Consider the following 114,561-nt stretch of genomic DNA (forward strand, 5'->3'; position numbering starts at 1 on the left):
TCGTTTTCACATGCGACAAAATATAATCTATGTACACAACAAAGTATTTTTATTATAACATAAAGTTATAAACGAGGAGACGGTTTTTTTATAAAGCCTTATTGTAAAAATTACTAACCCAATATACTTAAAACTTATACCGGAAGATGTAAATGGACAAACAGGACAACGTTTTGCTGTTTGGTGTATCTTATAAATATATTGAAATGATTAAATATTGACAGAAATAATTGGCGTAGCTGGAATTGTAGTAAGCATTAGTATATAGTTATAAAAGGCATATTGGTTTTATTAACCAGTGGATAGATAGTCTGACACGTCAATCTTAAGATTGTGGGTCCAAATCATATGCTTAATTTGTGTTCATAATTAATCTCATTATTATCGGCGAAGGCCAACATCGTGAACAATAAACAATGATTCCAAAGGTTTGGCGTTAGGCAGGAGAAACATCAGACAAGTAAATTCTGAAAAATAATGAAAAAGAGCGTGTAATATTGATGTTTTTGGTGAATATTCGGACGTAACATTTGTTGATTGATTTGTTTAAATATTAAAGAACAGAATAGTTTATTTAAAGTAATGTCAGTTATGTAATATGTTGAATATGGCCACGATATGCAAGAGGTGGTGAGATATGATAGTTAGGTGATTTTTGAGTTTCTTGTCGGTTCTCGATATATTCCGGACCTATGGTAGCTACATTACTACTTCTTATACTTCAATAAATCATTTTTTGATCCTGATATTATTTCAGTCTTGTCGGATAGCTATCCCATTGGATTATAAGGATGAGGAAATAAGTGTCCTTTGAATTTCTTTGCACATAGACTTGTTTATTATAATATTTCCGCCGAATTTGACTCGAAACGAGTGAAGAAGAATGGCCGCGTCCGAATTCAGTCAGGATAACATAATCATATTTATTTATTTATATTATAAGTCAGTTGATTGTATGTTTTAATCAAATAGGTAGGTAGAATGGAAAACGAGCCTCCTGATAAGTTTTATTGCCGACCATAGACATTGTTGCTGTGAGAAATAACCATTCCTTACAACTTCAATTCGCCTTCAACCTTAGAAACTAAGATGTTATGTCTCTTGTGCCTGTAGTTACAATGGCTCATTGACTTCTGAACGCAACAATACTGAGTATAGTGGTTTGGCGGTAGAATATACGATGGGTAGATGATACCTACCGAGACGGGCTTGCACCATCCCCAAACCCCAACTTTGAAGTTGTTGTTTCTAATTTTATTTACATTAGCAGCCTGTAAATTTCCCACTGCTAGGCTAAAGGCCTCCTCTCCCTTTGACGAGAAGGGTTGGAGCATATTCCACCACGCTGCTCCAGTGCGGGTTGGTGGAATACACATGTGGCAGAATTTCGTTGAAATTAGACACATACAGGTTTCCTTACTATGTTTTCCTTCACCGCCGAGCACGAGATGAATTATAAACACAAATTAAGCACATGAACATTCTGTGGTGCCTGCCTGGGTTTGAACCCGAAATCATCGGTTAAGATGCAAGCGTTCGAACCACATTATTTACTTCGAAAAAATCCCATTATGGTACATTGTTCCCATGTTTTTTTTTGCAGTCAGCAAGATACAGTTTCTTGAAGAAATGGCTAAAAAATTTAACTATTAGTAATATATCATTGTAATATATCCAATTTATTTGCAACTATAAAAACATATTATGTATATGTATAATTTATTATGATATTTGTAGTGTGCGGGCCAATGGGCCATCTGATGGTAAGTAGTCTTCACCGTAGATAATGGCGCTGTAAGAAATATTAACGACTCCTTACATCGCCAATGCGCCACCAATCTTGGGAACTGAGATGTTAAGTTCCTTGTGTCAGTAGTTACACTGGCTCACTCACCCACTCATCGGATGAGTGAGTGGTACATTACTTATTTAAATAATATAATTATAAACCGCGTGGACTTAAAGTTTGTTGATTTCTAGACGGGATATGCATCAATTTGATTTTTCTTTTCTGACTTACTCTGAAACTAAAATGGTGGAAAGGAGTGACTATTGAATTGCTTACCGAATCTTCTCGGTAAAATCTACTTTCCGAAGTGGTAGCTTTACATTTAATTCAACACTGTAAGTAGAGCCGTCTCAAGTTGTGCTGTGAGGGCCCTTGGGCACCCATGAATTTGGAGCCCTTTTGCTAGATATTTTTTGGTTTAATTTGGTAAATGGTTCTTTCTTTGGGGCCCTCTCAGGATGGGGGCCCTGGGCACGTGCCCCATGTGCCCTATGGTAAGACGGCAATGACTGTAAGTCTATAACATAACGGCCCAAAAGTGCTTTTATGAGACTCCTTGAATAAACTTTGATTTTGATATGACGTTATCAAGTTTATTTTTTTTTATTTTTATAGTTTAGTTTTATATTATTAAATTTTTATTGTAATATACATTAAGTTACCGTTTTTGTTGATAAAAGTTTTTTATATTATGTACGCAGCCACTCGTGACTAATTTCTGACCGGCCAACTTAGCATACGAAGTGTGTGGTAACGTGTGTGTAACGTTTTTGTAGGGCCATATTGATGATAGAGGAGGAGAGAGCAACCGGGATAATATCCCTGGGGCCTCCACAAAAGAGGCTTTCCCATAAAAAACCGACGCTTTAACAATTTTAATGTAGGTTATATACTTTAATGCGATATTTTCGTTTGAAAATCCGACTAACGACTGGAAATTTTTGGGGCCTCCACTCCTCTGTTGCCTAAGGGCCCCCAGATCTCTATCAATAAATTTTTGTTTAAGTTTTACTGTGTAGAAACTGTACTCTTTGACAAAACTTAGTGATAATCCTCTTTTTATATTGAGGAAAAATTTAATAGAAAGCAAATAATTGATTATTTTCTTGAAATAAAATACGGAGTATTATATCAGACAAAATATATTTTGTACATTTGTACCTGTGGAAGTCAAGTTTTAAGGTTTGCACACACCTATGCGATCAAGCGCATAAAACCACGATCACAATGTCGCAAGTCGCAATAACACATCGGAAAATAAATTTTACAAAAAACGCATAGTAGATATAATCTAAAACTCATTTGTTTTTTTTTTTATTTTGATCTCGAACAATCATTTATTCGCATTCACAAAATAAAATATTTTAACTGTTGTTATACAAAATTTTTATAATCCAAAAGCATCTACCTATTTACCGAACTTACTCGCTTTTTCCTTAATCGGAATTCCTACATTTAGTTTTAATAATCCTTAAAATAGTAAAAAGTTTAGTTTTAAGCAATATATTCCGAAGTTTGTAAACAAAAGTTGATTTATCGTCAAAATGTTCTGTTCGGCTTTGTGACAAAAACGCCGCACCGTAACGAATGCTAGCGAAAATTAATATAATAGCCATTTTGCTCTTACAACCACAGATAACGCGTAATTCAGCGCAACTGAAACTTACCTCCGGCCTTCGAGTAACTCCAAGTTTCATTCACAAATCCGCGAGCGCACACATAAATAGCACCGCGCGCGGGAATTCGCGCCATTCTCGATCCGTCGGCCACCACGCGTGGCCATATTGAATGCTATGTGATATACTACAATTAACTTTAAGTACTTATTACGTTTTAAGTTATAAGAACTTCTGTGAACTGTGGATATTGGTGTTATGTTAAACAATCGAACTAATAAAACCTTGACGGATGGCTATAGGTGATTCGGGTATGAAGTTTGCTAATAAGATTTAAATAGATTTATTATTTTTTTGGCTTTTAACGGTTTTTTTTTGCAATTACTATAATATTTAGGGCTTAAGATATGGGCTATAATAAATACTTAAGTAATTCTCACATTTCTTTTTATATTTAAATATAAACTCATTATGTATTAAATACTATCATAAATATTACTCTTATTTACATGAGTTAATTTGTTTTATTTTTCTATTATATATAATAATATACTTTAAAATAATATATTTTAATCCATTTAACTGACTTCTGTTTCCTAATAAATTTATTTATTAAATTGATCACAATTTTATTCTTACTTTCTTTGAATTAATTACGTTATACTTAATATTATATACTAATTATACTTGATACGGTTTTATAAACGATTTTAGAATCACATAGAATCTTATAAGAATTTAATAAAAAAAAGTACACAAAAAGTTTATGTTAGGCATAGTACAGGATACCATACAATTAGCTGATACCTTACTTTATTAGGCGATATTTTCCCCTACTAAAATATTTCATTGATATAATTAAAAATCTGCTCCGACACGAAATTTCATGCCAAATTTTTAAGTGTCTTGGTAGTAATTCGAGTACGTTTCTCATTTCCCAGAAACACCGAAACATGCAAAATTAGTGTATTTTATTATGTGCTAGCGACCCGCCTGGCTGCGCACGGGTGCAATGCTTATACTAAATATGATACAGAATGTCTTTACTTATAACGTTCACAGCATTTTTTGTCATTAGAGAATACAAACCGCTATATCCCTGCATTTTAAATCTGTAATATCTTCGAAAATATTATTGTAAATTACATGCTGTAGAGTGCCATATTGATCTATATTAAAGCATTTAAGGTACTTAAATGGATAAGGATTACCTAATGCTGTATTGATTAAAATCGCTTCGTAAATAAGCCATTATTTCTCGTAAAAAATAAAGGAATGAAAATGGTTATTGTGGGCTATCCCCGAGAGGTGGACAATGGACATATATACCATTGCATAGGTTTATAGTATAGTACATTATTTTGTTCTATCTCAAAGGGTTCAGCCAGTCTTTACAATTTAAGCGCAAAAATGTGTTTATTTACGACATTACATTAGAAACCTTTAAAATAATAAGTATTTCTCTATAATATTTAAGCATGTATACCCTCTTGAATCACTCTATCTATTAAGAAACAGCATTAAAATCCGTTGCGTAGTTTTAAAGATCTAAGCATACATAGGGACAGATAAACAGCGGGAAGCGACTATGTTTTATATTATGTAGTGGTCTAAAATATATAAATAAAATTATTTTGATTCGATGATTCTTTTTTTCAATTAATTTACGTCACAGCGCCATCTAGACGAAAGCTTAAGAACTAGATCGAGCTAGTAGCATTGTGAATAGTTTTCTTCGTACCTACTCAGCTTACGAGCTATTAATTTGGGCTTATACAGACGTTTAAATAAGTAATAAATCACTAGAAACATATTATTATGTAAATTACTAATTAATAGTTATAATTATATTATTAAAATGTACATAACTCAAGTATGTACGAGCAGTGTTGAATTAACTAACTACCATCACGTCGGAATGTCGATTATGCGGTGATGAGCCGCTGAGAAAATCTAAGACTAGTTACTTTTTTTACAATAATTAAAATTATAAAACAAATTCGTTGTAAAATTTTCTATGTCGAAATCTCATAATATAAGATATGATGACATAACTATGCTTAATTAATTACATAGGTATATAGAGAACTAGATGAACCCGTGGCAACGCTCGCGTAAAATCCTATCAATAAATCAGTTCCTAACGAAAATCCTTCAAGAACTTGCAACATCTCATCTAATAAAACAATACACTTGTAGCCGTCCTTGGGTTTCAATTGTGCTTCGTACCTATGAACATCAGTTTAGTTCATACATTAGCCGTGAAAGCGAAATTTCCCCTTTAATTTTACTTCCAAAATTCACTTCCGAAAACAGTTTCGTCGACCTTCAAAACTCAATTTTTTCGCAAACCCATAGTGAATATCATAGATTAATTAAGCTCTCGGCCAATGATATCGCGTAAATTTTGACAAAGGCGCTGTAAGAAATATTAACCATTCCTTACATCACCTATGCGCCACCAACCTCGGGAACTAAGATGTTATGTCCCTTGTGCCTGTGATTACACTGGCTCACTCACCTTTCTAACCGGAACACAACAATACAGAGTACTGTTATTTGGCGGTAGAATATCTGATGAGTGGGTGGTACCTACCCAGACGGGCTTGCACAAAGCCCTACCACCAAGTAAATTCTTTTACACTATCGCCGTTCGATGTTCTAAGATGAGGACCGTCTCTGGAAATCTTTAGGAAGTTTGGATGAATCTTACTGACGCTGACTTCCATGTGAATCCTATATCTCATCAGAGTGTTACACGAAATAATGTATTATAAAGTTCATTACACTGTGTACCCACAGTAATATACACTTAAATTTGTACATACATAGCTATAGTTGTATATCTGTTTAATATGAAACATTGAAATTAAATGAAAGCCCAATCTATCTATCAAAAGCTTCGTAATGACATTTTAAGTTATCAAGTTAGAGAACAATTAAGTCTTTAATCATTTTCCCAATGAGGAGGAACCGCTTACTTATCGTTACTTATAATATAAAAATTACCTTTACATATTTAAGAAAATTAATACCCGAAGGTAAGCAAGTACATTTTAAGGAGGCTAGCGACTTCAGTTCACAATTTAAATACATTTTTCAATTAAAAAATGATAAGATCTTAATATTAAATGAAGTTTTTAAATACGTCATATTCATAAAAAAAGATTGAATTTCAATTACAGTTCAAATACAGTGAATGAATGTATAATAGGTTTTTAAAATAAACATGACTGTTATCCAAATCGTGAACAGAATAAAGATGCACGAACTTCGTAAATCGATTGTTATACAATTGCCTTTCAAAACATTAAAAAAAGTAGTTGTTCCACAAAAAAGTTTAAAATTAGAACATACAAAAGCATGTATTGAGGGGAATCTGTTAATGGCTGATGGCAACACCGTGAACAGCTCTCGGTACTGACTATGAGATGTGAAAGATTCGTCGGGCGTTATCTAGCGCTGTTATTTATTAGCTGGATGCATGTCGCCACTCGCCGCGCGCATTCCCTGTCCAATGTGCAAACAATAACATATTTGTAGAACTACCACCATTAATTTGTTTAATTTTTTGTAAACTTTTAGAACAGGTTATTGTTTATTATTAATAATAATACAATGATGTCACTTAAATATTACTCACGTTTTTGTTTTTAAAGTTCCTATTTGCAAAATGGCAAAACATATTTTTTAATTCCATTATATTTGTCTGTGTAGTGTTAGTAATTAAAATAACTAGAAGTAGTTTTCCAGAATTTTTGTATTGTTAATTTCCCCCACTATATGATTGTAGATTTTACTTTTATTATTATTTATCACATTAATGCGGGTAAAACGCGGAGTACGACTTGACTTTTCCAGTAATTATTTATAACCGTCAATAAATATAGAGTTAAAAGAATGTTTTTTTTTTATTAAAACAAAAAATAATATTTTTTGACATAGTAATATTCAACAATAAAATTGAGAAAAAGTGTCATTAATTTATCCACAAGCCAAAGTAATATATACGCTAAGTAAATTATGTATTATTTATAATAATATTAAACTAATTAGTCTTTATACCGATATTCAAAATTAATTTATAAAATTGTCTTTATAAAATTATTAAAATAAAGTATTGTCTCTCAGAGTCAGATCCCAATACGTACTAAACTAATGGTTCGACGTTCTGGTGTAGCGTGTGTCGGTGGCGCCGCACGCACACACGCGCGCACACCTGACGCCGCCGGTGGCGCCAGCGCCCCGCCGCCCCGCGACCCGTGCACCCGTCCGGCATGTGTTGCCTGTACATGAACTATGTATCAAAAGCGGGAAAATTGAATTTAAATAAAAAGCGTATGCTTTATCAATAAATATTATGTATATTATGTTGATTAATTGAGTTTATACAATTATAAGTAATTGCAATAATTATTTAGTTACACTATAATTGGGGAATAAAATTTAAAAAATATATATATTATTTTTTAAATTCTATCCCGAAAACAATCCTTTAATGTTAATCAAGAAAAGTAAAGTAAGTAAGTCGTAAATTTCAAAGAGTAGATACTATTTTTCTTATTATTATCTAAAAATGTAATAATTACTCAAAGTTAGTTAGACATAAACATGGGTATCCGTAACGAGTCAACTTCCGGACACGTGTGTTTGCTATCTAGCGATTAAGGGAAGCGCCGACAAGGGCAGATGAGCGGCAGGAGACAGGGCACTAAAAGAAAAAATAAATAAAGTACAAGCGCGACGGGGTAAACGGTGCACGCAGGTGTCGCTCTGGCCGCGTCACCGCGCCGGGCGGCGGCGCTCGTCCCGCGTCCGCGACCGCGGCCCGGCGGGCGGCAGTCGAGAGGCCGCACGCGGCGAGTGATGTCGTGTCGGCAGTGCAGCTGTAGCGCGTGGCGCGGGCGACCGCGAGACTCGTGACGCCGGCGGCGGCATGTGATGTTCCGGAGACGCGCGTTGCGGCGGCGGCTGGCGGCGGGCGGCGCGCCGTCCGTGCCTGACGATCAGCTGCGGAGGCTGGCGCGCGCGCTGGACGCGGGGCCCGCCGGCGCGCCCTGCGTGCCCGGGCCCTCGGGCCCCGCGTTGCGCCTCGCCGTCACCCGAGCCTTCCGCTTCCCAGACCTGCGAGACCTCACCGAGCTTCGCCGCCTGCCGCACTGTACGGACCACCAGTGCTGCAACCCCTACCACTTCAGCCGCCTCTGCGAACCCGGTACGTGACGGACGTTGACCCGCGCAACAAGTGAAGTAAACATGTGTCGACACAGTGTTCGCTTCGGTGTACGGTTGTGGAATTCAATCTGCCGCAATGTGAACGCCTGTTATCGAAGACGTGGCCGCGAGCCGGGTGCCCTCGCCTCGTGACGAAGAATTCGTAAAATGTGAATGGCCGGCTCGATGTTGACAGTGATTTGGAATGAATGGTTCTCGCGTTGCATTGGTGTCGTGCACGAGTGTCGAAGATTCTATTCGAAAAACCGTCCTTATCCGTGCGTAGAAAGTAGGAAAACAGTCGCTTCTAACTCGAGAGTTAGTCGTGTGATGAACTCTTATCGCGACCTAACCTATTTGTGTTTATCTTGACGTCGTTAATTAAGATTTCGCAAAGTAAAGGAGCGTGTACACTTGTTCGATGGGTTGTATTTTGTTACATTGTTTTATCCACGCAGCTCCCGAGGCGGACTGCACCGATATCAGTGTAAATCGTTATCTCATATCAGTTTATCGCCACTATATTTGCTTCTGTATGTGTTGTTACGTTGATTATGGCGTCATCTTGCGCCCGCACTGAACGATCGCCGCCGTCGCTTTTCATATTACTCCTCGATAATATTGTGTATAAACTAACGTCAGAGTTTCAAGTAATATTTCCATCCCCCGAGAGAATTGTAAACATTTGTGTTCAGCCATCTATTTATAGAAACTGACATCAGCGGTCGTCTTAGATCGAGTAGTGTATTTCTTCACAAAATTACAAAACGTCACTTAATTTTCCCTTTTTAAATAACCGACGTATTTTTTGTACGTGCGAGGATGATTCAAAGTGTAAAATATGTAGTGTACCCAATTGATGTTTGCTGATACCTGTTTTTATTCAGAAATGTATATAAACAGATTAGTTTGACTGGGCGCCGGTGTGCGAAGCGCGGGCGCGGCATTGCGTCGGCGTAGGTAAAGTATGTAACGAGCACCTAATCTGCCGTTGCGAGGGTCACTCGTTTGCGATAACTAGACAAGGTCACGGCGCTGGCGCCGCCGTGCCGCGACGCCCGGCGCGCGCAGCCCGTTAACTTTTTAATTCGCCAGGCAATGGCGTTGCCGTCAGCCTTTGTACATATTTAAACTTGCGTTTCCTCACAATGTCGACCTTTGTAATATTGTACCTTCCTGAATTTAGACGAAGTCAACAAAATCACCAAAGATACGCTCGAGATCAATGTTGATACTCGATTTATGTATGTACCAGTAACTTCCGGGTTTTTGCATTTTATAAATATATATAGGTATTTTTTATCAATTTACTGCTAAAAATGTTATAAAAAAGTTGTGTACCACCCCGTAAATAAATTGAAATCGTTTGAATTTCGTAAAAATGTTAAAACACTAGTAGAAAAAAAAAATAGATATACCCCCAATTTTAATTGTTTTGGGTAATGTCGTAACGTCCATGACATCGACTCACGCGCAGCCCACGGCCGCCCACGCCCACGTACTACGGTCGTACTTAGGAACAGTACGTAGGTGTGTTGACAATGTCGGATAGCATATTAATTAAGAAGAAAGTCGCTAAATATTGAATTTTAACTACAGGCCACACCAGTTATTATATCTATAAACATTTACTTTTATGCATTGTTAGAAAACTGCTTATTTACTAGATAATGACATAAGAACATATATTAAACTGACCGAAAGACAGTAGACTTTTTGTCATGGCTTAATTTGGAGTCAGCACCCATGAATGCAGTAAATATTTTTTAGCCAACTCGTTTGTTCTTTGGTGACCAAAAAGCAGAAACCGTACAAATTTGTGTATAAACAAAAACTTGAAATGTTTATCTTTTTGGCAAGTTGATATAACCATATTCAGTCCGGCGCCTACCGCCTAGACTAAATAAAAATTATACGTTCGGCTTACACCATTCCTTTTAGAAAGTTTATAATGTTAACGATCTTTTTAAGATTTTTTTTGTGTTAAATATTCAAAGTACTCTATTCGATTCGAAATTTATTTTTTCTAAAAAACGCAATGTATATTTGTTTAATTACTACTTTTCGTTTCAAATATGAATATTTATATTACAAATTTTACGACTTAAATTTTATTAATGGAATTGAAATCAACAGAAATAATCATTTAGACGTTTAATTTTTTTTAAACATCAACAAATAATTATACAAAAGTAGGCTAAGAAACTACTAACGAGCCTAAAAAGTGGTTTTTAAAAGCGTAAATAAATTTGTGAATAATGATTACATACCTAGATAATTTGATAAGTTTTTATTGGGTGGCGTTTCTTCTACGTTCATATCAAGACATCCTTGTATCACGTTTTTCTATTAACTTTCACTTTCATAGACACGATAATATGTATCAAATTTTTCAATATTCACCTTACACATGTCCTAATGTGCTTAAAACTAGCTAAATATTTAGTATGGTCAGTATACTAAATGAATAAACAAATGAACTCTGCAAATTAAAATTAAGTAGTAATTATTGAAATATGGTATAAACTGTTTGGTAAAAACCTTTTTCATATATGGTTTAACAGATGAATACAAAGTTAAGTAATATTTAAGAACTTGTATAAATTGTTACTAAATATAGTCGCAATTTATATGGTGGATTCAAATTTAACTTTATTTACATCTCTCCATGGTCGGTCCATAATGTTTGGACCTCACCTGTGCGGTTTTTTATCCCGTCGTCGTCTCGCCGTTTACTCGTCGCCAGTTTTTTGTCAACTTTCGCGTCAGGAACCACAGACGGATGACGCGCCGGGCCTCAAAGCTCGGCATTCCTTTGAAACGTTCCTCCGAGTTACTTATACGGTATACGAGGTTGATTGTTGAACAAATACATTACTAACTGTTGAATGCAGTTTGTTTCTGAGGTTTAAATGTAGCTAAGAGATTTGAATGAATGGTAATTGTAGGACATTGATAATTTCATCTGAAGTTTCGTAAATAAAAATATGACCATGTTTTGATGCTAAATCTGCAAACACGTTCAACGTATAAACGCCCGTAGGTTTTATTCGCTATAAAAATTGGCATTTGCAGTTTTTTTTAATAAAAATACGTCAATGAATATATTCATGAACTGTTTTATTATATAAACAGGACATACATTTAAATATTTTTTATTTTTGTGGTATATTTTTTATGTACAAGATTTATTCGAAATTTTGTTTATTCTTTTAATTTATTTAGTATATCATATCATATTGTCGTAAAAAAGGTATAGTCAATCAAAGATAGCTGTATTTCGAACACCTGGTTCACTTTATTTATACGTCTTTATGGTTGCCAAATGATATATATTATTTTATGCAATTAATAATCATCCTCGCTTTAATTCTAAGGCTGTCATGCAAATAATACATTCGAGAGACTTCTATTTGTATCAGTGGCTATAAATCTCGAAGATTTATGCCGAAAACGAACTTGCAAGCCTTCGGTACAGCTAGATAAAAACATTTACAGGCATGTATTTCGGTAGATGTGAGTCATATGGAGAAGTTATTCGGCATGCACTTAAAAGTGAATGTAAAACAAATCCACGCACATCAATCTGAGCGTAGTACGTGCTCGAAGCGTGTTTGCGGATCGGCGCCAATCACGCCGCCGCCGCCGCCGGCCTCTATTTGTGAATGTTTTTATCCACCACGACGCTTTCCGAACGCTCTCGATGGGAGGGGGTCCTTATCTTATCGAGCGCAGGCGTCGACGCGACGCCAGAGACTAGCCGGATTAAAGATCACCACGAAATTCATGCTTCTAAGGTTAGTGAGAGTAAATCGACGCGATACTATATCGAAATAGTCTCTTATATTCGCCAATTAAAACGACTCCGATCGCTATCCGCTCGCGGGATCCGTGTCCAGGTGATTTCGACCGCATCAATTTATCGAATTACGAGACGAGTACATTTAATGATGTCGTCTAGATATAGCAGAATCCATCTGCTGTTAACGTTGCGTTGGAGGCGGCGGCGTGGCCGATATTTATTTAGCCATAATTGCTTGTCGGCTGACTGGCGCCGGCGCCATGTCGCGCCGTGCGGGGCCGAGGGAGGGGCGGCTGCGCCGGCGCAGGTACGACCGCCGCACTGCGTAAGCTCAACTCGATTTTCGTGATCGGTTTTTTCTCGTTTTATTGTAGTCTGGTCATGTTTTTGGGTTGCTTTGTAGAATTTGTGAATGGCTATCTCGTTACGTCCGCCAGGTATATAATGGATCGTATTATTACAAAAGTTGTATTATGATGGTAAATGTCATTGTGGGAGCGTTTTTTTAGAACGTGACCAATAACGTAAATAAAAATTTAGGAATTCGTGTAGCCATTATAAGTGATTAGTTCGTCGGTCTTAATTTCGGAACGATTTTCGTGAACGATAAATCAATAAAGGAAATCCTTAACAACTTTCTTCCGTTTCGCTCTTGTCGTGAAATCGGAATTATCGATGATCTCACTGGCGATGGCGTCTGTTTACTAGATTCTATTCGCCGTCTGTGTCACAGCGGCCCATTGACTCGGCACCTGTGACGGAACCGGTCGCACCCGCCGCCGGCTCTTGCGAAACTGGTAAAATTCACTTTATTACTCTCCGGCCCCGACACCGGCTCCGATGCGGACGTGTCGCCGATCGCTCATTTCTCGATCACGATAATGCCTTTACAAATTTGAAAGCATCTCTTGTCTGTGATCGTTTATAACTAACAACATTTGTTTTCGTCTTGATTGTTTTTATCCTTGGCGCCGACTAAAGTATACAATTATTAATGGGTAAGTACTCGTAAATGACGTAAAATATTATCGCTATCAGATACGAACTGTTTTCCTGGAAATATTGACGAATGATGCCATAAATATAACGATGACAAAAAAGTCCTTTGAATATTCATAATTATATTAAGTCTGGCTTATGGTCTGTTTATTGCAGTACATTTGCTAACGAATTTTGCGTCGTTTGTCTTTATTTAGATGCATCGTTTGGTGTATTGTTGAGATATATCTCCGGCGCTAGTCGAGTAGTGACAAAATACATAGTTTTGGTGTGCGTCAATCGTCGCCACGACACATATTTCATTCCGGATTAATATCGTTTTCTTATATTATCAATACTTGTAAGAGGCCTTTTGAGGATGTATGAAACGATACAAAAATAAAAGATGGACAAATATTACGTCATTCACTTTAATTAAATCAAAGTTAATTTCAACGGAGGTTTGTATAATTAGGAAACACGGGTTTTGTGTTATTTAATACTACTGAATTGGATTGAATGGAACTGAGTGGTCGCCGGTATCTTCACCTGTTTTGTTTACTTGCTCAATACAAATAAAATGCGATAGAACGATCTCTAACGTCAGATTTTGACTAGCTTTTTACAAATGGCTAAGATTATTTTTTTAATCTAAGAATGTGATAAATGTGATAATTTATATATTTAAGATAATTCAAATTTTGTTAACTTACACAATATGTGTTTTGTTTTAATATTATATTTCAATTACTTCAAAGTTGTTACAAAACTTGCAAATAGTTCAAAATAACTGACTCATCGCGGTCTTGTTTAAAAAAACGTGATCTTATAACCTAGCTCGAATGTCCCATTCAACGTATTATGTCAAACGTCTCAATTTCATACAACATACGATCGACCAATCAAAACGAATCTAACGCCTTGCAAGTGTTGCTACTGTTGATAATTTAACTAGAGATATTTGCAATGTCACTGAATTTCTTCAGTAAATTTTATGAGATAGGTACGATTCACATAATTCCATTCCTTTTTATTCCAATAGTTGCTGAAAATGGTATCACCAATATTGTATTTGACAATATGCTCGGAACATACCAGAGTTAAACAGTGAAATTCCCGAACAGTTAAGTCAGAGTAGAGAGCCTATTCTCGCATGTGTACTTTCTTTTGCTCTTATTCTTTAATGGGACTGCAATCTAACACGACCGTAAAGAGACGCTGTACAAACTCCTTTGCTAACTTAGCTCCTGGTATTTTTTCCCAGAAAAACTCAATGACGTTAGTTTGTCTTGACCATTGAGTATTATTAACGTCTTACAGACTAGTTAATAGATCTACTAGGCGGTTACTTATTATTATGAACTGAATTAAACCAAATATACTGTTACTTTACCGTTTCCGTAGAAAATTGAACTTCTTTGGCGGGAAACTGTAGCGTGTATTACGAAACATAAAATGATATCATCAGATAAGCCGCTTTTATAATTCACCGATCGTATCTTGTGCGTCAACTAAAAATTAGCCACAAGGCTTACTAATGAGTGTAAATGAATTCTTTTAAGACGCCGGCTTTTATAAATGTAAACTGTAAATGCGGATGGCGGCCATATCAATAGTTGTTATTAACTTTTGAGTTGGATTTGGTTACGTCATTTGTATGTCCGTTTGCAAAGGGATTCTTTATATCTATTAAAACGTCTTTTTGTTACCTTGTCGACGCGAATTTACCATATGCGTAGCCGGGGTTCTAGTAACGGGAAAATTTTCCTGCAGACGGAGTAGCGGAGGCATTTTCATATAGTTGTATTTACAACAACAACATTGTTGTTGGAGACATTGCGTGCAATGACATGACAGAGAATGAGAGTTTTCGCAATGATTCTACAATTTTTTTTACATGGCATCTATTTTTAATATAAAAAAAATGGAACGGTGGTAACATCTCCTGTAACATTATTGCATATGATTGATTTCAGTATATTAAATAGTCGTCAAAAATGACTAATAATTTTGTTTTCTGTTCTCGAATTGTATATTTCAAATTAGCATAACTTCGTGTCGTAGTTTCCGTTAATGTCGTATTTTTTACATATTATCCGGGTCTCTGTTTAGTTGTGATCAGGTCACAAACTGACTGAGAGATACTTTCTTCTTAACGAATACTTTCATACTATGAGACTAAGGGCTAAGGACATCATTCTTTGATAATTTGCTTAATTCACTTAAATATAATTGAATCATAACGTTTTTGATACAACGGCTTATTTAATATTTCTATAGATAAGGTAATCGTTTTTATAATTTGTACATCATGATGTTTGAGCTTCATGGACCAGGATAACAGAAACTGCTACATTTTTGAAATATATTTGACTTATCGATAAATCCTACTCAATTGAATCGCGTACTCGTTTCTTACTCGATACAAACTTAGTAATTCGCGCAAAATTAAACACCGAAACTCGATTGCAGAGATATAGATAGCGTATAGAGCCATTAACGAAATAGCTAGTTTTGTATAAAAAACGTAAACGTGTATTATCACTTTGAGTAATTCGAATGAATACGCAATACGATTTGGCAAAAATGTAATCGAGAAATCAGAAAATGTTTGTACTCGGTTACTAGGTAAAACTAGTACTCGACACATCACTATCAATGTCTATGTAAGGAATGTTGTTTGTAATACTTAATTTTAATGGAGCTATTAATATTAGTTACCGAGTTACTGGCTCTGATAGTTATTTTATGTTGAATTTTGTAATTCTTGCAACAAATCTTCTATTTCGTCAGCATTCATTGCAAAAACATAACTATTCGTATATTCTATCATCTGATTCTATATTTTACCGCTAAGTAGCAATACTTGGTATTGTAGTTTTTTTATTCGAAGGGTGAGTGAGCCAGTGTTACTACAGGCACAAGGGACACAACATCCCAAGGTTGATGGTGCATTGGCGATGTAAGGAATGGTAAATATTTCATAGTGCCAATGTATAGAAAAATATTGAATAAAGTAACTATGTTTTCAAAGAAAGCTTTTGTGCTAGTCATGAGTGTGTCGGAACACTTTCAATCATAAAAAAAAAAAAAAACATTACTAGTCAGTGCGTTAAAAAACAGAAAAATTCCTTTCATTTGCCATAATTTGTGGACACAACATTTACTCTTTAATTATGACCTAGAACATGTACTACGACTGTGTATGTTACTGTTTTTTATATAACATTGGTAGTTTAAAAATACATTAATGACTCCAGCCACCAGAAACACTCCGCCAAAGGAACTGATATGTCCCGTGTGCCTATAATTACATGGCTCGCCTGCCATTCGAACTGGAACACAATAACACGAATTATTACTGTTTGGCGGTGTAATAATTGATGACTGAGTGGTCTATACCACTGGATCTCCATAATGCCCACCAAGTTAAACTACTATAGTAAATTATATTTATAAAAATTGTTCACTCGTGGTAACGAAATTGGAGTTCTTCAAATAAATCCCTTAGAGTATTTCAACGATGTGTTTGGATTTAAATTTTATAATCCGAATCAGTGAGTATCATAAGATTTATTAGACGAAAAACATGTTTAATGTTTTTGCCAAGTGTCGTATTCTGACGTCATATTACTTCTATTTCCCTGGCATACTCTTCAATCGACGCTTCGATTTGTACGTGTATTAATTTCTCGCTTATTTTACGTCATTTTATATCATTCGGTATTCGTTTTGTTTATTCTTTACCTTGAATTTTTTTCCTATTGGAAATGTTAGTTAACTAACTTTATCATGGGTTTCATTGGAAGTACCATCAAACTCCATATATATATATATATATATGTAGGTACATAATCTAGGTCTATGAACGTCGAGAATTCGCTGACTTGTATCAATTACGTTCTACGAATGTTTCTTGGAACGATTTTAAACATGACGAATCCGTTGAAGCTCGGTCTGATATGAAGATCGACTCGTCGAAACCGACCATCGTAGTTTCAAAGGGATGCGAAGAAGTGTATGTATATAGGATCGGCAGACGATCACCTTGAATAAAACATGGTACAGGCTTATGTGTATTAATGTGACGGCTGGACAGCGAATGAGGTGTGTCCATTGACAAGTTAATCTCCGCCTACATTAAATATAGCTTGATGAGCTAAATGGAATGCTAACACAAATACGACTTTGTACCGACTTTGAATTCTTATAGCCACTCCTCCTCGATCTCGGGGGCTAGCAATTGTGACGTCATCCCTTGGCGCCTCTCAGCATTCCTTGTCAGTTTATTTCCTTGTTTTTTTAAAGTATTTATATCATTTAAATTTGAACTTTAATTAAAATTTATATCGTATACTGTTTCATATTAACAACAGTATTTAATCCTTAAATTACGTTAATGGGAAATAACCTTTTATAAGCTCGAGCAAATAAAATTGAACACTTGAACACAAGTAAAGCGAGACCGGCTTACTTTGAAATATAATCATTTTATGAATTACAAAAGATAAAAAAAGTTAGTCGTGGTCATGTTCGGTTCAGACGTTTGTTAGAATATTAGTATAGAAAAATTGTCACGGAATCGTTTGTAAAGTGGGGAAAACGCCGGGTGCGCGTTTCTCGGCGCGTGGGCATGGCGGCCGCCCGGCGCCGACGCCGGCGCCATCCGACTTGTTATAATTCGGGCGAGCTATTTTTGTCGATTCACACGCGCGCAACGATCCGTGCGTATAACGTTTTTTCGTATTAAAAACTGTTTGTTGCCTCCGTACGCCGCTAAAGCAATTAATGCTGGCTCCTTCATAGATCACCGACGCCCCTCGTACACGGCTCGATAATGTGTTATTGATCTATTTCGGAGTTGTTTATCGATTCATTTAGAACTTCCAGTGGAATTATTTTGTGTTGCATGCGTTGAAGCTAAAACAATGTTTAAGAATATTATGACATTGTTACTAATAGTTAAACAACATACATAAGAGAATGTTCTGGAATGTATATATTTGTTTTTGGGTATTAGTAATTGTTATTTCAAAACAATCATCTGCCAAATAAGTTCGGGGTCGTACCGGTGTCCTTGATTTTTTTTTTTATAATCTTGATATGCAGTTTAATCATTTGGTTGGATTATTTATTAATTTGCTATTGCGTCGTGACATGTATGTATATCGGACAATTCTTATTTATTTATTGATAATTATTTACCTTAGTAATATTTGCTTTTCTTTTCACTCTGCCTTTGATGAACCGATTTGGATGATCATTTTCATTAAATATTTGAATAGATCAAGGATATTTCAGAAATTACTGATAAAGTATTTTATATATGATAACCATTATTTTATTTACAAAATAATAAGGAATATTATTTATTTTAGTTTTTAGATCATGATTCATGTGTAATGCAGGCAAAGTATTGACACCAGTCTTTAATCACAGTTCCGTTACCTAAGGATGATTTGAACTTTTACGGTGTCTGAGCATTCGAATTTATAATACAATTAGAATTAAATAAAAAAATATTTAATTACCGGAATTAGCAATTTCAGCTTAATATATATATATTATATATTATTATTATTACTAAGAACTGAATTAAAATTAAAGGTAAAAACTTTAACAGTCTCTAGAACAGTTTTTTAAAGGCACAGACAATAAAAGTTTTGCTAAATTTAAATATAATATAATCTATTTTTATATCTAGCATATTGGACCTTATTGATATTGTAATAACATATTACTCGCAATTTAAACTTACTACCGCTACTATTCCATTCTTGTTTATACTATAACACCATGCTCACAGCACAGTTAGAATTCCTTCTCATCGTTAAATAATTACGATCCTTATCTGATCAGAAATAGGGTTTAATATTCAATAACTCGTAACTTAAATAAAATTGAAACGCGATACATTATATCGGTGCATTGAAATTTGAATCGTGTCCCCTTTGACATATGAGGCAGTTTAGTTCGTTTACTAGTTTAGGTCCTGCATTAGGTGATGTTAATTCTTAATTAAATGTACTTTATGATTAACGATGCAGAGTTCTTTTTTCTTTAATGAACGAGGGGTGTATGTGACGTAATAGATTTGAAAGTTTTAGTCACGCCACTCTACATATAATTACGTTGTATTTTTATTGCGAAAAGGTGGTATATTGGTTTTGGGAAGTTAATCGAAAATGGATTCTATTAGTTAATAATTAGAGGTAAAAATTGTTGGTCGTTAGTGTGGATGGACAGGCGGATATCAAAGTCAACAAGTAATATTATTTATATCTTCTCGATGGCACGCTAGGCGTGTGGGGTCGTTTACGTTTGCTTTCTTGTTTTTCAGCTTTGGCTGGAATCTCATTGTGAGTCATCTGAAGTATTTCAGTCTGAGCTTGAAACTTTTAATAGGCAATCACGAGGTCCTGTGATTTGTCAGTGTCGGGTTTCAATCGAGCGGACAGGCGAATGTGCGTATTATCATCTACATATCAACATAGCCTGCCTGTTCTGTTTTTTTTTTAATTTGGTTTAAATTTGTCCGTAACAAGATTGGCGGCTTAAACTTTTTTCAAACCGTCTAGGATTCTAAGCTTTTTTTCACAGAACATTTAGAAACGTATGATAATAATTTTATTGTTATTTTATGTCATAACAATTCAATATGCAGGTGCATACTCTGGGATTGTTTAGAAATTTCTTGCGCATGCGCCGTTAAAAACTTCTGGGAAGCGCAGCGCGTTCGCTATACAATCTCATTGTGCCTGTTTTATTTGTATTCGATTATTGTTGAACATGTCGAAAATATTCACACTTCACACGTCCGCCGCCGCCCGCGCCGGCGCCGAATCGCAAATGACAATTTCACGACGCGCATTCTGAATTCGAAAATATTAATGGCGCCCGAAATTCGGTACAGTCAGGAGCGCGTGCCGTTTTGTTTGCAAATAGGATAAAATCATGCAAGATTGTACGTGAAATTCATTCAAACTCCATTTGTATTACTGTTTCTAAGCAGATATTTCTTACTAAATTATTAAAAAGACATTATCTTTGAAAGTATCAAGACTCATTAGGCCTACTTCAAAATATTTAGTATTTCGTCTATATTGCGATCACAAGAATATCCAAGTTTTTATTTCAACATTATAATAATTTAAAAACACATTTATTTTGCTTCAATAACATTCATACTTCTACAATACTCTAGACGAGATATTGAATTAGAGTGTAACCTCACGACATTCAACCGCCAAAATAAACCACAAAAAAAATCAGAACAGCAATATTTTTTGGTTAAAACATAGGGTTTGATTCGGGATCCAGGCAACTTGGACATAAGTGGCTCTACCTGATGTTATGTTTGTTTAAGTGGAGTTTCGATTCTGGGCCGAGTAACGCAGAGGTTACGATTCTGGGAATCGAGGAACGAACATTCTTTGACTCAACTTTTGTGATCTTTGTTATATACTAGATGTTTTTTGTTTATTCGATAGTTGTTCTATGAGCTTAGTAGTTTTAATTTATGTTTATTTATAATAAGTATAGTTAATGTAGTGACTTCTGTTTGATGATATGATGTTTTGTTTCAAATATTTCTTTAGAATTTTTAATTTTTTTTTTTTATTATGAATTATCTTATTTAGAATTTCCGTTCTTTTCGGTAGAATGTACATTCCAAACCGGTGTAACGTATAATACGATTGTTTAAAATGTCATTACAAAAGTGCTTCTAAAAGCCGTACTGCTGAAATAAAGTATGCGTTGTGATTCAATTCCCAATACTTAAAAAAAAATATATAAAAACATTTTGGCGTAGTTAATTGCTTGTAGATTAATTAATCTTTATCTTGTTCCAGAAACCCCTCCGCCTCCATACAGTCGGATCGCAATGGACGACGTTAAACCTAAAGGTAATTTTTATTATAATGTTTCTAATCATTATTAATAAAGATGTCCTCCTGACCAATTTTGCCAATGGCGAATAAGTCTAACCGCGCAGGACGTACACAAGTGTCTGGGCTAACACAAGTTAAGCACTCGTATTCGCTCGCTCTCCAAATCTGATATGGATACGGATAAATGAATAATACTTTACCAGTTTCCGAAATTATATTTTTCCGTAACCGATTATCCGATTGTTTGCATAGTTTTAGTTACTAATATAAAATTATTTAGAAAGACAAACAGTTTAACTTTATTTGTAGGTATTTGAATATTAGGTAAAACTTCAGAAAAAAACAGAGTTACTTTCTTTAAGTATAACACAATACCAAACCAAAATTATTATAAACATATTTTTTATCGGTTACGGTTGCGGAGCACCATAATATCCCTGGTTTAAGTGCATCGACCAATTAACGTGCTTTCCGAGGCACGTCGCTGCTACTGAGTATCCTCAACAGAAAATCCAGCAGCATTTTATTGGCTCGAACCTTATAAGCTAGGTAACCGACGAGGCAGTCAAGTTTATAAATTACATTTAACGTAATACGCTTCAAACAAATAAGGGCAATTTTATTAGTACATGTTGTTTCTATCGGTACTATTCGAATAAAGAATCTTTCGTTAAATATGTAGTTCGATTATAACTACGCGAATTTTGATACTTGGACGAACCGATTAAAGCTGTGCGTTGTCAGTTCTAAATGTTTTATTAAGTAGATTAGTTTTTATTTTGCACGTATTACTAGATACGTAGCTCATTAATTCAACTACGTTAAAGAGTAACTAGTTTTTGTCGTTAATTACGAATTTATACATATTTGATTCCATGTAATGTATGTACTAATATTTAAAGCTGAAAAGTTCGTTTGTTTGAAAGCGCTCATATCCTTGGTAGTTAGTACATCAGATATTCTACCGCCGAACAGCAATATATAGTTTTGTTGTGTTCCGGCTTGATAAGTGAGCCAGTGTAATTATGGTATGGCTGGTAGTGCATTGGTGATGCAAGGAATGTCCAAATGCGGCGATGTCTATGGGCAGTGGTGAACACTTACCATCGAGAGGTCTATTTTCCCGTCCACCTACCCATATTACGCACAAAAAAGAGGATATTCCTTTCTTTATTGAATTTTTTTTTTAGATTAGGTATAAAACATCGCGTTACCCAGCGAGCTGAATAGTATGTAGTAGAACCCACGCGGGGCAGCTAGTGTATGATCAAAATAATTTAAGATCAACGGAGCAACTAATCAATACAATTTTATCAAAACAAGTATTTAATGATAGAAAATGTAGAAATCAAAATGTTGTGAGATCTAAGACGGCGTCGAAAAGCGCGGGAGATAAAGGAATCCGACCGAGGGCAGGCGCCCGCGCCGCTTCCTGGAAATTAGGGAAAGAAAGTGATGTGCAGTATATCGATAGTTTTTAAAAATCAAATACAAATTATGATATTCTTAAATTTTCATACACAAATGATATTGACGCTTAGACACATGCACACAATTCATTTTTTACAGATCTAAATGTGAGCTGTTGAATTAAAATTATTTTTATTTGCAATGAACTTGTTTGTGTCTCACGATATGATAAGCTATTTAAATATCGCTATCACACCGTATCGTCTCACAAATACTATTAGAAAACTGTATTACAACGAAAATATTATCTCTCATTAAAAACATACATAAAAAGCGATAAACGCGCTGTTTCATTTAACAAACATAGTTATCTGTTAATTAAATAGCGACTCAGCGCTGTGCGGCGACTACGCAGCCTTGCGTGATAAATATGCTAAAGAATGTTGTAGATGTTCGATGAATATCGACAATACTATTGTCTTAATCAATATTCTTGCTTATATCTCGAACGAAGAATGCAGACTATCTACCGTACCTATTGTTTTGTCCATAAAAAAAAAACTAAACTCGCGTGGAATAATATAAAAACGATAATCAAGTAATTAGGATTCAAAATTAATCTGAATATTAAATGTGTTACGATGTGTCTATGTGTATGTGAACCGGAAAAATCATTCGATTAAAATAAATAATATCGACAGCACAGCCCTAGAGAGCTGGTCGCTCAGCTTGCGCGCATTCCAACGACGACCGCCATCTTTAAACTACATTATTAATGCTTACGGCAAACATCAGTGACTTTTTTCTCTTCCCTTCGCATGCGACGCTATCCTGTTAAGATATATTTGTTTCTAATAGAGACCCTTCTGGATATTTGGTGTTGACATGCGGATTATACAATATTGAGAATTGTTATGTCGCATGCAAGTCTCAAAGCTGATAATTTTCAATAGAGATGTTTGAGTATATACAACAGTATACTTGCTAAGGCTCTGTGTACATACTTTACCGCCAAACAGCAATACTTAGTAAAGTTGAGTTCCGGTTTAAGGTTGAGTGAGCTGGTGTAAGTACGCTTATAATCAGGTGGGCCGCCCTATTTTATAAAAAACGGGTAGGTCGCTAAAATATAATACATAGCTCTTAGTGGCATAATTCTAATTATTTTATTAGGTACGTAGTTATTGGTTCAGTCACACACGTATAAGATATTGCTCGTCGATTTTTCTCGTTAGAATCTACTCGAATAAAGCGTATTTTGATTTCTGATTGATTACATTTCCATAAATAATCTGGTTTTGATGTTAATACTGGTGAAATTGATATCGGCAATAACGTCACATACTTTACTAAATATTTCTTTGATTTAGAACCATCTGACATTGTGTTAACGTAGATCATTAAGGTCTTGTTTTATTTTAGCCTAACATTCTATTTTAGTTCCGTAGCTAATTGAGAATCTTGTTTCATAAAGCGGTTCGGACGTACCGGGACTGTACATTGTTATTCTTTGTATTTCGAATCAATGGTCACCAGAGGAGTCAAATATATATAAACTCTTTGGTCTATAAAATAATTGCTCGTGTTTTATTTTCCATAATACGATTCATCCCATACGTCACAGGAAATACCGTTTCCCACAATCGATGTTCCCGCACGGGGGTGCAAAACTTGACTATTGCGGGATTCCCTTCCAGCCTTCATCATAGGGTTTCCCGGGATTCGAGACGTATTCCTCCCCTACTTTGCGAAGTTAATTTGACTGTCTACGCTTTATTAAACCCCTATACGTGCCACACCTCGTCAATTATAATATTTTTGGGTATCGTTAATTCATAATGAGAATATATTAGCACTGAAACACGACCGACATTGTTAATTGTTCCGCTCGTATCCTAATGTAATTCTTGCGATAAGGCCTCCGTCGGCTTTCATCCCCACGCGCTTAGTGAATGGACGGGCACGATTTGGTCCCTTCCCGTTCCCAGATACAGTTGACATTGACATTCCGATCGAATCCATTACGATCTCTCTCACGTGCTTCCCCGAACTCATTCATTCCATTTACACCGATCCGGTCTCAGAACGGCTCATAAATTTCACGCTAGGTAACAGATTTTCGACCTTAGGCGGGGCGATTAGGGGATATATTGTTGCCTCGTGTTCTCCGTTTTAAGTGATTCAGTCCCTTCTCGCGGGTATCGGCTGAGTGTCGCGATAACGATGGTATCCATTAACGTTATCGTCACGTTATCGTGGCGCCGGCGCCGCTCGCCTGACACAAATATAACTGGTCAGTGTTTGTTTTGCCGACACTCTTTAGATGTTTGCTAATCACATATTTTATGCTTCTCCATAGCAGGATCATTATTACTAAAAGCGAGAGAATATTGAATGAAATATATCGTCGGGGTTGTAAATTTTATTTTAATAGTTATTTATTATATGATATGATGAGGATATCCCTCATGGTCGACTCCGGTCTTTATTTCAGCTTGAATGGAAAAAGACGTGTCTGATGAAAGATGACACGCAGGACCAACAGTTTTATGTGTTTTCCGAGGCATTGCAAAGCTTACACTTACTTACTTACAAGAACCTGGAAATCGTGGTCAATATGAATATTATAAATTTTGTAAAGGTACATACAGTTAACACTCACTCACTTGTAAATGCAGTTTAACATATTTTCGCTCTTTTTGTCACCACTGTTTACACATTCGAAAGAAAAAGACAACATTACTTCGCTCCTAAACTTTATAGGTAAATTGTATTATATAATTCGACAACAAATTACTCAGCTGGTTCATAGCTCGTTCGTTCACCTTCACTCGCCTTATCACACTTAATTTTAATCTTAAACCCGCTACAGTCAAAGGCGAGCGAAGTCGATAGCCACCGTCGGCGGTAATGCGTTCATCTGACTTTATCGAAGCGAGGATGATTCTTTAAAGTGCTTTCCGAGTTCTAACGAGCGAGTGACACTCGATCGGCCCTTGGCATGTTTATTACGGAGGTGTGCCTTTAGGTGCCTACGTCATCGCTTGATTTATTACGGTCTTATAAACACAAATCGTATCGTGTCATATCGCTATACTTTACATAGTTATCGTTAAATTATATTCCTCCATTCAGGGCCATTGAGTTATTTTATGATTTGATTTGAAAAAAAAAAAAATTTCGTTGGCAAGGCAATGGCATGTGAGCAAACTATCCTAATACTAATTGTACTACTATTAATTGTAAGTCACCTTCGCATTTAGACACTAAATGTAACAATAAATATTTTTTACGCCATCAATGCGCTGGTTTCTTCAGGATCTTAGGTTTTATGTCGCTGCGTATGATTCATTTCCTAATCAAACCGGAATACGTAATACAAAGATTAACTGTTTGGAGAAGAGAGGTTATCAATCCAGAGGGACATGAATGATTAAAGTATGTATCCTATGTACTATTCCAAAACATTATAGGCTTATATACGAGATTTGGTTACGTTTGATACGCCTTCCTGTAAACTTGTTCTTAAAAACGCGATAGACTGTTAAAACAGCGTCTTCACAGCGTGCATTTTCCACAGCATTTACAAGATCGGACATTTACATCTCAACGGACGCGATATGTGTGTATACTCGCAGTAATAATATTCATCCACAATAATCCACAAGAATTACGGAATCAATGAAAATGATTGAAATAAAAGTTACAAAATATAAATATCAGTCCGTCCCTGTGTTTCTATCCTCTTGAGAAGGCTTATTTTATCTAACACTTGGAAGTATAGTCATGGTTTTTCACGAACTTCACATGAAGTACCACGAGACCAGTCTATCTCGCAACTTAAATTTTCAAAAAAAGAACCCTTTAATTTCAACGTGTTTATTTAAATGATTTAAAATACATTTCTAAACGTGAGCTCTGACGTACGCAATAGGATATAACATTATAAACGTGCCCAAATAATAGAACAAATTTCGTAAAGTAAAACAATCATGAATTTATATAATTTCAAGTGCACGAGCGTTATAGTTTAAACATTACAATAACGAAGAGGAAGCATGCATTTAAACATAAACAGAATACACGTGGAGGCTTTTGTTTTCATTTATCTGTAAAAACATATTCTATTACCGATCTATCTTTATTATTATCATAACATATTCTATTTTTCTTTTTCTTTTAAGGAGTTTGTATTGGTTTTTAGTATTAATAGATATTTTTTTGACCAATGGTTATATTTTTAGTCGTTTAAGAGCATGCTAGGACCCAATAAGACGACCTCCGTGGTCGAGTAGTGTGTACACCGGTTTTCATGGGTACGCCACTCCGAGGTCCCGGGTTCGATTCCCGGCCGAATCGATGTAGAAAAAATTCATTAGTTTTCTATGTTGTCTTGGGTCTGGGTGTTTGTGGTACCGTCGTTACTTCTGATTTCCATGACACAAGTGCTTTAGCTACTTACATTGGGATCAGAGTAATGTATGTGATGTTGTCCAATATTATTAAAAAAAATAACAATAAGAGCGAGCTACTGAATTTGTAATGAGGTGTGCTCGTAACTAGCATGCTAGTACTCATGCAATACTCCGAAGAGTTTGAACCGCGTTTGATTATCCAAACTCTACAAGTACGTACACTTGTATTCAACATTTTTCGATTTCATGTATCACTCAAGCATATTCATAATAATATATAATAATAAACCTTTTATAATATTACAAAAATTAATTAAACAAAAATCATTTTTAGTAGTAAAATTATCTTAGATATGCTTTAGAATATTTATGAATTAATAGGAACCCCGGTTTGGGTAAAGCCCTCCTACAAACCAGCATATTCATACACGTAGTCAATTGTTCAAATGTACAGACAAGTTTTAACTTTATTGTATGTATAAATTAACACTCGTGTGTACGGTGGTCGGTGATCATTTCGATAAGATCTCTAGTATGTTAATCTACCTCATTATACGGACGTATGTAAAGACACGCCTCCTATAAGGTATATTACATAGAACAAATTAGTCGTTCCACCTTAATACAATTAAAGAAATATAAAACCTCTTTACATATTAATTTATATGAAAATTAAAGATAATATCTTCAGCTCGACCAATATGCGGTATTGTTTTATCGTTTGAGAAAACGTTTTTTTCCGTGACATTCGAACATACATATAGAGATTTTTTTGATAGTGATAATTATTTTAGTAATGATTATTAAACCATATTATCCTCATGGTAGATTTCGGCCACGAACGCTTTTGTCAAGAGAAACTAGCCATTTACGCATGAATACGAAAGTATTTGCTCGAACATAAGTAAACTCGATAATTGTGTTCACAATTGCAAGAAGATTTACATTGAATTGAATCTTCTTAAAAGCCAAAGAGCTTGTAATAAATATTTTTAAAAAAGTTTTGATTATAATAGTGAGAAAGGCAAATCTGACACGACTGCAAAGACTTCCGGCGGTTTACCAACGGTTTTACCTTAATCCGAGGAACGGAAGTGTAAGCTTCCAAATTCCCATTCGTAATTCAATTCCAGGAGAAGAATTATATTACCCGATTGTTTAAAAAAAACATGCAAGTACAAACATATATTAGACTCAAGAGAGCCTTCTTAATTTTAACGTTATATCATTTTTAAACTCGGTTTTTTTTTTTTTAAATAAAAATATACCGAAGTATTAATACCGAAAGGGTTTCCGTACATCTCAAATCCACGTCTATCCGCAGGTGTTCGCGCTGATGTCATTACGAACTAGTAATACTGGTCCAAGATTCTTTATAACCTAATTTTTTTCCGTCAAACTTGCCTTAACTTTTTTTTCCATATCAAGTCGAGACAAGTATCAGATTTCGTTGAGAACAAAAGTTATTAAGTATTATTTTTATGCTTTGTGATCAGGGTTGTCAGAGTATTGGCAAATGATTGTTGAATGTTTTTGGAGAAAATAAATGAAGAGAAGATTCCCATTCGTTCCCGATTAAGTATTACGGATATGGCTTTGCAACGAAAATCGACTCTGTCAAATCTTTATCCGGTTTTTTTTTGGCAAAATGTCATAAAACTATGCCAGCGTATTATAATTAAATTGTTTTTACCTGTGATGGCGTATTATTAGAAAAATATGACAAACTGATTTTATTTATAAATTTTCCACCCCTTTGTTTTTAGTGTTTAGCTGTTTACGGCTGCATACCTTGAGCTTTTTTTAATTTTTCATTTGATCCTTTTATAAGTAAAGACATAAGAATTTGAAGAAATATTTCGTAATACCCAGATAACATTGAACAATAATGTTTATAAATTATTTTTACAAGTTACGCTAAAAGACAGACTTTAAATTATAGACCCATTTAGAGTTTTCGTGAGTCAGGTTTACGTAACGTGAGGAAATAGCATGCAAATGGAATAATAAAATATTTTCTTGTTTGAACTCCGAGTCTAGAGTCTCGACACAAAAGCTTTTTGACTTATTTGGACATGTTAGTCATTTTAGGTATATCTATAATTTATATGTTGTAACTATATATATTTGTACATTAGCTATGTGTATGCTTTTGAGTATATCATGTAATTAGTTCCGGAAGTAACCACTGCATTAAACAAACAAATTGTAATTCTTTATAATATTAGTAATAAGAAATGATGGCACTACATAATAAAATAAATGAACGCACCAGTAAATTCTTTTAATAGAAACCGTAATTAATTTAAACTCACTCTATTGTTTACAGAACATGGCGAGATTACAGAAGACGCGAGGAGGACGGACCATGAGCGGCTAGCGACGGGTTCCCTCGCCACCGATGGCGAAGGTTGGTACCACACTCTTAGCTAAATTCACAAACATAATTTATCTTAAATATTCCGAAAATGACAAAATGACATATTGAAAAAAAAAGAAAGCACAATCTAATCGTGTGGTATGTTAATTTTGTTTATAAGTGTAACAAATTAGCTTAATTCAATAACACAAAACTATTTATGTATGTAATACTTTTCATAAAATAAGATAATAAAATACTTGACTATAATACATTACATTGTACATCCGTATCTCAATCTTAGGCGATGTAATTAGATTCTAGTGAAATATCGTAATTAAATTAATAGTTGTAATTATTATTATTTTTGTAAAATTCCGTCGAATTACAATTACATACACATAATATATAGATAATGAATTAAGTACGTTAAATATTTTTAACGAGATTGGTCGCTATGTATATCAAAGTGGTCCGTTTCGACTTCGTACGTAATTTAATTCGTAATTACACACAAAGTCACCCCTCCCACGTCCCCCCCTGAAGTTGAAATTTCCATAAATTTATTAGTGAGTGACTACGTCACGAAAGGAGTAACTATGCAGAATTTCAAGTCCATCGGACTTATAGTTTCGGGTATCTCGTGACGATTCAGTCAGTGGTACTTTGTAATACATATTTGGTACCATAGCTGTACGTCCGTGGTGGTGGAAAAGCTCCAAACGTTTTCTAATGAAGAGAAGATCTAAGCCCAACCGTGGCTTTGATTGTTCCCATTGCAAAAAAAAACACGCCCAGCATTTATAATTGATACTGTAAAACGTCACCGAACGTGAAGGTTGTGACGTTTAATTATACACAATTACTGAGGTCGTCGAACCGCGTCCGAGCTCCCTTTAGATATGATTTGCGCCTAGCGTCCTATATCAGTGTTTAGACAACCGATTTCGATGAAACTACAGATATACAGATATATATTTAATCATACGAAAAATTATATTGAAATTTTCTAATCATTAATCAATAGAAACGCTTGGATGTTTGACGGGTTTCCTTTGTCGTATATAATCCATCAAAATAAAAACGTCAAAATTAAAACAACTCGTATACTGAAAGCCCTTAATATCACAAACAAATATTGTTATAATTCTTATTTACACTTCTGCAATCAAAACCCTAAGTACCAGGATCGTTTATACCACCAGGTCGAATCATGGCGTCATGGTGTTAGGAACGTGTCTCGTGGTATAACCTTGACGATCGATTGCCGGCCCGCCAGCCTGGCGCCGGCTTACGCTATACTGCTACCATTTTTCATGGGACTTGTCAGACACCTGATGGTATTAAGTTAAATGTACATACTAGGTCTTCAAATACAAAAATGAGGGACATTTATTCAGATATTCAAATATAATATCTATCAAGAACAATATTAGTATTTAATTTATGAGTGTATTTGTAGCGTCATCGGCTTTAGGTTAATTTTAGATAGATAAGGCGACATTACAATTTGTTTTAGGTATATAGAATGTACGAGTATTATTTATTAATTCATGGAATCATATTAATTTACATTTAATAATATATAATAATCATAATTTACGTTACATAAATGACTTAATTTTGAAAATATATAACTAAACAGACTTAAAAAAAATTATAGACAGGACACGCAAAATATATCCAAAAAAATCACGTGGCTTTCTATCTAGGTCGACGGCGCTATTACCTCTATGAACTGCTAGGTTAGTTCTTTGAGCAAGATAAGCGTTAGCTCTTGGATAACCAGCAGCGTGGAGTTTCATACAATGGTCTGTCTGAGGTCTGGAATTTCATTACGCAGCTATATTTTTGGGATATTTGCAGAAAGTATGTTCGTAAGAGTGTCATATTTCCCCGTTACAATCGTATTGGTAACATAATGTTTACATACAATCAGTTTTTGATTTCGTTTATAAAAATAACATTTTATCTTTTATTAACGAATGATATCGTCCAGTATCTTCTTATATCTTTGGTCATAAACGAAATGATTCAAATCTATCGAATCATAAGTTGTAAAATTGGAAAATTTTGTAGTTATCTGTTTATTTGGAATTGAAAAAGATTTATTTTTTTAACTTCACCATTGGATTATAAAAATACCGTAAAAATGACAATTTAGAAAAAGGAGATAATATAACATACCACAATCTCTAGTAATTAGTTCGTTGTATAGCAATGACGTAAAGATTGGTCTGCTCGGCTCGGACGGAGCTGGTTTTCCGTAGTTACATATCTGAGGTAACAGTGGCTGCAAGAATTATGCATGAAGAGGATATTATAGCGGATTACTTTTAGCTTTTGCTACCGTATTATTACCGTCGAAGCTATTCATACACCGACCATATGACACATGACGAATTTTCCAAATTTTCAAATGACGATGACGATTTCCTGAGTAGTCTTATAAAATTATTTTCAATAGTTTTTCGAAAATATTAATACAAAGCTATATTATTAAAATAACCATCAGATACCAAAAAGAACCATTTAAATTATCTCCCTTGTATAATCTTATGAAATTTCGTCGGAAATAACATCATATCTAAGTTTAAAGTTAAAATTTTGGCGAGTTTCGGTGTGACAGTTCGTCAGTGTCACGTCGTTTTGAGCCAAGTTTCTGGAGCTATAACGTGACGTAACTTCACTGAAATACACTGTCATTTGAGAAGCCGTTGACATCTACGTACTTTGCGCCTTTAGCTCTCACGTCAGATAAATAAACTTAGTAAATAAACAACACCCGACTTCCTTGGGGCTGACGAAAAGTTGTGACACTGTTTGACAAAGCTATGATCGTAGCGTATCCGAATTTGTGTCTTATGTGTAGATAATAATGATTTTTTTCGCCCAAGAAATTATTATTATATTTTAAAAAATTAAAAGCAAAATACCACTCACTGATTATTAAGCACGAAATCACAGAAACTATAACATCTACAAAATTGAAATTTGGCAGGTAGGTTCCTTATGGGACACCCTATTTTATATTTATTATTATGATGTCTACACGACATCCGCTAAGAATTTTACAAAACTCTACCTCTAAAGGGGTAAAACGGGGGTTGGAAGTTTGTGTTTTATAAAGGAAAGATAAAGCCGCAGGTTCAGCTAATATTATATAAAATATCATTTCTGGAATTTGAAATTTCTTACTATAGAAAATTGATAAAATGTTTGCGACATATCAGCATTAATGTTAAATAAATCAACATTGAGAATGAAATTTTAAAACAATTGCTGAATTTTTAAAAATAGCATTTTCTGCTTTTAAGGAATCACATTTCTTTCCCCCCTCCAATTAAGTAGAGGGAGTGGCAATAACAAGTTCGAGGAGTCGCTAGGTGGCGTGTACCGATACGCGTATCCATCTGTTTTTAGACACGGTTAAATAAATAAACCCGACCGCAACAAACACACTATATTGATTTGTTTTATATAGGTTAATTTAACAAGATAATGTTTGTAAATTCAACAATAACGCTTAAGAATGCGTCCAATTAAAACTATTTCATTAATGTACCTACATACCTATCTTTAATAAATGTTTTGTTAATATCCTAAAAGAACTCCATTTTTTTATTATGATTATTTTGTACTGACCATTAATATTTAGTTTTTTTCTTCATTTCAGAGCGTCAAAGCTGGGAATCGGAGTGGTGTAGATTAGCGTACTGGGAGCTCACTCAGAGGGTAGGCCGGCAATTCAGTGTGCGCGTGCGCGCTGTCGATGTGTTCGGCGGCACGTGTGCCGGCAGACACGGGCTCTGTCTTGACGCGCTCGACAGCAAGGAACCGCAAGTTGAACAGGTAATACAACAACTACAACTTTTTTTAAATCTCTTTCTGTGATATACTGACTAGCTTATACGACTATATATCTCTAAGTCCCATTCAAATCCTTCGGTCGAGATAAAGCATGCAAAAAATTAGTGTACCGGTAACGGTTCTACACTACATCTTCAAATTCTGGAAAATTCAGATTCTGTCGTTACCAATTATGATATGTATGGTTGCAAACTGGTTAAAATTACACGGCTAGCCCTTTCTTGAACATCGCTTGTCAATCACACGCTTGGTTTGTACACTATGAAAGCAGAAATCATTACCAAATTAATCATTACCGCGTATCCCGCTAATGATAATTTAAAAAACGTAGCGATTGACACATTCGAATGAGGTTACCGGATTTCATAGCGCTCCAAAACAATGGTTCTGTACAAGCCGGCCACGGTCGGGTTTGCCAAAATCTCATACGTGATTCGAATCGCACGAAACGTACATGCGTACGTGCGCTCGGACATGCGATACGCGGTTTTTTACAATCATCTCCATTATCAATTCAATAAACTGATTGCTTTGCTTATATTTAATTCGATACTCAGTATCGTGTAGTTTATTTCAAAAATAAGAAATGTAATTTATTTTTTTATTTTACGTTACTCATTTGGCACTTGGTGTTTTTACTCTATACAGTTTATGGTACAGAGCAGATCATTTAAATTCTTTCCACAAAAATCAAAGTCATCATGCTGGACGTTCATATGTAGTGGCCAAAGAATGAATTTAAAAAAACTAAGGGCTATGTTACATCAAAATGTTTTTAACGAAATACTCAAAACATGTGTGTGTTAAGATACATTCACAAAATGTTAATACCATTAGTCGCAATAAAATACAGGAAGCTATTGCTTTCTAAAAAATCGTTACCTACTATACTAGTAAACTACCGGCCTTTACTACTATACTAGTAAAGGCCGGCAACGCACCTGCAAGCCCCCCGGTGTTGCAGATGTCCATGGGCGGTGGTAGTCACTTTCCATCAGGTGAGCCTCCTGCTCGTTTGCCACCTTATGACATAAAAAAAAAAAAAAAAAATAGTACTATAATTACACACCATTAAACCAATCAAAATAATATAATGATGAAATTTATATAAATAATAAAAATGAAATATGATCAAATGTAAAGTTTATCTTTTTTTATTTATAACTGATGGTAAGTGGTCAATATCGCCAGTAGATATTGACACTGATAGAAATATTAACCATTCCTAACCATCCGATCGTTCACATTTAGTAGGAAAACACATCAATACTACATACTGATCAGTAGTAGAATAAATAAAGTGGGGGGTAGTACTTATCCAGGCGTTCGGCGCAAATGTTCAACCACGAACTAAATCTCAAAATATCTCTTAATTAAATTTCTTCGAATTCGAAAGTCGCCGCACAGCCGATATATTTAATAGGTCAAAATAAATCTTCTACGTTTGGATTGAGCAGTAAATTGTGCGTATTGCATTTATGTAAATTGATTTAACATTCCGCGCGCAGATAACCTCAGCGATAACTCGAGATACCTACACGCCGCGCATACGCCGCTAATAATTTAACTAATAGCTGGTATATAATTGAATATATTGAATACGCTGATTGCTGAGATTTTATAATTAATGTTGTAACGGGAAAAATCATTCGTAACTCAGTGTTTAATTATCTTTATTTGATGTTGTTAGGGAGTTGAATCGTTCGTGATTTTGATACATAAGTCTAATGTTATATCATTTAACATTAAGCATATTGGCGTGTAACGTTATTGAAGTAGACTCATTCATTTTTAGTGATTATATTCGAACTTAAGCCTTCCTTGTTACTGTAGACTTTTAAACTTAGTAGTAACTCTTGTGTACAGATTACAATATATCCATAATATTGTATGAATGTTATCTATCCTGAATGAAAGTCAACGAATATTATTATTCGTATGTCAAATATTACTTTTTGATAGTAATTGAAGAAGAAAATAAATATGTTAAATATCTTTCCAGGTGCGGAAAACTCGAGCGAAGATAGGCTTAGGCGTGACCCTGTCTCTGGAAACGGACGGGGTCTGGCTCTACAACCGAAGCCAAGAGCCCGTGTTCGTCAGTTCACCGGCGTTGGACGCAGCAGCGGCGAAAGCCTTGCTAGTGTGGAGGGTCGCTCCAGGACATTGCTTATGCATATTCGACCCTTCAACCCCCCCGCCGCCCATTTCGTTACCACACGTGGGCCCAGTCGACCCCAGGTCCGTGAGGATATCCTTCGCGAAAGGCTGGGGGCCAAAATACTCGAGGCGGGACGTTACGGCCTGTCCGTGCTGGTTGGAAGTATTGCTTGCACCTCCGAGCTGACGCTAAGACTTAACTATTGGGTATATTAAATCAGTGAAGTGCTTAATGTGGATATGGACCAAAGTGTAATGAACGTTATAAGGATTCTTATGGATCTTAGGATTAACTTTAAGTTTATTTACTCAGTTAGTGACGAGAAAATTCTTGTTAATTTTGGTGTCACTAAATGAAAAATCAACGGAAGTGGAGTATGAGGCCCAGTACGGCGTGGTTGTCTATATTTTTGTTCATGATAATACTTTGTAACTTTATCAAATCAACATTAGTATCAGCAGACACTGGAGTATATTTTTATTTATAGTATACACATGGGAATTATAATTCCAATAGACAAATTTGTAAAACAAAAATAAAATGCATTTGCGAAATCTTTGACAATATATTTACAGAAAATAATATTAAAGAAAATGACCAAATTATGTTTTTAGCAAAAAAAAATTTTGGAATGGATTATTATATAACAAAAATGCGTGAACAATTATTTTATTTATAAGTAAATTGTCAAATTTGTTCATGTTTTTAAAATGTCACTAGCATAGTTGATGTTTGATTTGATTTCTTTTCTGTTCTCTAAAAAATTACTTCATTTAAATATAGGTGATGAATTTTAAATATTAAAAGGGAATTCAAATTTATGTTTTTAACGTTTTAAAAAATATAATTGTTGTACAATGAAAAACTTTTTTGAAGATATCATTGTGACGTTACACAATCTATTTATTATCTGTGCTAGTGACATTTAAATTTGTCTATAAATAAAAAAAAAAATGAAAGGCAATTCGTTATTGACTTTAAATTCTCCGATCAAAATGATGATCACTCCGTCGTAGTTCATATTGTGACAAACACGTCCATATCTTTTAACAGTTGTTTTAAATTCTTGAATGGAACCATTGTCCAATTTGTACAATTTTAAAATGTATAAATATGTATAAAACTCGGCTTTAAGTTACGCGAGACTGTGTATATAAAAGTTTATTATGTACTATAAATATTTGTAATTAACTATTTATAATTATAAAGTATGCCTTACCTTTAGCGAGTAATTATTTAAGAAATAAGTTTTCTTTGTTTTTTTTTTTTTTGTACAAAATTTGACATAATTCGTATCAAGTCGGAGTTTAAACGTGAAGAAGAAGGCTGTGCGATAAGCATTTTAACCAATTTCGGTAAAGGAAGGTTATGAATTATCTCAAAACTCTGTGGGAGCAACGCCGATCCATAGAATTGTTTAGTTATTTAAAAGATCTGCAATTTGACGTGTAAATGCGTATGAAAAAAAAATGATAGTGCAATCGTGTTAATTTCTTATTTCGTTTTATAGTTAGTAATTAAAATAAAACCACACACAAACTTTGTGCCTTGCGTTGTATTCAGAATGTATGAATATAATCCAAAATCTATGTAGGGTAACTCAGTCAATTTAACTGACCTATACGATTAAGTAATTAATTATATTATACATATTATGTTTTAATATTAAAGCTCGAATTTAAGAGTGCTGCTTGGACAAAGCGATTGGAGTTGACAATAAGATTTAAAGTCTAGTCTATTAATCGATCTTGCTTTGTCTTACGCGTTGGGTGTATCGGTGAATAGGAAAGGCCAGTTTTCAGAATTATGACCCACTCAAACTACATATTTAAATCTTTTTTTTTTAATTTTATTGTGGTAATGTCATAATCGAATGTCACACAATATTCTGTTTACTATTTTAATTGTTATTAATGTATCAATTTTGTAGATAAAACTCATGTTATCAAACAAGCTTATTAAGATTTTTTTTTTTATTTAGATAAATTAAAAATCAATTTATGTATAACACAAAAATTAGCTTTTATATAATTGTTACAGAGATCAACAAATTTAGATTCACAATTATTTATTTTATTAAATATAAGAAATAATTACGATGTAAAATATAGTTAACTGGTCTAAATATAATAATTATGTATTCAGCACAAGTGCCTCACCCAGCATAATCCGTCACAGATAATATAAGTAATAAAAGTACATATTTATTTAATGTAAACGCTGTTTAGTCATTACATTAGACTGATATAACGCCTTAATAAAATAAGGGAGAGCATTTTTAACGATATGTTAATAAAAAAAATCCACAGATATTTTAATTATTTTTAATCTGTATAAAACTTTTGTACGTATTTTTAATCTTTTAATTGACTATTGACCTAAGAATTTTATGTACATTTGAACATCCTAAATTATTTTTTGGTTATATTATAAATGTATTGTTAAAAATGCGTTCTCAGCTATATATAAAGTAAAATATTGTAAATAGGGACAGTACTCCATGATTCGCCGATTTACTGTTAAGTTGTGAGTCTGACTGAGGTGAATGAGATTAGAATACGATAAATTATAATAAAGAAAGGGAATATTTTTATTTCACTTTGTTTTCTTTACATCTTCCTATACTAAAATGTCTTGGATTTTTATATAAAGAAAAAACCGATCACTGCATCATTACACTATATCACAATTGACTTGACTCTTGGTAGAATTCTCCAAAAGTCAGCTTCATTCCAATTTCTTCAGAGTTGTGTTTGGTAGAAAGAAGCATGATATTCCGCATACTGAAATATATAGATAAGTATACGTTACAACGCCATCTAGTGAAATACGAACATACTATCACCATCTAGCTAAGTAGGAACAAAATATGATATAGAAGCTTTAATAAGAATAAAGTTAAGTATTCAATTATGATAGAGCTTCAATATGACTAAATTATAATTAAAATATATTAATTCAATTTTTACTAATAATTTGATAGTGAATTTAAGAGACATATTAGGATATGTCTTACTGGTCTATTATACTTATGTAAGGCGTCTAAAAAAAGTAACGTTATTAAACATAACAACAATGTTATGCAATCTTTTTATTAATCCAAGTATTTTATTAAATATGGATTATATTTTCTTTATCTACAAGACTTTTACTCGATAATGAACCTGGTAATAAATGTAAATTAAAAAGTAACTCACGGGATAACACTGCTCCTATAGTTATAAATGGCGGCAGACAGCCGAAGTCGATGAGCGCGGGAAAAATGACAGTTCCTAATATTGTGCCGACACGACCGCTCATTAAAAACGTAGCCATCGCCATTACTCTGTAATATATTTATATTATTTTAGTCAATTTTCAATGGTGTTCAGATTATGTTGAATACAGTCCCAGTAGCAATTTTAAAGCAATGTGATAATCATCTTATTCTATAGATCACCCCTTGGGTCCAATAACTTTTTTGGTTTTTTCTGTTTAGGTTGCCACTTTTTTTTTATTTTCTTTTTAAAAATGCAATTTAGCTCCTGATTCTTGATATTTGATTTATAAGAATATTTTACATCAAATTATTTATTAAATATTCATACATTATTTAAGAAGTGGAGGAATAATATAAATTTCACCATTTCTTTACACCTTTATCTGTGTGTCTGTTGAAATTTTGAGTGAGCCACCTAATTGCAGGTACAAAGGACAACTTATTGTTGGGCCATGGTGTTTGGTGGTGTAAAATGTGGTATATATCTAAATAAATTGTTAATAGAATATAAAACATACCTAAGTGAGGTAGGGAATAGATCTACTGCGATGCTTGATAAAGTTGCAGAACAAAGTGAGGTGATTGCCATCGCGGTGGTGACCATTGCGACCATTGGCAAGGCACTACTACCGGTGAATGGTAACGTTATAATGAAAATCGCACTTAAAATCCCACAGAATCCGGAAACCCTTCTCTTGCCGCAACTACAACAAAATCCGTCAGTTTAATAATATTATGCACCAACAAGAGCTGAGATGGCACAGTGGTTACAACGCATGCATCTTAATCGATGATTTCGGGTTCAAGCCCAGGCAGGCACCACTGAATTTTCATGTGCTTAATTTATGTTTATAATTCATCTCGTGCTCGGCGGTGAAGGAAAACATCGTGAGGAACCCTGCCTGTGTCTAATTTCAACGAAATTCTGCCACATGTGTATTCCACCAACCCGCATTGGAGCAGCGTGGTGGAATATGCCCCAAACCTTCTCCTCAAAGGGAGAGGAGGCCTTAGCCCAGCACTAGGAAATTTACAGGCTGCTGATGCTAAATGCACCAACTGATAACCGTACCCTTCAGCTAATCTCGCACTGCCGGGAAAACATACAGGTTTCCTCATGACGCTTAGCTTTACTGAGCAAGTAGATTCTTTCAAAGCATTTTCTATACAAAGGCAGGGTTTGAACGAAATCAGTCCCGTCTTAAGTACAAACACCCAGGTCCAAGCAGTGTCCTGGCGATCTCCCCTTCCCTAAAATATTTTTAATAGACCTTTTGTAGCGCCTCACAGATAGTCCGACTTAAACATTACCGGTGAGGCACCCGCTAACGCGCGACCAAGTACTGTGTATCATGATCATTATGATGGAAGAGGTTTACGGCAGATACTCATATCAAATTGTGCAAAATTTGAAACCACTGACCACCATAATCAACAGCCAATCGCAATCTACTTCCGATTTTCCTCATCCAGTTAGATTTCGTTACCTCCATATCATTGGGCCCTTGTATACAGGAAAATAATAAATTGATCAGACGAACCTGTTTATCATCGCTCCACCAATCCCATACGTGATCATCGATCCAGCACCGACCACTGCGGTCTGTAGATAAGTTAGCATATTCGTTTCTGTAGGTAGGCAACCTTCCACCTCCACGTGTTTAGGGGCGATAGCCGAGCACAGGCTTTCAGTACCATCCGAGCCTATCATGGCAGCCAGTTGCGGATACCAGAGACGTATTGTATTTGACCTGGAACAAGGAATGTTCTGTTCTGAAAACTGTTCGGCTTTAGGTTGAGGCACCTTTAGGGACAATGACGATTAAATTTAATAATTACAATTGTGATAGATAAACAGCAATTGTGGTTAATTTTGATGAAACAAATTAAAAAATTGTTTTTAATACTAGGATCATCATAAGCTGTTTTCTTGTGAAATCTTTTGATATTTCTTAAGGTCCCGTAATCTATGCAATCGTAACATTTCGCTTTAGGTTGAGAGCCTGGCCTGAGAGATAGAGTATGGCCCATTTGCCATCTTTTAAATAATTATACTCTTGCTTATATAATATATGCTGAGATAATTTGAGACAAAGACAACATATTTACCCAAACATACACCCTAGATGAGCTAAACATATGAGTAAAAGCCAGCCTATGTGAGGTGGCTTGAAGAGGGGGGCAAATTGTGCGCCACCCTCCTTTAAGGCCGTTAGTCCACGGCTCTGCTGCTCCGATCTTTCTTCTACTAATTTTTTAATCTGGAAGAAAAAGTATTCAAAGTAAAGATATCGTTTGTTATGAATGCTTAGTATTTAAAACGAGAAGATTTTTTAATTCGATTTCCTCTAGCCTTTTCTTTTACTATTTCGTATAGGTGAGTAGACTTGATACTGGACCATATGATTGTAAGTGATCACTATCACAAGACATTGTCGCTGTAAGAAATATAAAAAATCACTTATATTGTCCATGGGAACTAAGTTGTTGTGTCCTTTGTGCCTGTAGTTACACTGGCTCATCTTTCAAACCGGACTACAACGATACTAAGTATTGCTGTCTTGCGGTAGATTACCCAAGTGATGAGTAGTACCTGTACAGCGAGCTGATTTATATGATATATCTAAATTGCCTGATAGCTAGTTAAGTATTAAATATGAAGTATTTTCCACTGAAAATAGTGATGCAGTATATACCATATGGCTTAGACTATTTCGAATATCCCTTACCGGGTAAGTTTCTGGTGGTTTTCCAGTATTTAGAGAGTATATTTTTCGAAAGACCTCCAAGGCTTCCTTATTACGTCCTCGAGACATTAGAAATTTGGGGCTTTCTGGCTGATAGATGAATGCCATTCCAGTTAGGATAGGTACCATCGCTGTAGCCAGAAGAAATAGGTTCCAGGAATGTATTACTGCAAAACAAAAATGTAGAAAATAAGAAAAAAAATAAGCATCTTATGTTTTTCAAAAATTACAACGAAAAGGGATCTATACCTTTGAGTGTACTTAGCTATTCAAAACTTCCTTTAGTAGGGAATCATGTTCAAGAAAAAAAGAGATATCAAAATAATTTTGAGTAATTATTTTTTGGAAAAAATGTCTTCCTATTTCGAAGTGATTAGTTACAGAAATACTTTACAAGTATTCAGTCATTACAATACATTAATAATATTTAATATTCGGCAACAGTGAGTTACAATGTGTTTAAATTGTTTGAAACGCTATAACTAACATATAAATACTAAACGACTATGTTTTAACAGGAACTTACTTAGCTGTTGCATTTGTTTACACCACTACGGATGTTGTGAAATAATACCGGAATAGATAAATAATAGAATTGACATCTTACTTTTTCAACTACAACTCTCTCGTGAAATGTGTGATGCTATTTTGGACGCGTATACTTTAAACGTTACGATGTTAAGTGTCAAAATTGAGTATCCAATATAGACACATTTGGTACAAAATTAAACCAGCTCAAAGTAAATAATGTAAATATTAATTTAATCTCACCAATGGTATTTCCAAAGAGCGGAAAGTCCCAGTCCTTTGTAATGATGGCCCAAGCTAGCAGTGGTAGAGTGGTGTTAGCAATGGTGAAGAAAAGGCCAGTGAGTAACAGGACACGCGCACGCAGGTTCGTGCGATGTAACTCTGCTAAGTATGTTAATAGTACTGCGAATGGACCATTAAACCTGAAATCGAAATAATACGTACTCAAACAGTTTTTATATGGCATTATGCAAATGGGCACCTGATAAAATGGTAACCGCTACTTATAGACATTGGTACTGTAAGAAATATTAATTACACTGGCTCACTCACCATTTAAATCGGATCACAATAATACTAAGTATTGCCTCTTTGTGGTACAATGTGTTTGAGGGTGGTACCCAGACTGGCTCGAGTAAGTCATTGAACTTTAATAGCTTTCTTGATACAAATTAGTGTTACAGATTACCGATACTCACAAGAACCCACTGAAGAAACGCGTTATAAGCAGCATTGTGAAGTTCTGGCTCAAACTAGCGGCCACTTCAACCAGTCCAGAGCTAAAAAAGCCCCAGATCATGAGCTGTCGCCGACCGAGCGTGTCTGATAGGAACCCCCAAAGCATCGCAGATGATATCATACCTGAAAAATAAACAAAAATAGATTTAACAGTATATTTATAGATTCATAGTTTCGTCTCGTTTTTACTTATTATCCTCAAAATTGTCCCTTTATAATAAAGTAAACGATGACCTTATATTAATATTAACAATGTATGCTTATAGGCCATGAAGAAAAACATTTTTTTTCACTTGATCCTTTAGAAATCCTTTAGAAAACTTGATTTTTAATGTTCGAATGAATTTGAAGTATGTGAATATGTATATGTTTTTTATTATTGAAGCCAATTATGAGGAGATGAGGCCCTTGTCCAGAAGTGGTAACTTTTTGCGGTTGTACAGGCTTAAGATAATTTGGTTTGGTAAGCGTGAGAATTTTAGTGGTATTGTAAACAAAAACATAATAAGTAAATATAAGATTTTTACTGGATATAAAGAAATATGGTCAGTGTTGATGAACACGGTATTTTCTGGAGAAACACATTGAAATACAAAAAGGGGCGCTCATTCGTCTAGTATTAATTATGTCCTTGGCTTCGTAAAAAGTCGGCAATATATTTATTTTATTGATTGGGCAGGCGGACAGGCAAATGAGCTACCTGATGGTAAGTGGTCACCATCGCCCATAGATATTATGTATGTAAGATGTTATCTCCCTCGTCAACAACACCACTGTACTGTTGCACTGCACTCAAAGACCCTAGGCAAAGTTTTTACAATATTTGATTATTGTAAGTAGTTTGTTACCAAACAACGCACTTGTTACTTGGTAAGAAGTAACTTTGTTGCAAGTAATTAACAAGACTACCGAACTCTATTTGCGTAGTTCGAAACTTAAATTATTCCATTGTGCTTACATTGAAATATTATTTCTGTAATATTTAATCAATCGCAAGATTGTTTGCAATTATGTAGCTAGTCACCAGTATTGTAACTATTTTCAGCTTGGTTTGAGTTGTTCCACAAAAAACGAATTGGCATCTTTTGTGTTGTAAAAAGTCTGTTAATATCTAAATTGACAACCCAAACTGTTAAAACATGAATCGTGTTTTTGCATTAGACGTTAGTATCGTAACTTGGTGTAAAAACAAATGCCGAACATTTAGCTTTAATGGCCAACTTATCTCATAAACATTAAAAAAAAAAAGTCTGCATTCGTCAAAAATTTACTGGGGTTTTCCGTGGCAAAAATGTGAGGAACAGCGCGTAGTCGGGAAGAGTAAAGGATCCGGTGCCTCTGAATGCACGTAAAGTCGTTGGTGCTGCGCCTGTACTCTTTCCGAGAGTGGAGGAATAGGCAGTGCGCCTGTGGTTTCGCACACACTTGTGCCCTATAATATGTACTGCGTAGATAGTAGACTAGTCTTCTCTTAGATTGAATAATTGATTGGAGGAAATCGATTAAGACGAGATTATCATATTTTGTAAGCCTCATTCTGTTAAAATTCAGTGGTGCTTGTCCGAGTTTCAACGTCTTAATCTTCGTTTTAGATTTACACGTTCTAAGCACTCCGCCGTCACGATTCTTTCAGTAACATAGTAACGAAATGTAATCAGATAATGTTCTGACACACCTCTTCGTTCCAACATTATAAAACAAAACAAAGAAAATAAATTAACTGTACAGCATTTGTGTACCAGAAATAAACAAAAACATACTATAAATATCATTTTAAAGGTGATTCTGATCAAGATTCTTGTTTGCATGTATAAGACCAAATATTATCTTAGCTTGATGTATTTACACTGTGCTTGAAAATGTCTTTGTTAGTCATTATATATTTGATTAATTTAGGAAGGTACCTTGTCATACTAATTATCTTTTTAATGACAACTGTCGGGCTTGTAATTATCATCGGTCCGGCGTTGTGCGCAGACAATATGGAGTAATTAGAACAATTCTTCAATTGCTCTGTATCCATGATACGATGATGAATCTATTTTAAGGGTCGGCTATACTAGCCTTTGATAGTGACCGCCATAGTTGAAGGACAAGAAGTTATCACTAATATTTATGCCGTATATTAACATGATATTTTCATAATACTTTCGATATTGAAGTTAAACTTCTTTTGGTGAGAGAGGTGAGAATTATTTTTTATGATGTACACGCCCACGGCCTCATGAAAACTATATGTTTTAGTTGCTCGCTAGACAGCCATTAAGTGTCAAGTCCCTCGAAAACTCGAAATAGACAACTTCACGCCTTATCTTATTTTGCAATGTTTATCGTATTACAAATAAAAAATAAATTTATTGTATAGAGTTATTACGCAAATAAAACTAAAGTAAAAGTAGAACTACACAAGCGCGTACATAGGTACAAGCACCTTCCTTCTCAGGTCTAGGTATATATTTACGAAACGGTGGCAGATATTTGACAGTTAATGCTTGCTAATTTTGTAATAATTGTTTGTTGTAATTGTAGACGGCTAGGATCATGGCAAATTTTACTTGACTTTTGGCAAGTCTATCTGAGGAAGAGGCCAGGAAGAAGGTCTATCCACGCCCACCCTAAAACAATTATTTTGCACAGCTTTGTTTTGGTTTAAATAATTAGTGAGCTAGTGTAACTACTCTTTTCTGCGAAGTTCCCTTGTGTGTTGTAATGTCAGCTAATGACGTCAATTGTTATCTCTCACTGTGAACAAGGCTTTACCTGACAATTGTACACATAGATTAAATGTAGCGTGATTATTACATCTCGCTCCAGATTGCAACAAAACTATAAATTGTTTTTAATTGTTTATTTTTTATATAATTTGTTAATTTCTTTAAGCTAACTTTTTAGATTAACTGTTATACGTTATACGGCCTTACCTGACCAATGTTAATTAAATTGTCTTTGACAATTTTTTTTACTTTTGATTATTAAATATATCATATAAAATAATACTTTTAAGTGATAATTATTATTTAATAAATAATTTATCTACTACAAACCTATATACGTCATGGCAGTAACGGTGCCCATGTCCAACAACCGTAATTCCATATCACATTGGGCTCTCGTGTAGATGTAGGATGACGAGCTGGTGACGGATACGGCGCTCCAGAACGCGGGCAAAGTGCAAAGCATGAGAGATATGTTGAACCAGCCATATCCAGTAGCACTAATCGCTTCTTCGAAGTCTGATGCTGGTTCTGAAGTGAAAACAATCTGTATCAGTTTAAGAATAATCTTAATAAAATGAAATTTACGTGATATAATGTATGGAAATCAATGAATATTAGGTGAAACTTATATATCCGTGCCTAATTAGCAATGATGGCGGACGAACAAATGGGCCACCTGACGGTAAGTGGTCACCACCGCCCATAGACAATGGCGCTGCAAGAATTATTAAGCATTCCTTACAATGCCAATATGCCATTAACCTTGGGAACTAAGTTGTTATGTCCTTTGTGTCTGTAGTTACACTGGCTCACTCACCCTTCAAACTGGAACTCGACAACACTGGGTACTTCTGTTTTTTTGGTAGAATCTCTGATAAGACGGTCTAGAACAAAGCCCTACCACCAAGTAAATTGAGATTATTAAGAGAAGGTACATTTTTCGTCCAGAGAATTCGATTTGCAATTCATCGTCGGCAAAATTTTTACATTAGCTATTGTTAACTTTGATATGTATAAACAAAACGTTTTCAATGTTATTAGTTATTCTTATTTTCACTAGGTAATTTAAATAATACTATCTCGAGGTCATTGTACTCTTGCATATTCGGAGCGAGGAGCTACTCCTAACCTACGCTAACTTGGTATAATTTTAATTGTTATGACGTGTGTCTGTTAATCCTCTGGTTGAGAGTTACTTATCGTTAATATTAATTATGCTTTTAAGTATTAACATTTGACATGTTGTTTGTTTGATCTAAATTGTTTTTCAATTTTCAGGCGCTAAGTCGATCAGTGAACTTTTTATAAATCAACCCAAACATCCATCAGTCTTAATTCTATTATTATGTTACATAAAACAGACAAAAGATTTTTTTGGCAATTTGTTAAACAAAAAGTTTTCCATTGAAAAAGTATCAAATGTATTAATTTTACTAAATTGAATTTGGGCTTCGTTTTTTTAGTCCTTTGATATTTTTTTCTAATGAAACGCCGACAACCAAATGTGGTTGTAACATTAATCGTTACGGGGTATATTACAAAAATATAATGTATTTATACTTATGTTAAGAAAGAAAAAGTAAGAGAATAATGAGGGCACTTATGTGCGCATACTCGAGCACATACTATACCGAGTGCATTTTGCCATTTTCGGCTTAGAAAGGTCGCTGTCACCAAAATTTTGGTACTGTCATCATCATTAATGTTTTCTTGTGTGAGAATGTTTAGACCATAAATACAATTATAACAAATTGTGTGCCTGACTTTACTCAAGGCCCTTTAATCCATAAATATACCGAATCGCAAAGACTCATAAACATTTGAGTGACATTGCAGATTCAGAGGGCCGCGATAATACTTGGCCAGCGTCCAGATCTTCGGGTTAAAGCAGACCGACTTGAGACGCACGTATTATTGGAATAATATCGATGCGCCGGCGCAATATAACTAATTTTCGTGCCTTTCAAAATATCGGACCAAATGCTAGATTTTACAACACAAGGGTATTGTTAAATATTCAAAGCTGAAACAGAATTATGGGATATATTATCTGATAGTTATGTATTTAATTTAAAATGAAATGATCACTGCCATTACATAAGGATTTCTCATTTTTGTACGAAACGTAAAACATCGTTAGCTCATTACGGTATTGCCCTTGAGTTATTTCACCAAGAAAAACATCGACTTGTTTGTTTTTGAAAGATTGTAACGCGTTAAATAAAACATATGACTCACGATTACGATACATTCCTGCACTTATACTAAATTAATGTAAAACTATAGACCATTAATTATTATTTATATTTCATAATAGCGCATAACAACGATAACAGTGCTTAAATTGTAAGACAGGAGACAAAATACTAAATATTTGCTCAATAACGTTTTAAGATTAAAAATGTGTCGCATAAATTAAACACTAGTTTAATTAAACACTAGTTTAGTTTAATTTAGTATCGACGTTTAATTAATGAGAATACGTGTAATCTCTCTAATTAAATATATCCTTGAATATGCAATAATCAATTGAATTTACCATTGAGAGTACCTTGCTAAATATTCCTGATTATAATTAAAGCAACCTTTATAAATACCTTGAGCCAATTTCTCTAAATTTGTCGACGATAAACCGGTCACTTTGTACAAGTGGTCGTGTGGTATGTCTTCTTTAACCGCTTGAGCTTCAACATCTGTCTTGATTGCCACCATTTTTGACCAAAAATTTAAGGGTATCGAAAATTTGGTAATCGAATGTCCATGTGATAAATTTTAAATACCACTGGCATACTTAAAATCGGTAGCTGAAGTGAGGTAACGCAGTTTCCAAACGTTGTTTTATAGAATCAACTGATAATATCTTCTCAGTTTGCTTCTGGATCTGATTGTGTGCTTTGCAAACAAGTGCTCGGTTTTCCTCCAGTTGCTATCTATTGTAAATATGGACCGACATCAAAATAGTTATTGCTATTGTATAGGAAGAGTAAATTAGCCAAGTATTGATATTTTACTCCTTTTTCAAGCTAACTATGGTTCTGTAGATTTATGGCTGGGTTGCTTACTTTACTTTACTTACATGATTGGAATTTTTAGGCTTACATTGAATTTTATATGTCGCGATAAACGTCTGTGTATTGTTTTTCTTAAGTTTCCCGCTTCTGGCTTATAGTCGCTATTGAAAACCAGCTTTTATAAAGATATGTGACTGTAGTAATAATTATTATGTAGTTATACAACGTTTAAAATATATTTTCTTTATTAGACTTTGTCCTGGCTCTTTTCAGCCGTTGTAGTACAAAAGTCCGATCCAAAGTTGACACTACTGCTAACTTCGATGTGGCTATGTCTTGCGCTGAGGGTCGGCTCTCAGTCCGTACCTTTTCCAATGATATTGGACGCATTTACGTCGGACATTCAAAAAGAGGCATTCTGGTGCATACTATTTGCTGATGACATCGTGTTGGCAGCTGAAAGTGGGTTGGGGCAAAATGGCGGCAAAAACTGGAGAGCTTAGGCTTGAAATTAGCAGAACCAAGACGAATACGTCTTCTGCGATTTCGATCGTCTCTCCAGTCCGATGCACATAACCCTACTCATTTACGATACCTTGGAACACTCTTGCAAATTAATGGCAATATTGACAGGTACTTTAAAAACCAGATCTATTCAGGCTGACTAAAATGCTGACAAGTCACTGCAACAACTCATGACCCACGGATGCTACTCAAATTGAAGGGCAAAGTCTACAAATCCGTAATTAGACCTTTCGTCATATATGGATCGGAATGCTGGGCTGTGAAGAAACAGGATGAAAAGATATTCCGTACAGCATAGATGAGGATATTGAGATGGATGTGTGGAGTACTGAGAATTAATAGAATGAGACATGGGTATATAAGGGGAAGCCTGAAAGTAAGAGTATATTATAGGAATCCAAGTTTGAGGTGTTATGAATATGTAAGACGCAGTGAGGAAACACAAGTAACTAAAAGAGTAATGAGCATGAGCGTTGAGGAATTAAGGGGAAAAGAACGTCTAAGAAGATATCGATGGAGTGTATTAGGAGGGATATGAGATAGAAGGATGTGACCGATCAGATGAAGAATATTAGAGGAGAATAATCAATCAAACGGCATCAAACAGTCATACTGACATCCATGTTTATATATATACATGTAGATGAACTGTTACATTACATTTAGGTCAGAGTGTGTCGTTTAATAGATAAAAATAATACATTTCATTAAAAAAGTAATGTCAAAGTGAAATGCTATAAAGAAATATTAAAACAAACATAATTGATAAATGTCAATGAGCTTTAAAACGATTGCACTATAGACAAATATAAGGTTTTGCTAAAATGCTCCTTACATTATTTAATATATGCGCGCAATCATACAATCTTTGTTCTTTTAATACACCATATATAATTATATGTTTAACAAAGCATTGTTTATACATTATGTAAATAAAAACAGAATGATGTAAAAGTGAATGAAAATGTAGAACGCAAACAATATCATTCTACAATTGAATGACTCTCATTTTTCTAAACATGATCTCGTAGGAAGAGCCAGTACTAAATAAGAGACAGTTGTAAATACAGTTCAACACAAATAACCACTGTTATTGTAAACTAATGATACTTATAACTAGAATACTGAAAAAGAAAGTGTATAGTAAGTGATTTTTATGCTAAGGCTAAAATTTATACATCTTTTGTGTTCCTCACAGAGTTTTTTCTTAAATAGTTCAATAGTAGGTACCTTTCAAACCCACAACAATACAAATTATTGTTGCTTGGCGGTAGAATATATGAGAATATATATAATGTGTGGGTGGTACGTATCCTGTGGGGTTGCATTAAGCCATCAGTAGTATAGTTGCGTCACACTATATTGACATATTTTAGAATAAATATATTGTGTCACGATCACGTGAAGATATAAGAATATACACATATTCACAATAAAATTGATCCTTCTTATAGAATCAGTGATAATCTTTGTATAAACTCGAGAAATAAGGATAATCTTAGTTGTTTTCAACTCCGCAAAGTCAATAAATTCTTCCTGGGACAAGGTATTCGTTTCTATGATAAAATTTCGCACATTTTTTTAACTTTGCAAATTTATATATTCAAGTGGTTTGGTAAAGAAAACATCACGATTAATAATTATTTATTATTCAAAACAAGATTATATAGGTAATAAAAAAGGGTGGAGCTAATACTTGTTGACTTTAAGGAAGGATATATTATGAAAATTTAAATGTACTTAATTATGTATATGGGCGGTGGTGAACACTTACCGTCAGGTGCCCCATATGTTCGTCCGCCTACCGACATCATAAAAAAGGCACAATAGTTACTATCTGCTGCAACACATTTCGAACGATGTAAGGAACGTTGAAATTGATGTAAGAAATAGTGCAGTTCCATATTAGTAAGACGCCGTAAATCAACTGTTGTTCAACAATTTCTTCCAGTCATGGTAATAGATTGCTTTATAGAGCAAATTGTGAAAAGGTACCAGAATGTAATGGTCTTTGGAATTTAGTTATCTAAGCAACAGGGGACTCATGCATAAAGTCTTTGTTATAAAAATCTATTCATCCATAAAGGTCATCGATCTTAGCGAGAATCGTTCTCTTTACGCGAAACTTATGCAAATCTCTTGTTTTAAAAACGTTTATAAACTCATATATTAAAATTCAATTTACGTATTTTAAAACGAAATATTCTTTCGCGTCATGGTTTAAATGTAAGCTCGTATTAATTAAAAACATCTCTTATGCAGAACAGTGAACCTAACTTATAATAATATTAATCGCCATAAAAACTTCTAAAATATTGAATACTATACCAAAAATAGAAGTTTTAATAGAAGTCTAGGAATGAATATGAGGTGATAAACATACCGACAAATAGTATCACGTACGTCTTTTATCGTCGTGTTATTTTTTTATGTATCTGACGTTAAAGGATCACAGCAGTGTGCGAAAAGTATTATATTATTTAAGGTGCTTTTTTAATATCGTCAGTATCATCCAATTAAATCCAAAGTCACCATAAGTTCGAAATATAAATTAAACTTAGAAGAACAGGCGACTAACTCCATACTTTTTTTTATTAATAACGTTCCATAGGTGTGTTAATTAAAAATAAATTAATTATATCATTTATTCTACATCAAAATCAACGATTTTTTTATTAAATTCTTTATTACTGTCTTTTATCGAGCAATAAGTAATATCGTTTTGAGATAGAAACATCCTGTATATATACCATTAATGGGCAAATACCACATTTCCTGCTGAGGGTCTGTACGCCACCCCTTTACCATGCCGTGATTTATTACGAGAGATGACTTTGGAGACAATTTAAAGAGCAAATCATTATTAACATATTTTTTTATGTTCAAAATAATTTGAGTTGAGTTTCTGCGCACTATTTATTCTTGACCGTGAAGATAACTATGAGATAAGAATACAACGGCCGCAGCATCCACTGTGACCTTGCGCACGCGACCAACGCCCGGTAATCTATGTTACACTAATTAAATAATTAATAAACAATGAATTGTTTTTTAAGATTACGTGATGTATTGGTAACGAATTTTTACATTCGAGTGATTCTATGTAAACGTGCTTTTTGTAACGCTTTTCTGTTCTTCGACAAATATAATTTTTAATCTCTTGTGTCTCTCATTTTATATGACTTGAAAGCTTTATACAAATAAAATAATTGTTATACTTATTAAACTACACTGATATATCATATTTATTTTTTATTTTTCGAGTTTATACTTTGTTTTATATTTACCGACGCTTAGATTCGTGCAATTGTCATTCGAACGATCTGAGCTTCCAATCAGCTCGTGATAACGATAGATGCAACATGAGCCCAGCTTCAGCGAAAATTATAGGGTATCATGTATTATATAATTTTTTTTCAATTCTGGTTTATCCCCGAATATAATATAATTCATTCATGATGTTCTCGGATGAAAACTTCAGAATGAATACTATTTTTTTCTGAGAATTTTTTTTTATTACATACTGTTATAAGAATATATAATATACTCCTTATGTATTTGAATGGTGCGTATTGTCAAAAGTGATGCAATGAAATTGTAACAAAATTCAACTTTTTATGAAACAAATAGAAAGTATGCCTTTCTTAATACTTACCAGAGAAGCCGAGGTCGAACGTATGGGAGTAAAGCTGAGGCTTCAACAAACTCGTCTGGAAACATACATACATCATTCTCCTGTGAAATATAAATCGTCTGTGGAAAGAAAAAAAAGCTAAAGTTTTATAATGGTACTTTTTAAAAATTAGACGTGAAGTTAAGATAGTAAATCTCATTTCACATAAGTATAATTTTGACGCATCAATTAATTCCTTTATATTGACGAAATAATTGGATTGGTATATTTTTGAACTCGAAGAATAATCTAAATCTTCTAAATTAAATAATTTAATTCTGCTTGGATAGGGATGACAATATTAAGTTACATTAAGAGCCTTATTGATAACTTAACCTCACAATTATATAAGGCTCCTTATATAGATATTAAAAATAATACTGTTCTTTGCACAAAATATACACAGAAAAGGTGTGTGTGCGTGAGCGTAGTTGCATTTTATCCCCCTAGAATGAACATTTGAAACTTTGTGATGAAGTAAGGCGGTATTATAACAACGGCAAACTCTTCAATGAGTTCTAAAATACTTGCAGTTTGCAGCACCGTTGTCTAATCGTTATACCACTTTATTCATTTTAACATAACTGGTGTAATAATCGTTCATATCCTGCAAGCCAATTGTCAAACGCAATTGCAATCAAAATGGTAATTATTCGGATAAATGACGTCGATTGACATATTACCTTTTGATTTAATAGCGAATGGTGATCTCTTGGAAGCTAAACACATTTTAATCTCAAGAGCTAATGTGTGCTAATAATCAATAATAATTTAGGTAAGAACTTTTGATGTTCAAAATTAACTGAATTAACAATTGACTTAATCTTGTAAAAAATAATTTTGATATTTCGTAATTTATAACTCAAAACTGTTTTTTTTTCTTTTATAATATTTGTAAGCGGACGAACAAATGGCCCACCAGATGGTAAGTGTTCACCAACGCCCACAGATATTACCGCTGTAAGAAATGTTAGCCATTCCATTGATAGCCAATGCGCCACCAACGTTGATCCCTTGTGACTGTAGTTACACTGGCTTTCAAACCGGAAGACAACAGTACTTAGAGTAGCTGCGAGATAGAAATTCTAAAAAGTGGGTACCTAACCAGACGAGCTTACACAAAACCTTAAAATTATATTCAAAAGTACTATTTAGTAATTAAATTAATAAGGTAATTTAGTTGCAAGAAGAAGTTTCTTGCTACGAACGCTACGCTATGCTCATGATGCCGTTATTAGCGGTTGGTATGGTATGTAGTATCCTCGACACCGAGAGCGGCTGCAAAGGGGAATGGATTTTTATCGAATCTTGTCTCTTGCTGAAGATGGCTGCAAGGTTAGAGAGTGTCTTTGCCAACAAGTTACCCAAAAGACCAGAGCGCAAGAAGCAACGCTACGCGTATTTTCTCCACCGATCAGAACCAGCTTTTTGATTCACATACCAAGTATATTACAGGAGTGCTTCCATATGCACTGGTTAAATAGGTCTCAATCTATCTATAAGTTAGATTACATCAAAATTAGTGCAGTAATTTAGTCTTAATTAGGTGACGAAACGATATATTTATTTTTGCATTTCTAATAATAATTAGCTCTATATAGGTTTCATACGACAACAGTTTATAAGACAACTTTGAGTATGTTATGTATAAAATGTGATTAAAATAACTCTATGCTCGTTGGACTTTGTAATGCCGCTGAGTGGACTTTGAATCCCTCGTTCTACTCTTAGGGTTGCCAAAAAACTTAGCCACGGCATAACGTTTCTGTAATTGCAAATGGACGTAAGTTTACATCAAAACTACTGTTTATTACATTTTGACTGTTTTTTTTTTTTTTTGTTTTGGCTTTTATTTGTGCCAAGAGGGCACAGATTATTTCGCCAATGTCACGTGCGATGGAGAAGACACGATGGAGATTGATCGGTGCGGTCGAGATTACAGGCTTAATTTAATTTGAAGGCATAATAGAAGTGGACTCTCTGTTAACCCATAACCTAAAACAACACAATAATAAATAATTAGATAAACATAAATTATTATTAAGATAACATATATGAACAAACACAAAAACATTTACAACTTAATGTTATTACGCTCAATATATTTACATAAAAATTTACAAAATGGACTGAACACAAACATTAACAAACATTGAACATTAATAGGGCGAGGAGCTTTGGGAGGGAGAACGTCATATAAGGGATGGAGGAGTTTGGGGCAAGAAAACAGTATATGGGGTAAGGAACCTTCGTCTAAGCCACATTCACACAAAGAGTGATCTCTGACTCTAATTTATTTTGACTGTTCAACAATTCAATATTCAGTTAAGTGTCATATGTCATATGTCAAGTGTCATGTTTTAGGTTCTGCGCCATATCAGATAGATCATTGTTTTTCTTAATTTTATATCTTTCAAATTGTAAATACGCATAATCAGTGGAATGGAAAAAGAGCTAAAGCGCCAAAATATTTCTTCTATAAATCTTTTTTCCAAAAGTACTACTTTCGTGTTATTAATAAGATGTAACTTTGTGATTGAATGTCTACATTTATATTTTAAATTATTAATAATAGTTTAGTTGGCAAGTGATCTTGTTTTATTTATAACCATAATAATACGCGCCGATAGAAAGAAGCATGAATAAAACGCCCTCCAAAAACGTCATGACGTTTTTCGTCACTGACTTCAAACGTCATTGTGGCTGATACGCTCTCCAAAAACTTAAAACTCGTTATACTCACAAGACTAGGTTCAATTTAATATAAAATACTAAGTGCAAAGTTAAAGAATACTGTAAGTTATCCAGGTGTATATATATTTTACCAAATACAGACTTACTACATACGGAACAGAGAATTCAGTGTTTAGTCAAAGCATAGACGCTGAACGCTAATTTTTAGCGATCTCCAATTGGCTGAGCCCTCTTTGTGTGAACATTGCCCAAGTCCAAACGCAATTACGTTACAGAAAAATTAAATTCTTAAAAAAATACTTACGACTCAGACTTTTGGTATCTCTAACCTTTAACCTTTTGGAAAATAAATATTTGCCACAGCCCTGCTCTGTCTGTAGTGCGGTGAAGTTTATAATGAAGCCGGACAAATAGTGATTGAACTTACGTACGAAATCACGCAAGTTTCACGTGCTCGCTACACTATTACGTGCAGTATGGTCGTGTTAACAATTTAAACATACATAGATTAATTTTAGAGTAATCGCGTATAAATTATTTTGGTCGATCAATATATATCATTTAATCTTGACGCGGGCGTGTACAAGATTATTGGCTAGAGTCTTTTCTAAAAAACATACGGTATACAAAATTGTATATATATTTCTACTTTTAGTATTATAAATGCGAATGTGTGTTGGTTTGTTTGTCATTCTTTTGTAAACGTAACGTTCTCAATTGGTCGGATATTTTATGGATGTTCAGCTAAATGTTTGTTACCATATTATTCAGCTTAAATGATTTAGGTATCATCAGGTATCTATATAATCTTGGTCAATAATTCTTTATCATTTCAACTCATTTGGATAATTATTTATTTTGTTGAAAATGTAATATAAGGGTACATCATATTTTATCAAGATCTTATGATTGCACACATGAAAAAAAAGGGTTTTTTATTGACATTCATAGGGTTTATATGATATAACGGATAATGACATGGATATTTAGCCTAAATACGAAATATTATATATCACACTTGCTTACTCCTAAAAAACCCGGTTTGAATAGACCGCAACCTGAAAAGAAACCACGATGGAAACAGTGTGATTACATTTTTCCTTTAACAATCGTTGTCTACATTTATGAATATTGATCTGTCTGAACTTCCATTGGAATTGGCTATAGGTCCAATAGACCTTCATGTATCTGTGTGATGACGATAATGATGTCTTCCTGACCGATTTCGCTAACGGCAGCCAAAGTCGAGAGAGACTAACCAACGTATTGTAGTTCACAAGTCTGTGCCAGAAGACTTTCTATTCCCTCGCTCTCATAAGCCCATAGGACGCCAAACCTTATTCGACAGGAATTAATTCAGGCGCAAGACCAACAGCTTTACTTACTTATCGGGGTATTTATAATTATGTACACACTTCATACTTAGACTCCGGGCTACTGCGAATTATTAATATAAACAAACTTAATTTTATTTGAACCCAGGACCTCGAGATCTGCGATTTTATATCAAGCTACAAAACGAACGAGGCAGTCAGATCAATCTGTGCATCGAGTACACAACACACTTGCTTAAAGGTTTAGTTGTTTACATTTGACATTCATACATATTCATGATTCATTAGTAAGAGTACAGTAACGTAAATTATCATGAATCTCACACAAAGTAAGCAGGTTCAAATTCAATATGTCGACAAGAACTCGTAAAGATTTTCAGTATACTGTATTCCTTCTTCAAACCGGTAAATCTATTTATACTAAAGTTTATTGAGTTTCTGTTTAAAAAATGAGTGAGCCAGTGTAACTACAAGTATAAGGGACATCATTTTTCAGTTTGTGGAGCATTGGCGATGTAAGCTATCCTTAAAATTTACCATCAGATGACCACTTACCATCAGATTATAAATAAATACTAGAATAAGTTGGCGATATTAGATTTTTTTTAATTAATTGATAGTGTATTAGATACATAAACTAAGCATCGTTCTATGGGATGGCAGTGTAAGAGGTCAAGGCCTTAGTAATGGCGTTTGGGTCGAGTCAACACGGCGTGTGTACTCGTCGTTACCACACCTCAGCCGTATTTGTCCTCCCAGCCCTCCCACATCGAGCAGCGAGGCTTACAATATCAAAAATCTAAAAAAACAGACAAATATCTAACATTGACTTAAAGATAAATTGATTATTATTGCAAGTTCTAATTAGCTCCAGTAACTTCGAAGATCATCCTTTGACCTTGAGTCCAGGTGTTACAGGTGTACAAGTATGTATACCAGGTGTATACTAACTAGTCTTGTCCAGTAAAAACCCACCTAAACGGTAAACCTCAAGTAAAGTTAGTTATTTAAGTTGGTTTAGTCACTGCAGATCACGACAAGATACGTTCATTGTAAACGTGGATTAAATCAATTGACAGTATTATATGTACTCTCTCGTTTCTGTACGTAAAGTTTAAGTTTTAACACATGAGGGAAATTCTACTAACAAATTTTACTTTATCGCAATAGAATTGAATAGTTGTCGTTAGGCCGTTTTCCTTTTCTAAAAATACAACAATACTGTTGCGGTTCCGTCGTTGTTTGTTCGGAATATAATCGAGATCGTATCGTAAACGTTATATGTTAGTAGAATTGTCCCCTAATCTCTTTAGAGTCGTTTGCGCGTCGGAATATACCCTCGGACTACGAAAGCGAGTTAATCAAGAGTCTGTATCGCCTTGTTCGGTCTATCGGCGAAATTATTTTAAGAACAGTTCAATAAGAGAGCAAGCATTTTTATCATCCATCATCCCCCTGCCTTTATCCCAATTTTACTTGCGGTCGGCGCAGCATGTCTTCTTCTTCCATACTTCTGTGTCGGACGTCATCTTTCTAACCATATCGTCTTTCACACAATCCATCCATCGTTTCTTTGGTCGTGCAAGCAATAAGCAAGCATTTTTATATCAGATTATTTTATGGACTAAAAAAATCATCTTCACTCGTGAAATTATCTGAAATTCATGAAATCGGTACGAGTAGCTTTTGATGTTAAGGAAATGTTTGCAAACAAAAAGTTCTAAGTTTATAAATGAAGCACTTTTGTTTTATTTTAATTAATTAACAGAAACATATCTATTTATTTTGGTGGAAATGAGTAACTATTGAGTTTTAAACCTGTTCTGCGAGACAGCAACTATATATCGAACCGTTGGTACTTATTATGAACTTCAATACTATAATATATAAACTAGAATTCAAAAGTGATTTTAAAAATTATTCGAAACAATATTATATTAAAGATAAAAAAGCGTAGACTTAGTATTTATTGATTTATACTTAGTATTTTTTGTAAATAAAATTACCAATTACGGCTTTATTAATAAACTCTTATTAAAAACAAACTGTACCTCGTCTGCTTCGCTAGGGATTAAAAAAGGGAATTATCAACCGAATTCAAAAAATAATAAACTCTCTACGGATGATGTTGCGTCGACTGGCTGCATAGATTCATATTCATACCGAATAGTAGTTTAGTGATTAACGCACAAAAAGAAAAAAACTCATTAATTATGTATTTATAATGTTTATAATGCTTTCTTTTTCTTTCGAATATTAAATCGTTGATGACGAAAAGAGATAGACCATTTCACCTAGCACAGTCGTATTACGCATTTTGTTCTTTTTTTAACAATACATTTATTTTTAAGGGTATAGAGAAATCAAGACACATTCATAAAATGAACAAAATTCTGAATATTTTTTGTTTTTTGGAAAAATAATTCTATGACAGCTTATCAAAGTAAACTTGTGTTAGTATGATATTGTTATTGTAAATCTACCCTCGTTAAGTACTGTCACTTCTTGTCCATCGCTTGAAGTGCTCAAATTATAAGTATCGAAATCGCGTATCGAGTTCTCGTAACATCGAATAAGTGTTGTCAGTCATATAATAAAAAAATATCGATAAATTTGAGAATACAATTTTTTTTTAAACAAATATTGGAATTAATATTTTTATTAATTTTGTCATAACATTAATTATTAAATAATTACGGTTTTGTAATGTTAGGTTGAAATGTTATAAATGTTTCCTAAATTTTTATTCATATGCTTTTTAGTTATTAAAAAGTAATATTTGTATAGTTAAATACGAATATCGCGTGTTGTAGAAGTTTCATTTTGTTAATTTTTTTACATTTTAAATTACCATTTCGAATATTTTTAAATTTGACATAAAATAATATAGTCTTAGTCAAATTAAATAAATGAAATAGTTTAATAAATGCTTCGTTGATACAACTAAATTAAAAAATACTAAAGAACTTTAAGTATTGGTGCACCGTGTTCAATTTTTTGTACTAAAGGTTTTAGACCTTATACTTATATTATATGAATTTAAAACTAGAACAATATGCATATATAATGTTGTATACGAGTAGGTATGAAAAATATAATAATGTATTGTTTTAATTTTTTTCTTTTATCAATGCAAGCAAAGACGCGTATGCCTGATTCAGTTATTCAGATAATTTCAGTAATAGCACCTCTACATCAAACCATAGTAATAATTACAATACTCTCCTAACCAAATTTAACTTACGACTTCCAGTCTTAACGTCTAACCGTTTAGTTATAGTAGTATAGTGCACTAATGTAAAGCCTATTCCAATGGAAGTAGGAAAAAAGATAAACAAACCTTATATTTACGTATCTCATGCGATTTGCTAATAACTCAGCTATATTGTGCACTACTAAGCATTTATGATTAATATTCCGTTATTTATAATACAACACTATTGCACTTAACTACTTTTTTTTACGTTAATTTTACTTCCAACCCTTCAAAATGCCATTTTTTCGCAAATCCATAGTGAATATCATAGATTAATCAAGCTCTCGACCAATGATATCGCGTTAAGTTGCTGTCAAATGTTGTTTATTTGGCGTTTCTCCTCTTGTGGTTTAAAAAGTGTATATGACCAAACACAACCCATGAAAATTGAGGATTACATAGTGCAACTGGGGAGAGGTTAGACTCAGAACCAATGGAACGCTGACGTCCTAATTTGACCTGCAGCTTATTCTGTGGTTTTTTTTTTAGCGAGCAAACGAGCAGGAGGCTCACCTGATGGAAGGTGACTACCACCGCCCATGGACATCTGCAACACCAGGGGGTTTGCGGGTGCGTTGCCGGCGCCGGCATTTTAGTAGGGAGTACGCTATTATATGTTATGATTATTTATATGTCTAGATAGGCTGTTAATTAAGAGACAGAGTCAAAAAAAAAATTGTGGCCAACTCTTGAGCACTAAGTACATACACTGGTAAAGTAGTATGATGTTTTGTAAGTCAAGCATAGCTGTTACGCACACCAAGATAATAAAGTTGGCCCGTTTGTTATAGCTCTCTCTCTAATTAAATACTCTAAGTCAGTTCCATATGTTTTACCTTCACACTGTGGAGGCAGTTAAACCTAACTTAATAACGTTAATATATAATTTCAAAGATACAAATATTAATGTAATATGGAAATTAGCCGATACGAGCAAACCTGAAAATAGTTTTACGAAATACGTAAGCGTTTACCTGCGCTTCAAAAACTAGGTTATCATACACGGAAAATAATTACTTTGTGTTGCTCTTTTTTAATATTCTATCAAAATACTGATCGATTAACGCTCACGGTCGCAGTTTCGATCCATGATAGAAATTAGTTTTTTCAATGTAATATTTACAAATAAACATATCACTTTCGAGCAACTAAACATAAGTCTCGCAACGAAACTCTGTGAAGTGTAAACATGTAAATACAAAAATTACTAGACACAGCAACGTTTTCATTGAGTGGGAATCGAATCTGCAATCATTAGAATTAGAACCAAATTATGTGAACACTGCGCCCAGTGCGTTTAGTTCGTGTAATATTTATTGAACAATAACTTTAAATAGATTTAATTTAATCTCGAAATTTAATTAAAAATATAAAGATTATATATTTTCGTTACTAAAAAAACCACGCAATTTATCAATGTATTGTATTTTCCAAATAACAATCACTTGCGTCGTCCAGCCGAGACATCGATATAATTAGTATCGATATGTGCTCGGCTGCGTCCCTAGCGGGCAGTTCTTGTTTGATCGTTGCCCTAGTCACTCGCCCGCCCAATGCCGCCTAGGTCTCGCACACGAGTCAAACTTAAGTGAATAACTGCTACATATTATCCTCAAACAAATGGGATAAAATTAAAAAAAAAACCTAGTGCATGCAAGTGTCGTTATAATCTTGTCTAAGTGTAACTTTGTGATTTTTTTAAATTTCGTGTGATATTAGATTTTAAGTAAATAAGTTAGTGCTTAGACTTTACGTGCTAGTGGCATTATAGAAATGGAAGAACACGTTGGTAAGTAACATTTTGTCTTTAAAAATATATATTAAAATAAATAAAAAATATTTATAAAATTTAATAATATTAATCAGAATGTCACTAATATTATTATATTATAATATAAATTAAGATATTTTATTGTTATCTGAAATTTAGTTATTTTGTATAACGTATACTGCAAGCTTACAATATCAACAGGTTTATTCAACGTCGAACGTTCTGAAGCGTTCTTACAAAGTATTGTGTTAATAATATACAAGCTATAACGTATAAAGAAATATTAAAATTATTTTGGGATGTTATTGAACCTTTTTTGTTAATTTTTGTTGTCTATCATTGTCATTTTTTTATGGAAAGTATAAAATGTCATCATAATTAGATAAAGTCGTTTGTAAAAAAAATACGCTTATAATTATTTCATTTACATTTCAAAGTTTTAAAATTTATTGTATTTTTATATTTTATTTTTTCTTAAATATTTAAAAATTCCAAAAACTTATATTCAAGCCAAATAATTAAATTTACTAAAGTGTATTTTTTAGACACAATGACGTTATACGAGTTTCATTGAAAAATATAATTTCGAGAACTTTCTAAGACTTCGAGTTCGAAACAAAAAAAACCTTTGGAATGTTTTCCGTCTATTTAATGACGAATACTTATACGAACGACTGAGAAACATTAAACATTAGCTTATTGAAATTAAATATATATTTAAAAAAAAAAAAACAATTTGGCAAATTTTTCGTAGTGAATTATTTACAATAACATATAATATTATGTATATATAAATATATCCGTGGATATTTTATATTAGCATACTGGTCGCCTACGTATTATAGGAGGGCGTTAGGTACCCTCTGTACTTTCCTGTATCCCAGACAACGCGTATGCAATATTTCATGGTAATCGCTTGATTAATAAATATGTTAAATCGTAACAAACGAACTTGCTCTCGCATTTATAAAATCAGGATAAAAGTCTCAAAACAGATAAAATAACAAATAATTTACTTAGACTTTTGTTACTGTAATGGGACTCTTCATGAATGAGTCCAAATTTTTCGGTTTACTAGTACCCATTAAAAAGTTCCACTTATCAAGCCTAGCACCATCAGATCGATCCTGCAAAATTTTAAATATATACAACTGTCTGAATAAGGATAAAATCGACTTTGTATATTTGTTTACTTATTTACCTAATAATAACTATGTACAATGGTCTTATAATACAAAAGTGAAACGGTTTTATTAATCGATACACACACATGACTAATACAAGTCTGTATATAAGGAATATACCTACATGTTTAATTTAATAAATATACAGTCTTGTATATAGTATATACTTAATGTTTGACTGCCTTTTGGTTTTGTCGCAAGCTTATGAAACTGCAAAGCCTGAGCGTGTGTTCAAATCTCGTGCTAATAAAAAGTTATTAAAGTGAGACCGAAATTTTGGAAATCACGTACAGTGAAACTTGTGTCTGAACTCGCTCCGTTTGTGTAGGATTGCCGTTCCATCAAATTATGAGAATAAGAGAATGGCGAGAGGGGATAAATCCAGTGTAGTTGACTATTCTTATTTGATACACCATCAAAGTCAAAAACTTTTACTCAATATAGAAGCGTTACGATAGTCAAAAATCCACCGAATCATGGCCAAAATCAACAGGTCATTTTTTCACATTTGAAAACAAAGAAAACACTTAAAATTGTTTTCTAAGTAGTGAAGGTACGTTAGAATTGAATAGTTTTTTTTTTGTTCTTAAAATTAGTCTAGGGCACTTAAATCGGGGCAAATAAAAAAACATCTATCAGTGAACAATGAGAAGGGTATCGTCATCCTATAACAAAAAATCCTGTTTGAAGGGTAAGTAAGCCAGTGTGACAACAGACACAGCATTTAATTTGCCAACGGTGGTGGTGCATTGTCAGAATAAGATGTTTAATATTTTTAACAGTACCAATGTCTACGGGCAATGGCGACTAACATTAACAGCCTGTAAATTTTCCACTGCTACGCTAAGGTCTCTTCTCCCTTTGAGGAGAAGGTTTTAGGAGCGTATTCCACCACGCTGCTGCAATGCGTGTTGGTGGATACACTTGTGGCAGAATTTAGTTGAAATTAGACACATGCAGGTTTCCTCACGTTGTTTATTTCACCGCAAATTATAAATGGCAACTATCAATAGCACATTTGCTAATATGTCTACGTATTTAAATTAAATATTTATATCTATCTAGCAGTCAAGTTAAACAAGAGGCCGGACGTTTAGTTTATTATTAAATAAATTAATAGATATAATTAAAAAAATGCGACTCATTTATTATTACTTGGTGTGAAGTTGATTGCGATTCTGTACATGTGCGAACATCAAACTTCCAGAGGGTAATGCACTTATCCTCAACACAGAGCGTAAAGCATTCAACTGATTTTGACGTACCTAAACTTAGTAGCTTTGTTGAAAGGGCTTTATGACGTCATAACAAATTAAGTACGTAGCTGTCAACGTTATTGACATTTATGGGTTTTTACGCGAAAAATATAGTAAAGATTGTTATTTTAATATGATTCATTTGTTTTAAATCATATTTCAGTTAAACTATGAATACGACGTTTTTTTTTTTAATTTTTAGGTTGGCAAAAATTTACCAACCTTTGTCATCGAAGGCAATGGAACGGAGGGTTAGGTTTTTTAGGTTAGCACTCCTGAGTGTCATAACTCAAATGAATACGAGCCGCATAATGATAAAATCTCAGCTTCTACGATCCCTCGGGCTATTGTCGCCTTCACTAACTACTTACGATTATCTAAATGGGAATTTAGGAACATTAGTAATTCCTAGACAATAGGGACAGTGAGTAATCGAATTATTTAAAAACAAACTAAATAAATATATTTCATTGATTTCCGATTGACGAATACTAACCAATATAATATCTATTTCAATGCATACAATTTGTTCGTATGTCCATTGGTGTATCTTTCGTCTCACATATCTTGAAAACAATTGAAGTCGATATCGTGACTTAAAACAAAATTTAATCCGACGCTCAATATAACTACACATAATAATAATATTAATTTCAAATTAAATAGGTTCGTAAAAAATAGTGTTTTTTTTTGTCATTTAAAAATTTGGAAAATTAGTAGGTATGGTTCTTTGACCATACCTACTAAATTAGTCTTTACTAAGGTGAATTTCTTCGACTTGTCTGTCTGATAAGACTTGGAAAACTCCTGAATTAATTTTTCGGACCTTAGACTTGCACAGAGCTTGCTAACCCAACCACCTAGTAAAAGTGGGTTTACGTGTCTTTGATATATGTTAGTCTGCTATTGTATGTCATCTAGAAAATAATATTAGAAAGCTGAAGTTCCAAATGGTATTGGTAGATTATGATCTACCGGTACGATTTGAAAATATATTTTCGCGTTCGCTTCTTTATTGTTAAAACTTATAATCATCGCATTTTCCAATGTGATGGTGGCAACTGGTGGAGTAAACACAAATACACAGTTTTGACATTGAATCGACGTAATATCATTAGTGGAGATCTTGAAAAATTACGTTTTTGATATCGGCGATGTTATTGTATGTATTCTTGTTGGTAGGGTTTTGCGCAAGCCCGTCTGGGTACCACCCAGTTATCATATATTCGTAAGTGAGCCAGTGCAATTACATGCATAAAGGACATAATATCTTGTGGTACCGTCATTACTTCTGATTTTCCATAACACAAGTGCTTTAGCTACTTACATTGGGATCAGAGTAATGTATGTGATGTTGTCCAATATTATATTTATTATATCTTAGCTACCAAGATTGGTGGCGCATTGGTGATGCGCTAATGTCTATGGGTATTGGGTTGTATATCGTAAAAAAAAAAAAAATTGTAACTTTGGAAGTAAATAGAAAGTTATAAGTAGTAAAGAGGAGTAGTGTTAAAGATATATCAATCTAGTTTTGCAGTTTATAATATAGGTAACTGTGGTGTTAACAAATCACATGGAATATGTAAATTTAAGGTTTGTTTATCTTTACTCCTTCTTCCATTGGAATAGGACACAGATTATAACACTCGTTACGACCCGCAGGACCTATTAGAATTAGTATTATTAACTAGGCCTCTCACGCGGTCTCAAATTCTTAGTGTTCCTGCCATAGTTCGAAATGCGAATGTTTTGGGATAATAATTTTCCCTTTACCTTATTATATCATTCGCTATTGCTCATTCGCTCAACACAATGACGTCTGGTGGTAGGTCATTGTCATTCTGTGACCTATATTAACAGGTGTGTAGTCTGCGGTTTCAAAGTGTTGCCCTTTTAATGGTTTTTCCGATTCCACATCAACGAACGAAGTTAAAATTATGAATACTAATACGTAATTGGTCTTAATAAACAAATCACCACAGACAGTGTCTTTTTAGTATTTTGAATTAAGTATATTTTTAATGTGCCTGCATTTTTTTAAATTCCAAAATAATCCTTCACAATCGTTACAGTCAGGATTACATTTCGTATTGCCAGGGCTGGATATTCTTTTAGTCAGCGTGGACCTAGTGGCCCCGTCAGGGTAAGGAGCCCCACATCCTAAGACTTTTTTTCTGTCGGTGTAAATTTGTAATAAACCTTTGTTGACAATATTTTTGCTTTGTTTTTTTTTTTAATCATATTTGAGTACATTTCGGATCACGTTTAAAATGATTAAAAAATAATGTTATATTTTGTCTAATCAAAAGACGATTTAAGTAGCTCTATTAACGATTCCAATTCTAGATATCAGCACTATATATATTAACCCTTACATCAACGATACGCGACAAACCCTCGAAACTACAATGCCCCTTGCACCCGTGACACTGGCTCACATACCCTTCAAACCGAATCACAAGCAACAAAAGTAAAATTTCATAGATAACTACTGATGATGTAATAAGCAAAATCGAAGTTATTACAACAAAAACATCTAGGTGATTCGAATAGGTGGCACAATTCTGCGACGTTGTTATAAAAATAGTATTATTTCAATAAATCTTCATTAAAAATAAAGTTATCGTAATGTCAGAGTAATGATCGACGCAGCTGGGTCGCTCCAATGAGTGCGACGCGACGATTGATTTCATATTTAAATTACATTTTTACTATCTATAAAATTTGCGCTCTCGAAACGCACATGTCCGCGCATATTTTTCATAAGTACGATATACATAATACATGTATTTTTGTTTGTCCTTTTGATGACATGTTACTGTTTATACTTATTTTAAGTATGTTAAATGTTACTAACGCAAAATAGTAACGGTGATTTGTATTGATTTAAAATTATTCACGATTAAAGATGAGACGAGGGAGAGTTTGTCTGTATTTTTGTAATGTTTTATTATATTGGTTGTTTAACACTTGTCAATTGGGCAGGTAAATTCAGTGGAGTTTTTAAATCCTTTATCTGTGCTTATATTTCATCGGAATCTGACATATGATATATATCTATAAATCGATAGAATCCAGAAAACAGCAAAACCTCTGTGGCAATGATTTAAAGAAGTTACATAATCCATTCTCGTATCAGTATCTTATATGAATAAGTCTTGGTAGCTTCTAGGACTAATGGCTTTGACATTTGAACTTCAGAAGGCAATGTGGTGGCAATCGGGTGTGGTGGCGCTCCTGTGACCTAGCGACAAATCCAGTACTATCTTTATTTGAGGAAATAGCGCCGCGTTTTCATGGAACAATCTTCACTCTTCATAATGAAGTCATGCTTTGGGAAAGATTATTTTATTGTATTATAAATTGAATAAGAAATAATATTGCAAGGATATAAGTCGAGGACTTATATCGTTTTTAATAATATAAAAAGGCAATTTATGTAAGTTTGTACGTAATAAAAGGTTTTAAATTGGTAGTAACTATGTAAGTGACTAGCGACCGCCCCGGTCGTACGAACTCATACCACTCAGGTATAATGTTGATTTTTTCCAGTGAAAAAATATTTAGTATTGGATCGTTATTCGTTTTTAGGATATTATCACCTACATACAAATAAACAAAATTTACCTTTTTATAATATTAGTATAGAATTTATTGGCTTATTTTTTTTTGGTTTAATTGTTTAAGCTAAGAACCTGTACTCTAAATCTACATCATCATCAACAGGCTAAAAAACTCATTGTTCAATAAACGTCTCCCATGGTTCTTGCCATGCTTTTGGGCGTGTCGCTCAACATCTTGACAGTGTGAATTCCATTGATACTGATGATACCATGACTATTATTCGGTGTAATAAAGATGGAGAATAAAATCAAAATATTCTTCATTCAAGTAGCCACTTAAAAGCACTTTTGAATCATCATGTTACAATGTTGATTTAAATTTAAAGCTACCACCGGTTCGGAAAGCAGATTCTACCGAGAAGAACCGGCAAGAAACTAAGTAGTTACTCATATCCTCATATAATTGCAGAGTATGTCAGTAAACAACAATTAATTTTATATACATCCTGCATAGAAGTCAATAAATACTAAATCCACGCTTTTTTATGTTTAATTTAATCTTGTATCGAACATTATGCCTTATTTATATTTTTTTTTACATGAGCTTCACATTTTTTAATAGACCGTGTTTAGTTAAAACTATTTTTATTGCTATTGAATTTGTCAAATTTTTAAAAGGAGGTTCATTGAATTGATTTATATTTATTTTATTCTTCTTCTGTCAAAAATTAAATCACAAAACTAACGTCGTTTTCTTTATTAATTTTCACAAAAATATTTCTTAACAGACCAAGTTAAATTTGCCATTGAGAATATGATCCGTGTAAACGAAATTACAAGCGAAAGCTAATTAACGATGTATAAAAAACGCCTTCATATATTACGACTAGGGTTAATGAGATTTGTAAGTTGCGGGGTCGATCAACTTATTACTCGATAAAACAAAGTCACCTAATGATTCGATGTGTTACGACATAATTATACACAAGTGATATTACGTGTCTGTCATGTGACAAGTTTTATCAAATATATTATTGTGTGTCATTCTTTTCGTTTTTTTTTTTAAAACGAATCACGCAAAGGCCGCCGAACATTATGATATGGAATTTTGTCCATTATATTCAGCGTGTTTCAGATAGTATTTGACTAAACATTATCACACAATCTTAGATATTGCACTACAAATGTATTTAAACCAACGGGTCAAGTTTATTATCCTGGTGTGCGTGATAGCTACGCTTGACTCTCGCCAAATATCATACTAATTTCCTAGTGTGCGTGTACTTACCGTTTTCAACAATTTTTTTCGACGCGGTTTCATATAAATCTTCGCACGCACTTCGCAGTTTTTTACAAAGCTCGAAACCTATGACAGATTTTTTTATTTAATATCATTGTTAACTGACGACATCCTTTCGCACGATTTACATTTGTTTTTTTTTTTACAGCTATAGCGCCGCTCTCTAAAATTAATACTTTGTTAAGTCATTATAATTTAATGAATTGCAATCAAGAATCCTCTCTTTTTTTCTGCACATCTACGGGTGGAGCTCTTCAAAATGAGACTATGACCGACTATAATTTTTATCTGCAGCTATCGTCCCATAATCACTGGGACAAAAATCGCCCTACGCTATTAATATATCGGATAGGCAAAGGCAAAACGATTCAGTACTATTAACCAGTTTTATTACAATAACAAATTTTGGAAACAAAAGTAATTAATCTTTTTTCTTTCTCTTATTATTTTGATATGTACGAGTTTATAAACGTCACTTAGTGGTGGTAGGGATTAGATATTCTACCGCCAAATAGTAATACTTAGTATTATTGTGTACCGTTTGAAGGGTGAGTTATTCGGGGTTTTTTTTTTATACACAGACAGACAAAAGTGATATTCATACATATGTATAAATGACAATGAATGTCTGCGGAGCATATTAAATACGCTTGCTATGCGTATTGCGTTTATGAATTGCTTATTGCCTTACATATATATATATATATATATACATTCATTCATTAATATATTATGATATTTATTTATTTGTCTCGTTTGATTAGTGGCAAACTTGTAAGGCTTCATACCCTGAAGTTTTAGTTTTGATTTCCCTGAGAAGGTATTCTCAGCTGCAATCTATGACGGCAATTTTTTTTTTCGTCTTTTATTTACTTGCTGTATATATGTGGCGTATTTTTAGAAATATTTAATGGACTATATTTATGTGTGATTCAAACACACAAATAAAAAACGCAAATATTAAACAAACTAAATTCCATTGAAAAACATTTGACACATACTTTGTAAGGTATGGAAGGGGAGGACGTACTGACATTTGCTTGAAATTTGCCAAATATGATGAGTTGATAATACAGGTGATAATTAGTTAATTGATAAATAAACATATAACCAGAACATAACATATACCTTATGACCTTCGAATTAGTTTTCCGGACTTACGTTAATTAAATGAAAATCTTTAACAGAACGGTCAGTTGCTAGTAGCTCATTGAATTATTACATTCAAAACCCATGCCTCAGCTGATTAGGGAACACTTAAAGACAATTAAATTCATTTATTTATTGTCCACTTATTTAGACGACAACATTGGCTCCATTGCCTATTATAAAAAAAAAAAACTGAAATTACTCAATGATGGTAGTATTTTAAATATAACAACAAATATATTATCCTTCTCAGCTGTACTTCAGAAGCAGGAAAAGATAAAACAACCCGGGTACGAAGTGGTTAAGCGAATTCTAATTTTAGGTGAAACCGAGTGCCGCTTATATGAAATAGATAAAACTCCGGTCAGAGATAGTTGCTTCATAACGATATTGATAGGACTGTGGCATTCACCTTGCCGCCGTAGCGTGGCCTTGTTTCTAGAAATTTCTTATCAAACCGTGAAAAAATATATGTAAGTATTTCAATTGACAAGTAATTGTTAACAATTTTTATACAGGTTGTAATGACGATTTTTTTATATCTGGCTAACCTGTGAGTCACATGATGGTATGTGGTCACACTGCCCATAGACCGAAGCATTATAAATATTAACCATTATTGTCAATGCACCACCAATCTTGGTAACTAACTAACTCCCTTGAGCCTAATGGACTAGCTCACTCGCCCATCAAACCAGATCATACATATTACAAGTATATGTGGTCTACCACCAAACATATTCTAATATGTTTAGTGAGAGGTACCTATTTTCTAAATTACTACCGAATAGTGCTAAAAATATAGTCTAAGCGATAAACGATCACAAAATAATAGAAATAGGAAAAGGTAGTTGGTCCATGAAAACAGGACTGGACAGTATTCTTAAGAAACACAATGTTATGGATGATTTTTTATTGTTAAGTGTTCAAGAATAAAATTCCTTTAAAGGACACTAGGTAGACATGACCACGTGTTGCTTGCGAGTATATTGTATGATGACTTTTTGCCTAAATTCTTTCCTGAAACACGTCGAATACAAATGTCGTGTCAAAATATTCAGTGGTTTGTACATGATGCATAAAAAGATAAATACATTTTAAAACGTAAATAAATTCTATAAAATTGAAATACACACTCTCGCGTGTGATTTACTCTGTATTTAAATCCATTCTTTATTTACAATGTCTAAATCTTTGACGGTTGCCAGATTCGACATTTTCAGACGCATTTAACACGTAGACATTTATATGTTCGATGTAAATTATTACGGCTACAAAATTTCGATAAAGAGACAATAAAAACTATCGCTATTTTGTTTTTAAGAGAAAAAACCACGTGCAGTTCAGTGACGTTTCGTTTTAAAACGTTATATAAAAGAAACTGAAGTTCTACTTTAGTAATAATGTGTTCTAAATATATTTGTAAAAACAGTTATATAGCGATAATAACACGTTTGTACTTATATTGTGTTGCCGTTATTAACACCCGTTTGCAGCGACACGTACATGTCATGTTGCAATTAATTTACAATGAACATTATTGGCTAGTTATCAACGTTACCAGTGGCGTAGCTAGAAGGACAAGGGCCCTGGTGCATTGAAAAAGAATCGAGCCCTCAGCCCCTCTTTCCACCCCCTCTTTCACTTATATTGCCCTTGTGAGCAGGGTCGAGGTTTACTAGATTCAGGAGCTGGCGATTTGGCTGACCCGCTCTATTCAAAGCTTTAGTTAGAGGGCCCCCTGAGCTCCGGGGTCCTGGTGCACTGCACCTGGCCCTAAGAAAGCTACGCCACTGAACGTTTCCCTATAATTATTTCCAAAGTAAAAATACCGCAAAAAATCAAAACCAATTAATTAATATTTATAGGCAGTGTTACTCTGATGATTGATTCTGACAAAGTATACGATAAACATCCGAATCTGTTCATGTATTTAAATGTTACGATGGAATTTTGAAACTTGAAACAACCTTCAAACAACCTTGAAAACATGACACTCCTTTTTGAGACAATCGTGTAAAAATAGTGTTGTTTTATTTCTGTGACAAAAAAATAAATAAAAAGGTTTTTTTTAATGTATCACAGATTATCAATTTACAGCCATTTTTTCCGTTCGTACTTGTATTGTTTTTGACTTTACTTTTATTTAAGCGCTCATATTATAAAGCTAAAGTATTTTTCAATAAAAATAATTAAATGAGGTTGTTTTCATAAACGATGGTAAACAACATACAGCGATGAACATCGTGTAGAAATTAATATCAAATATTTAAAAATAGCAAAGCGTAGTTTCATGTCAAAATATTTACAACGTACGTCGTCGAGTACGATCAGTTGAACCTTTGATAACGTTATATATTACATTGTTTTATACGAAGAATTTAATATTATTATTATATTTTAAGCCAGATGGTCCAGTCGATATGAGGTGTCGATTTTGGCCGAAGAATGCGGGTTCAAACCGATGTGTTGATAAGTCATCTGGTCCAAGGTGGTGAAGTAAAACAACATGAGTAAATCTTTATGTACAAACTCACATTCAAGCAACGATTTGGAATAGGTACCAAACCTTCTCAAAAATGAGATTAGGTTTTAGTTTAGCTGTAGAATAATGAGATAGCTTAATAAAATTCTATGTTGAGATGAAATTAGATGATGTCTCGTTAGTTTAGTAGCCGATAGGTGGCTAGATCTACAGGCCGCAGAACCCGAGGTCCAGGATTCATACCTCAGTTAAATGAAAAAAAGTTATTGAGTTTTTCTATCGAAAAAAAATATCAGTGACAGCTCGCAGTTTGGATACACCTGTGTCTCGGAAAGCACGTGAAGCCGTTGGTCCTGCGCCTGAACGCTTTCTGGCCGTGTCTAATTTGCGATTTCATTGGACTATAAGAGAGAGTGCAACTGCGTTTAACTCTGTCTGACTGTTTGTCTGTTGCTTTTTCATGGGCAAACCACTGAACTGATTTGATGAAATTAGTTATGAAGCAAGCTTGAACTCCAAGAACGGAGATATGCTACTTTTTATGCCGACCAACCGGGCGACAACTCGTATATATATATATTAAAACAATTGTCATGCTTATGAGAGCTTCCAGACGGTTCACGGGGGGCGAGTGTCGCGTCGCCAGTGGACGTCTGGGGTTTTCGTGAGGTCGTGTTACATTAATGACTTAGTTAAACCGGTATCTGTAATCAGCTTGTGCAGATTTGTAACTTTTGATCAATAGTTCATTTGGTCCCGATTCACGAGGATATTGTGATTATTCCTGGTGATTACAGAATAATCTATAATATATTATTTAAAGATTGGCTGGTTCAATTCAAAACACAGAAGGCAACCTTGCAATTCAGTGGTGCTTGCCCGGGATTGAACCCACAATGTTCTATTAAGATTAACATATTCTAAAATATCTGCTATCTCGGCTGTTATCACACACTTGTTCTTTCGCAAACAATAATTTGAAAGTCGGCAACAAAATATTCGTAGTAGTAGTAGCACATTACCAACCTACATAAAACCATACACACGACACGCTACTTCGTACTGAACCAATACCCACTCAGGCGAATCTATGAACATAAGTTAGTTACTAATAATTTTCCTCAATGAATTATTTGAGTTCAATCAAAGGAAAACTGTTAAATCTATTAACGGTACTTCATTAATTTTACGAGGTCAAGCCGCTTAATATTGCTAGCAATGACGTAAGCGTGATGTCTAGATTAAGCAGAAGAAACGAGTTCAAACACAGAGAAAGTCATATAATGTTCTTCAGTGTCCTTCCAACAACCGATGCTATCCTATAACAAAAACAAATTCGAAACCCGCCAATTGCTATCAAGCAGCCTGCCAATGAATGTTTTGAACAGGGTGCATTGAACAGGCTCTATCTAGACAAATCCAGTTACAACCAGACATTGTCGGCCGAGGCGAGGTTCGCCAACGATTAGCCGCAAACTTCATGAGACTTTATTAACGTTGATATGGAACTCAGAGATAAATATGTGATAAAATGTTTCATTGATGAACATGCCTGGGAATATTTCGTCAAACCGTTTGTTGGCGATTAAGACCTTTTCTAAAAAATATTAGCATTGCCAATAAATATATAATATAGTAAAAATATATATTGATATAAAATATCGAGTAATTTTCAGTTCAGAAAGACAACGATGTGATCTTTTAAGAATTCCATTTTGTACAGATTAACAGAACGCTAAAATAATAAATTAAAGAGATTTTAATGTGGGGTTCAATAAACTATGCATTAATGTACGACTTAACCAATGCACAGGCCTAAATATCATAAATTACGCGAACTTTGTACAAGATTAATTGTAGCTGTTGTTTTAGCCGATGCTCGCTATAAAAGAGGCCGGAATAGTTTTCCGCAGCTTGACGTAATTGGCTCTATCTTATTTATTATTCAAAATCAGCGTGTGGCAATCTGGAAACTACAGGCTATCATGGTGCAAAAGTTTTGTATCTATGTAAATAATAAGTAAATATGTAAAAATTATCAATATTTCTTTGTATATAAGTCATTTTTCCGTTACTTTTTTTATAATATATCTGGCAATGGAGTAGATAGTTCATTTGATGGAAAGTAACGATTTTAAAATTATATTACACTAAAGGGCCACTCAGCCACCTGATAAGCGGTCATCACAGCTCATAGAAATTGGCGCCGAATGAAATTTAAACAATTTATTACATAACCAATGTACAATTAGGTAGAACCTTATCCTATCCGTGCGAAGACAGGAGTCGGAAGTTCTGAATAAATATTATTATTGATGGAATATAAATCACTTAAGCAAGTAAAATTGACCAATCGGATTCCAAATATTCAATATATTATATATAAAAAAACTTTTTAGTAATGTCCTATTAATTTGCCACTGCTGGGCTAAGATTTTATGTCCATTTTAGAAGAAAGTTTTCCTGCATCAACATTACATAGTAGATATAAAACACAGTCGCTCTGTCCCTATGTATGATTACATCTTTAAAAATACACAACGGATTTTGATGCTATTTTTTAAAAAGACAGATTTTTTGCGCTTACATTGCAAACGCTGGCTGAACTCAACGTGATAGATCAAAATAATGTATTACAGTATTATGCACCTTAAAATGGTTAGGGATAACCCACAATAACCATTTTTTATCCTTTACTTTTTACGAGAAACAATGGCTTATTTTCTAAGCGATTTTAACCAATACAGCATTAATCCTTATGCAATTAAGTACCTTAAATATATTTTGCATATAATATAGATCTATACAGCCCATTATAGCAAGTAATTTAAAAGAATATTTTCGAAGATATTACAGATTTAAAACGCAGGGACATAGCAGTTTGTATTGTCTAATGAAAAAAAAGCTGTGAACGTTGTAAGACATTCTGTAGTATATTTAGTATCAGCAAACACAAATTAAGCACATGAAAATACTAGTCGTGTTTGAGCCCGCTTTATACGGTTATGATTCGTGTCTTCCTGTCACTAGACTAAAACTTAAGAGATATTAACCAATCAGATGTCATTTTTATAGTTGAAAGTTATATTAACCAATAGCATTGCAGTATTTATTTAGGTGTATCCGGAGAGGAAAAAGGCAACGATAACAAAGTTACTGACGTTTAAGTTAAACAAATCAACACATACGGTCCATTAACAGCAGACATAACAATTATGTCGTCTATTGTTTAAATGTTTGTTTGTGAACCAGTTATCGCTTCGTGAGATCTTTATCTAGAAACATCCAGAGTAAAAGTATATTTAAAACCTTTTTAAGAGGACTACAAGAGCTAAGTGCCCTTGAGAATCGCACGCACACACTTACAAAATCGACAAAAACGGCAAGCCCGTGTACTAAGGGTTAAGCGAGGTAACGAGATTACGCCCAAATATTCTAATAGATGGCGCCAAACCGAGCGACGTAAGATCAATCATAAATCTCATAAAAAATAGATAGGACAACAGAATTATTTTTATTTCTTTCGATGTTAGTTAACAAATGATTATAAAATAAAACTGATTCAATTAAACTTACAATATTTTTATTTATATTTTGTATACAATAAAATAGACAGTTAGTTTTTAACTTTTTTTTCTATTATTTATATTATTATACCACAATTAGTTCTTATACTAAATATTGAAACATACCAATTTTTAACATTTTATAAAAGTTTAATGATCTATTTATATAATAAAATCCTAAGTGTTCGAAATCTGTAGTGTAGTGACCGTGGGGTAACATATAGCGTAGTATTTGTTCGTTTTATTAACATCGGTTCATAAAGAAAAAATATATATACAATTTAAAAAAAAAATCTAAATATTTACTAGAAAAAAATGTTTTCAATTCGATTTGATTGAATCATTGATGAATGAAAGGTTAATCATAATAGGTTTAATCATAAATCTCATAAATATAGATAGGATATTAGAATTATTTGTATTGCTTTTGACTGTTATTCGAAAATGATTAAAAAATAAAACTGATTTAATTAAACTTAAAATATTTTTATTTATATTTAGTACTACAAAAAAAAAAACATTTAGTGTTAATTTTTTTTTAATTTTTTTTATTTAATTTCACTTGTATGTATTAATGTTATTACATATGTCCTGGAATCTTGGAATAAATATTACACCCACTTTCAGCTGAAAGTTGGCACACATATTTAATCTCGATGACAATGCACGATTCATGAATTGCTGCTATATTCAATCCAATATGGCGGACGTTACAAAAAAATTTAAATTTATGAATTACGTACAAATGACACTTCTAAATATTCTAGTTCTCTGGTTCACAACAATTACATTTTTTTTGTTAAGACTTTACTTTTTTTTATTATTATTAAAATTAGTTCATACATAACTTTAATTCTTATTATAAACAATCGATAAAATTAAACTCTTACGCAATATAAATAGCTTCCGTGTTATTATTTTCGACTTTCTTTATTCTGTAAAAAATAAATATATGTTAGTAATTACATTTTTATTAATTATAAAATTATGTATTTAAAAAATATGTATCTTAATATGTCATAGTAGTTATAATGAAAAAAAAATGCTTCGAGTTCATGGGGATCGAATGTAGTCACTTGATCCCCATGAAAGTCAATTGATGTTTTCCTTCCTTTGACCAAATTCTCTATCGTAATTATTAAGAATGGCTCGAAAAATCTGATTATATGCGAACTGATTGCACATTTTTCTAATAGATGTTTTCAATATTCATAATTTATAAAAAAAAAATATGTTTACTAATTAAATACTCTTACCTTTTAATATCGTTCATATGTATGTTCGGCGCTTGATTTATATAAACGTTTTTTAGTTTTCCTCACGCGTTTCACTTTATTTCCCATATTTACACAATTAAAATTTATAACAAATAATATAATAAAAAAACAAATGCCTAATTACTACTACACTATTTTAACTTAATATATTTATTTACAAGAAAGAATAAAATTATTATAAGAAAACATGAAACAATGAATTTACAATTAAAATTACAAAAAAATATCTCGTAACGTAATGAATGATGCGGCGAAAAGATCGACACGTCTATATAGCATGAGGCCTCAGCCGGCATTGTCTGTACACGGCGTTTACGCACACATGCGTACGCATTTTGTTCGAAAATAAGAATATCGGATTTAAATAAAATCTATTGATTTTACTAAAAAAGTGACACCCAGGTTAAATAGTATATTGCTTGTAGAATAATCTGACAAAAAACCAGAATTATGGAACGTATATAAGTATAGTTATTATTGATTAAAAGATCTTTTTAGAGGTAACTTTGTGATTTTTTTCTATCGTACCAAATTAATTACATCATGTTTTCAAAATAACAAATACTTAGCATGTATCCTGAAGATTATCATATATTTTTTTCATTTGGTTTACTGCATTGGATCATATACTTTTTTGCATTATAAAACTTGCATTTAGCTCATGTAGTCCCCTTAAAGATCAACGGTTTTTTATCTATTTTTTTTAAATAGATAAACGGATAATTGGACCACCTGATGGTAAGTGGTCGCTACCATCCATAGACATTGGTACTGTCAGGAATTGAGTTGTGTCTTTTGTATCTATTTACCTAGAAATTTGTTTAGAAACTAGCTGTGCCCGCGAAAAGCGGTTATTTTAATATTACATACAGACACTCCAATTTTATTATATGTATGTATTGTATTACATGTAAAATTCATTACATTTTTACATTACATTAACAGCCTGTAAATTTCCCACGACTGGGCTAAGGCCTCCTCTCTCCCTTTGAGGCTTCTCCTCAAGTTTGGAGCACCATTCTACCACGCTACTCCAATGCGTTTTGGTGGAATACACATGTGGCAGAATTTCGTTTCAGAAATTAGACACACGACGTTTTCCTTCACCGCCGAGCACGAGATGAAAATATAAACACAAATTAAGCACATGAAAATTCTGTGGTGCTTGCCTGGGTTGGAACCCGAAATCATCGGTTAAGATGCACGCGTTGTAACCACTGGGCCATTTCGGCTCATAAAAATTCAGTCCCATTTAAAACCCCCAAGAGGTCAAAATAAAGTCTGCATTTCATCACATCTAACTTCCCTTCTGATTTTTTTATGTAATAGGTAGGCGGACCGGTAGATGTGCCATCTGGTGTTAAGTGGTCCCCACCGCCCATAGACCATTGTCGCTGTTCGAAATATTAGCCATCTCTTACTTCGCCAATGCGCCACCAGGCTTACGTTCTTAAGATGTTATGTCCCTTGTGCCTGTAGTTACACTGGGTCACCATTAAAACCGGAACACAACAATACCAAGTATTGCTGTTTAGCGGCAAAAAATCTGATGAGCGGGCAGTACCTACCTAGGCTAAGTAATTGAAAGTTGCTTGTTTAAGTACAAAATTACTTCTTCTTAATTTAAAATTAAATTTCGTAAAGTTACAACAATGTCTTACAGTTAGTAACATCAGTAAAGATGACTCAAATGAAAAGATAAACAAACCTATAGTTACTGACTGTTAATATTAATTGCACCAGCAATCTCTTAAAAACATCTCAACCAATCCGGACACCAGATGGCGAAACTAGATTTTTCCAGTTAAAACCAGTATTGTCCGTCCGCAGTGTGAATGTGTTCGAAGGTCCGTGATCTGAAATTAATCAGCTTGATTCTCAAAAGATCTGGTATTCGTCCGTTTTCTTTCAATTGAAAGCACGAAAGGAATTGGGTCAAACGAATTAATATTTTACGTTTAGTTCGAATTCGTTTTTAATGGTGATTTTATTGCATGCCGTCTTCAAATTTACCTTTTAGATGCTTGTCGATTTTCATTTATTTTGTAATATCGAATTTAAACTTTGCCTGTTAGTAAGTTCAAATCATATGTTTCAGAAATATCAATGGACTAAGAAGAAGTCTTTTAGTTTCAGAACTGATGTTAGTTTTAATTTAAAATCCCGTAATATTAAAGAGTGCTTATAAAAGATATTTAAATTGTTAAATTCTGTTCAAGTCGAATAGATTTTTTTGATAAGGAAAGTAAATGTAAGTTAATGTTTAATAAGTTAACTGAAACAAAAAAATGCTGTAAGGTTTTTCACGAAACATGAAAACTTAATTAATTAAAAACAAATATAATTAATGGATTTGTTCAGCTTAGACCCTGACGGGTGATCTGGTCTGGTCCCTTATGTGTAGTTCCTCTCGGCCGCCTAGCAGTGTATAGTTGGATAATGGCATCACGCCTCGCTCAGCCTAGCGCTAGCTGCTTCGTGTATGTTCCCTTTACCCTTGAATCTTCTTTTCACTCTTGCGCTTATCGCGTAACTAATGAGTTCCGTTGTCTCTCGACAACAAGAACGAGAGTCACCTCACCAAAACCCTTTGGTTTGACGTGGACAATGCGCTTATGCGCAGCGGACCTTAGTCCTATGTCCTCAGCGATAATCCGCCGAGTGCGGTATCGCTGTGAAGCAATTTCCGTAGTGACCGTTTCGATCTAATGGATCTCTGAGTAGTGGGTAATACTACTATGTGAGCCGAGATGACTCAGTGGTTAGAACGCGTGTATCTTAACCGATATTGTATATTTTCTGTAAGAACTCTTTACGTGTCTGCCATTTTGAAAACAGATTTACGGTGATACGATATATTGATGCGTGTATTCTTTCTATGTTTTTATTATTATAGTCACCCAAGGACAGATTCAAAGTAATGTTTATATTGTATATGAACGCCATATTTTAATAAAAAAAGGTTAACTTAAATAAGATACATCAAAGACAAGGACAGCAAGTCTGTGGAGAAACAAATATAATAATTATTATATATATAGTATATGTCTATATATCACGAAGTGTCGCGTATATCTAACATTTCGCGATCGTTTTCTGCAATGAATGCCGAGTTTGTGTCTGATTTTCGCAAACATATCTCAATCTTTGTCTGTGGGCAGAGAAAACCATCAGTTAATCATCTTATCTATGGCTCGGTTTCGGCACGGTTGATCTCAATAATTAACCGTCAATCATTCGAGATCAAACGTTTGTCCGAGGTTTGGTTCTAGGGCAGTTATTTGAGTTCTCTTTGTCAATGGCAGCGAGGCCGTCTCACACCTGCCCCAGAGTTCATTACACTTTAAACTAATTATATATTATGTATCTGACATATATAAACGAAAGTATTACTCGTCTTTATTATGCGAAAATATATTACGAGAATTATTATCATTATTTTAAATTTGTTTTTAATTAAACTATGGAATAATTATTGTATATAATTTCTTTGTTTTTACATTTTTACAAACAATATGCCCAGTGGCTTAAGCACATGTATCGCAATCAGAGATCGCCTGTTCCAACCCGGGTGAGCGATAGTGAGTTTTCACTTGCTTAATTTGTTTTTATAATTTATCTCGTTGTCGGTACTGAAGGAAAACATCGCGAGGACTTGTAGTCACATAATTTTTTTTTAATATAATTTTTTACATACATACTTTTGAGTGGTTTATATTAGTTGTAAATTATTATAATAATCTTCAATTTCGAGGTCGATCACATTTGTCGAGCGTCCCTTATATGCCAATTTTTTTTTTAATTTATAACTTTAAATATACTATAGATATATTAATATATGGATCGAATAAAACTGATATAAATTGAGAAGCCAAGTCTTTGTGAGAATATCACCTTCAAGACCATAAATATCAACAAAGAGTATTATATATTTGTACAAAAAAACATTTCGTAGTCATGTACGAAGTTTATAATATTTACTTATTTCGTATTGATTTAGATGAAAACATTCCCGTTGATCTATTTATAAAGTAATAAATAAACCTCGAGTTAAACTGTTTATTTTTAAAATTTGTAAACAAGATGTATCGGCAATTCAATTGACTTTCAAGCGGTGACTAATATTTAATTTGTTTATGTTAATCGCGTTAACATATTGCGTTCGAAGAAATTAGCGAGCTTTTACCTATCTTGTTTTTTTCCTCGTTTTTTAACACAAACGAATAAATTTTACAGCCGAGGTTTTAGCTGCAATTGTTTGTTGATTTAGTTACATTGAAACTCGCAAATAAGATATCCTTACTAATCTTATAAATGTGAAAGTCGGTTGTTTGTTACGCTTTATCTACGAAACTGATGATCATGGAATGTTGGGAAACGAGTCAGCTATTAGGTACACTGTATACAAAATTGATTTCAAAGGAATTTTGCTATGTCTGTCTGTCTCATTAAGCCATACTGAACCGAATTGGATTAAATTTGGTATGAGACAATTTTGAATTCCAAGGACGGGCAATGGATATAGGGTATGTTGTTTATGTCTGATATCTGACGATTAACCTCTACTATGAGCGAAGCCGTGGGCGACTACTAGTTAATTTATTGATGTGGTTTTCGGAATACGAATTCTTAACAAAGCGAAGACGATCTTTGGTGATTCTTGAACTCACTTCAGCATTAGTTCTAATCAGTTGCAGTTCGATTTAGATATCCTTACGAAATATACGAATATTTATTAGATTCAGAAATTTCCTTTTACAAATAATAATATATCAAAGAGATTAATTAATTTAAAACTTTTGGACATATTTCAACTATCTATTTTTTTTTAAATATTGCTGTTTTATTAATAAGCTGCCTTTACCTTACCTTACCTTAAACGAAATGGGACTCCTGACAACTTGAAATTATCATATTCTACCCTAAATGTCCTAACAATAACAAGTTACCGATAACATCTATACATCATTCCCAGATAAACAAATACGCTTAGGAATTTCTTTCAAGACTTTTTCAATGTTTCAATACAAATATTTTTCTTGGTATTGCTGAGGTTTAACTAAGACTATTAGTTACCTATCCTAAAGGGATTGTCTTTTAAATTGGAAACCATAAATATACATCGAATTATTATCAAATGACTGGCAGTTCAATTAATCGTATGTAAACAAGATTCTGAACAAACTTGGCAAGTTTCGGCACGTATCTAATCTATTTGTGTGTTATTGGCAGAGAGGAAAGAGCGCCTGCAGCGAGCGCCCTTTGAGACGGCGCTGCATCACGCCGGTGAGTACGACCTTTGTACCTTTTTACTTTTATTCAAGCGATTTTATGGATTATATATAACTATAATATATTATAGCTTTTTTAATAGATCTATTCTTATGTTGTTAAAATAGTCAAAATGGGGCTGATTTTTCCAAGTTCAAATGTTGACAAATTTCTATGTATTAAGGGTCTCAAATCAAATATAAAATATGGTTCACTTAGGCTCTTATTTTTATAAGCGCATTTGAGTCGTCATCATACAAGGTTAATCTTAATGAAGAGCTACCGGCTCGGAGTATATATTGTACAGAGAACTACCATTAAGACAGTAGTTCCACTATTTAATCAATCAAATAAATATAAGTACATGTGATAATCATATGAAAAATATACAATATTTAACTGTATTGAAGACGTCTTCTAATAAGCTGATTTTAAATGAAATGTTCAAACTCTGAATAATATAACACTACCGTTTTTAAGCCAAGTTAAGCTTAATAATGCTGATGTCTATGGGTGGTGGTGACAGTGGGTGGTAGTGATCGGGTGGTCCATTTGCCAGTCCGCCTTTCTTGACATAAAAAACAATATGATGATGCATGTCAGTAGTTTCATACTGACATTATTAAAAAAAGTGGTATATTATTATAAAACTGTCTTTAAGAGTGGTATCTTAATAGACTTTTCCTGTTTATTTATTCAGAACGTTTCTTATTTAAGATCAAAATATAAAGTTTAAATCTAGGTACTTTTTTTATAATAAATAGTATATTTATTTAGATGATTAATAATTAGTCAACACTAAACTTGTGACGGATAAAGCCCAAAACATATTTGATCGTTAGTGATAAATAAATCCTTGTTTTTTAACAACTCATCGCTAAGTAAGATAGTGCTAGTCTGTTTGATGGCATTTTATTTTTAATTTTGAATAGATTACGATTTCTTGGTAGATAAGAATATTAATATGGACCTTAGAATTTATTATTTTAATGTAAATTTATTAACATAAGAATTATATCAGTTCTTAAATATATACAAATATGAATTAAAAATAGTTACTTTACAAATCCTGACCGCGTGGAATGCTAGCAAGAATGCTAGCAGCATTTCCCCATCCGATCATCTGGGCATAAAAACGAATCAGCCTTAGATATAAAGTTAGAAGAATCGATCTAGTTATTAAAAAGTTTGCATAAGAACATCATATCTAGTCACTTTCGTCGGAATAAAAAGAGAGCATTAAAGTCTCTGTGACAACACTATTCAGTAGATTCGTTGATTTTTAAATTTATGATATTATGATATTTCGGCGAACCCCTATTCGTTATAACGATAACGTTTGACGTAACACGCATGTATGTGTTATGCCATCGCAGCTCGTGTTACTTTCATCGACTCTGAACTGTAAACCTCGTACACGTAAAAGTTTGACATTATCTGCACGTAAATATATTATAACATTAAAATCAATTTAATATTTACACGTAATAGCCAATTAAACAAAGTCAACCGTTAATGAAAATAGACGCTATTTATAGTAATTTGTCAAAGCCCGGCGCTGAAGGGAGGGGCTGTCCTTCGTTGTAACGACCAGAAGTTAAATAGAGATGGGCAAATTCAGGTTTAGATATGGTGACTTGTATACGTGTAATGTTATTAGACCATTCATAGGCGATATTAATAATATTAATCTAGCTAAATTAAATAAAATACAGGAAACAAAGTCATCTATTGTATACATTTAAATTTATGTTTTATTATTATGTTAATTATAATTATGATTTAGTACTCCTATTATGAATCATATAATTAAAAAAAAAAAAAAAATTAGATTTCCACGGAAAAAAATCATTTGAAACCATCAAGCTTCCTGTAAGTGCCATTGCTACAAAGTTAAAATCATTTTAGATGCTCTTTAGACATTTAACTCAAGTCCTATATCAAATACATTATTTAGAGATACTTTTAAAGTGAACTTTGTGAATTGAATAATTTTGGAGACGATCAATGTAAAATTTAAAGGTCGCGTTTCTTATGTAAAGTTGGAGTGATATTTCTATTCAGAAGATTCGATAATTTTTAAATAAAAATAAAAACTTTCGCCGGCTTCATGTTACACACTTCCGTCCCTTCTAAAGAAAAAAATGTTACACACAAAAAATATTAACATAAAAGTCATTGGATTCTATACAAAAACAACATACACAAAATTACTCTGTAACAACAGTTTAAATCTACGAACAATTATTAGAAACATTACAACAACCAAACTACTTTCTTGTTTAACGGTCTTCGTAAAAGCCGAGTATCAAAATTATAGTCAATTTGACCTAGGAATTAACTTCGTCCTCGTAAAACAACGTACGAAATATATGTTTGACATTGACAGTTAGAGTTATTTTCCGCTACGATTGTTTTGATCGTTTAAAATATTACTTCTAGTCGTTATATTGTGTTCGCTTGAAAACGAAATTAGCAATGAGTATTTAAGCGAAACACAGACGTACGTTATTATTAAATAACGCAATGTTAATTAGCTTACAGGCAATTAATTTTAACTGACTAAGAATAAATTCTAGGCTCAATGTATCTATTACTAGCAAGCAAGTTATTTTTTGAATTTTATCAATAATTTCTTTGTCGAAATTCATATCTGGTATTAAAATGAACTAGAAAAACATTGAAATATAATATTTGATTAAAATTTGTAGAAATTTATAAATTAATCAATATTTTTACTTTTATATAGATCCTTTATTTCTATATCTAGATCGATTAATAGTTTATGAATTATGATTAAGTTTGAGGTTCTAACGGCAAAGAACTAAAAAATAAATCTCTTGTTTAAAGAGTAATTATTTTTAATAATATTATGTAAGGAAATAACCATGATAGCTATTTTTAATTTAAATTTGGAATCATTTTGCTTCGTTCATCTTAATCTTTGCGAAATACGAATTCATGAACGTCACACAAGATGGCCGCCGCGTCAACTAAAAATAATTTACCCGCCAAAACAACATGTCACAGCGATCAAAGAGCGACAGTATATCGCACTAAGAATTTAATTGTTTCTTTTGAAGGACCACGTTAAAATAATAAAAAACTTATTTGTTACGTTTGGCGAGACTGATATAGTTTGAGGAATTGTGATTTTTGTCTGAAGTTGAATGTAATAACTTCTATGTGAACATAATTTATGGAAGTGATTAAAAAAAACCTTGTTCTTTTTTAAATGTGCTAATTTTTCATTTTAAAAAAGGAACACCGACGTTGCGCTTTCTCGAACATCAAAAAAACACTGCGATCCATTTACGAAAATATAGTCTATTGTCGTAAAAAATGTAACGTTGTTGATGATTTTATACGTTTTTTCTGTAAAACGTAACGTAAGTGCAATACGTGCCCTTGGCGCCCAACCTTGTGACGTCACAGCCCCGCCCTTCGTTAGCTAAAAGCCGTTTAATAGCATTGACTTACCGTTCCCTAAACTAGGAAGAGACGAGATTACCGGCACAAGGGCACACGTTATCATTATTAAGGGCGAAGACGCGAAAATAAACTTAGTAAAATGTATTTAGATTGTAACCGATTAAAACGTAACATAAACATACTTTGTTCAAGTGTTATAGGACTTTATTAAAGCTATCGTTAAATTGGATTATTGATTCTACAAAGCAGAACCGACGATGACTCAATAGTTGTTATATTTCTTTAATGAAATTAATTAATTTGGACATTAAATAAATGCATCATCTAGTTTATCAGTCCATGATCGTCACGTTTAAAGTTTCATTATAAATTCAAGATGCCTTCAATAGAGAAATGCATTGAATATACATGTCTTGATATTGGTTTCTTATTGAAACCCATTTTATCTAGAAGTAAATCAGTACTATACGTTATATTTTCAATTGCTTTGCCTATAAATGTTGAAAGTCTAACTGGTTTTTTTACTACATTATACATCCTGAAAGGTGTTATTGTAACGAAGAGTGTTCTGATAATAAAACCCTGTCGAGATTTGGTGAATTACAGTTCATACATCATTTAATATATTCAAATATATTGTTCCGTGCCCTCAAATATTACAATGTACTTACAGCACATTAGAGTTTTGTGTAAGCCCAAAGGGTGGATTGTCGGTGTGTATTATTAGAACAATTCATGAGTGGATCCCCCTTAATAGAACCCACGCATCAATACTTAAAACAATCTTAAATCAGCGGAATTATTTGATTTCCAGACCACGAACACGGAAAAAGAGTCACGATATTAACACAACCGACAATAAAGTTTACAAAACAATAGTCTGAAATGCGTTTTTACTAAATGGTTTCGTGGATTTTCTTTCATCAAATTACTGTACAACAAAATTTATATCCATCCTGTGTCTTATAAAGAAAATTATCAGTTTTTAATTCGTGGGTTTTTCTTTAAATTTTATTGATATACAGTGCAGGTGCAATAATTACCAGACTGTATGCACGATGTCGCCGTCCTGAATAGTAGCGTCTCACCATGCGATGGGAAAACCTTAATCGTTCGATACCCCATCGTCTGAACGCCCCATTAAAACTCCCACATTTATGTAAATATTTGTTTTGTAAGGTTCATAGCATTTTGAATGAGCTGGCATAAAATTTAGGAAATGTTTTATTTGGACTTAATAACAATAGTTAATTTAAGTTATTTTTCTTGATTTTTTATTGTATAATATAGGCAGACGGCTGGTCAAATAGGCCTGATGGTCAAATAGGCTGGTCAAATAGACGGAAGTGATCATCTCTGTCCATAGACATTACCGCCGTTAGGAAGTTTAACCATTTCTTACATCGCTAATGCGCTGGCCTTGAGAACTAACATGTTAAGTCCCTTGTGCCTGTAGTTTGTAGGTAGTATACAGGCTCACTTACCCTTCCATTTGGAGCAAAACAACGCTAAGTATTGCTACTCGGTAGAATATCTGATCATTGAATGGTACCTACCCAGACAGTCTTGCCTAAATCCTTACTTTTGCGCAGTTATACATTTTCCGTAATAATGTTGTCTCTGATCAGATCAGTCAGATGAAAATCAACCCGCAGCTTGCAAAACCTAGTATTTCGTAATGTTGACGTGAAAACATACGGAACGTAAAATTTTCAAAAACAAGTTCTCATTATATTTCGTGTTACGAGTTTTATTACGAACACAATAGATGGTAATAAAAGCGAGAGACGTTGTCCAGTGCCGTCGGACGACGTTCAAAAACGAAAATAGAAGTTATATACAAAATAATTTGTTTTCGCCACACGATGTATGAATATTTCGAGGTGAAATTGTTTTTGCGACCTTATTTTCACAAATTCGTGTCACGAATAAAAATAATTTAGATATTATTTAATCTTAATCGTGAGTTATATTTTATCATTTTTAAGAATCCTCAGTTAAACTTCAGAATCTTCATACTTTTATAATGTCTAATAAATTTTGTTTTTATTTTTTAATTTCACAAATTTAAGTATCGTATATTTTACGAGTATTTAACATTTATATACCCGATTTATTTTACCACCTATTAATGTAATTCTCACATATGTTGTTTATGAAACAAGGTATATAATATTAATTGTTAGTTTCAGTTTTGAAAGTGTATTTTTTTTCAGTAAAAAGAATTGAAAATACTTGGGCATCGATATCAAAACGTTACTAGTTAGGATAAGTTTACGAATTTCGAGTTCTTTATGGTATACGGACTTGTTAAACTTGGTAGACTTGGTAGACGTAACTTGTTCTGTCTATGTATATATTGTTTATAATAGATATTTCCGCTTTGCAGCGCCATCTAATACCGAGCATAGTATAAAGCCTGCTCCTTGAAAAAATACTATTTTATTTTTAATCAGTCAAACGGTGTCAAAGTCTATTTGTCACAAACAGATACCAACATACATTTATATTTATCATGGATAACAGAATATCTGAAGAATGAAAGACTACAGCGACGAATGTAGGTAAAATATTGTAACGAATTAGAATTTTTATTACAATTTTACTAGGTAACGATGCTCTTATTGTCACCAGCGTTTTCTGAGCGGGCGGCGGTCATTGAACTTTCTTTATTTTTAAGAAAATTAACACCCACATACTCTTGCATTCAAAACAGACGCAACTTCACGACTCTTTGTTTCGGAGTTTGTCTTAAATCCTTATATTTTTAATGTTTACAAACACATGTTTTTAGGTTTTGAGGTGATAATTAAATTCAATTTTGTGTTTTTGCTTAATTTAAAAGTGAAACAAAATATTTATTAATGACATTATCAGATATCAAAACGTAGTATAAAGTGTTTAAGAGGTATATACAAACATATGTAATTGTCCTTTCACATTTGGGAATTTTTGATAAATATCCCTCGATGAAACCTCACCCCCACAGTATAAAAATTTGGGAGGTCCGTTCAGCACAAAGTCACATCCCGCACTGATATATAAGGCGAAAGGAGTAGCTATAGCGCGTATACTTTACGTAAAAAATCCTTAAACAATATTAAAAAAGATACCCTTAAAAAATAAGTCGAAGGTTCTTTGATATTTAATTTTGCAATGTAAACAAATAATATCTTGTAAAGCTAGGAATTAAATGTTAGTAATATTAAATTCAGAGGGTGCTTTGTATGAATGTTAATTAATTAATTTTATATTACTTATAATTATTTTTATTATATTAAAAGAAGAGGAATATATATATACTTTAATATATATTATTTAAAATGTTTTTCCGGTAACATAATATGAAATATATCCTAATAGTTATTTACGACATAAAACATAGATATCGAACCACATCTTGGATTCTGGATTTCAAGGTATATTTCTATGACGTCATAGAATTCTCCATCGCTCGTAAAGTAAGATGGACCATAAAACGTGTTAATGATTTGTATCAAATAAACAACATATGATCCAGTTTCAAACTCTTCTCGTAACGATTATTAATTAAAACTTTATTTCAAAATATTATTCGACGTCTCCTAAAAATATAATGTACACAGCTGAGAAACATTTAAACGCGCGCAACTTAATGTACAGATTAGGTAACCCTTTTTGCATTGGAACTTCAGATATTTAACCGGTTTCAGATACAGTTACGGATACGAAATTATTTCGAAAAACGTGTCCGTCTACGGTTTCGGATAGATTTTTATTTCGAATATCTGATGGCTTCAGTTAGTTCCATAAAATGTTTGATCAAAGACACGCAAAACCTGTGTGAAGATACGATTATTTTTATTAAAGAAAAATACTCTTCCTGTGACTCTAAATCCTCAGTACGTTCCTCATACATTAAGTACACATTTAGACTATTAGAATTCATTCGACAAGAAAAAAACCTTTTTCGTAAATATATTAATAATATATAAAAATTTTTGAGAAATATATATTTATATGTATTTTATAAAGATGTTCGTCTTTTTTGCCAAGATGCCTCTGTACTGGCCAAGTTTTGTAGCATATAAGTAAAAGTAAAGTTATAGTCTTGATGAAATGAAGATATATTACAGTATAAATAAGCTTATTAAATTAACTTAGAAATATTCATACTATGAAGTAATCGTTTGGGTATTATTGTGAGATTTAGATATCTGGTTTCCAATACTTAAAAAAAAAGTTAAAGTTCAATTTTTTTTAAACTAAGTGTCCCGTCAGGAAAGATCGGACGTGTCTAAAACACGTCATAAGATTTCTACAATTTATAACTTACACACACACACATGTTATAAAATATGAATATATATTTATATAGCCCTTATTTTGTTCATATAAATGGACAATAAAAGGAAACTTAAATAAAACACCTAAAATAAAATATCATTTTTTCTGATTTTATTCACTTTCACTTTTTCGCTTTACGCAAAAAGATCAGTCGTATTGTGAAGTGTATCTAATAGATAAATTACCATACCATCTATACTAATATTATAAATGTGAAAGTAGCTCCATCTGTCTGTCTGTTATGCTTTCCCGAAACCATTTCAAGTCTCAACAGCTGACAAACCACTAAAACGTGAGCGAAGCTGCGTGCGGTAACTGGTGTTGTATAAATGGATGGACTTGTAAATTTACGAAAATAATGATTCATTGTTGTTTTAATATTTCTACCAATTATTTTATTGCATGTGATATTTACTAACGTGATTAAAAGTAAACATTAATTAATGATCATGTTTTGCGCAACGTATTAAGCGTTTGCTTGCAATATTATTTTTGTTTCCATCTCTACTATTATGTTTTTTATGAATTTATCTTCATTATTTAGTTGTAGTTTAAAGGTAAACTTTATCGAGTTTCATCTGAATGATTTGTCAATTTAGACCAGCTTGAAATCAACTGGTTTCCCTCGAGGTAGCTGATCCGTACAACAACCACTAAATTATCATGAGCTTAATTTGTGTTTATAATTCATCTCGTGCTCGGCGGTGAAGGAAAACATCGTGAGGAAACCTGCATGTGTCTAATTTCAAATGAAATTCTGCCACATGTGTATTTCACCAATCCGCATTGGAGCAGCGTGGTGGAATATGCTCCAAACCTTCTCCTCAAAGGGAGAGGAGGCCTTAGCCCAGTAGTGGGAAATTTACAGGCTGTTAATGTAATGTTAACGTATTTAGTCGTATGGGCTCACTAATATTGACATTTTAAAAAGTAAGCACTTTTGAATCGTTACGATATTATCGTTACAATATATTCCGAAGAAACGTTACGTATATAACGTCAAATAATTCAAGAATACATTAGCTTAAAGGATGATAGATACAAAAATAAATACAATTCAACATAAAATCCTTACTATCAGCGATTATAGAGCTTTGAATTACTACTGTATAATAACTTCAGCGATATTTGAATATGTCATTTTCCAACTGGTGGCCACCCACAATTAATTTCCTCGGTATGTTGATTACAAAAGACTTATATAAGAAAAATTAATATTACATAAAATATGAACGACACTTTGGTCGAGTATAAAAAGTTTTGTACAACTGAATAGTTGTCACGAATATGTAATCTTTAGTCGACAATCTGTGTAGATTGTTCCAGACTGGTTAAACGAACTGGGTCAAGTAAAATCGGACAAAGTCAGGGCATTGTCACCCGTGAATTTGTTTATAAATACGCATCACCTTGTATCGCGTATCGTTTGTAGCCACGATCAGAGGACCGTGCGGCACGCGCTAGGTCGCTTATGACGCCCAGTCTTGGCTGAGGTTCAAAGTTTGGTTTAAGGGAGAAGCGAAGCGTATAGATTATAAGTTTTCTAACACACGATTTAATTCGCGGTCGTTGTATATTTTTTCATTTTAGCCGCCTAGTATGTCTAGTGTCTAAGTTATGAGAACTTAAATCTTTCTGGTCGTGTCAAATTGGCGAGGAAGAGGAAAGAAAAGAGTGCATCTGTGTTTGTGGGCACATTTGTGCACTATATCTTACTATGTATTTTAAAAAATAATAATGATGTTCTTTATACATATATAATAAGTTTGTATTTTTTTTTCAGAGCTTATTATTATATTTATTGTCTATTTGGTGTAGTTGATTTAATTTTCAATTCAAATTGGTTGGCCCTTAACTCGGGCGTTCCTCAAGGCAGCATGCTTTGCCCTTTCTTATTGTTTAATTTCATTAATGCTATTGCGACTTGTGATTGCCGTTATATCGTTGTATAACTATATTGTTGCAACAACTACTGTCCGTAACAGAGAATTAAAATAGGTTTATAACTGAGCTAAGTGCTTTGGTGTTGTAATTTAATTAAATCTTAGGAATAATTATTCAGCCATTATCAAACGTTATATTGATCAAAACACATGCAGTGTCGAATATACAATTCTAATTCAAGAAACTGAAGATTTACCAAAATCAAAATATACTTTATTCAAGTAAGCTTTTACAAGCACTTTTGTATCGTCATTTAACAAACTATATTAAGTAAAGCTACCACCGGTTAAAATGTGGATTCTACCGAGAAGAACCGGCAAGAAACTCAGTAGTTACTCTTTTTCAACATCTAAAAATACGGTCATGTTAGTTAAATACAATTATATATGCATATTATATATCCTGCCTGGAAGTCAACAAGCATAACTCCACACTTTTTTGTCATCTATATAATCTTGTATCGAATAATATTCCTTCATTACCAAAGTATTTTTTACAAATGATTTGAATTTATGAAACGGCAAAGTTAAAATGTCCAAAACAATTAATGTAAATCATTTACTTTAACCATTGGACCAAACATTATCATACGTATCGAGAATCGCTCGCCTGTTTGTAAATAAAGCGACAGCTGACAAAAAGCACATCGCTCTAAATATAGAGTGGAAAAAACAATTCCGAATCACGTCCCAATTGAGCTCTATGTTATATAATGAATATCACAAACTATAATCGAGACACAAAAATTATATACACTTGTCATACTTTGTCGAATTAGTATATTTGCATAAGGCATCGCTTATAATTGATTGTTAAATAAAAATTAGTATTTTTAGTGTTAGTATTTTTACCAAACGTGTGCTAAATTTTAGTTTCTCAGAAACGCTTGGGTTGAACTTGTTGTAATCCAATTGCAAACTTTGACCCACATGCTAACGGGTGCAGATAAATAAAAGTGTGTTTAATTTATCAACTCGAATTAGTGTACCCTTAGGTCGGGTGTTCCCTCAAGGATTATTGTAAATATCTATACGTCATATTGTGGAGATTCTGGTGTTGAAAAACAAATTACCGAAACTTAATTATGGCTCCCTCCTCGCTGCACTTTCTTCGATACATATGCCTAGCTTGGTTAAATATATTATAATATATTTTCACCATCATTAATGTTGCGATCGAACGGTTAAATCACCTTTTATAGTTATTCTTTTTGTTTAAATATATTAATGATTTGGAAGAATTGTTTCTAAGGGAATAAATCAACTTATATGACGTCATAAATTTTGAATCAATGAAAATAATAAGTGTTTTATTTCCTACGAGGCAAAGGTTCTCATGAGGAGGTGTTATGGAGATTATTTCAAAACATTACTCCAACACAGCTCGACTACAAATATTGCGGAAAGTCATCCGTCACACACAGGTTAAATACAACAACCGACTTCGCCAATTTTGAAAAATCCAACTTAAGCACATGAAAATTCAGCGATCTTTGTCCGGGTTTAATCTATACAATCTTCAGTACGTATATAATTTAATTCAAATACCGGATTTAATATTACATACGAAATAATCTGCGCATTAAAATAGAAAAAAAAACTCATTGTTTACTTGAAACATTATCCGGGTAATCCAGGCACGTTTAAGGCATGGTTTATAGCTAAGCAGCAAGCACTAATGAGATTTGGTGACGAAACAGATCCAATTAATTCGAGGCGCCTGAGGGTCGCACTCGCGTACATATACATATGTTGAGTAGGTACATACGTGAATTATACAGGGTGACTAAACATGCATGAGATTTGACCTTTAAACAATGTTTATAGCCTTTACGAGACTATTGTTTTATGTAACTTGATAGTGTGTTTTGTGAACACTATTCGCCTTAGATAGTTCTTTTGTTATGTACACTTCGATGCTAACAAAGGGATATTTACTTCTATTAATTACAAGCTAATACATGTCATATTCAATGACACTGTCCACCTTTACTGGGGAAAAAGCTGTTGCGCCCGTCTGTGACACCCACTCATAAGCTATTGTATCGCAAAACATCAATTGTTTTGTTAAAAGGGTAAGGGAGACGATGTAATTAACAGGTTCAAGATAAATCACTATAAGCCATTGACAATGTGAGGCGTTGAAAAAAAAATTCTTACAATGCCCGTGTCTATGCAAGGAGGTTGTATCAATATCTGCTCGTCGGCCTTCCAGATCTATCACTAAATAATTCAATGACGTTGCAATAAATTTTAGTGTACTATCTGGTACGCAACGAACATTCGCATTAATTATTAGATTACAGACAACATTGATACCTTTTTCCATGGGCGGATTTCCCTATAGTCGAGGTCGAGTAGTAGTCTGGGGCGTCAAAATTTAGTTGCAAAGTCAATAAATCCTCCCAGGGGCAAGGTATCAGAAATATTGTATTTGAATTTGTTAATACAATATTGAACAAGGGTAACTGCTTAGTTTCTGGTGGGTTATTCACAGTAGAATTTGAATACCGAACCGGTGGTAACTTAATATTTATTTAATACAATTCTGTAAAGTAGTGATTCAAAAGTGCATGTCTATGATACAAAAGTATATTTTGATTGTGAACTTCTTCACTCGGCTTTTTCGATTGGAGTGAAAATGTGAACTAGAGTGAAGACCGCGGATCGCCAGATGTAGAACATGCTGCGTCTAGCCAGTTGGACGATGCTGAAAGCGGAGAGCAGGAAGCTTTGGAACATTTTAGGAGAGGCCTATGTCTAAGAAAAGACTGATTGTCTAATGCTGATGTCTTTCTGGACTTATCTAGTGTCGAAAAAATTTTAAAATTAAAATAATTATTTATGATTTTCTAAATATATATTTGAAACAGCCTTTATAGCATTTCAATGTAGGGGTTGCGACTGACCTCGCTATTACAGTATGATGTTTAATTATTGAGACAAGTTTTCGTGCGTTCATTCGGAAAATATTCTAATTAAATACGTGTTTAGTTGCTCGTGTGTTAAATGTGGAATATATATTCCACGAACTGCTGTACAAGCGAATACATCCATGGATTTTACACACGGGTAAACCTTTTTAAAATCCTTGAAAACGCAATTGTATAAAAAATAATTATATACTTCACGTACAAGAAATGTCTAGTCGGTCGAAATGGGTGATACCCATCCAGACATGATATAACTAACTTTTGAGATTTTATTCAAGGTCAAACCCATTTTTTATTTTTATTCATATTTGTATATATTTAAGGATTTGTTAATAATTCTTATGTAAAAAAATAAATAATTCATAATAGAGAAGTTCAGCAGTAAGTACATATTTTATATACCAAAGCGTTTTGTCAAGTTTCATTTGTCAACCCACAGACTAATTTAAAACAACATGAGTTAAGGTATAATATCAAAATCGATATTTTTAAAAATAACGTACTGTAGAAATAAAGTTGTACCGAATCTGTTAGTACCCTTTTTCCTATAATGCAATGTCTAAAATAATACTGAAGTAATATTTCCATTTCTCTGAAAGGACGAAACGCAACAAGTAAGAGACCTGTTGAGTTTGCGTCAACGGTCCTTTATACGTTCGAGAAGTCTTCGAAAATTGAACGAGATGCGGTTACTTACAAACGTTCACATATATAAGGAAAATACCATACACCGTTAGATATTCTTGGTCCCAAATCGAGAATTCTACGAATAGAAAGTAACATTGGACATCTCTCAGTACGCTTGGTAGAATTTGTAATTTTGAAAATGTTTTAATTGATTTACAAAACTGCTGTCACTTAGTCTCTTTCAATTATAAAAAGGCAATATTCAAGGTCATATTGTTTTTACATTTATACAGTTTCAGTTTTTATTATCCGTCACGGTTGAGCATTAATGTCATTCTTTAATTCAAACTTCGATCCACAAAAGCAATAATTCAAAACTCACAAAAAAATACGCGACACAGCCGATCATTTTTTAATATTTTTATTTATAGTCATTGAAACAATCTTGATCACTTGCGTTAACGAAGCTCAATAGACCCGAGTGCACTTTAAAGTAACCATCGATTACCTTCGGGGTAATAAAAGAAATAAAGTGATTACTGAAATATCAATAGACTTGGAAATACAAATAACGTAGAACTAGATGAGGATGACATTCTCCTAAACGATTCTAGTCGCGGTGGTCATTCTCATCAGAGATCCAACTGCGCAGGAGATATGATTGTGGACAAATATGTGCAAACGGGGGTTTTGCCCTCTTATCTCATACTGAACCTCTTAACTCATATCTGATAGGATGGATATCTGCGGGAACCAATATACGTTCCTCCCAAGGCACTAAATATAAACACAAATTTCTCAGTTTTTTATGGTATAGCTTGGTGGACGAGCATAAAGGCCATGGGGCCTGATGGTAAATGGTCACCACCACCCATAGAGAATGGCACTGTTAGAGATATTAACCATTCGTTACATCGTCAATGCGCCACCAACTTTAGGAACTAAGATGTTATGTCCCTTGTATCTTACACTGGCTTACTCACCCTTCAAACCGGAACACAACAATACTGAGCACTGTTGTTTAGCGGTAGAATATCTGCTGCCTTACCACCAAGTAAAACTCTTAGTAGAAGAACTTGTAAAGTTCTATTATAACTAATATTTGACTTGATTTAGGAAACCGGGTTTCAAATTCTGCATCCTTAATCATCATTTTATATTAAAAGCTATATAATTTGATAGAAACAGCGACTCCGCGTTTCCGGTTTCATTCATGAGGCAATGTTTCGTTTCTATAATTAATTTATATATGTATGTATGTAATTAGTAATTGAAGTCTTTGATTTGATTTTCATTAAGGTTATATTTTATATCATTGATTGATTGATTGATCTATTCAATTTAATTTGCGGGTCTCACAATGACCTCCTTTTCTTTTTTCCTTCTTAAACTAGCAGTTTATATTTGGTATAATCTTATAGAATTACATTATTGAATCAGGTATATTGATGTTATTTTTTGGCTTATACATGTACTTTTTAATCATGTGGTTGTTTCTTGCTAATTGCAAGGGCGATGCAATTGCTATAAGAATACAATTATAGTAGAAACTTGATTCCGTCCGCGTGGGAGGGCCGAGGGGATGTAGGTGTTGAGTACCGTTTGTCCTTTTCTGCATCTCGGAAAATGTTAGGGCAAAATGTCATAACAAAATGTCAATGTCGAAATAAGCGAACTCACTTTCTGATTGATAAAAAAGGTTTGTTTTGTATTTTCATGATTAAAATTTGAATGATTTAATTTTTCAGGTTATGGTTGCTTCCAATGGCTGCTTCTCATGTCATGCGGGGCTGTTTACGCGGTCTGCGCTCTCAGTACGACCACCCTAAGTTTCGTGTTACCTGCTGCAGAATGTGACTTCAACCTTTCCTCCAGCGACAAGGGGAGACTAACAGCCACACCACTTATAGGTCAGGAAAGAGTTCTATGTATAATAGAGTAATTCTTCTATGTATAATTTTAAATAAGACGTTGTTATAAATGAAGATTTTCAGTAGGTATTGACAATTAAGGATTTTGATTTGGATTGAAAATTTCTAAGCTCATTTTTATTTAAACTTGGTAAAATATCTGCGGAAGTGTTGTTTCATTTTTATCTAATAGTCAAATGCGAGCTAGAACATTTGAATTTTTCAATATTTTCCAATTATTTGTTTGATAAAGGTTCACACCATAACGAATAAACATTGGCGCTGTTGTAAAATTAACCATACCTTACGTCGGCATTTCACCGCCAACCTTGGGAACTAATATGTTATGTTCCTTGTGTCTGTAGTTACACTGGCTCACTTACCTTTCAAACCGCAACACAACACGCTTCTGCCAAACACAAAGTGAAACGTATCTTTTCCCAATTATGGGAAATTCCAGATTTTTACTGTACAAATATTATAACAATAAATAATGCCTTATTATTTGCTATTTCCAGGTATGTGCGTCGGATCATATTTCTGGGGCAACCTGGCAGACGCTCGCGGGCGCAGGAAGGCCATCATTGGTGCGCTTTTACTGGACGCTCTTGCGGCTTTTCTATCAAGTCTGGTGCAGTCCTTCCCTGCATTTTTGGCTTGCAGGTACGTTGAAATAAGTTTGTTAAAACCCAACCCAACCCAACGAATACAACATCGTAAAGTTTATTGGACAATATTTAAATGTATTCGACATGTAATTTTTTCGTAAGAATAAATTTGTGACAGGAAATTAAATTACAACATTTAATAGCTAACTAATTATTATTCCTCCTTGATGTCAACATAACCATTGGTTTTAGATGTTGTTATGTTGCAGATTCTTCTCCGGCTTCGGTATAATTGGAGCCACTGGTCTTATATTTCCGTACTTCGGAGATTTTCTCTCGTTACGGCATCGAGATGTAATGCTGTGCAGGCTCGAGGTTTTCTGGACCTTTGGCACCATTTTGTTACCAGGTAGTTATTTTTTATATTAATCTTATTAAAATATATATATTTGTTGAAACAAATAATAACTATCAATAACTTAAAAGGAATTATGACGTCATTTATTTAGCTGTAATTTTATCAAGTTTACGAATCATAAACAATTGAATATCTCGAAGTATGAAATGATAATTCTGAAACTAGAATATATAAAATTATAAAAGAGGTAGAAGAAATCCAATGTGAAAGTTATTTTTAATTACAAATTGTTTGAAAGTAATCTATTTAATAAAAATCGTAATGGGAAGACTGCACTTCCCATCATCATGAAGTGTGTGTATCGATGTCACGTCGATGACTGATAAAAATATGATTATCGATATAGAAAAAAGAAAAGCATTGTGGCATGAACATGAAGTGGCACTTAAAGATAAGAAAAATAGCAAAAGACTACTTTTAAAAAAAATTTTAGACTCGATACTAGAATAAAAGACAAAGATCCTTGATCATTCAAAAATATATAAATAGACCATTGTTAATCTGAATAAGCTTTCATCTTTAATAAGACCCTTAGTTATTTTCCAAAAAATGTGATATTCGCTGTCTTCAACTTGTTCTTTTTAAGCCGCACGTAATAATAAGATTGAATTATGGCCAAAACAAAGTTAACTATATCAAAAAGACTGTTCAAAGTAAAGTAATCAAAATGTTGTTTCATGGCGATTTTTAACACGTACCGATTTATTTTGTGATAAAGTATTCAATCTTAGAACCAACAAACATACATTTATAGCTACTATCTTCTACTTCTTTCGAATACTTCTCTTTAAATATGATTTTCCATACTGAATAAAGATACTATATTCAAAAATAATGTTCACAAAAATCTTATGACGCCTTATGACGTCTAATCTATTTTCGCAGCCTCACTTTCTACAATCCATTAACAATGGCCACCGTTACCAAAGGTTGGTGTGTCCACAAGTTTATTGTTCACATTATTTATAGGTATCGCCTGGCTTATTATTCAAGACCCTCGTTTCAATGTCACGGCTGAGGGCGCAGATTTCCAGTACACATCTTGGCGGGTATTCGTTGCTGCCTGCGGAATTCCCAGCCTCCTGGTTGTACTACTACTGCTGCCTTTCCCTGAGAGTCCAAGATATTTACTTTATGTAAATAAAGCTGAACAAGCGCTGCAAGTGCTGCAGAGGATATTCGTTGTAAATACGAGACTAGCAGAAAAAGATTTTCCAGTAAGTGGTCAATTAAAATATAATCAATTGCTTGAGACAATTACGTAACACTTACAAAGAACATTTCTTAGACTATCATATAAAAAATGTGTTTATATAGGAAATCTCTGTATAGGATTTAACTAAATTTACTTAGTGCGAGTGCTTTGTATAATGTACAAGCCTGTCTGGGTAGGTACCATCCACTCTACACGTACTCTACCCCCAAAACATCAATACTTAGTATTTTTATGCTTCGATTTAAAGAATGAGTGAGCCAGTCTACAGGAGGCAAAAAACAAAACATCTTACTTCCCGAGGTTGAAGGGACATACATGGTGTAAGGGTTTGGTAATATTTTTTACAGCGCCATTTATAATGGGCGGTTGTGACTACTTACCATCAGGTGGTCCATTTGCCAGTCTGCTTAATATTTATCACTTTAATAATACTAATTATATCAACCACCAGGTAGAATCAATGATAAGCGTCTGTGATGGTGAGGAAGAAGAAGTAGTTTCAGCTGACAACAACGGCAACGAGACTAAGTCTCCTCTCACTTGGAATCAGAGGTGGAATGCTTTCTGGAACAGAAAGAAGATGCTGGTCACTCCACCCTATATAGGACTTTTGGTGCTCTGCTGTTTTGTAGATTTTGGACTAATGTTTAGGTAAGATATCGTTTCTAGATACTACACATGTATCAAAGTTATAACAAGAAGGAAAAACCAATTACATTCAATAAGTAAACAAGCTGACACATCATTATTAACATTTGTTACTCCAAAAGGTATGTTTTGAACATATCTTTTGTAAAATCTTCAAATATGGCCCTATATGTCATATGGTAATCGGAATATTACAATAATTGCAAAAGTTCTAAGAAGATTGCGAGGAAACTAATAATTTAGATCCCTTCATGGTTTTTACAATCATCCAAGCAATTTTTGGGATCATTGCTACATTTTAAAAATCCTACGACCTATTTCTTTAGTTTATCTAGAATTTAATTGAATACAATTTTTGTAATATTAAAATCAATACTAAAAACTACGTATTAACCACTAACTGTGATAAAAATTGAACGTTCGTTATATGTGTTACAGTTACTACACATTGATGATGTGGTTCCCAGACCTGTTCGAGAGGTTCAGTCAGTTCTCGTCACTCTTCCCCGGCGTCTCAGCCGGTGTCTGTGAAGTTTCTGCTAATGTTACTAGAACTGAATTAATGGTAACTAATATTTGAATTTTTTCATATTGGAAACGAAATTGAGGACGGCAGTTATGAGGTAGCGATCTATGTAGCTTTTAATACGTTATTACGTTTCAGGGAAAACAAGAATGTCCTCAGACAATAGACGATACAGTTTATATTCACACTTTAGTGGTCGCGCTTAGCTGTGTACCTACGGCCTTATGGGTCGGTCTCACTATCAACTGGATAGGAAAGAAACCTATGCTTGGTGAGTTTAAACTAATGTCAGTTACAATTTAAGGCTACATTATTTACACGCCGGTAAATAGTGTTTGAATGTGAGGAAGTTTTCAACAATTTACGATTAAGTTACAAAGTGAGTTATGAAGAATCTCCCATCTGGTTAGGTACCACGTGCTCATCATATATTTTACCACCAATCAGTCATGCTTATTTGTGTTCCGGTTTAGAGAGTAAGTGGGCCAGTGAAACTAGAGGCCGAAGATACATATCACATCTCAGAGCCCAAGTTTGCTGGTGCATTGGCGATGATCCAAGTGACCAGATCCCATTAGGCGGTTCATTTCCTAGTCTCATGATTGATGACAAAAAAAAGATGGATTATACACATGAATTAAGCACATTAAAAGTCAGTGGTGTTCCATGGTTATAGGCTATAATGTTTTGGATTCCGTTAATCATTACCCCTTTTGTTTATATGATACCTAGCAGCAGGCAGGTAACGGCTAATATTTATATGAATTCATGTAAATATAAAAGTGAATACATGTATTCCTTTCAGTTTTCATGTTGATCAGCTCTGGGCTAGCTGCCCTCGGCTTAAACTTGGTGCGTTCGTCACTCCAGAACCTGCTGCTATCATGCGTATTTGAAGCAATCGTCAGCTGTACAGAAGCAGTGTTATTCTGCGTCATATGTGAAATATTTCCCACTAAAGTTGCGTAAGTATCGATTTACTTACATATTCTAAATCGAATACGGAGATATATGATTTACACGATGTGAAGCCAGTTCATCTAATAAATATATTCTTAATATACTCCTTACCACGTTTAAACATGGAACTCTTCCAAAAAGATCACCATTAACTAAAAGCTAGTTCTGCCATTGGTGATGTTATTAGTTATCAAAACGATCGTGATGAATACAATCATGGTGCTTTTATTAAAAAAAAAATGTTTTGAAGTCATACAGATCTCTTTTACAAAAAATAAAAAATCTATCATTAAAACTAACACAAAAAATTAAGAGATTTGCCGCTACAAAGTATTGGATTTCGCTTAGTAGCTTTTATTGAAGAAGCACCATGACAAAATCAAGTAACAATCAGTGCGGCCTGAGTAGTTTTCATTTAAATGCTTTCAATCGAGGAGTGCGACTAAATTGAGAACGAAATAAGTCTAGCTAAGATTATAAATGAAAGAGAAAAAGATAGGTTGAAATAACGTAATGTAAAACCATATTTAACATAAAAGACCTGAGAGACTTAACCTGACCTGAGAGAGAAGCCTAGAGCATAACGCTTTATTCCTTGTGTGACGATTGTAAGCCGCAAAGTTCGTTCCAAAAATAAATTATTAAATATTTGTTAGTTAAATAGTAAATGTAAGTATTTCCTTAATAAGTATGATTTCCATTGTAGTGCGACGGCAATGGCGGTGACAGTAATGTGCGGGCGAGTGGGCGCCATCGTCGGCAACGTGGTGTTTGGTGCACTCGTCGACCAGCACTGCATCGTACCCATCTACATGTTCGGCGCGCTGCTCATCAGTGAGTATAACTGTCATGAAATGTAACCCGTATCGCCCTCTTCTTCATTTGGCTCAGCACCGACTAGCGAGTATATCAGTCACGTAATATCGGATGTATGCTCTATTACGCATAGCTTCACAGTAGCTATTTGACAAACAATTCTGATTCGTTCGGGGCGTTGGACATCAGTGAGTATCTAAAACACGCCGTGTCAATTTTTAGGATTAATGGTTTTTTACAAGACGCTTTTTTCCAAATATTTAAAATCGTCCTAATACTTTACAATTCTTCTTATTTACAATACTTTATTTTAAGAATATCAATATAAAATTGTACCAAATCTATCGCAACGCGTTACAATTGGACGCAAAAGGCCGCACCAATGTTTTTATTTTTATAGACTTTTTAAAACTATTTAGAATCTATGAGAAAAGTAGTCCAAATTGGCAAATACATGTTTAAATTTACAATAGAAGCATGAATTTTCAATATGTTTTTAAAAATTGCAGTACAATTTATATAAATGAAAGTTTACTAAGTAATGAAATGGTCTTATTAAAAGAACAATGAATACTACTATTAATAAAACTTTTACTTTCAGCGAGCGGTCTACTCTGCATCATCCTGCCGAAGAGCACGCGACCCGAGCGGCCGCAGTAATGTCTAACTGTTATAATTTTATCTCTGTAATGATAAATAAACTAGGCTACATAAGCAATGTTTAATTTTTCTTTTCATTTACTTAATAATCGATACCTTACTATAGTCATAGAATACAAATCATAAACTTACCCGCTGAGTTTCTTTCGGTAGTTCCTCTCGGGTTTGGGGAGTTTAAATTTTACCCAATAAGTAAGTGTAGTGCGACTATATTGAAAAAAAAGAATTTGATACTGTTTTATTTGGCAACTGGATCATTTGCTCACTCAAAACTGACTCTCATAAGACAGGTATCAGCATTTGTACACAATTTGGAAGGTTATTTAGATAATAAATAGAAAATAAATTGCAATGGGTTTGACATTGGTTCTGAACATGGTTCTGACAGGGTAATACCATGTAGGGTGGACCATACAATACGTTGGAAACTGGACTTGATATTTATCGTCGTATGTGGTCCACTCATCAACATGGAAGATATATATTTATATAATATAGATATTATATTATATATACCTGTACGCAAACACAAGTAAACTATCTATCTCCTCTCTCTTATAATCTATCTATCTATCGGGATAGGAGTTGAATTTCAGATGCAGGGTTTTTGAGAAACGGGACCAGACATCACAGGATCACTCTTATTTTTTACTTTACCACCCATTTATAACAATCATATTCTACAAGAGCAATACGTAGTGTTTTTGTGTTTCGCTTGATGATAAAATGAGCCTTTTCTTAGTTCAAGATTAGTAATGGAAGCGGTGCCTAGCTGATAGTCCTTAGGATAATCTACCTACCTACTGTAAGACAAAAAAAATTACCCCCAAAAATACCTCTTAGCTGGCACTGAAAACATTATATCAAATGTTACTCCTAGAATAAGTGTCTTTCAGAAAATATTCTATTATGTAATATTTAAACACGTTAAAGTTTTTTTTGTATGTAAATGAAATAATTAAAACCTTTCAAGATAATCATAACGCAATACATTTTAAGGAAGACAATAGTAACAGATGAATTAAATAATCTGTGTAATACGTATATTCATTTGTCAGCGAGTAGACTTTAGTACGACGTTCTAAATCTCTTTAAAATTCCAAGGATCCTTATCTAGCTTAATGAAGTAACTTTTTATAATAGCGTGCATAATTAGTTAACACAACGAACTCCGTGTGTTGTATTTAAATATTCATGTCGGAACCCGGCTCCCGATAGTCCTATTACCATTTGAGTGAACATTATTATCGATTTGTTCGTATTTAGGGTTCCATTTACAATTAACTTAAAATAACGATAATTAAATTAAATATTTAGAGCGCGATTTAAAAATATTCAGCGCTATTTATAGGCACATAAAGTAGCTTACTCTTAGAAATTATTTTATTAATGATAATAATTATGTATCGTATTTAATTTATTTAAGTACCTATAATACTTTATTTGTGTATTTTTTTCATGAATGTGTCATATTTTAAACAATTAATAATTATATAACATTTAAATATTGCGTCGAAAACGAATTTAAGACGGATTAAAATATTTTTTGTGACAGTTGATGTAAAATCAATCAATTACTAATTGGATAAACAGCAGACTGTAGCGGTCTGGTCGCGTATATCGAAGGATCCTTTGGAGCAGACAAGTCTTAGAGTGAAGATACCGTAGGGCAATCTCCGGCCAGTTGCACCGAAGACCTGAAGAAGTTTCCAGGTAGAGAGCGGCATAAGTCTAGCATTGGATGATAATGACTAATTAAGTTATAAAATAAACTTTCTAAAAATTATTTATTTCCACTACGGAACCCACGAAAAACTACACGAAAAAAATCGCTTATCTAATTTTCCACAATTACCATTTTGTCAGAACCAAGTAAAGTTTTTCAGTTTAGTTCAGGTAATGCAAGAATAAAAATCATTATTACATAAATATGTCTTTATAAACTTATATAAATAATTTACTTCACAGAACATATTTTGCTATAAAATATGTGTTTAATAAGGGGATTTTAATAAGAGTTCGTTATAATTGAACTTTCAAACAAATATTTTCAAGTTTGTTTCAAATGTATGAATGACAATAAATGCACTATAAACAATAATCAAATGGTACGTCCTTAGTTATTATTTCGGTGATAATTTAAAGAAAATACAAATGGCGTTACCTGGAAAATATCTCGCGAAAAATCAAGATTTTTTTGAAATATATGATGGTAAAGATATTACTGTTTGGAGTATCAACAATCACCAACTTGAAGACAAAGTATATACTTATGACGAGGCTATTGACTTAGCAGGTAAGGGTCCTAATTTCATCGGAACATATTATGTAATTTTTGAAAATCTTGCTTCTCTTCAAAGTATAATAATTCTCCTTAGCATATGCCATCCTTTTAATAATTGTCTTCTATTTGCGACGCTCCTTAAATTTCTTCCATCTGTCTTTGTCTTCAGATCATCTTTTCCTCTATCTTCCCATGCACTTTCTACCTGACAAGCTTAATCATTTTATTGCTTAAGGAAATCACCTCCGAATTCTTCCTATTTATCTATGTGCATTTCCTGTGACTGACTTGTGACATGACTTTTCAGTATTCTTTTCTTGAAATATTATATCCATACAGGTCAGTGGTTAGGTGTCAGTGGAGGTCACAAGAGGTGGTTTAGTTATTAAAATAACAATATTGTGTTAGGTACTGGGTGGTATGTGATCGGAATCTCAGTACTTTTGTGCATGGCGTTGGAGGGTATGGCTTTGGACATGTTCGGGTTTTCCGTGGTGGTATCCAGTGCCTGTGACTTGGAGATCACTCACATTCAGAAGAGTATCCTGATATCCATGCCTTTTCTAGGTAATTATAAATTTAATTTTTACGATTATTATACAAGTGGCACTCTTCTTTATCTCCATAGACATTTTAACTATGATACAAATTATATTAGTGAATTGAGAGACCCGAGATAGACAAGTTGACAGAATACGTATGTCGTAATCGAATATAGCAAATATTTGTAATAATTATGAAATTAAAAAAAACGCGAGTATCAAAATCACATATAACAATAAGGCAGTTTGCAATTTTACACAAGTGAGATGACTGGGTTAAATTATTTAGATCCATCAATAAATACACCAAAATACCTATGGCCATTATAGAAAAAGGATAAATTAACCAATAATTCACTTGCTTATACTTGACGATTTTGCAAAAACAAGTTAGGCATAGTATCAAGAACAATCGAAGCTATATTGTATAAGGGAATAAAATACTGTAGCATTTATTTTGTCTGTAACCAGGATCAATAATCTTGGCATACCCTTGGGGCTACTTTTCTGATACACAAGGTCGTCTTAAAAGCTTGCGTTTCTGTTTGTGGGGAAGCTTCGTCCTCGCTAGCATCAGCGCATTCTCACCTAACTGGATCGTACTTGCTGTTCTAAAGTTTTGCAGCTCCAGTTTGTGAGTACAATTTCAGACATCATTAAATACACATTCACTTCCACTTACTAAAAAGTTAATCAAAGACAAATGACATTGATTTGAATCGTCATTGGTCAAAATCAATGACGCAATGGGCAACCAATCAGCGTTAAGTATTAAGTCAGGCTGTTCATTGTAGAAACAGACGGTAAATGTATTTTTTATTAATTTTTCAATATAATATTTAGATTTATATTTCGTTATTATGATTGCAGCTCAAGTGGAATACAGTCCATAGGGCTTACGTTACTCGGGGAATCCTGCTCTACGAAATTAAAAGGAAAACTCGTAATAGGAGTCACTTTTTCATTGTTTATATCATTTGCAGTTTACAATAGTAAGACATTGTTAATTTCTTAAAAAATGTATTAAATGTCTCAAGAGTGTTATTAAAAATTGGGATCATATTTCCAGTTTGTGCATATTTCATCCTAAGTCTCGACTTCGCGTTTGATCTCGGATTCATAGTCTTCAAACCTTGGAGACTTCTGGCGCTGGTTTTGGCTTTGCCTCTCGGTATATCACTAATTCTTACAAGTTACTTCTGCGAGAGCCCAAAGTTTGTGCTGAATAGTGGACATGAGAGAAGAGCTGTAAAACTTCTTACGAAAATTAGTCAACGAAATGGCATTAAAGTCAGTACATATCCAGTGAGTATTTACAGTATTATTTAGAGAGTACTTTTGGTTTGAGAAGATTGATGAATGGAGTTTACTCCAGTTTCTGAAACAATGGTCAAACTCCGGTGTACTAATCCGACTAATTATCTAATTCTAATTGGTCACCTATTGCGTAATCGCTTATCACCGACAAATGTTCGTTTAAAATTCATAATAATTAGACTTCGATAAATGTTTCAGAAACTAGATGTAAATCCGTAGAATGCTTTATAATAAAACCCTATATTTGTGTCAACCCAAATGCCATAAATGTGTGAAAAAATATCAAACTTGAAGTTTTAATAAAATCGGCTGAAGGTCACTTAAGATGAGCCTCTCCAAAACTCTCATCTTATGTAAAATATTTAGAGTCTATCTCACAAAGCTGTTAAATTTCGAATTGGACGATGTGCGGCATAATGTCATCCGCCACAATGTACACGCTTTTCACGATGATTTCCTGTGCCATTGAGCACAAAATGATAATAATTAAATATTAAACTGAATAAAAAAAACTTAGAAGAACTGTTCTGATGAACTTTATATAATCACTTTTAGTATATTTGACTCAGAGTAACGAAAATTTTGGGTTTAAATATTATTTTCTTTTGTACTAGGTTAAAAGAGTGGCTCTACATGAGACAACATCACTAAGAAGAAAAGACCATTCGCTACTACAGTCTCTGATGGATCAAACGTTTCCACTGTTCAAGCCGCCCCTGCTCTATAGAATCGTTCAACTATTTTATGTAACGACTGTTGTTTACGCAACGTTAGTATTTAAACATTTTATTTCTTTAAATTATTTTAAACACATGATACATATATCTTTTGCCTTTTTTTTTAGCATTAGCAGCCCGTAAATGTCCCACTGCTGGGATAAAGGCCTCCTCTCCCTTTGAGGAGAAGGTTAGGAGCATATTCCACCACGCTGCTCCAATGCGGGTTGGCGGAATACACATGTGGCAGAATTTCGTTGAAATTAGACACATGCAGGTTTCCTCACGATGTTTTCCTTCACCGCCGAGCGCGAGATGAATTATAAACACAAATTAAGCACATGAAATTTCAGTGGTGCCTGCCTGGGTTTGAACCCGAAATCATCGGTTAAGATGTACGCGTTCTAGCCACTGGGCCATCTCGGCTCTATAATATTAATTTTTTATCGTGCCTAACACAATAAAAAATTAAGGTGGCAAAAGTTATTCGGGCAAATTAGTAACAAGGGACGGTTAAAATCAGGAACGGTAAAAGTAAATTTAGTTTAAGGCATTCTCTCCTTTTGAAGAGAAGATTCGGAACTTATTTCAAAACGCTGTTCCAATACCGGTTGGTAGTTATTATCACATTTATGTTAAAATTATGGCGACAAAACACCGAGAAGAATGCATAGCAAAAGAATAGACGAATGGTGATAATGTCCTTCTGAACCATATTTTCTTATAATCTGATGGGACGGTAAATTTGACAAGACCGGAAATAATTCAGACACAGAAACATCGACTTTACGTTCGTAGTACACCAACATATCCAGTGGCGAAGCAAGTAAACCTAGCTCATTCGTTTAATTGTTTTTCAAAAATAACTAAAATTAGTAGGTGAACATTAGATGAAACGTCGGTTGAATCGCCATCAGGATTACATTAAACAATTGTTTCGTTTTAAGAGTGCGTGTATGTCATTGATTTAATGATTTTGAACTAGACCTCTAAATAAATTTTCTTTCTTTTAGCAATAATGGTTTTTACGCTTGGTTTCCTTTGGTAATGGAGACGTTTAATACGGGTTATGATAAAAATGTCGCAGCTGATAACTTATGTGGTTTGATAAGCAAGTATAAAGAACTGAATAATAATGACGTGAGTATTATATTGGCTTAATTATTTATAAATACGGATTTTATTGTTTTCTGATTGGATTAAATATATTATTTAGTGTGTTTTCCAAATTTTAAAATTGATATGTTTTATTTTAATGAAATGTTTCTTCAAATAATTGTGTAAGTAACGTAGACTTGTTGTTATGTAAATAACTTTTGGTTTTTAAATAATTAAAGTGTAGGTATAGTGTAGTACTTAAAAAAAATGGTATGGCTGTTTCGCGGTAGAATACCTATATGATGAGTGGGTGGTAGGTATCTATGGACGGCCTTGCATAAACTACTCCTAAGTCTAAAGTACTTTGATATTGTAACAAATAATATACAATACCTGTTTTTTCAGATGTGCATAACGTCGGTAAATGAATTTTCAGTTTGGGTAAGCCTTATCCAAGGTGTAATGTATGGCGTACTTATTTTTATAGTCGCGTGGCTAAACGGGAGAAAGAAAACAGTTTTAATAATACTGCTTTTTATTTCTTCCACTTCTGGATTCTTCATCCCACTTGTTCCTGGAAGGATACTAAGCATATGTTTATTTTGCGGGTTCATGATTAACTCCGTTTGTCTTGCAATTATTTTCTCCTATTACGTCGATATGTTTCCGACGTCCTATCGGTAAGTCATTGTTTTCATTCATTAATTAAATATGCAACTTATACCCATAGAATACCAATCATAACTCGGTAGAAACTACATTCCGAACTGGTGGTAGCTTTATTTAAAATAGTTTGTTAAGTGATTCAAAAGTGCATTGGTTTGATGTAATTAATAGTTATTATTTCTAATAGCGCCATTGTCTATGGGCGGTGGTGACCACTCACCATCAGGTTCATTTGCCCGTCCACCTAGCTGTTACAAAACAAAAATTTCTTTTAATGAAGAGTAGAAAATGTTTTTTTTTTTTCTACAATAAATTAGTATCTAATAAAGTAAATTCTATCAAGTTCCATTAAGCGTGTCAGTAAGAATTTTTTCAGTTTTGATGGAGTTGCTCATATATATATAGTTGTCATAGCATTTTATCGTATTGATACTAATTTTGTTTTTCTAGCGGTATGGCAGCGTGCTTAGGAGTAATGGTAGCCCGAATAAGCGCGCTAGCTGGCACGAATCTTGTCGGAGCTTATCTAGTAACGCATTGCGCTAACTCATTATATTCTTGGAGTGCATTTGTATTAAGTAAGTGATTATAATGGATTAAATAAAAAATTTGAGCCGAGATGGCCCAGTGGCTAGAACGCGTGCATCTTAACCGATGATTTCGGGTTCAAACCCAGGCAGGCACCACTGAAATTTCATGTGCTTAATTTGTGTTTATAATTCATCTCGTGCTCGGCGGTGAAGGAAAACATCGTGAGGAAACCTGCATGTGTCTAATTTCAACGAAATTCTGCCACATGTGTATTCCGCCAACCCGCATTGGAGCAGCGTGGTGGAATATGCTCCAAGCCTTCTTTTCAAAGGGAGAGGAGGCCTTTATCCCAGCAGTGGGACATTTACGGGCTGATAATGCTAAAAAAAAAAAAAATATGAGATACTGTGTTTTTAAGTATATTTATTTTATATTAAAATAGTATTACTGATGAAATTAATAAGTAAGTTTGACACTTAATAATACTTCATTAAAATATACTTAAAGACTTACATTATGAAATCATTTAGTAATGGATTTAATAAAAATGAACTTCAATTTTTTCAATTAGTCGTAAAAATAAGTTAAAATGAACCATTATTTATATAATGCAATATTTCTTTCACACTAAATTGCTATTTATTTTTCACAGGCGGTCTCATCGTATCCTGTTTCCTACCACCAGATAAACCTAAGAAATGACATTTAATATTCTAATGATAGATATAATACTTATTATAAACAATTTATGCTATGTTTCAATTAAAAGTCATATCTCGCCCACGTGATCTCTTTCTTTCTTCTTTCTCTTTGAAAGTGCTTATTTAGTTTTTTCGATATAAGGTACATAAATTGTTATTATGTTTTAAGTAACTGGGTATGAGACTCATTGTAAAATACAACAAATAAATAAATTGTATAAAACATATTTATGCGATACAAATATTATTATTAAGATCAATAAACATAGTTTTATATCAATAAATATCGGGAAGAACAACCAATTTCCATTATAGTTGATTAATAATAACACATATAAAATGTCGGACCATAGCGGCAGTATCGTTAGTCAGTACTTGCTTCCAAGGCCTGCGGATCTGGAATCTGGATACAAATTTTCAAACTTCGAACTCATGATTCTACTCTATTTTATTTAAAAGTAGACCCGGTTAATTGTCTAAGTTTTCTTTGTGAAAAACAAAACTGATATGATTTTAATCAAGTTCTTTATGTTTTTTGATTTTCATAGATTTCCTTGCGTCTTCAACGATTGACCTGTAACTTACTCTGGTAGAAATAATTTTCGATGATCGTAACTAGAGAAAGCGTGTAAAATCATTGTTGTTGCTATGCTATAATGTGTTCATCAAATTTAATTACAATTTCGTATCACAAAAGCGAAATTTGCTTCCGTTATACAACTTTAAGAGTATACGTTTTCGGTAATGTTTTCATGATAACTGTCTCTGCATGGTTTCAACCACGTGTATATTTGTGTCTATAAGTCAGGGCCCCAATATAACTAACAATTTAAGTGTTTATTGAAATAGTGCCGTTCAACCGAATTTATTCTATATACACAACGATCCAGGTGCGGTTCGGTGAAAGTTGTATCGGAATATAATCAGGATCGTATTTTAACGATATACAAGTAAATAAGTAGAACTTGCCCTCTGAGTTTAATTTTTAGATAAAATCGCGAACTTATCATTTCCATTGTAAGTTAGTAGAATTTTCCCCCAGGTAATGATTACACATTTTTACTATTTAAAGTAAGTTTATTGAATATCCTTCTCTTAATGTCTTATAAAGTAATTAAACATTATCTCAATATCTCTAAAGAATTAGAATAACTGTTTTGTAGTCTAAAAAAATTTACTTAAGTTTGTCAGTAACTAACAAAAAAATGCCAGTATTTTGTCAGTACCAACAACTACACACTGCACTAGGTAGTGACAACAATTTATTTATTAAAGTGCAGACTAATTTTATTCTTATTGAAGCTTGTATTGTTTGTGAAATATTTTGCATGTGGACAAGTTTTATTAGTAATTACCTCATCTTTAAGGTTACTAAGTGTATGATTAACAGTGGTCGCTAGACCAAACGAGGTCGTCGGTGACATTTTTATGTTTCCCCAGTTAAAAAAATAAACGTTAAATTGAATGAGATGAAGTAAACTCTGTATATAAATATGAGTTTTACAGTGAAATTAAACTTCAATCTACGCGAGTCTTCAAATATTTTGACAGTATCCCCGAGACGCGCACGCGGTATCGAATTTTTTTTAAAAATTAATTGACGTTGGTATACATATTTGATATTAGACTTTGATTGGCATAAAATAGGTACGTTTTTTGTTACATTCATTGTGTTTTCTGAAAAGTCTGCGAATCTAGACAGATACTTCTCACGCGTACGGAAACAATTAAGAATAACTAAACTTTGAATAACAAAACATTTTCTAGAGGCCCCATTAGTCGCGAGGCCGATGCGTAATGCCGCTACTGAAGATTACAATTAATTCAAGTCTACACCTTTAATCAATATAGAAGTGTAACACTTGCTTATTAATAGCCTAAAATTTACCACCGGCTTACAAACAAACACCTCGGACCCCAACAGAACCGTCGAAAGAAACTCCGCGGGTTTTTTTTAAAGGACGTTTACAATTATTGTTTTCATACAATGATTAAATCACATTCCCAAGGTCAATTAAAAATCAATTAAAATATCATTAGTTTTGTTATATCCTTTATTAAATTTAATTTATATTCTTGTTAAAACGTATACATTGCCCCACAAAAGAGTTACTAACTCTTGTTCTAGTGTTCCTAGTATTAATAGTATGAATGTTACGATTTCTGGAAAATTGTTTTATTTTGTCTACATATATAACATTATCAAAAACTAATTTAGAATCTATTGCGACACCAATGAATGCTGTTGTTTCTAAAAAATCGTATGCTACCCCATTTAAAAGTAAATTCGTTTTGACATATCACACGTTAGGAGTAGTGAATTTAATACATTTTATCTTCTTACTTACTCTTACTTATCAGTGAGAGTATTGTTCACATCGTCGTATATTAACATACGTCTTTTTATTTTAAAAACGAAAGAAGTATCATCAGCACACAGCACTATCTCGTGTTTATTACCTATAATATTTGGCAGGTCACTTATATAAACAAGGAAGGGAAATGGACAAACAATTGATCCTTGAGTGACCCTCACAGTATATGGAGCCCAGGGAGATTTCTTTCATTTACATCAATCAAGCAATCGCATTTAGAGAATATTTTCGAAGATATGATATGGAACAAAATTGTGTTTCAGGAAGTACGATACAGCTCAATTTATGTATATTTTACTGCTACTAATTATTAAAAGGTATAAGCTAAAAATTATTTCGAGTCAAGTCAAAATGGCCAAATAACTGCCGGAATTATTGTAAGAAAGAAGGAAACCGTCACCGAAGAACGATAGACGGAGTGTAACTGCATACATTTTATCCCATACTTAACCTAAGACCTAACGCAATAGAAGTTTAAGATCCATATTCAAT

The 114,561-nt window shown here is 33.5% G+C and overlaps 4 protein-coding genes across 4 annotated transcripts; 3 read left to right on the forward strand and 1 right to left on the reverse strand.

The window, feature by feature from the left end:
• The first annotated feature begins 8,205 nt into the window (after window positions 1-8,205).
• Window positions 8,206-35,878, forward strand: LOC125067139 (mothers against decapentaplegic homolog 6). The gene is made up of 5 exons (XM_047675512.1): window positions 8,206-8,620; window positions 21,253-21,306; window positions 29,446-29,526; window positions 33,152-33,327; window positions 35,348-35,878. The coding sequence occupies exons 1-5, from the start codon at window positions 8,347-8,349 to the stop codon at window positions 35,690-35,692; spliced, it is 930 nt and encodes a 309-aa protein (XP_047531468.1). The 5' UTR covers window positions 8,206-8,346; the 3' UTR covers window positions 35,693-35,878.
• Window positions 35,879-38,072: 2,194 nt separating this feature from the next.
• On the reverse strand, window positions 38,073-48,317 carry LOC125067138 (synaptic vesicle glycoprotein 2A-like). The gene is made up of 10 exons (XM_047675510.1): window positions 48,096-48,317; window positions 45,826-46,026; window positions 42,742-42,904; window positions 42,284-42,465; window positions 41,495-41,679; window positions 40,875-41,026; window positions 40,307-40,516; window positions 39,284-39,469; window positions 38,704-38,831; window positions 38,073-38,289 (listed from the first exon to the last, which is right to left on the reverse strand). Exons 1-10 carry the CDS (start codon window positions 48,208-48,210, stop codon window positions 38,234-38,236), a joined length of 1,578 nt encoding a protein of 525 aa, XP_047531466.1. The 5' UTR covers window positions 48,211-48,317; the 3' UTR covers window positions 38,073-38,233.
• A 13,184-nt stretch (window positions 48,318-61,501) lies between these two features.
• Window positions 61,502-103,904, forward strand: LOC125067396 (synaptic vesicle glycoprotein 2C-like). The gene is made up of 12 exons (XM_047675974.1): window positions 61,502-61,780; window positions 82,778-82,831; window positions 97,826-97,987; window positions 98,506-98,650; window positions 98,865-99,004; window positions 99,983-100,230; window positions 100,681-100,880; window positions 101,316-101,442; window positions 101,542-101,674; window positions 102,209-102,368; window positions 103,070-103,197; window positions 103,781-103,904. The coding sequence occupies exons 1-12, from the start codon at window positions 61,765-61,767 to the stop codon at window positions 103,837-103,839; spliced, it is 1,572 nt and encodes a 523-aa protein (XP_047531930.1). The 5' UTR covers window positions 61,502-61,764; the 3' UTR covers window positions 103,840-103,904.
• A 4,790-nt stretch (window positions 103,905-108,694) lies between these two features.
• LOC125067265 lies at window positions 108,695-111,879 on the forward strand. Its single transcript, XM_047675752.1, has 5 exons — window positions 108,695-108,751; window positions 109,712-109,838; window positions 110,202-110,476; window positions 110,913-111,040; window positions 111,646-111,879. The coding sequence occupies exons 2-5, from the start codon at window positions 109,746-109,748 to the stop codon at window positions 111,693-111,695; spliced, it is 546 nt and encodes a 181-aa protein (XP_047531708.1). The 5' UTR covers window positions 108,695-108,751; window positions 109,712-109,745; the 3' UTR covers window positions 111,696-111,879.
• Window positions 111,880-114,561: the final 2,682 nt, after the last annotated feature.

This window comes from Vanessa atalanta, chromosome 11 (genome assembly GCF_905147765.1).
Source record: "Vanessa atalanta chromosome 11, ilVanAtal1.2, whole genome shotgun sequence".
Lineage (NCBI taxonomy): Eukaryota > Metazoa > Arthropoda > Insecta > Lepidoptera > Nymphalidae > Vanessa > Vanessa atalanta.

Excerpts from the sequence above, each read along its gene's own strand:
- LOC125067265 (XM_047675752.1), top strand. The coding sequence starts at position 109,746 with ATGGAGACGTTTAATACGGGTTATGATAAAAATGTCGCAGCTGATAAC. Across the intron at positions 110,477-110,912 it reads ATGTTTCCGACGTCCTATCG|CGGTATGGCAGCGTGCTTAG; the intron begins GTAAGTCATTGT and ends TTGTTTTTCTAG. Across the intron at positions 111,041-111,645 it reads TTGGAGTGCATTTGTATTAA|GCGGTCTCATCGTATCCTGT; the intron begins GTAAGTGATTAT and ends TATTTTTCACAG.
- LOC125067139 (XM_047675512.1), top strand. The coding sequence starts at position 8,347 with ATGTTCCGGAGACGCGCGTTGCGGCGGCGGCTGGCGGCGGGCGGCGCG. Across the intron at positions 21,307-29,445 it reads GGACGACGTTAAACCTAAAG|AACATGGCGAGATTACAGAA; the intron begins GTAATTTTTATT and ends TATTGTTTACAG. Across the intron at positions 33,328-35,347 it reads AGGAACCGCAAGTTGAACAG|GTGCGGAAAACTCGAGCGAA; the intron begins GTAATACAACAA and ends ATATCTTTCCAG.
- LOC125067396 (XM_047675974.1), top strand. Across the intron at positions 100,231-100,680 it reads TAGCAGAAAAAGATTTTCCA|GTAGAATCAATGATAAGCGT; the intron begins GTAAGTGGTCAA and ends ATCAACCACCAG. Across the intron at positions 103,198-103,780 it reads GTTCGGCGCGCTGCTCATCA|CGAGCGGTCTACTCTGCATC; the intron begins GTGAGTATAACT and ends TTTTACTTTCAG.
- LOC125067138 (XM_047675510.1), bottom strand. The coding sequence starts at position 48,210 with ATGGTGGCAATCAAGACAGATGTTGAAGCTCAAGCGGTTAAAGAAGAC. Across the intron at positions 41,027-41,494 it reads AACCACCAGAAACTTACCCG|ATTAAAAAATTAGTAGAAGA; the intron begins GTAAGGGATATT and ends TTTTTCTTCCAG. Across the intron at positions 38,832-39,283 it reads CTATTCCCTACCTCACTTAG|AGTAATGGCGATGGCTACGT; the intron begins GTATGTTTTATA and ends AATATATTACAG.